The sequence below is a fragment of the Papio anubis genome, chromosome 13, assembly GCF_008728515.1.
Source record: "Papio anubis isolate 15944 chromosome 13, Panubis1.0, whole genome shotgun sequence".
NCBI classification, from domain to species: domain Eukaryota; kingdom Metazoa; phylum Chordata; class Mammalia; order Primates; family Cercopithecidae; genus Papio; species Papio anubis.
In genome coordinates, this window is record NC_044988.1 from 65673321 (window position 1) to 65798345 (window position 125025).

General features: G+C 43.8%; 1 protein-coding gene across 2 annotated transcripts; it reads left to right on the forward strand.

Annotated features, from left to right (window-relative positions):
* The first annotated feature begins 19649 nt into the window (after window positions 1–19649).
* FRMPD1 (FERM and PDZ domain containing 1) lies at window positions 19650–119916 on the forward strand. 2 transcript variants are annotated; one of them, XM_021927370.2, is made up of 16 exons: window positions 19650–19955; window positions 65438–65542; window positions 80874–81031; window positions 81858–81960; window positions 84819–84864; window positions 92572–92679; window positions 97166–97261; window positions 102539–102664; window positions 103793–103912; window positions 105104–105240; window positions 106271–106397; window positions 106533–106628; window positions 108357–108539; window positions 109900–110047; window positions 113176–113982; window positions 117419–119916. In XM_021927370.2, exons 2-16 carry the CDS (start codon window positions 65442–65444, stop codon window positions 119779–119781), a joined length of 4719 nt encoding a protein of 1572 aa, XP_021783062.2. In that variant the 5' UTR covers window positions 19650–19955; window positions 65438–65441; the 3' UTR covers window positions 119782–119916. The 2 variants fall into 2 exon arrangements, with proteins under 2 accessions (XP_021783062.2, XP_009186743.3); XM_009188479.4 differs by lacking the exon at window positions 19650–19955 and having other exon boundaries at window positions 64746–65542.
* The last annotated feature ends 5109 nt before the right edge of the window (window positions 119917–125025 follow it).

The following is a 125025-nucleotide window of genomic DNA, read 5'->3' on the forward strand; positions in this document are numbered from 1 at the left end:
GTGGTGGCACATGCCTGTGGTCCCAGCTACTCGGAGGCTGAGGCAGGAGAATTGCTTGAACCTGGGAGGCGGAGGTTGCAGTGAGCCGAGGTTGTGCCATTGCACTCCAGCCTGGGCAATAGAGCAAGACTCCATCTCCAAGAAAAAGAAATTCTACTACATCAGAAACTCTGGGGTAGGGCCCAGCAATCTGACTTTTAACAAACTCTGCTGAGAATTCTAATGCACACTCAAGTTTGAGACCCACTGGACTAGTCAGTCTACATTTCTATAAATGAAGTAATTGAAGCCCACACAAAGCAGATGTAGGCAATTGAGGCAGATGTTGGTGCTGGAGGCCACTCATTCACAGCTGCTTGGTCATGGAGTGGAGTGGGGGCTGCTCTATATGGAGTGGACTGAGTTGCAGTCCCCATCCTTCCCTTCCTCCAGTACTAGATGACCTATTGTAGGCACACCAATTGCATGCTCAGGGCACTAGCAATGCAGGGCCACCCACCAACATCATTTTGTCTGGAAAACATTTGATACCTGATGCTTTCCTAAAAACATTAAAGTAATCCTCATAGGAAATATCAGAACTTTATTGGACCTCTTTATATTTAGTTTATAGTTCAGTGCTTTTGAAAAAATGTTGAAATTCTCTGGGCAGGAATGCGGACTTGGTGGGCCTGTATAACCTTTTCAGAGTTTAGAGTGTTTAGAGTATTTAGAGTTCCCCAGCCTGCCCTGCCTTCCTCCTGGCTTCTCTTGGAGGCATGCATTAAGCAACTTACTGTCTTAGTTTTTTTGGGCTGCTATAAGAAAACATTGCAGACTGAGTGGCTTATCAACAATGGAAATATATTCCTGACAGCTCGGGAAGCTGGAAGTTCAATATCAGGGTGTCATCATGGTTGGGTTCTGGTGAGGACTTTTTTCTGGGTTGCAGACTGCTGACATCTTGCTGTATCCTCATGGAGTGGAAGGGGATAATTCCAGTCTCCTCAGCCCCTTCATAAGGGCACGAAGCCTATTTGTGAGGGCTTCACCCTCATTCACTAATCACCTGTCAAAGGCCCCACCTTCTAAATCCCCATCACATTGGAGTTTAGATTTCAACGTATGAATTTTGGGGGGACACCATCATTCGGTCCGTAGCACTTGCCATACCTTATTGACTCTCTAAGAAGCACACCTTTTTAACTTCTGAGATTGGAATATGTCTTACAATTGATGGTGCCTTAGGTCCAATGAAATGTTGGCACTGTTGATGTTCCCTAGAAGCTATTCTATGTCAGGCTTTCTTTCTTTTTTCTTTTTCTTTTCTTTTCTATTTTATTTTATTTTGAGACAGGGTTTCTTTATTTGAGACAGGGTTTCGCTCCATCACCCAAGTTGGAGTACAGTGGCCTAATCTCAGCTCACTGTAACCTCTACCTCCTGGTTCAAGTGATTCTCCTGCCTTAGGCTCCAGAGTAGCTGAGATTACAGGCGTGGGCCACCAGTCCTGGCTATTTTTTGTATTTTTAGTAGAGACGGAGTTCCACCATGTTGATCAGGCTGGTCTTGAACTCCTGACCTCTAGTGATCCACCCACCTCAGCCTCCCAATGTGCTGAGGTGGTGAGATTGCTTGAGGCCAGATTTCATGCATAGCTTTTTCAGAAGTCTAAAACTTTCTTGTGATCCCTGTGTCTGGAATTAGAGTTCACCATGGACAGTGTGCATCCCGGTTTAGGCATTCTGACAAACTCAGCCAGAAGGTATTTAGTTGGTTCTTTGTAGAGCTCCCATGATTTTGGTGTCTCCTGTTATTCAGTGTAGGGATGAATAGCTTCCTTTAGATAACTTGACTTTTTCCGGGCAATGATTAATGTTCTGGACAGTGTCGTGGTTAGAAAAGGCCTTAGACTCATACCGTGACCTCAAGGAGCTCACATTCTAGTGACACAAAAGTCAACAATTATAATGTAATGTGCTAAGTGCTGTAATGCTGTAATAGAGGTAAATAGAAAGTCCTACAGAAGAAGGGAAAAATTAAGTCTGTCTGCACTTGTTGGGTGTCACTTCACAGATGAGGTGACGTCACCTGGGTCTTGAAGAAGAAGAGATCACTGAATGGAAAAGGAAGGGAAGAACAGCATGTTAAAAAGCACTTCGATGTTGAAAAAATGGTTAAAAGCAAGAAAGTTAAAAACAAAATAACAAGCTAAAAAATAATACAAAAGCAAAAAAGCACTTAGAGTATCCCTACAATGGGTAAATGGCATGGTATGTAAATACAGATCTGGAAACCAGCAGGTTAGGCTGTGAAGCTATGGGATTTGTCGTTATCAGCAAACCACTTGCCATCGCTTAGCATTGAAAGTAACTCTGATTTTCTTGGCAGCCTGGGCGAAAAGAAATGTGTGATGAGTTAAATAGCTTTTATTAACTGATTAAGGGAAGCATGGAGGTTTGTTGAAAGAGACAAATAATTTTCTTAGCAGTAAACTCTAAAGCGTTTCCAATGTGCGCCTTGATATTGGAGTCACTGAACAATACAGTTTAGAATAACACATTCACAAATTCCATATTTCTTTCTTCTTTTTCTTTTTTCAGAGACAAGGCCTTGCTCTGTCACCCAGACTAGAGTGCAGTGGCATGATCATAGCTCACTGCAGCCTCGACCTCCTGGGCTCAAGCAATCCTCCTGCCTTAGCCTCCTGAGCAGCTGGGACTGCAGGTGCATGCCACCAGACCCAGCTAATATTTAAATTATTTGCAGAAATAGGGTCTTGCTATGTCACCCAGGCTGGTCTCAAATTCCTGGCCTCAAGTGATCCTCCTACCTCGACCTCTCTAAAGTAGTGGGATTATAGACATGAGCCACTGTGCCTGGCCTCTGTGTTTCTTTATACTAACTTGAGTAAAAGTTAAGATAATAATTTTAATGATTTTTTTCCTGACAACAGAAGTAATACATGTTCATTACAATACATATACTGGTCATAAAAATAAGAAAAATTACTGGTCATGCCAGTATCTAATGTCTTTATGTACATGGATGGGCTAAACGGTATGTACAATAATGGGATTATTTAACACATCTATTTAAACCTACATTTTTTTAGTCAAAAATATATTGGGAACATTTTTCCATGTCATTAGTTATTCTTCTACAATAAGGCATTTATTGTGCCACTTAATGGATGTACCATAATTTAACAGTATCCTATTGTTGAACCTGTATTCAATTTCCTAATATTCTGTTCAATATGTTGATGAACATTCTTGTTAACAAATCACTGGACCTATTCATGGTGTTTTCTGTATTAGAGCTCTTTAGGCTGTTCGTATCAGAAAACCAAGTTAAACTATTTTAAACAGAAATGGAATTTACTGTGGTAATACCTGATAAATTCAGGAATACACTGGCTTCAGAGATGGCTGGATTCAAGTGCTCAAGCAATGCCATCAAGTGCTGTAGCTTTCTCCTTCTCTATCTCAGTTTTCCTCTCTTCTGTGTAGGTTTTATTCGCAGGCAGGCTCTCTCTCCACAAAGTGGTAAAGGTCGTCACTGGCAGCTGCAAGCTTATGTAGTCTTCATAACTCACCATTCTGGAGAAAAAACACTTTTTGTGACAGCTCCTGCAAAAGTCTCAGGGAAACACTGATTGGCCCAGCCTGGGTCACATGCCGTCCTTGAACCAATCATTATAGCCAGGGCTGGAGTACTATAATTAGCCAAGACTGAGTCCTTAGTGCACCTTGTGGGTGGGGTCAGCTACCCTAAAATCACATAGATAAGCAAGATTAGTATTGAGTAAGAAAGGGATGAGTTCTCAAAGGGAAGGATGCTAGACAGGTTAAAAAAATCCCCACAAATTTCCTGAAGATAAATTTCTGATGTGTAATGTATATGTATTTTCTTTTATATATATAAATATATACATATATTTCTTTCTATATATATATATTTTTTTTCTTTTCTTTTTTTCTTAGATGGAGTCTCACTCTGTCTCCCAGGCAGGAGTGCAGTGGCATGATCATGATCTTGGCTCACTGGAACCTCTGCTCCCGGATTCAAGCAATTCTCCTGCCTCAGCCTCCCAAGTAGCTGGGATTACAGACACCTGCCACCATGCCTGGCTAATTTTTGTATTTTTAGTAGAGATGGTGGTTTTACCATGTTGGCCAGGCTGGTCCTGAACTCTTGACCTCAAGTGATCTGCCCGCTTCGGCCTTCCAAAGTGCTAGGATTGCAAGCGTGAGCCACTGCTCCTGGCCTATTTTTAAAATGCTTCTAATGCATATAGTTAAATTTCTTTCCAGAAATGTGTAACAACTTTCACTTTCACTTGCAATGTATGAGAAAGTTCTTTTTCTTAAGCCTTCATAACAACTGGACAATATCATCCTATTTTTATATTTATTTATTTATTTATTTATTTATTTATTTATTTATTCTTGAGACAGAGTCTTGCTCGTCGCCCACGCTGGAGTTCAGTGGCGCGATCTTGGCTTACTGCAAGCTCGGCCTCCTGGGTTCACGCCATTCTCCTGCCTCAGCCTCCCGAGTAGCTGGGACTACAGGCGCCTGCCACCACGCCCGGCTAATTTTTTATTTTTTTTAATTTTTAGTAGAGACGGGGTTTCACTGTGTTAGCCAGGATGGTCTCGATCTCCTGACCTCGTGATCCGCCTGTCTCAGCCTCCCAAAGTGCTGGGATTACAGGCGTGAGCCACCGCGCCCAGCCTATCCTATTTTTAAAATAGTTTTATTTGTATCCAAGTAATACTTCTATAAAAGAAACCAGTGAGAACCAGTGGTGTGCTGTAAACTAGGTCTCTGGGAAAGAAAAAAGGCAGCCTGGTGCAGTGGCTCACGCCTGTATTCCCAGCAGTGTGGGAGGCCAAGGCAAGAGGATTGCTTGAGTCCAGGAGTTCAAGACCAGCCTGGGTAACATAGCAGGACCCCGTCTCTACAACCAAACAAACAAATAAATTAGTTGGGCATGGTGGCATGCACCTGTAGTCCCAGCTGCTTGGGAGACTGAGGTGGAAGGATCACTTGAGCTTGGGAGGTTGAGGCTGCAGTGAGTCATAATCACATCACTGTACTCTAGCCTGAGTGACAGAGTGAGACCCTGTCTCTAAATAAAGAAATAAATAAAAGAAGAAGCCCTGAGTTGGAGTTTTTACACATTTCTGTAGTATAAATGTTCCCACCATAATAGAGATGTTTAACAACAGTATTTAAAAAGAAATGGCAGTCTCCTGCCCCATCTCTCTCTAACACCTTGTTCTTCTCCCCAGAGGGAACCACACTCAATTATTCTCTTTTCTATTTTATTTGCCTCCACATTTCTAAATCATATGCTTATACTATTATATATTAATTTATCAATTTTAAACATTACCTATAGAAATAATAGAAATGTATTTCCTACTATGGTAGGATGAGCTCTTAGTTCTTATACTGTCTCCCCAGTTCCCACCTTCATCAATCCCCAGATTTAACTGCTTTTGTTGTTGTTGATGTTCAGTTGATAGCCAGTGTTTACTTATTATGACTTTGCACATTTCCTTCACTGCTATGCCAAGAAGTACATGTCTTATACAACCTTTAGCTTTTCTTTTACAATCCTTAGCTTTTCTTGGTGTAATTTCTCTAGCGTGTTTTTCTCATTTGTTTAATTTTCTCTGTATTTATTACTAGTTTTCCCAAAGTGTCCCAAAATGTATATGATGTACCTATCAACATTTGAATTTCTGCTTAAACACACCAGTGGTTCTTTCCACGCCCCCCGCCCTGCAAACTTCCTTCTCATAGTCCTTGTCCTTCCTGTGCTAATTTGGAATGGTTGTTTTCCAGCCCTGCTGCAATGCACAGCTCTTGTCCTGCTGCTTCCCACTTCCCTCCAACTCTCCTCTATTTTGCACTTCTGTTTTCTGAAACCCATGTCTTTTTTCCTTCTTGGTTTACTCTCAGTTTTTTACAGAAGCTCTTGCAGTTGTTTCCTAAGACAAGATACGTGGAAGGTAAAATTTTGGAGACTTTTTTTTTCTTCTTTTTGTTTTAAAAAAAGAGATCCATGTGCAAAACATGCAGGTGTGTTACATAGGTATACATGTGCCATGGTGGTTTGCTGCACCTATTGACCCACCCTCTAAGTTCCCTCCCCTCACCCCCAACCCCCCCAACAGGCCGTGGTGTGTGTTGTTCCCCTCTCTGTGTCCATGTGTTCTTATTGTTCTGGAGATTTTTAAAGTATGAAAATATCTTTATTATGTCCTCCACTTGACCAATTGTTTGGCTGGCTATGAAATTTTAGGTGGAAAACAGTTCCCTCAGAATTTTGAAGACATTGATCCATTGTTTTTTGACTCATTCTCACTCTTCAGATACCATTGAAATTGCCATTATGACAGTGGAGAAATGAGAATTCATTTTAATTTGCATTGAAAATGAACTGCATTGTCCATGTATTGGCTGTCCCCTATTAGCCTCTCTTTTAAGCTTGCACTAACCTTGAAGAAAGCACTCAAAATTTCTTTGTAAGTCCCCTCTAAAGAGAGCCATTTTATATACCATTAATGTTCAACATAGAATTTAGTCGATATTTTCTAGCGGAAACGGAGGTGGAGATTAGTATTGCCCAGAAGTTGGCATTCAATTTAATTCCTCATTAGACATTCTGACTCCCCCTTTTTTGAACTGGTTTGATGTTTTCTCAATTTTAGAAATCGAAACTGCATTTAATAAAATTCACCCTTTTTAGTACACAGTTCTGTGAGTTTTGATAAACATACACAGTTGTGTAACCACCACCACCATAGAGATACAGAATAGTTCCATCAGTCCCCAAAATTCCCCCTTGCTTCTTCGTGGTCAACCCTTCTGCTAACCCCTATACCCTGGCAAGCAAGCGCCGATCTGTTTTCTGTCCCTATTGTTTTGCCTTTGTTAAATAAATGGAATCATAGAGAATGTAGTTTTTGAGTCTGGCTTCTTTCACTTAGCATAAACTTAGACTAGAAAAGTTGCAGGGCCATCACTTAATCTCTCCAGGCCCAGCATTGCTCATCTGTAAGACAGGATCTATATCATCTGTCCTCTCTGCCTTTCAGAATGATTGTGAGGGTAGAAGGACATGCTAGATGAGAAGGTGCATTGAGAAGTGTAAAATGCTACACAAGGACAAATGGTTGTGCTGATAGTGAGTGAAAAAGGTGTGCCAAGAGAGAAAAGAGATCATTGGGTGTTACCTTTTGAATAACCCACAACAACTGTGGGATTTTAATTCTGATTTCAAAGGAAAATGGTGTATGCTTTTCTTTCTCTTTCTTTCTTTTTTTTTTTTGGAGACAGAGTCTTGCTCTGTCATCCAGCCTGGAGTGCATTGGTGTGATCTCGGCGCACAGTGCAACCTCTGCCTCCCAGGTTCAAGTGATTCTTCTGCCTCAGCTTCCCAAGTAGATGGGATAACAGGTGCCTGCTACCACGCCTGGATAATTTTTGTATTTTTAGTAGAGACAGGTTTCACCATGTTGGCCAGGCTGGTTTTGAACTCCTGATCTCAAGTGATTTGCCCGCTTCAGCCTCCCAAAGTGCTGGGAATACAGGTGTGAGCCACTGCGTCCGGCCTGGTTTATGGTTTTTAATGAAAGGACTTGTGTTATGAGCAGTCCATGTCTCTGTGGCCCGGAGAGCAGCCTGATAATGTCAGGGAGGTGGCTGCCCACCTGATTATAAAACTCTGCCCACAGACTTTCAGGAACTGATTCCATTTAATAAATCTTTGATGTCTTAAACAACTTTTGTTTGTGTATCATCACAAAGAGAGGGGGTCTTATCTTGGGACCATGGTGCAAAAAGTCAAGGATGTCTCTTGCTTGCAACCTCATGGGAGTTATTTTCTAAATCCTTTACTCTTCAAAATTGATAAGAAAATAAGGCCTTTTCAACTGATGGGCTTACTAAAAATTCTGCAAGTTTCCCACTTAGTAAGATCTTGGGTGCTCCCAGGGCAGAGCCATTTCAAACAGTTATAATGTGTTCTAGCACCCCTACTTTGGTAAAGTACCTGCTTCCAATGTTGGCCGTACTTCCTCCTCAAAGTCTATCCTGATCTTCACAGTTCCAGCTCTCCCCTCTCAAAGTGACTTCCTGCTATGAAAGCCCTGAGAGCAGAGGTTCCCCAGCTTTCTCGTTTCATGGTGCCCACAGTAATTTTTCATAGCACCCCCAGGTAAAAATAAATGTGTAACAGTTCCATATATTAAGTAGTTAGATCTAAACAACTTAATAAGCATTGAAGTCCTAATAATTCAGTAGTTGTTTGAAAGAAAGTGCACATACATTTTAAATATTATATTTTTATTTAATTTTAAAATAATCACAGTAAGTTACTAAAGGGATGTGTGTGCCTGTTGGATGCTGTACAACTTCTCAAACCTTGCATCAGGTTGGATGCATTTCCTGTTCCATGTTGGGTTTTGTGCAAAAAAAACCCAACTTTTTATTGGGTTTTTTTTTACAGCGACTTTTTTTTATTACAGCGACTAACGAAAACTCAGCTTTGCAAAGATATGATGTCATAGGAATGTAACATGATCTGAGAACTGCCTGGAGCCAGCAGTTTGCACATGTCCAGTAGATTCTGGGTGTCGCCATGTTTCCCTTGAAAAATTAAATATCCTATTGTAACCCTGGGAATTTGCTGTGGCTCTGCAGGACACCTCAACCCATAGTTTGGCCCTAGAAGTTTTCTGTACCTCTCATGATAAAAAGCACATTCTCCTCCTATCACAGTTATTTGAAGACATACAGTATGTCTCCTAGTAGAGCTTTTTGAAGATCAGGACCATGTCTGATTCATCTCTGTATCCTCCATAACACCTCTCAGTAAAAGTAACTAGCATTTTATGAGCACTTACTAAGGCCAGGATGTCCATACATCCATGGGCTGGATGACTCCAGAGTCCATGCACTTCCCAGGACACTATCCCACCTCACTTAGCACAGTGCCTTACCCATAAGCTCCCAGTCAATTTTACTTGAATGAGTGAATAGAATTGCATATACTTAATTTGGGCCACACCTTGCAAAACAATTCATAGAACCCATTCAGGCCAAGTAGATGCCTCTATACAACCAGCATGAGTTTGGGGCACAGCACTGGGGCTAAGCATAGCTCTGTCACTTACCTCTGGCCTCAAGCAAATGGTCTAACTGCTGTGTGTTCCTGTTTTCCTCAACTGTGAAATTGGATAACGATGCTTCACTTAGGAGTATTATGAAGGTCGAATGAGATATTGTCTGCATAAGGGCTCCAAAGGACATCAAGGTGGTGCGTGTTAAGGGATTATGGTTCAGTGTAGGTAACACAAATACCATTAATGGCATACCCCTATTCTATCCCTCTTCCTGTAGGGCTGAAGGAGGAGGGGTGGCTGAACCGAGGACAGAGTTATGGGAGAAGAAGGGGTTATAAGTAGCTGTTCCTTTTCCCCAAGTGACCATTCTCTAGGCACAGACTGAAATTCCCTCTGGAGCTGCACTAATGGACACATTAGTATCAGTTGACAAAGTACCATATGCTCTGAAATGTTCTCCCATTAGGCTTCATGGGAGGTGGCAGGAATTCATGGTCCATTATAGGAAATCTGCCATGATTTTAGCCTTCAGTAAAGCGTACTCCTAGGCCTCCTAGGCTTTGGAAGTTCAGGCTTTGCCTTCAACTACATAATGATGCACAAGACATTACTTATTTTAAGACAGGAAGTCTGTGAAGTAAGGTTATCTTTGTCAATAGTAGACTCAAAATCATCCTTTATTTTGGAAAAAAAATATGTTTTAACAATGAATTATTTTGTGAGTATTTGCTCTTTGGTTTCAGGTTAACCAGCATGTGTACTGGTCATTAATCGGGATCCAGATTATGATAATAATACATAATGTCTTCAGTGGCATTAATAAGTACATGGTTTTTCGTAAGTCACCATGTTATTTATTTATTTACTTATTTATTTAGAGACAGGGTCTTGCTCTGTTACCCCGGGTGGAGCGCAATGGAGCCCAGTAAAATCTGGGCTCACTGCAGCCTTGTCCTCCTGGGCTCAAGCCATCCTCTCACCTCAGCCACCCGAGTAACTGGGACTACAGGAACGCACTACCAGGCCTAGCTTGTTTTTGTATTTTTGGTAGAGACTGGGTTTTGCCATGTTACCCAGACTGATCTTGGACTCCTGAGCTGACGTGATCTGCCACCACAGCCTCCCAAAGTGCTGGGATTACAGACCATGTGATTTTTATGGAAACTTCCTTTGCAAGCAGTATCATGTCTCTTAATACCAGTCAGTTTGCATAAAACAGAATGAAAGGAAAAAAGGATGAAAGAAAGACCCAAACTCCACCAATTGCAAAAGAAAAGGCAGACTTAAACTGTCAAGAGCTGGGAGTTTCAAAATGTATAACAATAGCTGCCATTTATTGAATGCCTGCAACACCCCAGATCCTGTGCTAGGTGCTTTATCCTCACTGGTTAATTTAATTATCACAACACCCTTCAAGGTCAGTATTATCTGTGTGTTAGGATGAGAAAACCAAGAGGTTACATTAGTTGTCCAAGGTCATAAAGCTAACAAGAGCTGGCATTCAAGCTACGTCTGACTCCACAGCCCAGATCCTTTCCAGGACATCCCCCTCTGATTCAAAGAATAGGCTGAAACACAGTGTTGCAGTACATGGTACATAGTAACAAAACATGAATAAAGCCTTGTTTTTAAGAAAATCTAGATCATCCCTCCCTCTCCCTATCCTACACCTAAGATAGGAGAGAAACCTTCCAAGATTTTCCCCTGTGTCTGGAGACTGTCCATGCACTGTTTCCAGAATTTAGGGAATGTGTTAGCTGGAGGGGGTCCAGATTAGTCTAGTGCCTCCCCGACATCCCCCAGTTACTTTCATTCAGGTTTACTCTGCTTATACCTGTCCTCTACAAGAGGCTTCTGTTTAGTAGGATTTGAGTTACATAAAGGATTCTACTGGTCTCTTTTCTACCAAAGTTGGAAAAACACTGACATAGTCCAATTCTATGTTTTATAGGTGAAGATCTCTCGGACCCAGAGCAGGCTTGACCAAAATAACCTAGAAAGCTAGGACAGGTCCTTTGCTCTTTAAATTTTAAATTTCTGGATCACTACAGCGAAACTATTGGGGTGAGAAAGACAATCACCACGGGAAATATGCCCCAAAAGCTGTTTTCACCTGTTGACAGAACAGAGGAGGGTAGCAGAACCAGATTTAAATTCTGACTCCATCACCAACACCAGCTATCTGGATGATCTTGAGCAGGTTACTTAACCATGCAGAGTATCTTCATCTGCAAAAAAGACACATGATACTTGCTTGTTGGAGTTTTTGTGTTAGTATATTAAAAATACATAGCATCTAATAGGTGTTCCTTTCCATCCTTAGAGCCTTCCCATAGGCTGTTCTCTCTGCCTGGAAGCTCTATCATCCTTCTCCCCTTCAAGTAGCTGACTTGGACTTATTTAAATGTTTCTTTCACTAGATTTCTTGGATTTGAATCCAAGCTCTTACTAGTTGAGTGACCAGGGGAGCATTTAGCCTTGGTTTTCTCATTTATAAAGTGGGGGTATTAATATATAACCCATAGGGTTATTAAAAAGAGATAAACTGCTTAAAACAGTGCCTAACAAATATTAGGTCTCAATAAAATGTGGCAAGGACTATTTGTGGGATCCATAATTCCAGAGGGCTCTTTTTCCTCCTTCGGTAAGCTATTCACGTTGCCTGGAAGCTCATGACATTTACTCCTTATTCTTGGAGTTCAGAAATGTCACCAGGATATATTTTTAAATATCCATTCTGCCAATCTTTGTCTTTTGATTGGTGTATTTAGATTATTTACACTTAATATAGTTATTAAAATGTTAGAACTTAACTCTGCTGTGTTGTTATTTGTTTTCTTTCCGCACAGGGGAAACTCTTGGAAGTCTTCTCTCCCATCTGTTTGTTCCCCATTTCTCACTCCTCGTTTTTCTTTTTCCTGTCTCCCTGTGGACTACTTGGGCTTTTTTAAGAATGCTACTTTGATTTATCTAAAGTAATTTTGAGTGTATCTCTCTGTGTAGTTTTTAAAGTTGTTGCTCAGGTATTAAACCATACATAAATATCTTACTCCAGTCTACTGCTCCTGACATTTTACCCCTTTCAGTGAAATGCCTGGGACTGGAAGTTCTAGGTGTGTGTTTTAAAATTAATACAGTGTAGAAATTAGAGTCTTTTTTACCTGATAACTCAAGTCCATACATTTAATGTATAGGTAATTCAAGTGCATAAATTTGATCTGATAATTCAAGACTATGGGCTTAGTCTTTTTTTCTGTTATTTTTTGGTTATTGCTTTGTTCCTTTGTTATTTTTCTTCTGCTCCATTTGGTACTATTATTTGCATATCTTCTAGATATTTCATCAATGTTTGAAAATCCTCTGACTCATAATTTCTATTTCTTTTTATTTTTGGCTTGGTACTCATCATTAAATCAGTTTTCAGTGGTGTTCATTACATTTTTCATTTCCACAATTGAAAATTTAAAAGATTGTGTGTCTAACTTTCAAAAACCATTTTTCCTCATTTTGATCATTTCTTTCTAACCTCTACTTGAATCTCCTTACATTTTTGGTTCTAAAAAGTTAGTTTTTCTTCTATTAAATTGATCTCAATGTGATTCATCTCTTTTAGTTATTCGTCTGGATTGTGCTCCTTCAAGCTATTGACTCCCCTTAAATAATCTCTGATCTGCTTTGGCTACTTCCATCAACGCCTGGGCAGGTTGGGCTTTTGTGGCCTCTTGGGTACCATAGTTCAGCGATCATGAAAGGAAAGAAGGATGCTTCTCCAGTGGCCTGGTGGTGAACAAAGCTACCTGGCTGGGTCCACCAGGCTGAGGTGAGGTGGAAGAGGCTTTTAGGATCTTTGGACACTCCCAGAATTAGTAGGGTGGGGTTGGGCTGCTGTGTGCCATTGTGTAGTTTGTTTATTGCAAGGGCATCTGGTGGAGAGGATTAACAGGGGCTAACATCCACTTGCTGAACTGTGTACCCTGGTGTGGAGCTACATCGGCCCGAAGAAGGAAGCATATTTTCTCATTTTCACAAAGGTATCTGAGGGGGGAAGCTTTTTTCCAACCCACATAAAGATGCTGTGCGGGCTAGGCGTGACCCTCAGGGGATAGTTTGGCCCACCTGTGACATTCCGTTCTATAGCGGCAGGTCTTGACAGAGTCAGGGGTCTTCCCGCAGAGCTATGTGCAGGAAGCGGGCAGGGACAGTTCTTCCTCACCTGTCGAGGGGCCCTGCTCAGCTGGGGTCAGCTGGGCCCCTCAGGTAGCCCAGGATTGAAAGCCTTTACTGCAGACTCACTAGCGAGGCCGACTACTTCCCAGGCTCCTGGGCCTTTGTCCTTCTTGCAATTGTGGACAGTGTGGCAGTGACACTGCCCTTTGCCAGTCCTGCACTAGGATTGTGTGTGTGGAATCTCCTTTGGGCTCTGGCTATAGGCAACAGTGTCCTATGCCCCATTCACTGGATGGCTCACAATTTGGGTCCCCTCAGCAGGGAGCTGGGTGAGAGAGGGGCTCAGGAGGCAGGCCCCCATCTTCAGAGAAGCCCCCTGGGTAGGCATGCTAAGGTGATTTAGGAAGTTTCTCTATAACACAGTTCTATTGCAACCATCTTTCCTCCCCAACAGTAGAGCTCTGTTTCCCAGATAAACCTGAATCTGAATCCCATTTGCCAACTCTGTGACTTCATACCAGTCACTTGAATTCTCTGAGCTTGCCTCAGTTTCATCTGTAAAGTGGGGATTGTCATGTGTGTCTTGCATAACTCAAGGAGCTGTTGAGAGAATCAAATGAGATGATTGCTGTGTTTGGTGTTTTGCAAACTGAAAAGTGCTATGCAAAAGTAAAGAGATGAAAAGAATAGTGTTAGAGAGGGTGGCATCTGCCCCTGGGGGCTGTGGGGAGCACAGTGGCACTGGGGACTTGCAGTCACCCAGCAGATGCAAAGCAGAATGAAGCCTTTGGGAAGTGGCCAGATGTAGTTGTCAAGACCAGGGTAGGGCCACACTCGACGCTGACCACAACCTCAAGACGTGCCTTCTTCTGGGGAGCTGATCTCCCAGGAGCTGAGCCAGCAGGGAAAAAAAAAAAAAAAAAAAAAAAGAGAGAGAGAGAGAGAATTTTAAAAAGAGATAAAAAGGCAAGAGTAATGGATGCTGAACCTAGTCCTATCTTTTCAAAGCTGTCTCTCAAAACACTGAAAGATTTATCACTTGAGGAATGAGATAAAAATTCATCTGACAAGAGACATAAAGAGCTTGAATATTTTTTAAAACTTGTGATAATCATTCCCAATTCTATACAAATATCTTATTGCCATCCTCTGTTTCTAACTGAGTCATTATGTCCATTACATTAGCAATAGATTCGAATACCAGTTTTATCAAGGAGCAGAGAATACAATTAGGAACAGGAAAAGAAATATAAGCAGACAAGGCTTAGATGAGAGCTAAGGAAGCAATCCAGAAATGAGACGTGTTTTCCATCCTCCTGCCCTACCATTTAAAAAAAGGTAAAAATAGATCATTTTTGGGAGAATGACTGTGATAAGCAGTCAAGCAAGTTTTGGAGGGTGTTGGGAGACTTATCTCTCTTCACCAGCACACAGATAATGAACTTGCTAGCTCAACTCCCTATTCTTAGTATTATGCAGTGAATTGGACAATTCGTTTTTAAGAAGTGAGCAGTGAATGTCTGCTTTGGTGTCCTCGAATCTTGGGAGTAAGAACATATTGTTTTTATGTCAAATTTTCTCTCTGTAGAGCAACAATCTAATTGTCCTTAAGAGGTAATATAATCCTCATGATAATCACCCAATTTCTTTTGCCAAGAGCAGTACCTCTCTTCGTGACTGATAACACTTCAGCTTCCTTAATCTCAAAGAATCATTTGGTTTAGAGCTCAGGGTACATTGGTTGTCATCAGGTATAATTGCCACTTCTTATAGAGGAGTAAAGTATAGCTCAGAGAGGTGATGCAACTTTCTCATAGCTATATAGCAAGACAGGGACAAAACTAGGGTCCAGAACTCTAGGGCACTGCTTTTCTACAAGTAGCTCAGCAGAAGTACTGGCATAGATATCAGATAGGGCTGTTTTTAATAACCCTAGTACTCCTATAGTCCCTGAGTCGTGGCTCACCCAAGCCTTGATGTAACTGTCTCATTATATTTCTGCATAAGACCTTGAATATTAAGAACATACAATCAGTTTATGTGGTGTAATAACACTCTCTTCACCAAACCATTTCATCCCCTATCCAATGTGGATTCACTTCAGAAGTCTTAAGTCTGTAGTAGGCACTCAACAATGTTGACTGAATGAATGAATAACCACTTAGAGGCCCATTAAGGAATCATGTCGTTTTTGATCTGAAAGAGACCTGGAAGGTCATGCTGGTCCCATTCCTCCATTCTGCTGAGACTTGAAGAGTGAGAGGACTCGGGTGTGGTGGCAAAACACTCCTATAGCTCTTTTCCCCTCTGCTTCCCATACAGTGTTCTTTCTTTCACCCATACTGCTTCTCATCAATTTGATCTGGAAGCATTAAAATTGCCAATTTACTTGTGTTCTGGTAAACAAAATAAATATTTCTAACATCTAAAACACTTAACATTTAAAAACACTACTCCATAGAAAATGACAGGGTCAGGGTTTTGTTTTGTTTTTTTTAAACCATATGGAATTTGATCATTCTGAAGAAGAACAGAAACTTGTCTTAAGTCACTGCAGACAGTAAAGCTGAAATTTGAAGCAGTAAATGATTCTATTTTGGGAACAATAGATATGAAGTCAGGAAGAGTTAGGCATTCTAAGAAGGAAGTTGTATAGAAAAGCCAACTATTAAGTCAGGTCTCAGAAGTATTTGAGGGCAAAGGAGATTAATACAGGTAAGGGGAAGGTATGGGCACTTAGCAGATGACAAATTGCGTACTCATTGCCATAGAGAAAGCAAACTTTTAGCTGAAATGGTACTTATGGGAAATAAATTCGAATCTCAGATGTTTGAGTCAGGAAGTCTCATTAGGATGCAACATAGCTTGTCATTATGGGCTATGACATAGTGTCACTAAAAAAAGGAGAGACATCAGAGAGGGACAAGGCACAACCACATAGCAATATGAGAAATTTCATTCTTGCTATATCTTGTTCTATATTAATATTAGATCATTTGATGCTATCCCCTCACCAAACATGACTCTTCAGAGTGACAAAAACAGAGATTAAAAGTAATCTATATCCAAATGACAGCTGTTAGGGTAAAACTTGAGAAACATATATATTTTATTTGTTGATTTATTCATTCATTCAATGAATATTTATGGAATTATGGGAAGGCAAAAATAAATAAGACATTGTCTTTCTCAAGAAGGTCTCAAGAAGACAGACATGTAAACAAATCATTGTAATGGGTGTGCTGGGTGCTTAATTTGCTGTATGCTGTACATAAGTATAGCAGAGGCTCAAAGCAAGGACTGAGAAGAGTTCATGGAGGACAAGATATTTTCGACCAGGATTTAAAGGAAGAAGAAAAGTTTGTCCAGCAGGTTGGGTTAAAGGCTAGAAAAACAAGGAAGCCTCCCAGAGGGCAATAATAGCTTACGTAAAGTGTTTAGCAGTATAGGATTTAGAATTTCATATGAAACCCAGTGCAGCTATTTTAAAGCTGTGGAATCTTGGCCAAGCAACTTTACTTCTTGGAGCCTCAGTTTCTTTCTCTGTAAAATAAGTAGAGTAATCCTTACTGCATACAATGATTAGATGCATTCTTAATAGTGCTGGGTAGCGAGTAATGAATGCTGTTTCATCTCCAGGAACTCTTATTTTTTAGAACACTCCTAGGTTTTAGGCATTGTTATTATGCTCCCTTTGCAAAGGGAAAAAACCGAGAACTGAGAGGTAATGGAACTTTTCCAAAATTACATAGGTTAAAAAGCAGCAGCACTGGGATTTGAACCTAGGCAGTTTGACTCAAGACTACATTTTTTTTAACACTATGTTATGTGCCTCTTATTACATAAGGTACCCTAGGAACATAAGGTGTTTGGTGTGCAGGTGTGGGGTGAGGTAGAGATGGGGCCACAGGGGTAATAGGATCACTGTGGACTCATGTGATGCTAAGGAGTTAAGACTTTGCTGCATGATCAAGAAGGAACAATGGAGGTGTCTTCAGCAGGAGAGTCACTGGTCAGGTCTGTGGTTGAAAAAGATCACTGGCAGTATGTGGAGGATGAAAATAGGAAAGACTGGAGGCGGTTACTACAGCCTTGGCAAGAAATGGTGAGGCTCCAACGAAGGCAAGGGCAGCAGGATGAGGGGGAGGAGACATGTGTAAGAGAAGTTAAGGAGACAGAGCTGATTGGACTTAGTGGCCAGTAGAGTATGAAGGCCAGGAAGAGGGAAGAGTCTAGACTGTCTCTTTGGTTTCTAGTTTAGGTGCCCAGAGGAAGGAGGTGCTGCTACCAGTTGAGACAGAGAAGCAGTGCAGAAGGGGTAATTTGGGGGAAAGATGTGGATTTGGTTTTGGCTCTGTTGAGACTGGGGCACCTGAGGGACATTTAGGCGATGTCCAGCAGGCAGTTGTGTCTCTGGGTTTGGAAAACAGAAGGTTTGGCTGAAACCATGCAGCTGATAGAATTGCTCTGTGAGAGTGAAGGGAGAAAAGAGGCCAAAGAGGGGCATGAGGGCAATGGCAAAAGAGGCTGAGGGGCAAGAGGGACCAGAATGAGAATCTGAGGAGAGCAGGGTCAGGGCCTGGGTCCAGCACCTAGAGAGGCTGACACTGACGCAGGTAGCTAGGAAATGGAGGGGGACAGGGCAAAATTCCATGGGGAACATTTGTGCTCACTGGACAGGAGAATAGTTCTTATCTTACTTTCTGACAAGAGCTATGTTTTTTGGTGTTTATCTGCCTTGGACAGAGTAATTTGATGATTAATATTTATCTACAGACTAATTTTTAAAATTAAACTTTATTTTGAGAAAATTGTAGATTTGCATGCAATTGTAAGAAATAATTCAGAGAGACAGAATACTTGATTTTTAAAAAGTTTTCTTTATTTCCACTATGGCTTCAGATTTTTCCACCCTCACGGCACTTCTGTCTCCTGGGGCAGAAGTTTGTATACTACATCTAGTGCAAAGACCCCTGAGGAAAGCAAAAGGCTCACTCAGCCCGTGGATCTGGGTGGCAGAGGGCTGGGGCACTGAGAGAAAAGGGAGCTTTGGGTGCAGTTACGTAGGAGGTCTTTCAGCGATGGAGCCACTCAGGAGTTTCTGGAGGACTCCTGGATTTGGAAATGAAGGTCCCAGAGGAGGAGCACCTGCCTTCATCCGACGTTGGCTCCAAAGTGCTGCTAGTCTCCCCCTACTGCCCTTGGATGAAGGATGCACTTGTTAACATCTGCCTGTGCACCATCCCTAGAATGATTTAACATCCCAATCTGGTGGTGCCTCATCCCTACTTAGAATTGCTCCCATGAACCTGCCAGTGCACTGAGAACACGGTGCAAACTCCTTGACCAGGAATTGGCCCCTGCTCACTCCCCTGCTTTATGTCTCAACTCCCGCCACTCTCTCTGTGGGATCTCTCTCATCTTGGGGTCTTTGTTCCTGTGGTCTCAACCTGAAAGGCTCTCTCCACACTCCTCCCTTTCATTGGCCAATTCCACTGGCCTTTCAGATTTCCATTTAGAGCATGTCCCCTCCAGGAGGCCTTCACTCTGTTAGTGCAGGCCTATGTGGTGCCCTTGGCCCTATGGGATCTGGCTATTGTTACAGGAACTGGACTGTATTTTAATAGTCCTAGACTGTACATTCCGTGAGGACAGGGACTGCTTTATTAAAGGTGTATTGTATCTCCGGTGTCTAATGCAGGATATGGACCTAGTAGGTGTTCAGTAGAGTTCAGCACAGAAAATAGTTCGTGCATAGACACACGCATTTGGGTATAATGGTCAGAGACGTGGTAGGGTAGGACCAGAACCAGGGGAGTGGACGAGATGGCTCAGGGGGTCAGAAAAGGGCTGAGTGCAGAGTCCCAGGGCGTTCCAGCATTTTAGAGCTTCTGGTTTGAGGAACCCTCAAGAAGACCGAGAGAGTGACTGGAGAGGGCCGAGGAAAGCTGGGAGAACGGTTTCCCAGCGCGGAAGGAGTTTAGAGAGACAGCGGCGGTGGTCCACAGTGCCTAACGTGGGCCCATGCTTTCCCTCTCTCTTCAGCTGAACACCTGCAGGGCATGGGGGTCAGGGGGCGAGTCAGAGTCATCTGCGTCCCCCAGGGTTCCCCATAGCTGGGGCTCTTCCTGGCGGAAGCGAGGCGTGAGAAGAGGGTCGTTTTGGGAACTCTTCGGGGTTCCAGTTCTGGCCCAACCCCACGGGTCTGGGTGACCTTGGGGAGTCCCTTTCCTCTTCCAGCCTCAGTCTCCCCCTGGGTACTCAGCGGACGCTGCGTGCCCCGGCGGTGAGCTGAGGCAGGCGGCGGAGGCAGGGCCCGGGTGGGAGCGGGACCGCCCACTGCGGCGGGCCGGGACCTGGGAGCCCGCGGAGGCTGTGCGCGGGGCTCCTCCCACGGGGCTGGGGTCGCGGCGCCGGCAGCTGGCGGCCGCGCAGCTGCAGCCTCAGCACCTGCCGCCGCCAGACGGCGCGGGCGCGGGCGCGGCCCGGCCTGGCCACCCCCTCCGGCTGCAGCCGCGGCGCGGGAGGCGGAGCCCGAGCCGAGCCCGAGCAGCGCTGCTGCCCGAGCCTTGGCCGCGACCGTGCCCGCCGCTGGGCGGGGCCGCCCCTCTTCGAGAGCGTCAGCCCGCTAGGTCCTTGTCCGCGCGGGCGGCACCTCCTCTGCAGGTAAGGGAGGGGTCCCGGCACCGCAAAGTTTTGGGGAGACTGCCTGTCCCCACACCCCGGGCCTGCGCCTAGGCTTCCTCCGCGCCGCCCTCCGCCTGCACCACCAGTCCCGGGTGACCCGCGCCCGCCTCCGGTCCTCGTGTCCCTAAGCCCGGCTCGGGGGCGCGTCCGTAGGCTAGCTAAGGACCTGCCACCGTGAACTGCTTGCACAGTAGCGATGTGTGTTTAAGTTTCCGAGATCTGCATGGTGTAGTGAGTGGAAAGAGCGGCAGCGCTGGAGGGGGAGAGACCTGGGTTCAGGTGCGGCCGCGGCCAGTGCCAACTTTCTGAGTGACCTCAGACCAACCCTCCCTGCCCGTCCTCGATGGCCACACCTGAACCAGAAGGGGTTCGCTAGGGACGATCAGCTGCAGTGCCGATGCCTGTGTTGTCATTTTTTGAGTAGAGGGGCATCCCTGAGTGTCTCACCTCCAGAACTCATGGCAGGTGGAGAGGAATGACCCACGGAAGTGAGTCTTTGGGGTCGCGTCGCTAACTTGCAGCAGCTTTGGCTGAGATTTAGGAGGGGCGTTGAGTCAGCCTCGGGGAGCAGGGGATACTCCGAGGGTTAGGAGTCAAGACTCTGGCTTCTGGTGGCTCCTTTGCCATCCACCCACCGTCTGTGTGACCTTGGGCAAGTGCCCCCTGCTTTTGCCACCTATGAAATAGGGTGGAAGTCGTGTTCACTAGATGTTCGCTGTCTCTTTCAGCTGTAAACTCTGGAGAAGCGGAACCTCCGGTTCTCTGCATTTAGTCAGTTTGGGTGGAGGCAATATTTCACCAAGAATCCATCTAGCACTTGCAAATGAGCGTTTAGAAAATAAAGGAGGCATTTGCAGTTTGCTTTGGAAGTCCCAAAATAGGCATGGGGAGGATTGGTGAACGCTCATCTCGCCTTCTTCAGTGCTTTGGACCATCATGAAATATTCAACAACATAATGATTTGTTTTCAAAGTGACTTATAGATCAGGAAGCGTTTCTGTTTGTGAGTCGGTTATTTTTGTAAAAACCTCAGAATGGTTGTTTGGGGGGAAAAAAATGCACTGTACTAGGGGTCCTGACCTAGAGGCCAGCATCTACTTGTTTCTAGTTTAAGATGATTGTTGAGATGATTTCCAATCGAGACAATTTCGGGCATCCTTTGGTCGGTGTTGAGTGTGGGTACGGTTAAGGAGCCAAGTTCATATTTTCCAGGACCGACGCATTCTGGCACAGCCACAGCAGAACAAGCACGAGGTAGTTAACTGTGTGATGCTAGAAGGAGAACTTTATTCTTTTGCCCGATATCTTGTTCCCCTTGTGCTGCAATTAGTGTGTTGCCAGTGTGTGGGTGAAATGCGTTACCATGAAAGGATTCTCGCAGAAGTGATTTTATGATTTTATGTCCTTCCTCGACATCCTGGTTTTAAGTTTCAAGCATTATGAAATCAGAGAGCTGGTGAAGGTGTGCCTGGTGACCAGAGCAGAGTTGTGGTACTTGTTTGCCTTTCCTGAATGAGACCCCATCCTCGAAGCTAATTTGTCCAGAGCCTTTTATCTCTCTGATGCATTCAAATGCCACCAGTCTTTTCCCTCTTCATTCTCTATTGGTTCAGCAAGCACTTTCTCACTACTCATTCGGGAGGCACAAACATGAAAATTACCAACAGGCCCTACCCTCAAGGAACTCAGGTTCTGGTGAGGAATAAAGAGGCTTGTGCCACAGGATCTTCATTCTGGGCTTTATCGCCTGGGATCCCTGTGAACACTAAGGAGGGTGAATTCCAACTGGAGATATTGGAGAAGGCTTTACAGTGGAAGGTGGAACAAGAGGATTTCAACAGGTGGTGAGGAATAGAAAGGCCATGTGTAGGTCAAGGAGCTGGTACGAGCAAGGAACTGGTGAGAGCTGGGAAAGCATGAGACAGATGAGAACAGTGAGCCAGGTGGAAGCACAGAGAAGGCAGAGCACTTCAGAGAAAGGGCAGCAGGAAGAGGCTCTGGAGACTCTGAACCTGGGCTGGAATCCTTGCTGGCTGTGGAGTATTGGACCTCTGAGCCTCACTTTTTTTTATTTGTGAAAGGGGAATAATAATAATTCCAAACTCACAAGATTAAATGAGATCATGTGTAAAAGTGTCTAACAGGGTGTTTCCATGTGATAGGTGTTGGATAAAAGTAAATTCTTTTTATCAGAGGGTTCATAGGCAAGCTGAATAAGTGTTTGAAGCCACCATTGGAGTAAATAGTGCTTTTTGTTTAAGCATGTGCATTGGTTTTGAACCTCACCACCAGCAGAGAGTTCTTGTGACAATGTGATGTGTACTCGAGGTGCCTCCTGATTCAAGGGGCAGGGGCTTTTTGTTATGTGGAGGGTGTTCAGATCAGATACTAACATCAACAACAGGCAATGCCCTGTAAATACTGTTAGGTGGTGGGAGGTCACAGAAGGCTAATCAGAAGTCTCAATCCCTGCCTCACACAAGCTTATCACTATGTGCTCAAGAACCCAGGTTGGTTGGGTGGGGGGTGCAGATTTGACAGTCAGACACAGCTCTAAATATATCAGCTTTGTCCATATAGCTGGGAGCGGGGTAATGGCTCCCTTCTGTCTTAGATTTGCAATGGTTTCAAAGAATAGGACACTACCTGGGCAGCATAGTGAGACCCCCATCTCTACAAAAAATTTACAAATTAGCTGGGTGTAGTGGGTTTGCACCTGTGGTCCCAGCTATTTGGGAGGCTGAGGTGCTGAGGTGGGAGGATCACTTGAGCCTCACTCAGACTGCAGTGAGCTATGATCATGCCACTGCACTCCAGCCTGGGCAGAAGAGTGAGACTCCATCTCTAAAAAAAAAAAAAAAGAGGACAGGAAGGTGAAGAATAACATTGCAATACCTTATGACCCTGTGTAGTACCATGTAGCATCTATGGTACTGTCCTTCATTTTTTTTCAATCAATGGTTATTCATAGAACACCTGTTGTCTGCCAGAAAATTGTTCTAGGTACCTCAAGAATACATTGAAACAAAAGGCAAGGTCTCTGCCTTCCTGGAGTTTATATTCTAGTTGGAGAAAATAATGAACAAGTCATTACATAAATAAGGTAATTACAGGGTGTGCCAAAGGCTGGGAAGAAAATAAGCGGGGAAATGGGAGAGAAAGTAGTAGGAGTGGGACTCCATTGGAGGATAGTAGGAGTGGGAGTCCATTGGAGGGCAGGCCTATCTGAGCCAGTGAGAGCCACAGGAGAGAGGGAGCCAGTCTTGCCTGGAGCTGGGTGAGGGTCAGTGCAGCTCTGTATCTGTAAGAGGTAGGGTAGGGTAGTTCTGTGTATGAGAATGCAGACTCTGGGGCCACACCACCTGGAATTGAATACTTGCCCCTTGGCTAACTAAATGTATTACACTATCAGGTTATTTAATCTTTAAACTGAGCTTCAGTTTTTTCATCTGTAAACTAGGCATAATAACAGTACCTCCTTGAGAGGGTTGTTGGAGGACTGAATGAGTCGATACATATAAAGTACTTAGAATAGTGCCAGTTATATAGTAAGCACCAAATAAAATTCAATTGAGGGTGAGAGAAGGAAGAAACTGTTCCAGGCAGAAGGAACAGCAAATGCTAAGGCCTGGAGGCCTGAAGGGGCTTGGTGCATGTACAACTAGACAGGCTGTGTGTGCGGGTATTATCCTCACAGTTATCAGGGAGATTCCTGAGCAGGCTCTCTGCCCCTTCAATACAGAATTATATATTTTAGGAATTTTGAAGAAATGACCACCCACGGCACTTTCACTTGCAGGATCAGGCCGAATAGTGTGGTGAGCTGCTGCTGCTGCTGCTGCTGCTTTGGGGACATTGCACAGTAGATCCTTCTTTAGGATCTCTTTCCCTCCCTCCTTCCCTGACCCCAGAGGTGCTCATTGATGCATAAAGGGAAAGCAGGAGTGGAGCTGAGCCCCTGGTGCCACCAGCCCTGGTACGAAAGTACTGGCTCTGCCCGCTTGCTGTGGGGTACCATTCAGCCATCATCCCCTCCTCCTCCCAAGCTGGAAACTACAGCAGGGGAGGCTAATCATCTGTGCCATCTCCCTTGTTCCCTCCTTACTGAAATCTACTCAGTAAGAACCAAGTGACCTTGCCCTGTAAAGTAACAGCGACCAAGCCCTGTTATTTTTACTTCCAAAATCTCTCTCAAATATGCCCCCATCTTTCCATTCTCTCTGAGCATCAGGCTTCGGTGCTGTATACTGTAAAGTGTGGCTCTGATCTCATTGTGCTCCTCCTCAGAGCCTTTCAGTGGGTCTTCCCTGTATGGATACTGAAGTCCCGAGTCCTCAGCCCAGCAGGCATGGTGGGCTACCTCCATCCTTTCTCTCACACCCCCTCCTCTGCACCTTGTCCCCACTCTTTTTTTTTCTTTTCTTTTCTTTTTTGTTTGTTTGTTTGTTTTTTTGAGATGGAGTCTTGCTCTGTCACCCAGGCTGAGTGCAGTGGTGTGATCTTGGCTCACTGCAAGCTCCGCCTCCCGGGTTCAAGCAATTCTCCTGCCTCAACCTCCTCAGTAGCTGGGATTACAGGCACCTGCCACCATGCCTGGCTAATTTTTGTATTTTTCCATAGAGACAGGGTTTCACCATATTGACCAGGCTGGTCTCGAACTCCTGACCTTGTGATCTGCCTACCTCAGCCTCCCAAAGTGTTGGGATTACAGGCATAAGCCCCCGTGCCCAGCTCCCCCACTCTTAATACCCCTGGCCTCAGGTCTCTAGGCCTTTGCTCCCCCGTCTAGCCCCTCTGTCTAGCGTGTGCTTTAGCCTTGGTGGTCCTGCCTATGCCTGAAGGCTAAGCTTAAATCCTACCACCCCTAGGAAGCTGTCTTCCAGATCCCCTCATCCCAGGGATTTCACTATCCCCTGATACTTGGTACCTCTCATGGAGAAGTCATTGCTGTCAGCCTTGAAGGATTTTGTGTGCGGTTACTTGTGTATGTGGCCACAGCTCACAGAAAGCCCTTGGGAGGGCCAGCACAATGTCCTTCTTCTTTATAACCCACAGCCCTTTTCATAGAGCCTAGCCCTAATGCAGGTCTGTACTAGATTGACAAAAGCCTGTGATTTTCCCGAGATCTGAAATGATTTGAGTCAAGCCAGAAGCATGAGGCTGATGCTTAGGGGTTGCATATGGTTCTCAGCTGAACTCACTCGTGGCGTTCTGATCCCTCAAGATGTAGATCCTTCGTTTGATGATGGGTTGATGCAACCTCCAAGATGAATCTGAGTTTCAAATTTAGTCTTTCAGTGTGCCTATTTTAAAGGAATATACTATGTAAAATTTGAACCTTGAAGCTTTTGACAATCATTGTTTATATTACAAAAGCATTCTTTAACTGTAAAAAAGATCAGTATAGAAAGCTTTCAAACACCAAATATACCTATGCACTTAATACCATTCAATGTATAAAATTTTGATTTATCCACAGTGATTGTAGTTGTACTTTACTGTATCCTGAGATATACACTAAACTTAATATATGTTCATGGAAGCAATACTAACAGTGGCTTAAATTTGTTTTGATAACTACAGATTACATTATGCAGGTTTGCAAATCTGAGACTTTTTTTTTTTTTTTAGTTAACTATCTGCCTGAAGGACAGTGGGAAGCCAGACTTGGTGCTTGGCAGATTGATATGAGGACAAAAGCCATTATTTTCATTAAGTGACACAGTGTTTTCAGGAACTCACCTGATATTTAGAGACCTTTTTGCCAGCAGTTAAAAGTAGTTCAGGCCACCAATCATTTCTCAAGCTGGCTGCTAAATGATATGTGCCCTTAATATTAGTTGTTTTGGTGAAAAAGAAAAAAAAAAAACCACTAATTACAAGTTGGAAAAGATAAGATGGTAAATTTAAAAGTTCTTTTGACCTCTTTCAAGGAATGATCTGAGAACCTCAGCTGCTTCAGTGAAAGGGTGATACGGCAAAATTTCAAAATCCTGAATGGAAAGAGCTTCAGAGGAATTCATCTGGATGCAACAGTGCATCATTCTCTGAGATTTTTGACTTAAGAGAAGACAGATGTGCAGGCAGCTGAGAAAAGCTGTGCTTCCTGTTCTCTGAGTGTCTAGAATATAGGGTGTAGGCTACAGTTTGTATTAAAACCAACGATAACAATCCCACCTCCCCTGCCAATGGAAACCCCTGTCTGATGCTGACTTGTGGCCATTCACATGTGAAGCTTCTGAGTTACTGCTTTGTTGTTTTCTTTGCTCCAATGTAGAATTCAGGAGGATGCAAAAGGAAAAGCAATTATTAAAAATGAGGATGGCATGTATTTGTTCTTATAAAAATAATTTATTTGGTAGCTGCAGTCTCTGTTCTCTCTGGCTTTCCCTGGAAAAAGACACCAGTCCAGACTGTCCAGGGCTCCCCTGGTACCTGTGAATGTGCTGTTAGTTCCTGGTCTGGTTAGAAGATGATGTCTCTGTGGAGATACATACTTGGCCTCTTCCTTTACCCCTGGGGTGAGGGACATTTTGTGTATAGGAGATGGAAGAATAGATGGTCTCTTTCTCAAGCTCATTCCTGGTTATTTTCAGTACTTAGCTCTTTGCAAAAGCTGCGTAATAAGTGTCTTAGTGAGAGTGTGCCTTGTTTATGTGCTGAAAACCTAGATTCACACATATGTTTCCAGATATTTTAGCTACCAGTCATAGACCCTCAAACAAGACCGCCAGCTCCGGAGATGATCAAGTACAGCCTTTGTGTGGTGCAGGAATTCCCCTAGCATACCCAGCCTCCCTCTGCTTGGACCTGCCAACCCCCACCACCCTCCTATTCCATCCTCCGTTGGCTCTGGTTATTACAAAGTTCTTCATTATTTGAAGCCAAAAATCTTCCTCTGGGCAATGTTTGCCCCATTGGCCCAGATCCTGCCCTTTGAAGCCCCACACAAAAAATCCATTTCTTCCTCCCTATGACAGCTAGTTAGGCCACTTGGACCTTCAGAGACAGGGATCAGGTGCCCACATCTTCACTTCTTCAGGCAGGATGCCCACTTTGTCTGGCCCCCTGAAAAGCTAAGAATGGGACACAGCTGTGCAGGTGGGGGTCTGATCCTCCCAGAGAGGAGCAAGCCCACTGCAGCCTCACTTCAGAGTCTGTATTTGCGTTAGCACAGCCTGAGGCCAGTTAGCGCCCGGTGGGTCCTCCTACTGGGCTCTGCACTGGGCCACTAGGGAACTGCATGCTCTTTGGTGTCAGAGAGCCCCGAGTGTCCTGGCCCAGTGGTTGACGTGGGGTGGCCCCAGGTGAGTTAGCCCCCTCTCTGGGACTCAGATCCCTCATCTGTCTGACTACTTCTTAGGTGCTATAGTTTTTCCTGTGGATGCTGTAACAAATCATCACAATCTTGGCTTGAAACAGCAGAACTGTATCCTTTAACAGTTCTGGAGGCCAGAAGTACAAAATCGAGATGTTGGTAGTGCTGCTCTCCCACTGGAGTCTCTAAGGGGAATCCTTCCTTTGTCACCTCCAGCTTCTGGTGGCCACTGGCATTTCTTGTGGCTGCCTCACTCCAGTCTCTGCCTCCCTGGTCACATTGTCTCCTCCTGTCTGTTTCAAATCCTCGTTTCACTCTTATAAGGACACTTGTCGAGATTTAGGGTCCACCTGGATAATCCAAGGATAAGCACCTCATCTAAAGACCATTAATTTAATTACAGGTGTAAAAATCCTTTTTTCAAATAAGATCACATTTATAGGTTCCTGGGATTGGGACTTGGAATTTTTTTTTTTTTTTTTTTTTTGAGACTGGAGCTCGCTCTGTCACCCAGGCTGGAGTTCAGTGGCATGATCAAGCTCACTGCAGTGCTGATCTCCTGGGCTCAAGTGATCCTCTCACCTCAGCCTTCTCAATTGCTGGGACTATAGGAGCACACCAACTGGCTAATTTTTAAATTTTATTTTTAGTAGAGATGAGGCCTTGCTATGTTTCTCAGACTGATCTGGAACTCCTGAGCTTAAGCAATCCTCCTGCGCCAGCCTCCCAAAGTGCTGGGATTACAGGTGTGAGCTACTACATCCAGCCAAGACTTGGATATCTTTTTAGGGTGGCTGCCATTCAACCGTGGGCTCTCTACTGCCTCTACTTTTGCAACTCCCTTTTTTTTCTATTGTATTTGAACCCAGCTCTCCAGGGTCACTGGCCTCAGATCCTCAGGCCACATGTCTTCTGTCTCCTCCTTCCTTCAGCATCCTGGCTGCTGCTCTGAAGGGTGCCAGGGCTTTTCCAGTCACTCTTCTTGTACAGATGTGGGTGGGGCCCTCAGGGATTAGCCTGCCTAGGAGAAAGCTCAGGTCTTCCTGGTGCATACCCTCATTTCTACCAGCATGCTGTGGCTAGTCAGTGGGGGCTTTGTCAGTGGGAAGGAGAAGCTGTGGCTATTAAAATATTCATTGCTGGTTCTTAGACTTAGGGAAGATCCCACAGTGAATGTGCTCTGGACAAAGAAGGGACACATTTTCCCCCTAATTTAGACTGAGATTGGCTCACTGAATTTGAGGGAAACTATTTATATTCTCAGTGCCCAAATACTCTGTAAAAAATCAGGAAATGCTCCTTAGCAACACTGTAAGAGCGTAGTAGTATCATCTTCTTGCCCTACAACTAGCCTGTTTCAGAAGTTCCATGGTCCTTTAAGTGTGATCTCTAATCTGCTGCTGGTTTCTGGGCTCTCCAAATGCAGCTCCCACTAAAACGTGCTTTTCTCCACAAAGGGAGTGTGCTGCTTTCTTTGCAGTTGACTTTTCAAGCACTGGGGAAAAAAAAGTGCCGAGGGGCAAGCAGAAGAGCTGGGTCTGGTGAAGCTGGTAGTGGAGCTGAGGGAAAGCAGGGGGAGGGTAGTGGCCTGGCAGGGTCTGGATACTGAGCAGCTCCAGACTCTCTGCTCATTGCTGCCCCCAGGATTCCTGTCTGATGGCATCCTCCTAGATGCTCCACTCATTTCAATGTGCTTTGCTAAGAAAGGCCTGTGTGGGGATGGGGGCTGGGGAGGAGAGGTGGGGAGGGAGGAGAGAGATGAATCAGACAGCCCCTGCCCCACCCGCGGCTGGAAGTAAGTCAGTGCTGGGCAGGGTACTGCGCTTTGCAGAGACCCTTGGAAACCTAGCAAGGGCTGGCCATGCCTTGCAGGGAGATCTAGGAGGGCTTCTGGGAGGGACTGGCATTTGAACCGAGCCCTAATGGGTGACTAAGAGATAAAGAAGAGAAAGATGGATAGAACAGTATATCCAAAGTTGACCTCAGGTGGCCCCCTTCCTGGTCATCATCCAATGGAGCTGCACTGGAAGAAGCTCAGGTGTGACAGGGACCTTAAGGACCATCTAGTAAGGAAGATATTCAGACTGCACTGCTTAGAGATCTCCACTTCTCATTTCTCTTGCTGGGTTTAAAGAACAGTGATTTTCCATTTTGACAAGGCTTGTTTGGTGTAGCCACTTCAAAATATCCCCACACCAAAATATAACGCTTTGTCTGGGATATCTTTTCCAGACTGAGGGAGCCTTCCCTCCTGCCCCCTCATTTCTGCAAGGCAATACTCCCCAGACTGTGTGCTCATGGGGTGTTGCTGTGTAACTTTCCGCACTTGACTATGAGCTTCCTGGGCAGGGACTGAGCCTTGCTGCTCATTCAATACAGAGCCCGGAATGAGGCTTGAGGGGTACAGTGTTGACTGATAAAATGAATGAATGCATGACTATGACAACTTCCTTAGCTGCATCTGGCTCCCAGGTGTCTTCATTGGTCTCTACAGTCATCAGTAGTGTCCTGGCTAAGTCAAGAGCATATGTGGGCCTCTGTGTTTCTCCATCTTATATTCTCTCCTGGAGTTGGTTTGCTGTATCAGCCAAGTGCTAGCAGAGACTCAGGGGGTGGTGCCCCCTCTCTGCACTTTGAAACGATGGGGAGGCTGTGGACCTAATGTCCAGCCCCTGGAACTGCTGCCTGTTGTTCTGGGACATGGCCAAACTGACCTGGGAACTTGCTTACTCGGGCCAGCTGGCTCTTCTCGGTGCCTTGTAGTCTTAGTACTAGAGCCACAGAGGCAGGAGGGTGCAGGGGGAAGCGCCCAGGTGACTCCATCAGGCCTGAGTTTACCAGCTGCATGATCTGAGGCCCGTTGTTTACTTGCTTTCTTAATTGATTATCTGTGCATGTTAAACTTACAGAAAAGAAGATACAGGGAATATATAATGGTCCCTGTTTTCCACTTACACATGGTAAATATTCAATAAATGTTAATATTCTTTTTATATTATCTGAAGGGCTGTCATGGAGAAGAGAGTTAAAACTGGTTCTATGTGTTAGAGGCTGTCTGGAACAAAGTTTAATTTTGCCTCAAGTTATCATCCTTTCCAAATTTCATAAAGCCCCCCAGTGTCCTAATTCCTCAAGCTTACAGCATTCCTGACATCTTTGTTTCTTATTCTCTTCCACCTGCAAACTACCACCACCTCTCTGTGTGAATTTGAAGGTTGCTTCCCCTTGTCTGGGCCTCAGTTTCCTATCTGTGGACTAGGTTATATCCAAGGTCCTCTACAGCTTTGACACTACATTTAATTTCACAACATAGATAGATAATCCATGTCTTAGACTGTTTTGTGTTGCTATAACAGCTTGTTTGGAGGTTCTAGCAGCTACTGGTATACCCTTGACTGAAGACCAGTCCTCCTCTATCAGGGATGGTCGTCCTCTTTGCCCAAGCACGCAGGTTTGGGAGGGATGCACATGGAATGGTGAGGGAGGAAGGGGACATCTGCCTAGCCAGCCAGATCAGCCGAATCAACCCTGGTGACTAGTGGGGTGACAGATGTCACAGCCAGATTGCCCTCACTTCCATTTTGCTATAACAGAATACCACAGACTGGGCATTTATAATAAATAAAGATTTATTGGTTGTGGTTCTGGAGGCAGGGAAGTCCAAATCAAGAGGCCCGTATCTTTCATGAGCCTTCTTGCTGTGTCATTCCATGGCAGAAGGGCAAAGAGAGGGCAAGAGGAGTGAACGCAATCCCACAATAATAAATCCACTCCCGCAGTAACAGCATTAGTCTGTTCATGAGGGTGGTGCTCCCATGTTCCAAACATCCCCTATTAGGCCCCACCTCCCATCACTGCCATTTTGGGGATCACAGTTTCAGCATATGAACTTTGGGGGATATATTCAAACCATGGCCATTCATTATTTGGAAAGTGATGTTCTAGGCCCCAGAGCAAATACAGATGGAGTTACAGTCCTTGGCCTTATAAAGGTCACAACCTAGTGTGGGGACAAATAAGAAGTCAGCATCATGAATGCTATGGTAGGGGATGAATGCAGGACTGAGGGATCCGAACCGGAACAGGGAGAGCCTAGCCACTTGATCAATGTATGGGCCCATTGCCCTCAGGGAGGAGCTGTCTAGAAATGTTTGTCACTGCATAAAAACATGAATGATGGAGACCAGGGCCTCCCAGGTGGCACTAGGATTTTTTGCTTTGAATTGGAATTATCAGTATGGAAAATCCCAGCAGAGATGACCTATGTGAGGGACCTTCTTTCCTCTCTTAGTCTCCTGCCTTCCTGGAAAGAAAAAAAAAGTATCCAAGTCTTCAGAATAGATTGACCTTTATGTACAGAAGCTCTTGGGACACGCAGCTCAGTTTAACAAGTACTGTTTGTGTGCCTGAGAAATGTCTAGGAAGATGCAGAATCACATGTGTAAAGAGAATTAATCTATCTTTTGCCATGATTGTGTTCAGAAGCTGATTTTCAAAGACAGTTTCAATTTTCCTAGCTGTCTGGGTGACAGTTAGATGCGTACAACCTGTGCACACTCATCCCTCTTTTGTATTTAGTCTGCCCAATTTAATTTGTTTAGATTCCAATAGGCTTTTATTGATTGCCCCTTAGAAGTTTAGCCTAGTGTTGACAGCCTAGGGGTATGAGAGACATCATTAGCCAGAAATTTCTTTTCTAGCTGGATTAATAAGTCTGATACCCAAGAGTCAGTGAACAGAATGATCTGTTCATTGGGGATTGCTGAGTAAATTGGTGTGAGTGCCAGGATTTCTGCCCCAGGCTGAGAGATCTGGATAGATGGATGCTGAAGATGATTCTCCAGGAAGTCTTTTGGAGGAGTCTGCATTGGAGATGCACCAGGTGGGGATTGCATGCCAGAGTGGAGATGCAGGGGGAGGGGATCGATCAGCAGGTGAACTTAGCATGGGTATTCGGCTTGAGCTAACTTTCCAGTTTCATCCTCAACTCGTTGTTCTCGTGCCTTAATAATGAAAACGTTTATTCAATGCACAAGGCTCTAGCAGGCCTGGATTTTTGCTTGTGCTATTTCCTTTGCTTAGCCTCTCCACTGCCCTACGCCATCTACCAGTAAAACTCCTAGTTATTTTTCAATTCTGGTGTTCTTCTGCTGTTTTGACCTTATGACTTTGCCTCTCCTGGCTTCTCATAGTGTTTTGTTTATACAGTCATCCTTCAGAATCCCACAGGCGATTGGTTCCAGGACCCCACTGCAGATAACAAAATCCATGGATGCTCAAGTCCTTTATATAAAATAGTGTGATGTTTGCATATAACCTATGCATATCCTCTTGTATACTTCAAATTATCTGCAGGTTACTTATAATACTTAATAGAGTGTAAATGCTATGTAAATAGTTGTTATACTGCATTGTTTAGGGAATAATGACAAGAAAAAGTCTGTACACGTTCAGTAGAGGCACAACCATACATCTTTTCCACAAATATTTTCCGTTCAAGGTTGGTTGAATCCATGGATGTGGAAGCCACAGATAGGAAGGGCTGACTGTACTTCTGTTTTAGTTTGGTACCTGGAGCATGACAGACGCCCAAGAGATATCACCTGAATAAATGAATAACTGAATAAATGACTGGTTATTAAGTTCTGCGTCTGACTCACCTGCTGGAACTGTGAAATGTTTCCTGGGAGAGGAGTGGAAGGCACTGAGATGAAAATGTGGGTGACAGATTCAGAGCAGGGAGACCACTAGGCTGCTCTTGGTGGTGGGGTAGGGGAGATACCCTCTGGAGGGAGTGTAGGACATTGACTTTTATTTATTTATTTATTTATTTTTACTTTAAGTTCCGGGATACATGTGGAGAATGTGCGAGTTTGTTACATAGGTATACGTGTGCCATAGTGGTTCGCTGCACCTATCCACCCATTACCTAGGTTGTAAGCCCCACATGCATTAGCTATTTGTCCCGATGCTCTCCCTCCCCTCACCCCACCCCCCACAGGCCCCGGTGTGTGTTGTTCTCCTCCCTGTGTCCATGTGTTCTCATTGTTTAACTCCCACTTATGAGTGAGAACATGCAGTGTTTGGTTTTCTTTTCCTGTGTTAGTTTTCTGGAGGATGGCTTCCAGCTTCATCCAGGGACATCGACTTTTTGATGAATAGAAGCACACAATAAAAATATTCTCTAAGATATACTACAGACATTAAACATTCGGGGAAAAACCTGACTCTGGAATAATCAAAGAACTACAAATAAAATCAGCAATGAAAGCAAGGAAAAGAACTGCAAACAGAAGCCCCCTTATAAATCTAATAAATTAGGGGTGACTGAGTAATTGGGGGAAGTAATTTTCTACTGACTGAGAGAGCATAATTGGGATAGCCTTGTGGGGGGCCATTTGGCTGTATCAAAATCATTAAAAACTTGTATAGTCTTTCACCCAGCAGTGCCATTCCTAGGAATTTATCCTATGAGAATAATTACAGATGTACTATCAGAGATGTTTATCTCAACATATTTGTAATGCAGACATCGAAAATAAACCAAATATCTAGGAATAGGGGCTCAGCTTTAAAAATGGCACTCTTATCTATGGCAAATAAAAAATAATGTTGTAGAATAATAAAGACACAGGGAAGTGTTTACAGTGTGTTTTTCAGTTTAGAAACCAGCATATATGGTAAGTTCCCAATTACGTTGAAAATGTGTCTTTTCACACAAAAAGACTAGAAGGGTAATTAGCAACTTATAGCTTTTAGTGGACAATTTTTATTATCTTCTCTCTAAAAAAGAAAACTTTCAAAATTTTCTACCAGCCACATGTATTACGTTTATAAGAGAGGGGAAGCAAGTGTCAATTAAGAAAAAGAGAGAAGCTTTTGGAGAGCATTGTTTGAGCATCACTAGGTGGAAAACTAAATGGGCACATCATTTATCTTGCAAATTCCAGACAGGTAGTGTTTTCAGAAGGAAGAGTGGTCTTAGGTCCATTTGTGTGAGTATATTTATAGAAGTGAAAGCTTTGGGAGAAGGAAATAGATTGATTTTTTTTCCCCTTGAACTTTTGAAATTATTTTTTCCACTCCATTTGTAATTGAGCCCAGGGAGCTATTCTTATTTCTTCCTTTCTTGGGCACTGCGTTAGACCTAAAAATGTTAACTGGCTTAGGATGTGGGTTTTGCTAAAATGATTCCCCTTGAAGTCTTCACTGGGCTTTCTCATGCTTAAAAGTGGGGTCCCACAGAAGATCACTTTCTACCTAATGCACTGTGCTCCTGAATTCTTTGGCAACGTTGGGGTGGTCAGAAACCACTCCTGCCTTATGGTTCTGGACCCCATCAGCCACATGTGAGGGGCTCAGGAGTATGCACCCGTGTTGGCACTGTCTGTTGGAGAGGTTTATTTAGGGGCCAATCTGGCATCACCTTATCCTGTGGACGTAACATTAGTCTGCAGAAAAAGAGATCAGAGCTGGGTAGAATCTCTTTAAATATTAAAGATAGTGATGCCTTTTGCCACACATCTCCAAAGAGCTCTGAGCGTTTCAGACATTACCTCATCGTTAATTTTCACAGTGTTCTTGGGTGAGAAGCTGATGGCAAGTATTCCCCGGTCTCCGTGTGGGGCAGAACATAGCAAATTTTAGGTAGGTAGTAGGAGTTCCCCTGACTAGATATCAACTGGTAAAAGAAAATGGGGGCATTTTTTGGGCATCTTCTTCACAGTTGTTCTGCATTACTCAGAAATGAAATTGCCTTCCTGCATTTTGCCCCACTAACACTTATCGAGTGTCTACTGTGAGCAAGGCACAGTGCTGACTACTGCGGCTAGGAGCGAAATGTAAATGTCCTTAGTCCCACACTTAGGGCCTTTGGTGATCTGGCTTCTTCCACCTGCCACTTGTACCCCGATACCTCCGCCCTACTTCACATACCTTTTATGCCTCATCGTCTTCATCCTAAGCTGAACCTTTGGTCTTCAGGGTAGCCCAGTGCCATCTTCCTTCTGTGCACTTTATGCCCTTCCCCAGGTGCTGCCCCCATTGCCTTTCTCCCTACCCCTGCAGGTCTTACTTTCCTGTCCTTCATGCTCTGCTCACCTCCTGCACAAAGCCTTCTCTGATAGCTCACTCTACTTTATCCACAGCTGGAGGGGATCTCCTACCATCAAACTCCCAGGCATTCTACTAGCCTCTCTGCACTGGTCCTTACTCTTTTTTAGTTGTATTTTAGTGATTTATGTGCATTCCTTGATGACTTTTCAAGCTTCTTGACTGAAGAGATGTGCAAGTGCTCAATGCATAAAGGAATGAAATGGGCATAATTTCAGGCTGGCAGTCACCAGTTTGTGCCTAGCCTTCTGAGGTACAGAGTCACTGATAGAACCCTACTTGGCCTCCCCTCTCCTTTGATCCTTCTTCTCTAAGGCCCTTTGCTGCCTCCCAGTCGGTTCTGTCCTTGCCTTGCATCAGTGCCCATACCATCTTTCAGTTCATAGCTGTGTATTAAACAGTACTCCTCTCTTATGGTATTTTGGGGAGACATAGGAAAAGAGAGACAATTGGAGCATGGTTTGTTTTGTTTTGTTTTGTTTTGTTTTGTTTGCGACAGGGTCTTGCTGTGTCATCCAGACTGGAGTGCAGTGGCCTGACCTTGGCTTACTGCAACTGTCGCTCCCCTGAGCTCAAGCGATCCTGCAACCTCAGCTTCCCAAGTAGCTGGGACCACAGGTGTGCACCATCAAGCCCAGCTGTTTTCTTGTATTTTTAGTAGAGACAGGGTCTCACCATGTTGGCCAGGCTGGTCTAGAACTCCTGACCTCTAGCGATCTGCCCACCTCAGCCTCCCAAAGTGCTGGGATTACAGACGTGAGCCACTGTGCCTAGCCTGAAGCAGTTTTAAGGTTACCCCTGGGCTGGCCATGATGGCTCACTCCTGTAATCGCAGCACTTTGGGAGGCTGAAGCAGGCGGATTGCTTGAGGTCAAGAGTTCAGGACCAACCTGGCCAACATGGTGAGACCCCATCTCTACTAAAAATTAAAAAAAAAAAAAAAAACTTAGCCAGGTGTGGTGGCACACACCTGTAATCTCAGCTGCTTGGGAGGCTAAGGAACAAGAATTACTTGAACCCAGGAGGCAGAGGTAGAGGTTGCAATGAGAAGAGATCGCGCCACCGCACTTCAACCTGGGTGACAGAGGGAGACTCTGTCTCAAAAAATGAAGAAGAAGAAAAAAAAGAAGGTTACCCCTGTGCTTATTTCTTTTTCAACCTCTGTAATGCACACCACCCACACTGCATGGGATCCTAAAATTGCAAAGGGCTTTATCCAGAGTATTCTTTGTCCATGAGCTGGCACGGGGGCTGAGATCATCCTGTGCTCCACCTGTGGCAGGCTGTGTGAGCCTGGGCAGGTTATTTAATCTTCCTGTGGCGTCATTTCCCCATCTGTTAAGGGGGGATAATGTGCTTGGGGGTGACCTACCTCCCTGGGTTGCTGTGAGGCTTAGTGAGCTAATGCCATTGCTATTAACTTTAACTGAACACGACTGGGCAGAACTAGCAGGAGACCAAGAATTATGTGGCACAGAATAAACTCTGCAACTATAAAATGGATGCATCCTGAGACCTTGCGTGTCATCTTCTGTGTTGCCCTTGGCACAGAGGAAGCCAGTTTGCCAATCAAGGACCTCTAGGGTTTCCTCTCTCAACTGGCTCAAGTGGTTGAGGTCTTGAGGATGAGAATGGCATCTGCAGGACTTCTGTGCCTGTCATGCTGAAAGGAGAAGCCAGACTTGTTGAGAGGCATAGCCGCAGCTGCCCAGTATCCGCAGATGAGGAGGGTCACGGTCCTGTGAGGAGGGGGCCTGTGCCACAGAGATACCACCCAACTTTGCCCACATGGCCTGGCAGTCAGTTTTACTTGGGCTTATCGATGAGCTATGGGAAGGTCATTTGATATTCACATTCTTGTGGCCGCAATGTTGGGAATGTGGCCTTTTATCTTTAAAAATAGCTGTGTGCTGGGAGGCCCGGGAGCAGTGTCCTGGGATGGAGGGGAGGTACCAGCAGGGGGAAGAGGTGTGGATTTCTTTCCGTGGAAGAGTCCCTTCAGCTTTGCGCCACTGGTAAGTTGGTGTTTGCTCATTCTGTAATGTGTGCTGCTTTCTCTAGACTGTTCTTGGAAAGGGAATTGTTTTGGTTCTTTTCAATTGTGATATCTTCTCCATATCTTAAAAAAATCTATTTCCATGGTATATTTGTTCTTGAGCACTTACCCTTTATGAAACCTGTTTGAGTAAGATTCTTTCAGTCTTCATAATTGCAATTTATTTATTATGGGTTCTTCTCAAATTTAACTGGTAATTATTTCTCACATTTGTTTTGTGTTTTCAAAAGGCAGCATCCTTAACCATTATATATATAAATAGGATAATCATTAAATACTTTTGGAACTAACTTGCCAACAGGTTTTCAAAATTGGGGGATCATAGGATGTAAGACCCCAGACTAGAGACTTTCACATTGAATAAATCTCTGTTTCAGATGGGTGCACTGATGTCCTGAGAGGGTAATGAGCGATCTTTGGTTACACAGCTAACTAGTGACCGAATCAGGACTTGGATCCAGGTCCCCTAACTTCCTTGTCCATGCCTCTCTGGTCAGCTCTGTAGAATTTAGCCTCTGAATTACAAGTGAGTGAGAAGAGGGGAAAAAAAATTACTACCTAATTTAACTTTTCCGTATGTCTTAATTTAATTAAAATGAATCTTCTAGTTTTAGAAATGCCTATGCCACAGCTAATCCCTTGACCTTGACTCGCTTGATTCCTTTGATGCTCTGCATTGAGGATTCTTCAAGTGTGGTCTCCACCTGTCGAGAGCTTGTGAGAAATGCGAACTCTTAGCCCCACTCCAGACCTAGAGAAACTCTGGGGGTGGGGCCCAGCAACCTGTGTTTTAACAAGTTCTCCAGGTGATCTGATAGGCAGTGAAGTTACAGAATCACTGCCTGCCATGGCTTAAGTCATCCTCTCCATGTGTTTGACACCCAGGGCAGTGACTCACTTTGTCTCTTTTGTGGATTCTGAGTTTTCTTTACCGAAGAGAGAGTTTCTCTTTTGCTGCTGCCAGCTTTGAATAATGATCCCCTTTCTCTACTCTGCTTCTCTGCATTACTACTATACACACACACCTAGCAGGACTGAAAGATAGGTGGGCCAAAAATGGAAGTAAATAGGCTGGGCGTGCGGTGGCTCACTCCTGTAGTCCCAGCACTTTGAGAGGCCGAGGCGGGTGGAACACCTGGGTTTGGGAGTTCGAGACCAGCCTGACCAACATGGAGAAACCCCAACTCTACTAAAATACAAAATTAGCCGGGCGTGGTGGCGTATGCCTGTAATCCCAGCTACTTGGGAGGCTGAGGCAGGAGAATCGCTTGAACGCGGAAGGCAGATGTTGCGGTGAGCTGAGATCACACCATTGCACTCCAGCCTGGGCAACAAGAGCAAAACATCATCTTAAAAAAAAAAAAAAAAAAAAAGAAATAAAATAAATAGGGAATTTCAACAAAAACAGGTTTACAGATAGAAAAAAATGTCTCAACCACTGAGGTATGTTTTCTGTGTTTAAAACTTGCTACTTCTCTAAGTACACTGATAAATTAGACTGTGTCTAACTGTAATTATACTGGGTTTTCTATCATTTATTTGTTATTTTATTCATTCATTCTGCAGATTTTTTGTACCTTGTATTTGCATGGCACATGTTAAGTGCTGGGGGAGATGTATTCGAATTTATCAGGAGGTAGACAACATGTTCAAAAGTAACTGTAATCCAAGCTAGCCAGTGATAAATACAGGAGAATCATCTTTAGTAAAAGGGCTACGGAAGCCTAGAGATGGTAGAGAGCATGTGTGAAGGAGGGGGACATCAGGGAGGACTTCATGAAATCAGCAGCATTTAGACGAAGCTTAAAAGGAGGTGGAATTTGACATTGAGAGTTTGGGTGTGGGTAAATAACATTCTAGGCAAAGGTGCAAAAAGATCAAAGCATGGCGGGAGGCTCAGTGCAATTTGTTAGGATGGGGGTTATGTGAAGATGATTAGAAAGAAATGAGGCCATGTAAGTAGGTCAGTGTCAGAAGGAGAAGGATCTTCAAATACTCACTTAGGAGTTCGTTCTTTATCCTGAAGGCAATGGGGAGCCATTGAAGGGTTTTGAATAAGGGGGAGGTATGAGCAAGCTGTGCTTTCAGTAAAGTTAATCTGCCATCAGCCTATGAAGTAGATTGAAGTGCGTGAGAGGGAGACTTTCGTTGTTTTTATTTTGTAACTGTTTTGCAGCAATTTGTGGATAGATTGAAAAATTGTCTTAATGTTTAATTGGGAGGTAATTGCCTTTCTTCTGGTGATCACTGGATTTTGAAATAAGCATCCAGGACATAGTTTATTGTCTGGGGAATGCAGCTGTAACGTTAAAATGGGGAATCTGCAGGAAAATAAGAATCGCTTAACAGAATGGGTTTATAGGAAACTTCCAGAACTAACTTCTTCCTTCCTTCTTTTCTTATGAACATTTTCTTTTAAACAAAATGTATTCGTATTCATTTTATCCAGTAATGATCTGGTAATGCTAGATCACATAAAATCTACAAGTATTGAACACTTAAAGGCTATTGAACACCTAAAGGCTCTTTCTTGCCCTTTCCCACTCAGCCTCCAGAGCTGTTTTCCCTCTCACTCAAGAACTTACTTTGTTAAAGTGCCTAAATCAAACTCATTTTGCAAGGATCTGCCTTATTTCAGCGGTGGCTGTAATGGGAATAGTTGTAGGAAACTTGAATGTCATGAATTTTTAAATATGTTGTGACTTCTAGTATTTGTAGTATAGAGAAGGCTCTGTTACTGTTGATTTTTTCAGTAGGGCTGTCTTTATAGGGCCTTGGCTTTGGCTTATTCGCCCCATTGATTTTAGTCATTCAGCCAGTATTTAGTGAACATCTATTAGGCACTGAAAAATCATGGTGAATCAGACAGCCACGGCCCTGCTCAATGTGGAACTTATATTCTAGCAGGGGATATATACAAGTAAATAGTCAAATATAGTCTGAGAGAGGGAAGATATTAGGTACTGTGAAAGCACCGACCCAGAGTAGAGGTCAGAGAAAACTTCACAAGTGGGGTATAAACTGAGACCTGAACACTAACTGGGGACTGGCACAGTGGCTCACTCCTGTAATCCCAGCAATTTGGGAGGCTGAGGTGGGTGGATCACCTGAGGTCAGGAGTTTGAGGCCATCCTGGCCAACATGATGAAACCCCATCTCTACTGAAAATACAAAAGTTAGCCGGGCGTGGTGGCAGGCACCTGTAATCCCAGCTACTTGGGAGGCTGAGGCAGGAGCATCGCTTGAACCTGGGAGGCAGAGGTTGTAATGATCCAAGATCATGCCACTGCACTCCAGCCTGGGTGACAGAGCAAGACTCCATCTCAAAACAACAACAAAAAACAAAACAAAACAAAAAAAACAAAACAATTGGGGTAGGTTAGTTAGCCTAGGCTTGCGGGGAGACAACTGGGGGGAAATGGACTGCTAATGAGTATGAGGTTTCTTTTTGGAGTGATGAAAATGCTTCAAAATGGATTGTGGTGATGGTTGCACAGCTCCATATATATACTAAAAACCATTGACTTGTGTACTTTAAATTGAATTGTGTATTTTAAATTGAATTGTATGCTATGTGAATCATATCTCAATAAACCTGTTTAAAAAGTCAACTAGGGAAGCCAGCAGCAGGAAGGGTGTACCTGGCAATGAAACAGCACATGCAAAGGCTCCGTGCCATGAACAAAAAAGGAAGAGATTCACTAGGTCTGGAACCTCTTGGGAAGTGGAGATCAGTAAGACAGAGGAAAGTGAAGAGGCTAGAGAGTCCCCTCTCTCCTGGGGCCTGCACAGGTAGGTCCTTGAAGTCCTATAAATTATAACAGCAGCTACCACTTACGAAGGGCTTATCAAATGCCTGGTACTGTTCTAAGCTATTTACATGCATTACCTCATTAATTCTTACAACAACCTTATGAGGCAGGTACTGTTGTTACTGCATCTTATAAGTGGGAAAACCAAAGCACAAAATTGTGAAGTAACCTGCCCATAGTCACAGATCTAGCAAGTGGCATGGCTGATATTCATCTGTTTTCACCCTGCTGATAAAGACATACCTGAGACTGGGAAGAAAAAGAAGTTTAATTGGACTTATAGTTCCACAGGCTGGGGAGGCCTCAGAATCATGGCAGGAGGCGAGAGGCAAGAGAAAATAAGGAGGAAGCAGAAGCGGAAGCCCCCAATAAACCCATCAGATCTCATGAGACTTGTTCACTATCATGAGCCTAGCATGGGAAAGACCAGCCCCCATGATTCAATTACCTCCCCCTAGGTCCTTCCCAGAACATGTGGGAATTCTGGGAGATAAAATTCAAGTTGAGATTTGAGTGGGGACACAGCCAAACCATATCATTCTGCCCTTGGCCCCTCCAAATCTCATATCCTCACATTTCAAAACCATCATGCCTTCCCAACAGTTCCCCAAAGTCTTAATTCATTTCAACATTAACCCAAAGGTCCACAGTCCAAAGTCTCATCTGAGACAAGGCAAGTCCCTTCTGCCTATGAGCCTGTAAAATCAAAAGCAAGCTAGTTACTTCCTAGATACAATGGGGGTACACGTATTGGGTAAATACAGCCATTCCAAATGAGAGAAATTAGCTAAAACAAAGGGGTTACAGGTCCCATGCAAGTCTGAAATCCAGCAGAGCAGTCAAATTATAAAGCTCCAAAATGATCTCCTTTGACTCCAGGTCTCACATGCAGGTCAAACTGATGCAAGAGGTAGGTTCCCATGGTCTTGGGCAGCTCCGCCCCTGTGGCTTGTAGCCTCCCTCCTGGCTGCTTTCATGGGCTGGCGTTGGATGTCTGTGGCTTTTCCAGGCTCCTGGTGCAAGCTGTTGGTGGATCTACCATTCTGGGGTCTGGAGGATGGTGGCCCTCTTCTCATAGCTCCAGTAGGCAGTGCCCCAGTAGGGACTCTGTGTGGAGGCTCCCACCCCACATTTTCCTTCCACACTGCCCTGGCAGAAGTTCACCATGAGGGCCCCACCCCTGCAGCAAACTTTTGCCTGGGCATCCAGGCATTTCCATACATCTTCTGAAATCTAGGTAAAGGTTCCCAAACCTCAATTCTTGACTTCTGTGCACCTGCAGTCTCAACACCATGTGGAAGCTGGCAAGGTTTGGGGTTTCCACCCTCTGAAGCCACAACCCAAGCTGTACATTGGACCCTTTCAGCCATGGCTGGAGCAGCTGGGACACAGGACACCAAGTCCCTAGGCTGTACACAGCACATGGACCCTGTGCCCAACCCATGAAACCACTTTTTCCTCTTGAGCCTCTGTGCCTGTGATGGAAGGTGCTGCCATGAAGGTCTCTGACATGGCCTGGAGACATTTTTCCCGTTGTCTTGGGGATTAACATTAGGCTGCTTGCTACTTACACAGATTTCTGAAGTTGGCTTGAATTTCTTCCAGAAAATGGGTTTTTCTTTTCTATTGCATCATCAGGCTGCAAATTTTCTGAACTTTTGTGCTCTGTTTCCCTTTTAAAATGGAATGCCTTTAACAGTACCCAAGTCACATTTTGAATGCTTTGCTGCTTAAAAATTTCTTCTGCCAGATACCCTAAATCATCCCTCTCAAGTTCAGAGTTCCACAAATCTCTAGGGCAGGGGCAAAATGCTGCCAGTCTCTTTGCTAAAACATAACAAGAGTCACCTTTGTTCCAGTTCCCAATAAGTTCCTCATCTCCATCTGAGAACACCTCAGCCTGTACCTTATTGTTTATATTGCTATCAACATTTTTGTTAAAGCCATTCAACAAGTCTCTAGGAGGTTCCAGACTGTCCCACATTTTCCTGCCTTCTTCTGAGCCCTCCAAACTGTTTCAACCTCTGCCTGTTACCCAGTTCTAAAGTCACTTCCACATTTTGGGGTATCTTTTCAGCAACACCCCACTCTACTGGTACCAATTTACTGTATTAGTCTGTTTTCATGCTGCTGATAAAGACATACCTGAGACTGGGAAGAAAAAGAGGTTTAATTGGACTTACAGTTCCACATGGCTTGTGAGGCCTCAGAATCACGGTAGGAGGCGAAAGGCACTTCTTACATCGTGGTGGCAAGAGCAAATGAGGAAGAAGCAAAAGTGGAAACCCCTGATAAACCCATCAGATCTTGTGAGACTTATTCACTATCATGAAAATAGCACAGGAAAGACTGGCCCCTATGATTCAATTACCTCTCCCTGGGTCCCTCCCAGAACATGTGGGAATTCTGGGAGATAACAATTCAAGTTGAGATTTAAATGAGGACCCAGCCAAACCAAACCATATCAGAGCCCAAGAGATCTGGCTTTAGAATTCACATCATGGGCCCTAAAAAATGATCCTAAAAGTTATGGGGTGACATTATAGAGTTATATACAGGAAAGTGACAAGGTCAGACTTTCCTCTTTGAGAAAGATTACTCTGTGGTGTGTGGAATAGACTGGAAGAAGAGCAAGACTGAAGGCAGGGAGACCAGGTGCTACAATGATCCACATAAGAAAGAGATCATGGTGAGGCATGGTGGCTCACGCCTATAATCTGAGCACTTTAGGAGGCTGAGGCAAGTGGATCACTCTAAGTCAGGAGTTTGAGACCAGTTTGGCCAACATGGTGAAACTCCATCTCCACTAAAAATATAAAAATGAATCGGGGGAGTGGCGCACACCTGTAATCCAGCTACTCAGGTGGCTGAGGCACAAGAATCAGTTGAAACTGGGAGATGGAGGTTGCAGAGAGGTGAGATCGTGCCACTGCACTCCAGCCTGGGTGACAGAGTGAGACTGTCCAAAAAAAAAAAAGAAAAAAAGGCATGCCGGCCTGAATGTGTGTGTGATGGTGGTGAGGATGGAAAGAAGTGGAAACTTGAGAGATGTTAAGGAGGTCACATTTACAGGAGTTGGAAAGTGGTTGGATATGGGGGAGGGTACACAGACTCTCAGGTGGGTGCCTGGGTTCTGGGCTTGGGAAGTGGGGAGAGTAGGGTGTTTAATGGTGCTCATGGTGTAGGTGCCACAAGTGTGACCCAGCGTGGGCTGGTCAGTGCCTGCACATGAGAGAATAGATTAGATCTCTGATCTGACCTCTCCACCAGTCAGAATCATGAATTTGGAGGTGGCAGGGGCCTTAGAATACTTCTAGATCTAGAGGTGGAAATGGAGGTATTAGAAGAAGAGACTTGCTGAGAGCCACACAGGGTGCAGTGCCAGGGCAAAATGAGGCGTGCACCTGCTGCTGCTCGAACTGGTGTGTGTTGGTCTGTCCTGTTGCCACTCCCTGGGGAACCTTTGCTTCAACCCGTAAAGCTTTGATTCTCTTCTGAGAGATCATCTCTCTGATCCTTAAACGAGGTATCATTGCTGCACAAACAGTAACAATGGGAATTAAAGTAGAAACAAAAAGAATTGGCAGCCTAAACCTAGCATCCATCAGATCAAGCTTGTTGTTTTGTGTTCTTGCCTGTCTGTGCCCTGCATCACTTTTACAGTTGTACCCAGAGCATAAATATGGCTTTATGGCCTATGGTTTATACTCTACATTAAATCAAAGGCTTTTTCTGGAACGTTACATGGTTTCTGGTTCTCCTTTTTTGGAAATTCAAGGAAGAAGACATGCTGTAACTTACCTAAACATGCTTCTGTGGCCAGTTGTTCTGCTTTTCATTCCTAGAGCTCGTGTCTTGGGGAGCATCTTACTGCATAGTGTTTTCCTGTTTTCCTTAGGCAGAACTCCCAGCCCTGATCATCTCTATATACTTTTAAAGTGGGGTGACCCAAACTGGACACTTTTCTCTACTGAGGTTAGGGACAGAGGGCAGAGTGCTTAATTAGGCCTGAATTTCTGAGTTCCTGGGTCCTGCGGTTTTCGGCGATCTCTGAATCGAGTCGGCATTCATTCACAGCTGTTGGTGCCGCTCCTACTGGCTGCCACCTCCTAACAGCTGACCGGGCTCCCTGAATTGTTTGCTGTAAACTGGGCAGCTCTACAGGAGGGAGAAGAGGTTTCCGGGTAGAATGCTTAATTAGGGCTTAATTAAGACAGCCAGAGTGGCCCGTTGGCCTGAACCCTTGCATAGGGTCCTGATTGGCAGGTGGCACCTGGCGTTCTTGGCCGCCTGACAGCAATCAGCCGTTCCTAAGCCCCGTGCAGAGATGAGCAATACACACTCTGCCCTGCTGTTGGCAGGAGCTCTTCCTAGACTCCCTACAGCATTTTAGACAGCCCATTCTTATGGGGCTCACTCTCTGCCTTATATTGGTTAGGAGTTTTCTAGGTGGCTTGTCTTCTCTATAACACGATGAACACCCCAAGGGCAAGGGCTGTGTCTGCTTAATCTCGATCTCCTCTACCACACCCAGCACAGATCCCAGTGGAAAGAGGATCTAATGGAACGAATTGCATTTACTTTTGGACCAAATCCCTTGATTTGAGATGGCTGCAGACCTGTAAAGTGGAGTCTAGAGTCCAGGGACTGGAATTGAAAAATGCAGAGTCTAGGGGCCTGCAAACCCATGGCCAGCAGTAGGTCTATGAAAAGGGTGAGGACTTTCAGGGAAGGAACCTCAAAGTGAAGGCAGTCTTGATGTCGTAGTAATGGGCAAGAGCTCTGTGAGGCATGTCTTGGGCCCAGCCCTGTAAGCCATTCTTGCTTGCTTGTGCTGTGGTGGTGGTGATTACTGTTTATTAGTGTGATAGGTTTGTAATCCTGCCTTCCTTCCCCAGACACAGAAATGTGGAGTCAAATCTCAGCCCACCAGGGTGGCAAGCAGCTTCATATGGGCTAGAACTCTGGGAGTCCTTAGTCTGAATTTCCCAAGTACTGTAGTTGCTGTGGGTTTTGTTTTTGGTGTGTGTGGTATCAAACATGCCCAGAGGCTGTTAAAAATTAGTTGGTGTGTAATGACATTAGATGAATCATTTGATAGTATTAAAAAAACAAATGTAGACTTTGAATTCACATTCTACAATTTTGTTGAATTATGCCCAGATGGTTGTCGAGAGAATTTTAACAGATTCAGGGCATTTGTAATAATGAAAAAGCCTATGGAGAGGAAAAGAACTATGGCAAAGGAACACTAAAGACCACCAGATTTTATAACCTCTGAGCTGGAAAGGCCCTAGGAGGCTTCTAGCCCGGCTCCCAGCTACTTTGTGCGGCTGTACAGTAACAGGAGGCATCAAGGAGAATGTGTTATCTGAAGGTCCTAATTGCCAAGTCTGTGGACCCTTTTCCGATGGATCTTCTGGCTGTCTTGGCTGTATTTGACATGGTTGGTTATGTACTTTTTTGTGGTAAAATACATATAACATTAAATTTACCAATTAAAAACCATGTGAAAGGGTACAGATCAGCAGCATAAAGTACATTCACAATGTTATACAACTATTACCACTACCTGGTTCTGAAATTTTTCATCACCCCAAAAAGTAGTCCCAAATCCATTCATCAGTCATTCTCCATTTCCTTCTCCTCCAATCCCTGGCAACCACGAATCTGCTTTCTGTCTTTATACAGACTTGTCTATTCTTGATATTTCATCTAAATGGAATCATATAACATGTGACCTTTTGTGTCTGGCTTCTGTCACTCAACATAGATGTTTTCGAGGTTCGTCCATGTCGTAGCATGTATCAGTATTTCATTGCACTTTATGGCTGCATAAATTCCGTATGCAGCACTTTATGGCTGCGTAAATTCCATACAATACAATAATATTCAATTGTATGGATATATCACAAGGAGTTTATCCATTCATCTGTTGATGGATGTTTGGTTTGTTTCCACCTTTTGGCTATTGTGAATAGTGCTGCTATGAACATTAGTGTACAAGTTTTTGTTTGAGCATCTGTTTTCAATTCTTTTGGGTAGATACCAAGAAGTGGAATTGCTAGGTCAAGGTTATTCTACGTGTAACTTATTGAGGCGCCACCAAACTGCCTACATAGTCTTCTGAACCTTTTTTCTCCCCAGGCTTCTTTGATTTTTATCAGGCCTCTGTAATCATTCATTCTCAGTTTCCTTCCATGACTTCCTTGGTTCTGCAGCCCCTAAAATAATGGTGTCACCGTCATTCCTTCCTCACCTCTGCTCATCCTACCCTAATGGTTCTCAACGCTAGCTGAACATTACGATTACCGAGGGCTCCTGTAACAAACCTTGCCCAGGCCCCACCCCAGTTGAGTTGAATCAGCATCTGGGGGTAGGTGGGTGGAACCTGGGCATTGGTCTTATGTAAAAGGCCCCAGTTTTGATATGCAGCATCTGTTAGGATAATTATTCATTCTCATGGTTACAACCTGATGACTGTCAGATTATTATTTTTAGCTCAAACTATCTACTGGACATGATGACTGTCCTTCAGTACTGCAAATTCAGCATTTCCCAACCAAACTCTTCATCTTACTCCTCAAACCCACCCTTCTCCTAGTGTTTTCTTTCCTGGTGAAAGGGACCACCATCCCCAGTCATCCAAACCAGAAACCTGAGAGTTGTCCATGCCTTTTCTCTCTCCCTTGTTCCAATTTCCAGTTGGTTGGTTGGTTGATTCATTCATTCAGTAATTCATTACTCGGTGGTTAGGACTGAGGGCAATTGGAGAGAAATGCAGTTTAGGAATTGAGTTAGGAAGACAAAAAAGGCAGATGAAACAGTTAAGCTTCAAGAGGATAGCCTTCTGAAATGAAGAATAACATCATAGCTGCTGTCATTGAGGACTTCCTTTGTGCCGTGCATTCTGGTAGAACTTCACATATATTATCTAATTTACTGTGGGGCAGGTGAAGTCAGCCCCATTTCACAGATGACAGTACAGGCTCAGGGAGGCTAAGGTAACTTGTCCAAGGATGCAAGGTTAGCACAAGGTTAGTGAGAGTCAGGGTTGGAACCAGGGCATGACAAGGCCTGTGCTGTTGACATGAAAGGTCACTGGGGAAGAACTGTGAGTCTAGTAGTGCACTGTGAAAGCTTTGAAGGAGGAATACCATGATGTGACCACCAAACAAGATCATCTGCCCATAAGAGTGCTTTGAAAACTATAGACCATGGTTCAAAAACCTTGCAGCCTTTGCTCATGTTGCTAGCAGATCACGTCCTTTCTTTTGCTTTGAATTCTGGTTAGGTGTGTGTGTCTAACTTCCCCGGTGAACTGCAGACTCCTTGAGGGTGAGAATTGTGCCTGCTTATCTCAGTGTCACCCACAGCCCCTGTACTTGGCACATGGTTGATGATCATTGAGTGTTTCTTGAATCTGTGGATATTAGCGTTGATTCAGAGAGGAAGAAATGGAAACAGGACCCATAGTGACATTTGTCCAGATGTGTCATGGCTAAGCCCTTGGCTAGAGATTTGACTTGGAGAATTGTAAAGGGCAGAACCCTAGAGCTCTCTGGAGATATGTGTGGGAGATCTCAGAGTGAATAAAATTCCACCTACCCCTGACCTCCAGCTTCAAGGCATTGATGCTAATTCTATCTCTTTTCCCCTCTAGTACTTACCACTTTCTTTTTTTACATGGAGTCTCAATCTGTTGCCCGGGCTGGAGTGCAGTGGTGCATTCTCGGCTCACTGCAACCTCCACCTCCAGGTTCAAGTGATTCTCTTCCTCAGCCTCCCAAGTAGCTGGGATTACAGGCATGTGCCATCACATCTGGCTAATTTTTGCATTTTTAGCAGAGACGCGGTTTCACCATGTTGGCCAAGCTGGTGTCGAACTCCTGACCTCAAGTGATCCACCCACCTCGGCCTCCCAAAGTGCTGTGATTACAGGCGCAAGCCACCGCACCCAGCGTACTTACCACTTTCTGACAGTCTTAATTAATTTCCTTTTTGTTCATTGTTTCTTGTCTAATGAGAACCTGTATTAAAATGTAAGCTCCAGGAGGGTAGTGACTCTCATCTTTTTTGTTCCTAATGACTCCCAAGACCTAGAACAGTGCCAGGCACATAGAGGATACTGAATAAATATCTATAGAATAAATGAAGGAAGTGAAGGTATCGCAAGACCTGGAGTCACTGCAGAGTCAGCTGCACTTCTGCCATCAAAGCACTTTCCAGGAACCTAATGTTCTGTGTGAGCCTCCCAAGTCAGGGCAGGGCCCAGAATAGCCCCAGATAGATTGCACTCAGCCTGGGCCCTTAGCTTTTCCAAGTAGGCTACTCAGGCCCCATGGTCCTCATCAGCCTTTTAGGGCCCAGCACAGGTGCTTCTGGCATGGAGAAGCCTCCAAGCTTGGTGCTCCCCTGACCTAGAGGTGATCCCCCTTCTTCTGAGCCCCTCCCCTCCATGCAGCCCTCTCTCATGGTCTTGCCATCTACCGTGTGTTAGAGCTCCTGGCGGGCAGACACTGCGGCCGATGCATCTTCCTGCTCTCCACAGACGCTGGCATAGGGCCAGATGTTTTTTGGGTGACAAACATCTTTTGAGAGAGCAGCAGTCTGCCCAAAACTGATGAGAAGTCTGGTGGCCAGAAGCATTTGGGGAACTGTAGTTTGTTTAAAGAGAGTCAGAAACTTCTGGTTTGAAAGAGCTTTGAGGTCATGTTTCTAACCCCATCAGTTTTCTTTTTCTCCTTTTATGGCATTTGTTTTTATAAAACACCTTTATTGAGATCTAATTCATATACCATGAAATTTACTCATTCAAAGCATACAATTCAGAGGTTTTGGTATAGTCACAGATATGTACTAACATCAGCATGGTCAACTTAAGGACATTTTCATCACCTCTAAAAGAAACCTTTTACTCTTTCACTATCACTCCTCCACGCCCTGTTTCCCCAGCCCTAAGCAACCGCTAATCTCTTTTCTGTCTCTACAGAGTTCCCTACTGGACTTTCATATGAATGGGATCATAGAATATGTGGTCTTTTGTGACTGGCTCCTTTCATGAAGCACAGTATTTTCAAATTTTATCCATGTGCAACTCTTACCTTTACAGGTAGGAAAACAGACACAGAGGGAAGGGATATGACTTGAGTCACGTGTCGAGCTGGGAGTAGAGCAGGAACCTGATTGCTGGTCTCTTGTCTCCCTGCACAGTGCTCTTTCCCTGCACCAGGGTGGAGACAAGGGGTTCAGCAGCCGCAGCTGACTCAGCAATGTTATTTGCCGTCCATCACTGAGGCTGCTTGAGGGTAAGCAGTAAGACAAACATGGTGAGGTGAGGCCTTGCAGGTCACATCAGCAACACCAATGTTGGCATTGGTGTTCGTTTCAGCCCTTTCCCACATCCTTTCTAGGGATACTGTTCATCCGGCAAAGTGGATGACTTGTGTGACCAACTTCCAGTCTTCTACTAGGAGTGGTCTGGGTCCCCATCCTCTCAGATCCCTAGCAAGAGAAAGGCACAGCCTAGATCCCCATTAGAGCTGTCTGTTCCTGTTGCCACCCTGTAGCTCTCAAAGGGCTATGCAGAGGCCATCTGTACTGAGCTAGATAAGAGGCTAAGCCCTTTCTAAGAGACATCTAATCCTGTTAGGCAGATGGGAAATCTGAGGGGCATGACGATGCCCTGAACTAGTGTTCCCAAAGGCTTGTCTTTGTACCACACGACACTCAAGACTATTTTAGTGGATATGTGAATGAGTGCTTTTTGTTTAAATTGCTATATATTTATTTTAATGTGCACCAAGAAAAAAACATATCCAGCATGATCAAACCTGTGGTTGAATGAGTACTATTGTCTAGGATGAAGCTAAAATGGGAGGCACTGTATTCTAGAATCTGTTTTACGCAGACCGTGTTTTGCAGGTGTGGTGTTCTGGCAGTTTGCTAACATGGCAAAAGCCAGGAGGGCAGTTTGAGGTCAATTGTCGTTTGGGGAATGCCGCCCTGGGTGATAGGGGTCCAGGGTGCTTTCCCACCTCCTGTGTCTCCTTTTCATCTGGTGTGCAAGGCAAGGTGAGATGGCAGAGGATGCAGGCAGCCAGAACTTCTTGACATGATTGAAGGGCTCAGGAAACCTGGAGAACCAGCTGTGAGCCTTGTTTTTTCTCTGGTCCATGATAAACCCCCTTACAGTTATTCAATGCCCTTTTCTATAATAAAAAGAGGGGAGGGGTTCCTGTTGAAGAGAGAGGCTTAAAGGAGGGAAGGGAAGATGGAGGAGGAACAAGAATGATATGTAGTGCCATCCCAAAATAAGAAATGAAAATAAACAGTTTGGGCTGGGCACGGTGGCTCATGCCTGTAATCCCAGCACTTTGGGAAGCCAAGGCAGGTGCATCACTGGAGGCCAGGAATTTGAGACCAGCTGGGGCAATATAACAAGACCCCTGTCTCTACTAAAAATACAAGAAAACTAGCCGAGTGTGGTAGCATGTGCCTGTAATCCCAGCTACTCTGGAGGCTGAGGTGAGAGAATCACTTGAACCCAGGAGGTAGAGGCTTCAGTGAGCCAAGATGGGGCCACTGCACTCCAGCCTGGGAGACAAAGCCAGACTTTGTCTCAAAAAAAAAAAAAAAAAAAAAAGAAAAGAAAGGAAAGAAAGAAAAGAAAAGAAAAGAAAAGAAAAGAAATAATTGGCTTTACCTCGGCTTCTTATGGCCACAGGTGAAATGACTTGTGAGGTTAAACTATCAGTGCCTGTGATACTGTGAAAAACTTGGCTGAGATCCCTGAGTAGGGAAGAGAGGTTTGAAACTCCTTCCTGGGGTCCTGGTTGTAACTGCACTTTGAGGAATAATCATGTGGTCTAATAGATAAGTCCCCCTTCCTTGCTTTCTAAGAATGTCATTTTTCTGATGAAGCATCATCGTAATCTGAGTTCTTTTTAAGAAATTCATGGAGATGTGTGAGCCCATTATCTCTCACTAAGCTATGATCATGGTAATGAACCAAGGCAACATCAAATGATTGACATTAGAAATGTAATGTGAACTTCCCTAAAATATCTGCCAATAGCTTTTCTTTGGGCTTAGAAGGTTCAGTAGTTATAGCTGCTTATTGTTCTGGGGTTCTCGTCTTAGCATAGCATTTCAGACATCTGTAACCTGCCGTTATTAATTCAACAAATCTTGATTGAGCTGAAGGCATTCTGCTAGGCTCTGCAGGGATTGTAAAGAAGCAGGGTACTTTTCTCCCTTACCCTCAAGGAGTTTACAATCTGAGGGACAGAAAACAAGACCTGAATCCATATGAAGTTAGAAAACACAAGACAAGAGCATAAAGGAGATGGTCACAGGCTGTTGGAAGAGCAAGACTACACACAGCAGCTCTGTGATTGGGTAACCTGGTGAAACATGGTAGGTGGGTGGCCAGGAACCCGTCCTAAATGTGGTGGGTTTGAGCTAACTGTTGACAGTTACATAGGATTTGAATAAGTCCTGTAAAGTGGGAGAGATCAGAACAAAGACTCAAGAGGGGCTACCTAGGGGCTTTTTTTGAGAGACAGAGAAGCTTCGAAACAGAGAATTACATGACGGGAGAAGGATGGGCCTTGGGTTCCCCTAGGCCACTTTGAGGAAGTTTTTTAACCTCTCCAAGCCTCAATCTCTTGTCTTCCAAATGGAGTTATGGATTCCTACTATGTGGGGTTGTCATGAGGAGTGACATCTACAGGTGAAAGTGTTAGTTTCCTTCCTTCCCCAAATTGGCCAAGAGAGCAGTCTTTTGGGGGCAGTGGTGGGAGACGGAGTTGGACATCTAGGAAGATGTTGGATTTTAAGGATGGGGATCCCTGGAAGACTTCAGTGACAACATAATACAATTTTACAATTGGTAGATACTTAGAGAAATGCAATGTGAGATAAAGGGATAACCAGAGGCTTGGCAACTTGTGCAATTCTAGGCTTAATTAATGGCAAAGCCAGGAAGGAAACCAGGTGTCCTGATGTCTAGTTCAGTGCTCTTTTCAGCATTCCCTAGGTTTTATCTGGAGGGACGTTAGAAATGCAAATTCTTGGGCCCTACCCTAGCCCTCCTGAACCAGAAACTCTGTGGCTCAGACATCTATGCTTTAACCAGTCTTCCAGGTGCTTCTAATGCTTATAGGGTTTTATTAAGATGAAATGGGGGAAAAGTGAGAAAAACAGATGCCTTACAGAGTTGGGGTTATTACTTACTGGCAAGGAAAGGAGGACAGAAGGGTGAAGCTGGGCACCAGAAATAAGCGTTTTTTTCTTTTCTTTTTAAAATTAAGATACAATTCACATACCATCAAATTGACCCTTTAAATTATACAATTATTGGTTTTTAGAATATTCACAAAATTGTGCAGCTATCACCACTGTCTAATTCTAGGACATTTTTGTCATCTTAAAAAGACATCTCTTACCCATTAGCAGTCAGTTCTCATTTCCCTTCTTCACTGCCTTCACAACCACTAATCAATTTTCTATCTATCTCTATACATTTGCCTGTTCTGGACATTTCCTGTAAATGGAGTCTGACATTTATGTGAAATCATGTAGCCTTTTGTGTCTGGCTTCTTTCACTTAGCATAATGCTTTCAAGGTTTATCCATGCTGTACCATGCATCAGGACCTCATTCCTTTTTGTGGCAGAAATCGACTTCTTCTACTTCAAACTTTTGCCACACGCAAATTTGGTCACACAACTGAGCTCACACTACCTCAGAAAAAGAGATGTTTCTTGGGCACATTTCCATAGAACTTTATAGTTTTCAAAGCATTGTCACAGCATAATGCAATGTAAGCCTTACACCAACCCTGATGGATAGCTGGGCAGGGATCATTATCATTGTTTTTACAGATGAGAAAACAAGCTGGAGAGGGGAGTGTTCTGTGCTAATCCAGTCCACTACTGTGCCTGTTCATTGAAGTGCGAGTAGGAATTTGATGGGTGTGCAGGCAGGGGATATGGACTAGGCAAAGGAACAGTATCTGCAGAGACATGAGGGCATGAGAAACCAAGGCCTTTCGGGGAAACAACAGGTAATACAGTTCTGCAGAGTGTTGTGTGAGGGAGATGAAGTTGTCAGGTAGGCAGGGCCAGATCACAAAGGGCTTTGGCTGCCATCCCAAGGCCAGGGGGGAGGCAGTGGGATGGAATGGCTGAGTCCAGCTTCAGAGACAAGCAAGCTAATCTGATTTTTAATTCCCGTTCTGTCACTTCTTTGCTGTGTGCTCTTAGCCAGGTTACTTAACTTCTTTATGCCTCAGTTTCCTTTTTTTGTAAATGAGAATTATTAAAAGCATTAAATAAGATAACCTGTGTACATTGCTTAGCCTAGTGCCTGGCACATAGTAAGTGGTAATGTTGTTGGCATAGTTGTGCTATTGATATTACTATAATTCTTGAGCTCAGACTTTATCCTATAGATGAAGAGGAACCACTGGAGGATTTTGAAAATAAAAGTGATGTGATTAGACTTACATTTTATATCACTCTGGCAGTCACATGGAGGACAGATTGATGAAGAGTAAGGAGACTGGCTGGGGGTTATTGTAGTACTTCAGATAGAATGAAAGTTTGAACTCAGGCAGTAGCACTGAGAAAGGAGAGGAGGTGACAGATTAAAATAATTGGGACCAAGATCAACAGAATTTGGTGACTGAATCCATGTGGAGCACAAAACAGGAAAAGAGTCAAGCATGATTCCCCAGTATTTATTTATTTATTTATTTATTTATTTATTTAGAAACAGGGTCTTACTCTGTCACCCAAGCTGGAGTGCAGTGGCACGATCATGGCTCACTGCAGCCTCAACCTCCTGGGCCCAGGTGATTCTCCTACCTCAGTCTCCCGATTAGCTGGGATTACAGGTGTGCACCACCACGTTCAGCTAACTTTTTTTATTTTCAGTACAGACAGGATTTCACTATGTTGCCCAGGCTGGTCTCAAACTCCTGGGCTGAAACAATCCTCCCTGCTCAGCCTCTCAAAGTGCTTGGATTATAGGCATGAGCCACCGTGCCCAGCCGAGATGTCTTTCAAGAACAGTGTCTCAAGTAGCACTTATAAAACTTTTACATCTCCCAGAGAGAAAGATAATGAACTTGAGTCAATACCTGAATAATATGCTGCAAAATATATGAACATAATCTTTTTCAAATGATCATTCTCTTTTCCTTTTTAAACACAGGTTTTAAGGATGATTCTTTAATCTTTGCAGTTTAAAAATTTGAGTTGATATGTGAAGAGTCTTCCTTGAGGCATATCTGAGAGTTGTATTTTGTGCTCTTTATTTTTGAAACATATTTTTCAGCTTAATAAATTTGCCTTTCATTATTTCTTTGATTACAATTTTGTGTGTTCCTTTTCCATGTTCTCTGCTGGCCCTATTATTTGTAAGTTGAAATCCTCAATCTGGTTCTATGCCTGACAGTTTTTCTTGAAGTGCTATCTAGTTTTATTTACAATTTCAATTTAGTGCAAGTGATTTTGGGCACTTCAGTTTCTCTTTTATCTTTTGCTGCCTCCACTGATGTTTTCATTTCTCAATAGCTTGTGCTAGTTTCCTGAAGTCTTTTATTATCACCTTTTTGTATCCCTTTTAATTGTCTGTTTGCATTTAAAATAGCTATCACCTTGACATATTTAGTCTTCTTCTCCATTTACAAAATATTTTGAGAGAGTTTGCCTTTTTATATTCACATTGTTCCAGGCAACCAGAATTGTGTTCAGTTTGAGGGTTCATGCCTTTTAAGGTATTTTTCCAAGTTGATGTGTGCTCTAAAAAGATCTTGTATTACAAGGAACTGTTGAAGGAGCTGAGGATGTTTAATTTGGGACAAAGGAGACTGAAAGGCTGAAAGATTTCTATGTTCAAATCCAGAAAGGGAGCTGATTTATTTGGGGCAGTGGTGGTAGGAGTGGCCAGAGGGCAGCACTGGTGTGGAAGACTAAAGCTGTAGATGAATGGAATTCAGCTTTATGTAAAGAAACTTTCTAACAATAAGATGGGTTCAACAGGGAGTGACAGAACATAAGAGGCCAGATAACTTCTTGGCAGTGGGACTGTAGAGAAGATTCAAACGTTTTGGATGATATGGACATTTACTTCCTTCCATTAGCCCAGCTATCCAGAGGCTAACATTAAAACCATTAGCAGGTCATTCTCTTGACTTTAAACTCTCCTGCTCAGACCTTGCTGAGTCATGGAGCACTTTTAATGGCTTGGTTGATGTAGGCATTTGTTTAGTCTTTGGGGATCCCTGGATGAAGGTACCTGCCTACCCACAGTCCAGATATATAACACAAATTAATTCTCTTAATTAGAACCATGTATGTTTATAGAAACCAATTGGCTAAATTGTATTTGGCAGCAGTTACTTAAAAAGTAACCACTGTAGTTTGAAGACTTTCAAAAGGAATGGAAAGGCTCGATGGCCTTCAGTCCAATGGATATGTTTGAGATCCCTGACAACTCTGCAATCATGTGGAAACTATAAGAACGTAGAGGTCAGACATCGCGCTTCTTCCAGTGCTGTGCTTACTTCAGGATTTCCAACTACTCTGGGTAATGTGGGGCTTTGAATTTTGAGACAGACTGCAACAGAGACCATCTTGCCTGGCTCTTAGATCTAGTGGAGACCTCAGATTGCATGAATGGAAGGAACTGTAGGAGTCATCTGCTCCATGTATTCCATGGATTTGTCCCTCTACGCCATCCTTTTGTCCCTTCTGCTATATTCATGCAGTTTATGCAGCCTCCCCTGGAATACCTTCAGTGTCCGAGATCTTAACAATTCTTGAGGACACTCATTCCATGCTTGGATCTACCAGGAACATGAATTTCTTGCCTTAGTCTGAGCTGGAGTCCCCCGCACTGTGGCATTTCCCCATTAATCCTGTCTCTAAATTCCAGAATCATGTAGAATATGTGTCTTCCACATGGTGGCCCTTGGGCTCTTTGTGAACCATGATCATGTGGGCCACCTCCAAGTTTTTATTTAATAAACATTCTTTGATTTTTCAATGTGTTTTCATATGACTTGCTTTTAAATCTCCTTTCCTAGACCCCATAGGAAAGCGTGATGCTCAGACGTAAGACAGACCAAGTTAATATCAATATCCCAGAATTTCCAATGGACTTGATCCTAGAGGGGCCCTGACTGGGGCAGTTGATATTTGAAAACAATATCCCATGGGTTTTGCTAGACATTTATTCTTCCGTCTTCTGTGTTTAGTCTCTGTTTTGTCAGGACACTATAACCTACATTCTTGATCCTCCATGGTAAGTCTCAAAGAAATATGATGTTATTTTGTATCCTTGGCAAAGGAACTTTAAATAATCCTTATTATATGAAAGAGCTTTTACAAATTGGCTACAAGAAGGCAAACATTCCAGCAGAAAAATAAGGAAAAATCAGAAACAGTAAAGTAATAAGAAATGAACACAAATGGTCAGGAGCACATGAAAAATGTTGAGCTGTGCTAGTAATCAAATAACTTCCAATCACAGCTGTACATAGTTCTGATCTGGAAAGATATACAGGATATATTTGCAAGTTAAAAAATACAAAGTACAGACTACTGAGTATAATACTCTATTTTTGTAGAAAAGATGTGTTAATATACATAATATAGGTCTCTATTAATTCAGGACAAAGATAGTATGAATACATACCAAATTGTTAACTGTGTTAACCTCTAGGGGAATGGGTTGGATACTTGAAGTAGGATGCTTATTTTGTATAATTTTCAATGTGATGGATTTATGTGTGATATTTAATTTTTAAAATATTTTCCTATATATATAGGAAATATATTTTTATATGGGAAACATATATATAAGTATATACATTTCCTATATACAAATATATATTTAATTATATATAAATATATATTTAAACCAATAATTGAACGTTACTTTCAATCTCATTAGCAAATATTTTAAAAAATGACAATGTCTAGTTTTTATAAGAATATAGAGGGTAATTTACTTTTGTCTTCTATGTTTTCAAAATATAAATGTTTAAGTAAATAATTTCCATCCTACTGGCAAAATTTTTTTAAGGGATAGTATTCAAAAGGTCTGTCCTGGCAGGAGTGCAAATTGGTAACTTCTTGGAGGCAATTCAACAATATACATCCAAATTCTTAAAAGTGAACATATGTTTGTGTCCAGTAATTTCACTTCTAGGAATTTATCCCCCCAAAAATATCTGGGAAGTAGTAGCCATTTGCCATGAATAAGGATTTTTATTGTAAAGCTTTCATAATAGTGAAAAATTGGAAATAACATAAATGTCCAATGATAGATTTATTTAAAAAATTATGATATGGTCAGAGAAAATAATACCATATAACCATTTTAAATGATGGTGTAAATGCTTAAATATTAACATGGAATGATGTTTATGAAATCATAAGTGGGAAGATATAATATATCATTTTAATTAAGAAACATATATACAAGTGTAAGCATGAAAAACGAAAAATTAACTTACTAATTGGGAGGTAGTGATTGTAGCTAATTGTAAGTGATTTTATTTTCATTATATTTTTCTGTGTATATTACCAGAAGCATATATTACTTCAGTTTTTAAAACTAAGTTAAGGCCGGGCGCGGTGGCTCAAGCCTGTAATCCCAGCACTTTGGGAGGCCGAGACGGGCGGATCACGAGGTCAGGAGATCGAGACCATCCTGGCTAACACGGTGAAACCCCGTCTCTACTAAAAAATACAAAAAAACTAGCCGGGCGAGGTGGCGGGCGCCTGTAGTCCCAGCTACTCGGGAGGCTGAGGCAGGAGAATGGCGTAAACCCGAGAGGCGGAGCTTGCAGTGAGCTGAGATCCGGCCACTGCACTCCAGCCTGGGCAACACAGCGGGACTCCGTCTCAAAAAAAAAAAAAACTAAGTTAAAAATTATTAAAAATCATTTAATAAAATAGTATTAAGGGTTTATAATAGATATCAGCATTTCCTGCCCCACTCCTCCTCATCCTTTAATTTCTGTTCTTAGAAGCTCTTTCAACTCTTCTAGTCATTTCCTCTGGTATTTTCCTGCATATTTCTAAGAAATATCTTGCATTCTTATTTTCCAATTTATTAATTTTGGACATTATCTAATTATTATGATAAATGAGGATTTAGCTCTTAGGCTACTACACTTGCTTCCCTTCACCATATCATTCCAGTGTCATTACATCACTGTTCTTGAGAAACAATTTTTCAGTGTTTACATTATCATGACAATGTAAATATTGTTAATTGCTGAGCCAAGCAGTGAACTATAATTTTATTTTCTTATACAACTTTTTATTTTCCTTGGATTTCATAATTCCCTCTGTTTTTGATCGGCTTAGTTTTTCATGTGCTTATTGCTAATTCTCCCATACGCCCCAACAGCCTCTCAGTGAAATTTTCTACACAAACACATCAGACAACTTATCCATTTCTATTTATTTTCCCTAAGACCTCTGTCTTCACGCATCTCAGTAGTTGCTCTCTGGGTCTTTTATACAGGTGTTACCTTAATGCATCCCTTCACGGTCATCCGGGATGCTTCTTTTGCCTCTTATCTATGTTCCATCCCTAATATCCTGGATCTCATTTCTTTTTTCCTTACTTCCTTGTTTTGCAGAAGCACATCCTGTGTCAGCGTCCTGAGAAAGGATGTATGAAAGGTAAAATTTTAGAGACCTGAACATCTAAAAATGTCTTTTGTACTTGATTGGTAGTTTGACAGGGTATCGAATTCTAGATTGAGAATGCTTTTCCCTCAAAAATGTGAGAACTCCAATGGCTCCCAGCTTCCATTGTTATTACTGAGAAGTTTAGTGCCATTTTTAATCTCAATTGTTTGTATGTGATCTTTTTTTTTCTCTCTCTGGAAGTTTAGAAGATATTTTCTGTTTCTAGTTTCTGAAATTTTACAATGTTGTTACTTGATGTGGGTCTTTTTTCATTCTCTAGGGTGGGCAATTAGTATATATTCTTAATCTGAAAATTTAAGTTCTTCGAGAAATTTTTATCAAATTATTTGGCAGTTTCCTTACCTCCATTTCCTTTATTTTCTACTTCTGGAACTTTATTAGATGAATATTACACTTCCTGGACAGATACTATACATTTATTGTCTTTTATGTTTTCTCTGTCTTTGGCTTTGGTTTCTCTTCCTGCAGTCTTTCATTGACTATATTTTTCTGTTTTTATTAATAATTGAATGTTTTATTCTAGCTGTCTTATTTTTAATTTCCAAGTGTTCATTCTTATTCTCTGATAGTTTATTTTAAAAAAATCGTCTTCTTGTTTCATGAATATAATACTTTATCTTTTTGAAGATTTAAGTTATAGATTGATTTTTTTTCCATCTGTTTTCTACATTGTCTCTGTTTCTTCTGAATTTTTCTGTTTGATTTGGTCTGTTTTTTATAATGCATGCTTTCCTTAAATGCTTATTCATAAGTAAGAGTAAAGCAGTAAAACAAATAATTGGAAACTTTGTATGATGGGTCTGGCTCACTGATTAATACATTTCAATGCAAGATGATCTGGCAGCAAGTTACCTTTTCCCTGCAGGGATCCTGAAAATGTCAGTATCTGAAGGTCTTTTCTCTGGTGCTATTCAGTCCTCCAGAGAAGGATTCTTTAATCTTTTGCTTGGGACATGTCTTAGTCTGTTTTGTGTTGCTATATAATATCACGGACTGGGTAATTTATAAAGAAAAGAAATTTATTTCTGACAGTTCTGGAGGCTGGAAAGTCTAATATTGAGGTGCTGGCATCTGGTAAGGGCCTTCTTACTGTATCATCCCATGGAAGAAGGTGGAAGGGCAAAAGAGCACACAAGAGAGCGTGGAAAGAGGCCAAAGTTATCCTTTTATCAGGAACTCACTCCCACAGTAATGGCATTAATCCATTCATGAGGACACAGCCTTCATGACCCTGTTGCAATGGAAATTAAGTTTTCAACACATAAACTTCAGGGACACGTTCAAACCATAGAAGGATATAAAGTACTCGCTGACAGTATTCAGAGAACTGGGCACAGGAAGGGGCTAGAGGTCTTGTCATTCAGTTAGAATAGTTTTACTTACTTCTTCTATTTTCATTCCTATACCGTCTATTGTGCCTAGTCTCCCCAAGCTTCTCTTGTTCATTTTCTCCAAAAAATAAGCCTCTTGTCTTCAGCAGGATGGGAAAGAGATAGTTGTCTAGGTGGGTATTTCCATATTTTCAGCCTTATGCTCATCCTTGCTTTCTCCTGTACTTACTGCCCCTAATTCCTGAGCCATTGGGCAAATCAGCACTTCTTCCCCCCCGCTCCCCTCCCCTCCCCTCCCCTCCCTTTTCCTTTCCTTCCCTTCCCTTTTCTCTTTCTTGAGATAGGGTCTCACTCTGTTGCCCAGGCTGGAGTGCAGTGGTATGATCTCAGCTTACTGCAACCTCCACCTCCCAGACTCAAACAATCGTTCCACCTCAGTCTCCCAAGTAGCTAGGACTACAGGTGTGCGCCACCATGCCTGGCTAATTTTTGTATTTTTGGTAGAGATGGGGTTTCATCATGTCACCCAGGCTGGTCTTGAACTTCTGGACTCAAGCAATCTTCCCCCTCAGCCTCCCGAAGTGCTGGGATTATAGGCCTGAGCCACCATGCCCAGCCACCAGCTCATTTTTCATCAGAATCCCCCTCTGAGGGAACATAGCTTTCTGTTTTCTTTGTTTTGAAAACTGAAGAGTTTTACTTACTCCTTCTATTTCAGATGCCTCTCTTCCAAACATTATCGACATCTGTCATCTATTGTTGTCTTCTCTTCTGTATTCATTATCCTATCGGTTTATATGTTTTTTATTTCTTTACTGTGATTTATAAGATTTAGGAAGAAGAAATTAAGACCTTGTCTCAATTCACAGTGTTTAATCAGAAATCTACTTTCTGTTATTCTTTTTATATTTTTTAAAAAGTGAGATGCCTAGAACTGAAGACAGTGTTCGGGTCTCATGTCCCCATTGTAGAGTAAAGCTAGACTGACTATCATTGATCTAAATGGAATTTGTTTTTGGTTACAGCCTATGTTCATGTTAGCCTTTTTACCCACTAATTTGTATTTGGCTTCCATATGCCTGAAAAGTGTGTCTCTAGGTTTTCAAAGTGATCAGTTAGGGTGTTTTCATTCTTGTAACCTGGTTAGTTCTCTTTCCTTGTATCCCTGGTATAGATCCCATGATTCCTCTGTTGATTGCTGTTGGGTTCTCTGTGCTAATATTTTATGTGGTGTATTTACTTTTATTTTCATAAGGGAGATTGTATTTTTATATTATTATATTGGTTTTGTCAGAATTTGTATCAATGTTATACTGGTACCTTAAAAAGATGTAGGAATCTTTTCAGCAAAAGCCAAAATTGACAAATGGGATCTAATTAAACTAAAGAACTTCTGCACAGCAAAAGAAACTACCATCAGAGTGAACAGGCAACCTACAGAATGGGAGAAAATTTTTGCAATCTACTCATCTGACAAAGGGCTAATATCCAGAACCTACAAAGAACTCAAACAAATTTACAAGAAAAAAACAAACAACACCATCAAAAAGTGGGCAAAGGATATGAACAGACATTTCTCAAAAGAAGACATTCATACAGCCAACAGACACATGAAAAAATGCTCATCATCACTGGCCATCAGAGAAATGCAAATCAAAACCACAATGAGATACCATCTCACACCAGTTAGAATGGCGATCATTAAAAAGTCAGGAAACAACAGGTGCTGGAGAGGATGTGGAGAAATAGGAACACTTTTACACTGTTGGTGGGATTGTAAACTAGTTCAACCATTATGGAAAACAGTATGGCGATTCCTCAAGGATCTAGAACTAGATGTACCATATGACCCAGCCATCCCATTACTGGGTATATACCCAAAGGATTATAAATTATGCTGCTATAAAGACACATGCACGCGTATGTTTATTGCAGCACTATTCACAATAGCAAAGACTTGGAATCAACCCAAATGTCCATCAGTGACAGATTGGATTAAGAAAATGTGGCACATATACACCATGGAATACTATGCAGCCATAAAAAAGGATGAGTTTGTGTCCTTTGTAGGGACATGGACGCAGCTGGAAACCATCATTCTTAGCAAACTATCACAAGAACAGAAAACCAAACACCGCATGTTCTCACTCATAGGTGGGAACTGAACAATGAGATCACTTGGACTCAGGAAGGGGAACATCACACACCGGGGCCTATCATGGGGAGGGGGGAGGGGGGAGGGATTGCATTGGGAGTTATACCTGATGTAAATGACGAGTTGATGGGTGCAGCACACCAACATGGCACAAGTATACATATGTAACAAACCTGCACGTTATGCACATGTACCCTACAACTTAAAGTATAATAATAATAAATAAATTAAAAAAAAAAAAAGATGTAGGAATCTTACCTTTTTATGCTCTAGAGCAGGGTTCTCCAACCCCCGGGCCGTGGACCAGTACTGGTCTGCAGCCTGTTAGGAACCAGGACCCACAGCAGGAGTGAGCATTACCGCCTGAGCTCTGCCTTCTGTCAGATCAGCAGCTCATTTGATTCTCATAGGAGCCCGAACCCTATTGTGAAATGCACATGGGAAGGATCTAGGTTGCACGCTCCTTATGAGAATCTGATGCCTGATAATCTGGGATGATGTCAGTTTCATCCCATCCCCCCACTGTCTGGGGAAAAATTGTCTTCTGCAAAACTGATCCCTGATGCCAAAAAGGTTGGAGACTGCTGCTCTAGAGCAGATGAAATGGCATTGGGGGAAAATTAGTAAAGCTGGCTAAATACAACATGGTGTCCTAGATTGGATCATGGTACAGAAAAAGCACATTAGTGAAAAACTGGTAAAATTTGAACGTAGCCTGTAGTTCAGTTAATAATATTGTCCGAATGTTAATTTCTTAATTTTTACAAAGGTACAATAATTATGTAAGATGTTAATATTAGGGAAAGCTGAATGAAGGGATATGGGAACCCTGTATTATCTTTGTAACCTTTTTATACATCTAAAAGTGTTCCAAGATAATTTGTTTAAAAGAATAAGACAGGCTGGGTGCGGTGGCTCATGCCTGTAATCCCAGCACTTTGGGAGACCGAGGAGGGCAGATCACTTCAGGTCAGAAGTTCAAGACTAGCCTGGCCAACATGGTGAAACCCCATCTCTACTAAAAATACAAAAATTAGCCAGGTGCAGAGGCATGTGCCTGTAGTCCCAGCTACTCGGGAGGCTGAGGCAGGAGAATTGCTTGAACTTGGGAGGCAGAGGCTGCAGTGAGCTGAAATTGCACCACTGCACTCCAGCCTGGGTGACAGAGCGAGACTCCATCTCAAAAAAAAAAAAAAAAAAAAAGAAAGAAAGAAAGAAAGAAAAGAAACTCTGGAAGGACAAATGGAGAACAAGAGCAGTGATTACGTATGGGCATGGGAACTGGGTGGGTGGGAGCAAGGAAGGGTATAAGACAGACTTTTCACTGTCTACATATTTTTTATTGTGATAAGAACACTTAACTTGAGATCTACCCTCTTAAATTTTTAAGCACACAATACAGTAACTGTATATCTTTTTTATAAGCTAGTGTTGAATTATGTAAGTGAAATACTTATTCAAAAATTAAATATAAAAGATTGAACAAAAGCAGCAGCGCTCAGAGGAATCTGCACAACGTGATGAAGAATGCTTCCATGTCCATGGGGTTCCTGATGCAGGCAAAACTGAACCGCATTGTCCAGGGTTGCACACATAGTTGGGAGAGGGAAGGACAGTGTCACATGGTAAGGCATATTTCTTCCTATGGGTCACAGTCACAAAGTTTGAGAAATGTTATCTATTTTACTCTCTCATCCTTATGTTTAACTGTTTAAGACACAAACCCAGTCTGTTTGCTGCAAGATTGAGAGTTGCTCAAGTTGTTCACTCTGTGGACACTGAGCACCTGTTTATGTTGATTTTAGACAAAAGGAGAACGCTAGTTATTTTATCAGTGTGTCTTACAATGGGCAAATAAAGGAAGCATCATCCTGATTTATCAAAATCCTCTTTATAATATTTTGGTTAGCACCTTAAGAACACTCTTCTTCCTTTTAGGTAAATGGAAGAGCTGGAGACCAGTTTATTCCAGACACGGAAAGCACATAGAATAGAACAAATGGTGGCAAGATGGCTTCGGCGCTCCCGGGACAGCTCGGCCCGGTAAGGCTCCTGGGTTTGCAGAGATTTCTATCTATAAAGGTTTGGAGTCTCAGGGGGAGGAGCTTGTGCCGGTCCTGGCCGCACCTTGGGATTGCTGTCTCCGGCTTGCTTTGTTCTTACACCATATGGTGGGAGCAGTGTAAACAAGTCAGCAATTTTGCTGGTGTGCTTTTCCCTGTACCCTACCCCGAACATGTACCTGCACACACACAGACATACTTACTGCAACTCTCATACACATTTACAACATTTACAAACATACTCATACACAGACATACACACAGAAATACACTCATACATACTCGTACACACATGCATATACACTCTGGAGCACACACTCACACATACACTCTTTTGATCTCTCTGTCTCTCTCTCTCACACACACACACACACACACACACACCTCTTGTCTTAGTACTTGACATGAAAGTCAGGCAATCTGCTGTTTATATTCTTTCCGTGTCTTCATTTCCAGTGGCTGTTCCTTCCTTGCAGTCCCTATGTCATTCTAAAGAAAATAAAATGAAATCAAATACAGATCTGATTTGTCTGCTACAGGAGAACTTTCAGATATGTTCTGTTTCCAAGCGTTCATTTTTGCTTGGATTTCCCATCTGGCTCTGCCACAGAGATGAAATATCACGTGTCAGGTGTTTCTGAGACACACATTCTTCCAAAGGAACTGGAAACAGCTGTTCTGCTGCTGAGAAATAAACTTTGCTCAGGGCTCCACTGCCTTGTGGCCAAGTTCTGTGATCCTCACTCACCGAGGTCAGATAAAATGGGGCTGGTAGAATTAGCTTCATTTTACAGATGAAACACCTCAGGCTCAAAGAGTGACTTGTTTAGGACCACTCTTACCCCATGCTCAGAAAGCTTGGATGGGTCCCCATTTAGGAGGAAGCTTAAACACTTTTGGTCTGACATTTGAAGCCGCAATCCTTTCCAGCTATTTGTCTTCTGCTTCCTTCACAGTGTGCTCCAGCTAAAGGGAACATTTATTGTTCTACTCCAAGCACCCTGTCTTCTCTTTCACCCCTTGGACCTGGGCTCCTGGGCCAGATCCCTTCCTCCCATCTCCGTGTGGCCAGAACCCCCCACAGCTGAAGGCCTGGCCGAAGTGCTGGGTCTTCCATGAAGTGTTCCTCAGTCTAGAGTCAGGATGAATTTCTCCATGGGACCCCATAGTGTTTTATTTGTAGCATTGGCATTGTGTTCCCCCTGGTGCCTTCAACTTATTGGAGCCCATTCATTTCCTTTCTAGACCTGCCTTCTGTGAGGTCAGGGAAGGACTGGCCTCATCTCTATAGCCCAAAAGTGATTGTCTTGCATGAGTGTTGTAGGTGGTCAGGTAGTGCTTGATGAATGAATGGAAAAGCTGCTAAGCACATTGTTTCCCACAGTGGGGTCTGCAAAACCTAGTGCTGTGTGATGCTGCTCCATTAGAAGAGATTCTGTGGCCATATATGTTTGAGAAATGATGCATCTTATATCCTACTTCTGCCTCCCCTGACTTGGTGATTTATTATACACATTATGCACATAATACAGATTAAAGGCTCTGAGAAGTCCTGCAGAAAAAGAGACCTGTTTAACTTGATGTTGCCTAGATATTTGACCTGGGAACTCTCTTAACATCTTGCCTTCTCACAGACTGTAAATGAAAGGTGACAACCATCACCCCTATCTAATTTTAGGACATTTTCAATACTATAAAAAGAAACCCTGTGCCCCTTAGCAGTCACTTCCTATTCTCCCCTCTGCCAGTCCCAGGTAACCACTAATTTACTTTCTTTTATTCTTTTTTGAGACAGTCTCACTCTGTTGCCCAGGGTGGAGTGCAGTGGTGCAATCTCAGCTCACTACAGCCTCTGCCTCCCAGGTTCAAGCAATTCTCGTGTCTCAGCCTCCCACATAGCTGGTACTGCAGGCACGTGCCACCATGCTACTTTCTATCTCTATAGATTTGCCTATCTTGGATATTTCACATAAATGGAATTATACAGTATGTGTTCTTTTGTGACTTGCTTCTTTCGCTTAGCATAAAATATTATTTTACTTAGCATAATGTGTTCTTCTTTTGCTTATCTTATTTTGCTTATCATAATGACATAGATCAGTATGACATGTCATAGTGTGAATTGGTATTTCATTCTGTTTTATTGTCAAATAATATTCCATTATGGAATATTTTCTTTGTTCATTTCATCAGTTGATTTAACATAAACATTTGGGTTGATATATAAAGCCAAATAAGAATAGATAGATAGATAGATAGATAGATAGATAGATAGATAGATAGACATGTATGTGATATGAGCATTTGAGTTGTTTCCACTTTTGGACAATTATGAATAATGCTGCCGTGAACATTTGTGTAAAAGTTTTTGTTTGAACATATATTTTCAGTTCTCCTGAGTATATACTTAGAAGTGGAATAGTTGGGCCACATAACAACTATGTGTTTAGTCTTTTGAGGAACTGCTAGACTGTTTCCCAGAGTGGCCATACAATTCTACATTTCCACCAGCGGTATATGAGAGTTCCAGTGCCTCTACATCTTTGTCAACACTTGCTGTTGTCTCTTTTATTGTAGCCATCCTAGTGGGTGTGGAGTGGTGTCCCATTGGGGTTTTTGTCTGCATTTCCCTGGTGGTTAATGATATTAAACATCTTCCCTTGTGTCTAGGGAGTTTTGCTTTCCAAGTGCCTGAGAAAGAGAAAAACAAAGAGAGAAAGTTTCCTGTCAGTGCCCACGGAAGACATAATTTCCATGTTTCTAGGATAAATCATTTGTAGCCTTGCATGAATTTTTTCTCATCTCTAATCCTTGGTGTCCTTAGATTACTAGAAAATGATCAATAACTGAAAAAACTGAGCATGGGGTAAATAATTTCATTTCCTAGGGATAGACTAAATGGTACCACCTACCACCTTGTTGCCTAGTCAAGAAACCTGAGCATCATCCTGACTCCTTGAATCCCCTGCCCCCACCCCATCAGCAGCTCCTGTCAGTTTGCCTTCAGAACTGTCCACCTCTCTGTCCCTGGGAGCCCTGCAAGGATCACTCACTTGCTTTTTCCCTGTTCCAGCTGATTCTCTAGTCTGCAGCTATAGTGGACTTTTCAAAATGTAAAATGTTCCTGTCCCATGCTAGCTCCCAGCTCTACCCCACCCTACCCCACCCCGAACCATTCGGTGGCTCACCTACCATTTTGCCATAACCTACAAGTCTCTTCACAGTCTGTCCCCAGCCCAACTGTCCAGCCTCACCTTGCTCCTCTTCCTTCCTTGCTCACCATTCTCCATTGTTTTGCTTTTTTAAAAGTATCTAGAACTCATCGAGGTCTTTCCTATCTCAGGGATTTTGCACTTGCTGTTCAGTTGGCCTGGAAAGTTCTTTTACTTCCCCTTTTTATGGCAGATCCTTCTTCATCAGGTTAAATTTAAACATCACCTTCTTTAAGAGGCCTTTCCTGACCACCCAAAGCACAGGGAGTCCATTCTCTTGCTTGTTTCCTCCAGGGTACTTACCTGCTCATCACACTTTATAATTATGTATATATTTATTTACCTGTTCATTATCACCTCTGCCATCATATGGCTTTTCTCCCCCAACCTTCCTGTCATGTATGAGACCAGGGACCCTGACTGTTTTGTTTCACAAAGTATCCTCAGCCCTAACAGAGTCCATAGTATGTAACAGACATTCAATAAATTTTTAATGATTAAGGGCTTTCATAGTAGGGGACTGTATTACTCATTGAAATATATTTTAAATGCCCATCCCTCCTTCTTCCAAAAGGAATTTTTAATGATTACAGTTTTAAAACATGGGAAAATTAAAATAAGAAATGTTAGAAATAGATTGCAAACCAATCAGACTTAAGGATTTAGCATTTGAATACTAACATTAGCCCTGAATTTCCTGGTAGCTGGGGCAAGAAATCAAGGAAGTGTATTGAAATGACTTCCATAGTGCAGAAAGAAGAAACACAGATATGCATCTGTAGTCACATAATTTTACATGCATATTTTAGCAATTCTGTTTTTTTCTGACTTTTAAAAACTCAGTCATTTCAGCCAGTTATACTTGCTTTACTTGTCATTGGCATTTTTTTCCCATAAAATTTAAACTTTATCTGTGGCCCTAAGTGAGTTGTCTAGGAGTAAATTAGTCAAAAATAACCATTTCCATTTCCAGGCATTACTAAACAAATTGATAACTTTTATACACACAGGGTAATATTAGAGCTTTATAGAGACTCTTAAACAGGTATTTTACAGAGGAGTGGTGTCAACTTTCAAAGTTCCTGTGATTTCTTACATTTTAGATTAATTTTCAGTAGGTGGTTATTGCTACATTCATTAGTCAAATTCAGTTGGTAGCCCTTAGTTTAAATGAGTGTCCATGCTTGGGTAGGAGTGAACTGGTGAGACCTATAATTATAGGAATGGGAAATTGTGCAGATATGATAAGGATGACTCCTCTGTTACCACTCGATTTCGTTTTCCAACAAGAAAATAACATTTACAGTATCAGTGTTCTTTTAGAAATAGCTAACCTCCCAAACGGTCTCTGTGACGTGTTTTGAATTTCTGTGTAAACCATGCAATGCAAACTGCTTAATAAAAGCTGCAACACAGTGACATTACATCATAAACTAATTTTTAACTATTTGCTTTCAATCAAATTGTTGTCTTCTTATTAGCTTTGTGTGACTACAGAAGTGATAAAATGACAAAGACTTGATGATAATATATTTTTCCACTTAATAATACCAATTTTTCAGCTGGGCGTCGTGTCTCAAGCCTGTAATCCCAGCATTTTGGGAGGCCGAGGTGGGCGGATCACAAGGTCAGGAGTTCGAGACCAGCCTGGCCAACATAGTGAAACCCCATCTCTACTAAAAATACAAAAATTAGCCAGGCATGGTGGCGCGCATCTGTAGTCCCAGCTACTCAGAAGGCTGAGGCAGGAAAATCTCTTTTTTTTTTTTTTTTTTTTTGAGACGGAGTCTCGCTCTGTCGCCCAGGCTGGAGTGCAGTGGCCAGATCTCAGCTCACTGCAAGCTCCGCCTCCCGGGTTCCCGCCATTCTCCTGCCTCAGCCTCCCGAGTAGCTGGGACCACAGGCGCCGCCACCTCGCCCGGCTAATTTTTTGTGTTTTTAGTAGAGACAGGGTTTCGCCGTGTTAGCCAGGATGGAGGAAAATCTCTTGAACCCAGGAGGCGGAGGTTGTGTGAGCCACTGCACTCCAGCCTGGGCAACAAAGTGAGACTCCATCTCAAAACTAATAATAATAATAATACCAAGTTTTTCTTTCCAGAAGTTTCCATTTTTACATAGTTAAATGGGATTCTTTTCCTTCACAATTTCTTTCATTGCTTCTAAGCTTACAAAAATCTTCATCCAATAAAAGTTTAATTTTCAATTCAATTTAATAGCTTAAAATGTTTATGTTTAATTATTTAAGTTGGAGTTTATTTTAGTATATGCTAGGAGATGATGATCTAACTGGGTTTTTTTCCAAAATAGTAAGTAGTCATTCATATCACCATTAACTGTGAGTGATCTTTGCCTTCTTGATTCATTCTTTACTGACCCCTCCTTTATTGTATGTGAAGTTCTGGCATCTGTGAGTGGGAGATTGGACCTGTTTGTGGGCTGGCTATTCTGTTTCATTGATCTAACTGCCTACTTTTACACAGCTGTATTAAAATTACTTACATTATAATAGTATTATGCATCTCATTATCCTTTTATTTTTTTGAGATACAGTTTCCCTCTGTAGCCCAGTCTGGAGTGCAGTGGTGCGATCTTGGCTCACTGCAACCTGCACCTCCTGGGTTCAAGCAATTCTCCTGCTTCAGCCACCCGTGTAGCTGGGATTACAGGCATGCACCACCACACCCGGCTAATTTTTGTATTTATTTATTTATTTATTTTTGAGATGGGTTTCGCTCTTGTTGCCCAGGCTAGGGTGCAACAGCATGACCTTGGCTCACCACAACCTCCGCCTCATGGGTTCAAGTGATTCTCCTGCCTCAGCCTCCCGAGTAGCTGGAGTTACAGGCATGTGCCACCATGCCTGGCTAATTTTTGTATTTTTAGTAGAGACAAGGTTTCTCCATGTTGGTCAGACTAGTCTCATACTCCTGACCTCAGGTGATCCGCCCACCTTGACCTTCCAAAGTGCTAGGATTATACGCGTGAGCCACCATGCCCAGCCTAATTTTTGTATTTTTAGTAGAGGCAGTGTTTCATCATGTTGGCCAGGCTGGTCTCGAACTCCTGACTTCAAGTGATCCACTGGCCTCAGCCTCCCAAAATGCTGAGATTACAGGCGTGAGCCACCGTGACCAGCCTCATTGCCTATTAAACTAAGCTTTTATTACTCTTCATTTTCAATGCTTTTACTCTTACCCATCTATTCTGTCATATGAACTTTAGAATCATTTTATTATACTATTAAAACAAATAAGCATGAGATTTACTGAATTCATTCTGTCTCTTTTTTTCTTTCTTTCTTTCTTTCTTTCTTTCTTTCTTTCTTTCTTTCTTTCTTTCTTTCTTTCTTTCTTTCTCTCTTTCTTTCTTTCTTTCTTTTCTTTCTTTCTTTCTTTCTTTTGAGATAGGGTCTTGCTCTGTTGCCCAGGCTGGAGTACAGTATTGTGATCTTGGCTCACTGCAACTGGCACCTCCTGGGTTCAAGTGATTCTCGTGCCTCAGCCTCCCGAGTAGCTGGGATTACAGGCATGCACCACCACACCCAGCTAATTTTTGTATTTTTGGAAGAGACAGGGTTTCACCATGTTGCCCAGGCTGGTCTTGAACTCCTGATCTGAAGTGATCTGCCTACCTCAGACTCCCAAAGTGCTAGGATTACAGGCGTGAGCCACCACACCCCACCAAGATTTACTAAATTCTCTTATGCTTAATCTAGAAATGTTAGTTTTATAAAGCAAGATCTAAAGAAGCATAAAGAACTTAATGCAACTTTGTGCTTTCTTCACTGCTTGGTTGTATCCTCAGGGCTTGAAAAGATGATTTCTTTGAACTTATCTTGAATGTTAATACTAATGAACATACATGCATATCTACACACACAATGACACAAGGCACATACATGCATACATATGTACACAACCATGCATGTGTGCACACAGGCACACAATGCACACATATGTGCATACACACACACACATATACACACATGTTGGCATGTTAGTTTCAGAAGCCCTTGCTGCTGGTTTTACACACTTTCCAAACTTACTTGGTTATTACAACTATAAGTAGTCTATGTATTAATTTTAAAAATGGTTTTGTTAAAACCTTTCTAATACTATTGACCTTTCTAATACCTTTTTTTTTTTTTTTTTTTTGAGATGGAGTCTGGCTCTGTCACCCAGGCTGGAGTGCAGTGGACGGATCTCAGCTCATTGTAAGCTCCGCCTCCTGGGTTTACGCCATTCTCCTGCCTCAGCCTCCCGAGTAGCTGGGACTACAGGCGCCCGCCTGGCTAGTTTTTTGTAGTTTTTAGTAGAGACGGGGTTTCACCGTGTTAGCCAGGATGGTCTCGATCTCCTGACCTCGTGATCCGCCCGTCTCGGCCTCCCAAAGTGCTGGGATTACAGGCTTGAGCCACCGCGCCCGGCCTCTAATACTTTTAATGGTGTAGAAAGACCCTTTCAGGCACCAATTTTTTTTATTGTGTCTTGACCCATAGGCAAAAGTAGAAAGATTTGAGGATAGTCTGGAAGGCTCCTGGACTACATCTGCAGAGTTGCCATTATTTCCTGAATCCTGTTTTTAAAGTAATAATGGAAGAATTTCTCCTTTCAACTGTAGGAGCACTACCCTCACAATCTCCACCGTGAATGGCCCCCTAGAAATTGTTACAACCACAAGCACATTCCTATGATTGTGATTACATGCTACATTTCCTTCGGGTACAGACTGCTGCCTCTATTTCTGCTTTCTCTGAATAGTCTTTACATTATGAAATCCAGTTTATACCAGATTTAGCTTTTAAAATCACTCAAGCTGAACATAATAAAGTGTTTAAACATAGATTCAAAATTGTTTCTCCACATCCTGCTGGAACTGGGAGGTGAATTCTTTGTTGTTACAGGATAGAGGTAGAATATATTTTCCGACATATCAGAGAGCAGACAGAAAGCCAGAGAACATTTGAAGTGCAATCAGTATCCATCTGGTAGCTTTCCTTTTCAGTGTTATTAACCAGCTCAATATAAACTTATGAGCTATGAAAAGTAGAATTCATCTACATGAGACTGTTTTCATGATAAATGTAACATGTTTGTTCTGGTTCTACCTTAGGGGAGATCTAGTTATCTGGCAGGAATTTCATTAGTGTAACTCTAGGGCTTCTGTTCTTCCAGTGTAAGATCACAGAAATGACCTCACATTTATGGTTTGAAGCGATTACAAAGGCAGCAGAAATATGTTTTGAGATCAGTGCTTAGTTTGATATTTATAAGATGCTTCAGAGGAGGAAATTTTGTTACAGAGATCATTTCCTTTAGCTTACTGTCAATATTAAATGTTCTCTATGAGGAGAGGCCACGGTTTGGTCATGTACTTAGGTTAATCCCTTTCCAAACAAAAGCTAGAACATGGCCTTTGGGGAAAATGTCAAATCCAGACTTTGGGCCAAAGCCACTGACACTGTCCAGGGATTAGTCAATACAGTGCAATGTCATTTGTCCACCATTGTGGAGGACCGCAGTCTTCCAAATGGAAGATAACGGAGCCTGCCCATTTGAAAAGCATCAAAATGGATTCTGTTGAAACCCTGTAGTAAGGTTTGTTCTTTGTTTTGTTCTCCAAACAATTATTAAGCCCTACTCTATGACTGGTACTGAGTTCAGCACATGGGACAAGAAATATGTGGTTCTTGCTGCACAAACTAGTCCAGAGAGGACAAGAGACTTTGCACTGGTCTGTAGGTGCATTTAGTAGAAGGAGATGTTTCCGCCAAAATCCGAAGACTGAATAGGAGTTGGGCAGGTAGAGAGCATGATTGGATATGTTGGGGAAGTTGTGTGTGTGTGTGTGTGTGTGTGTGCGCGCGCACACGCACGCGTGTATGTGTGTGTGTTTTGGAGGCAGGTGGGTTATTCTAGACAGAGGGAAGAGCTTGTCCAAAGGCCAATGTGTTTGAGGAACTTAGAGGAGACTAGTTTGGCTGGAACAAAAATATCAAAGAGAATGAATGGCTTGGTCCTGGAGGCTGGAGTGATGGGCAGGAGCTGTATTAAGCCATATTCAGGATTTTGGATTAGGCCGTTCAGTCAGGGGAGACACAGGAACAGAATTGTGTTTATAAAATCAGTCTGGCGGCTGGATGGAGAATCATTCAGGAGAGACAAGAATGGAAAGTGGGGAGACCAGTTAGTAGCCTAGTAGAAACCTGTCAGTAGGGCTGGTGATGGGGGGCCCGAAACAGAATGGTGGCTGTGGAGACAGAAAGAAATTGACCCTTTTTGAGATCTTCTCATGTTGTGAGTGATTTGAAGGATGAGAGTCAGGGAAAGTCAAGGATGACTCTGGGATTCTGGCTTGAGCAATTGTCATTATCCCTATGATACCATTTACTGAGCTCTGAGACCTGGAGAAGATAAGTTCTGATTAGGGCAATAGTCATAGGGTTGAGCAAACAAAAGAAAAATGACAAACTTTCATCTCTGTTACTTATATTCAAATTGCTGTTTATTACTTGTTGTATATGCATTTTCACCTTTTGCTAATTATATTAGAGGTACAACTAATATAGCAACTATATTCTATATAGTACCATATTAGATGTGTACAGTATTTTGCTCATTTATTTGCCCAATAAGCACTGTTGCTTCCTGTGAGCAAAGATCTTCACTTGACAGTGTGAGAAATGCAGAGGTGGATAAAATGTGATTCCTGTTTCCAAGGAATAAATAGTCTGTTACGAGTAACACTATATGGAGTCAGATAACTTTAAATAAAGGTTGGGGTACTCGGGGCCATAAGAGAGGGTCAGAGCTCCAAGATGAGAGAATTTACATCTGGCTAGGAAATCAGATAAAAAAGATGTGACCTTTGAGCTGGACCTTGACTTGGCCTCACACTTTCTGCAGAGGTAGTTGTGTGAGCTGAGGCCCAGGGGTAAAACTCGTGTAGTAGGTAAGATCAGTCTGGAGTGAAGGCCTGGGAAGGGGAGTGGTGGGTGGATGCTGGCTAGGGACTGAAGCCTCAGGACACAGGTCCATGAGGGCAAGGTTGAGGAGTTTGGCTTTTGTTCTGTGGATGGTGGGGAATTATTAGGAGGAGAATAATTCCAGCTCTCACTTAGGAAAGGTAAACAATAGCTTACACAGTGCTATGGAAGGGTATTTTCTAGCTTGTGTTTCTTTGTATGTCTGAAGCTTATAGGCCCATAATACTTTTTGATGTAGGGTCTTCGAGGTCATTCTTTGTTGTGTTTGGTTTATCTATTCCCTGTCAGGTTGTTTTGAGTTTTCCCACTATTCTAAATAAAGCTGAGGTTGATATTTTTCAATACTCAAGAGCCAGGGTTTATTGAGCTCATACTCTGTTCTAGAACTTTACTAGCCATGGGAGACACGGAGATGAATGGGTGCCACCCTTGTCTTCTAGGAACTCATGGTCCAGGATAAACAATATGATATTTTTTCCTTTGTGGTCATCACTTCAAGGAATACCAGTCAACATGGAAACAGAAGATCAAATTTAAAATTTAAATTAATGTTACAGTTTCACCAATGATTTCCTAGAGAGATTGAATTGCCAGTTTGTATTGTCATGCTTTAATCTCAGGACTAGTACGTGTTGGGCCTTATTATTTTTATTCATATTTGGTATGACACATAATAGTACTCCATAGCCCTTTCGGGTGTGCTTCTTTAATAAGGTTGTACATTTTCTGTGTCAATTTCCAGCTTGCTTTCTTCATGTGAGAGTTGTCAATTCACTTGCTTTGAGCATGTGAAATGTGGGTATCTACTATATGTATTTATGCCCGTTCTTCATATATTTGTATTATAAGCTTTCCCCACTTCAGGATTTTTTTATTTACTTATTTTCAACTGCTTTATTGATAGATAATTTAGATACCATACAATTCACCCATGTGAAGTGTACAGTTCAATGGTTCTTAGTGTATTCACAGAGATCTGCAACTGCCACGAGTCCATTTTGGAAGGTTTTCATCCCCCACAAAAGAAACCCATACCTATTAGCAGTGACTCCCAAACCTCCCAAACCTCCCTCCCTGAAGCCTTGGACAACCACTAATCTACCTTCTGTCTCTATAGATTAGTCTATTCTAGATATTTCACATTAATGGACTCATACAATATGTGGTCATTTGTGACTGGCTTTCACTTAGCCAGATTCATCCATGTTTCATTCCTTTTCATTGCCAAATATTCTGTTGTGGAATACTGTATTTTATTTATCCATGTTATTAGTTGATGGATATTTGAGTTGTTTTCACTTTTGGATATTTATAGAAAATGCAGGCCGGGCGCGGTGGCTCAAGCCTGTAATCCCAGCACTTTGGGAGGCCGAGACGGGTGGATCACAAGGTCAGGAGATCGAGACCACAGTGAAACCCCGTCTCTACTAAAAATACAAAAAATTAGCCGGGCGCGGTGGTGGGCGCCTGTAGTCCCAGCTACTCAGGAGGCTGAGGCAGGAGAATGGCGTGAACCCGGGAGGCGGAGCTTGCAGTGAGCCGAGATCACGCCACTGCACTCCAGCCTGGGCGACAGCGCGAGACTCCGTCTCAAAAAAAAAAAAAAAAAAAAAAAAAAAGAAAATGCTACTATAAATATTCATGTGCAAGTTTTTGTGTGGACATGTATTTTCATTTCTCTCCGGTACATACCCAGGAGTGGAATTACTGGATCGTGTTGTACACCATGTTTAGTCTTTTAGGAAACTTCCAGACACTTAAAGGACTTTCTAGAATTTCTATTCAGTTTCATTGGTGAAAGCCACACCATGCAGTTTCGATTATTGCCTTTGTCTGAAAGGAGTGCTTACTTTTCAACTGTAACTTTTCTGAAATCTAAGTATTTCTGATAGAAATTTAGAGTTCAAATTGATATGTGCTGTAAGTGTGAAATAGACACTGGATTTCAAAGACTTAATATGAAAGAACAAAATCATCAATAATTTTGTGTATTAATTACAAGTTGAAATGATGATACTATTTTGGATATATCGAGTTAAATAAAATATATATTATTAAAATTTATTTCACTTATTTTTTTTTTCCTGTTTTTGTGTAGCTATTAGAAAACTTAAATTTACGTGTGTGGTGTGTGTATTTCATTTGGACCGCACTGCTCTAGAAGTTGCGCTAGTGTGCCTGTTGAAGAAAGTAACCCCAGTTTGACACGTGCTTCCCAGCTGTGTGTCTTTAAGCAAGTTAAAATCTCTCAGAGCAAGATTTAGTCTTTTTAACTATAAAACAGGAATAATAATTGTACCCACCTCACAAGTTTATTTTGAGGGTTGAGTGAGAGATATATATATGTTAAATCACTCCCTAAAATATAGTTAGTATTCATAAATGTTATTATTATTGTTGTTATTGCTGTGATTACCATCAATTTGTCAAGTTGTTTTTTAATCTGGAAGAATTTTTTATTGATATTACATTAAATCTCTATTTAATTTAGAACTTTTTTTTCTTTTTTTGATACTTAGTGTTTCCATCCAGGAACCCAGCATAACTTTAACCCAATTATTGTGTCTTCCTTTATTGCTTTAAGGAAAGTTATATTATTTACTTTAAATAAATCCTTCTTCCCCTGCATTACATTAGTACACCTCACTAGTTTTGTTACTTGAATTCTTTCTTGGCATTTTCTAGATATTTAGCATTCACTCATTAAGAATGCCTAACAACAAATGTACATTTAGCTAATGTGCTTTTAATGAATTGTTTAATGCTTTTTGTGGCTGTGTTTTGTGTTTCTATCCTGCATCTCCACTAAACTTACCTTTTGGCACTAGAAATTTTCTTTGTTCATCATTTTCTGTGTGAATGTCATCTGCTACAAAACAAAAAATAAGGTGGTACTTTTCCATTCCTATGCTCATTATTTCTCTTTTCATTTTTCCTTCCCTGATAACTATTATTAGCATTTAACCTGCTACATTAAATAGAAGTAAGTCTAGGGTATCCTTATCCTGTTGTTAAAAAGATTTAACACCAAATTGTTTATTTGTTTTTGAGATAGTCTCACTCTGTCACCCAGGCTGGAGAGCAGTGGCGTGATCTCAGCTCACTGCAACCTCAGCCTCCTGAGTAGCTAGGACCACAGGTGTACACCACCACGTCCAGCTATTTTTTTGTATTTTTAGTAGAGACAGGGTTTTGCCATGTTGCCCAGGCTGGTCTTGAACTCCCGGACTCAAGTGATTAGCTAGCCTCAGCCTCCCAAAGTGCTGGGATTACAGGCATGAGGCACTGCACCTGTAATGTCAAATGTTGATTTGTGACTTTTAGTGTAGAGTATTGTTTATTGCATTTAGAAAAATCTTTTTATAGCTTTAAAAGTTTTTTAAAAATCAGGTATAGGCTGGGTGTGGTGGCTCATGCCTGTAATTGCAGCACTTTGGGAGGACGAGGGGCAGATCACTTGAGCTCAGAAGATTGAGACCAGCCTGGACGACATGGTGAAACCCCGTCTCTACTAAAAATACAAAAAATTAACTGAGTGTGGTAGCACGAGCCTGTAGTCCCAGCTACTTGGGAGGCTGAGGCATGAAAACCACTTGAACCCAGGAGTGGGGGGCTTCAGTGAGCTGAGATCATGCCACTGCACTCTAGCTTGAGTGACAGAGTAAAACCCTGTCTCAAAAAAATAAAAAAGAAAAAAAGAAAAAGAAAGAATGAAAAAAAAATCAGGAAGAGCTATGGGCTTTATTCAGTGTGTATTTTCAGTTTTCTGTTTCTTCCCTCTCGTTAGGTCTCTCTGCTGCTCCAGCTCAGTATTACCTGATGCTGGCCTCCAAGAACGACTCTGTCTGCGTCTAGGTTGTGTGGACTGGGTCATCTCTTCATACACAGCCTAAATTTGCTCTAAGTCAGGGCCTGGGGGGATCCTTGGTGGATAATGTACACAAGACTTTGGACTTGTGCTTGTCACTTACATTTTGGCTCTGTGAGACAGTTTTTCATATTTCCGGATCCTTGCTGAAACTGGAGATCATTATAAAAGAGAGAGATGATTTTCAGATGAGTGAGGGCCTATTGCATTAGGCAGGGTTCCTGACAGTGTTTGGTAAATGGATGAGAATAAATGATAGACCTTGACTGCAGAGCCCCAAGACAGCTGTTACTCCTTCACATTTCTGTTGTTTATAATGACAATAAACACCTCATCCCATCACTATCTGATCTTCCTCAGAAAGAACCACTGACTGTTAGAGGGAAAAATCATTTACCACAGACAAATGAAGAATAACTTGTGACTTGCTTTGTCACTCCCTAAAAATATTTGAGAGATAGAAAATATAACTTTCCTGCTTTTAAAGAACATACATGTTTTAAAGATTGATATAGAGGGAGTCCTTGCTATCCGAGATTTTATATTGGAATCCTTGCAGTTACAAAGCTTAAAGGGAAGCGAAATTCATCATAAAGAAACAAAGAAAAAAATCACCAAAGACAAAATCTTGCTATAAAATTATCCATCATCAAACATCTGAACCTGACAACTCCTTGTTTCTGTTCACTGTCCATGTTTTTCCTCTCCTGTACCTCTGACTCCAGCAGTACATCCTGCCTGGGATGCCCGTCTGCCTGTCCTCTGTCAGTCCATCCATCCATCCATCCATCCATCCATCCATCCATCCATCCATCGATTCACTCAGCAGCAGTTATTGAATATCTTCTGTGTGCCAGGATCTGGGCTATATAGGCATACCCTAGACATGTCCTAGAGTGCAGCTCAAATGCCACCTCTTCTTCTGAGTACCAAATGTGTCCCTGATTCCCTATTCCCTGCCCTACAAAGTTGAAACTGCTCTCCCCCTTCTCTGTGTGTCCATAGCACTTCATGGGCACTTTCTAGATATTTAACATTAGCTCATTAAGAATGCCTGTCTGTATGACTTCTCTTTTAGAGGACAGTCCTAAGTTCTGCTAGTGGCATTTGTGTCTTATTTATCTCAAGAGGAGAGATGGTTTCTGCTCAGCTTGCATCTTTCTCCATGATGCTTAGGGCTGACCCAGTCCATGACCAACAACCAGAGTCTTCTCTTTCTGTTTTTTACATAGTCATTCTCTTCCAGGGCTAAAGTTGCTGCAGCTGATGGGCCCGCCAGGAACCCAACTCAGACCCTCATCCCTGTGCGGCACACAGTAAAGATAGACAAAGACACCCTCCTCCAGGACTACGGATTTCACATTTCTGAGAGCCTTCCCCTTACAGTGGTGGCTGTCACAGCAGGTAGGGGATGACTGGGAAATGAGAAAGAAGTTTGGTTTCTTAAGGGGAAATAGCCCCAAATCTCCCTGATCTCTCTATCCTACAACAAAATGCAGAAAATCCTACCCTGGGAAGTTAGAAAAGGCACACCTAATTCTGTCTTGGGCTTTGCACCTTACTTTGATGCTGGGAGGGAGCAGCCTCAAGCGCACTTGCCGCTCCAAACCCCAGGCTCCCGCTGGCCTTGGCTAGGGCTTTGCCCACGCATGGCTCCCTGGCTGGTCTCAGAGGCAGTGAAAGTATTTGGCTAAGCTAGCCCTCCTCTTTGAACCCCACCTGCTCCTAGCTGGGGATACTTTCTGGTCAGACAGTAATAGAAACTATCGATTTGTTTTCACTTGAACCTTGTGAAATATAGGCTGTACCAGGGTGGAGAGGAGCAGGTGGGGAAAGTCCAGTGCTTGTCTTCATACTTGAGGTGTGTTAATCTGGGATTCATGAAAATGTATTAATTTCTATTTACACACACATACACACCAGAGCTTTTTAGAGATGAATGGAGTAGATTTACTGGCCAACTCTGTTGATTTAGAAGGTTCTGGCTAGTTTTCTTTCTCAGGACAGTCTTCTAACATCCCCGGAAGTTGGTGATAGATGATAGGTATCTTATCCATGGTTTATAAACAGGAAGATTAAGATCCACATGAGCCCAAGCCTGACTGAAGGTGGGGTAGTGAGCTAGTGCCCCTGGGGACTGGATCAGGCTGCCATTTAGCTGTGCTGCTATTACACATGGAGTCTGGGTCCTCCCGGCGTGAGCACCAATTACTTATTTTCTGTCCAACAGGAGGCTCTGCACATGGCAAGCTTTTCCCTGGTGATCAGATCCTCCAAATGAACAATGAGCCTGCTGAAGACCTTTCCTGGGAACGAGCAGTCGATATTCTCAGGTACTAAATGGTCTTCCATCATATACAGAATTGCACAGATTATCAAAGAACAAAGATGGGCAACAGGAATGGCATAACTGATCCCCTGATTTTAATAAGGCTAAGTATCCTTTAAAGCAGCAAAAACAGCCTTGTTTTAGAACGGCTATTTTTATCTATTAAAACGCCTTCTTGTTAGTGGCTGTTGTAGTCCAGTCTCTCTCACTTGCCTACAAAAGAGCTTGGGAGGCACAGAGTGCTGTATTTGTCAAAGCCCTGCCATGCCCAAGACACCGTGCTAAGCACTGCAGGGAATGCAATGATCATAAATAACCCATAGGCCCTACCCTCTAAGGATTTATAGACACATTGTAACATATGCCAAAGATTGAACTAAATTGATACCAAATCTGTTCTTCTTTATCCCTCTTGATATCTCTTCTTAAATATAATTGCAGGTGCATCTTGGTTGGCATATATGTAGTTTCATTGATGTAGCACCTCCAAACCTTCTGCCTGGTGTCATTGTGACTTATGGAAATGCCTCACTTTCTACCTAGACAATGGTTTCCTGAGACCAGGGCTCAGTGGGTGCTCAGTTAAATGAGTAAATATGGTTAGCGCTGGGAATTGGCAACCTAGACTTTAAGATGGAGGAGTGCCATTAATAGGAGTAAAGAGGACAAGCAGACATTTTAAGGACACATGCAAGCTTTGGATTTTAAATTTTTCATTCAACATTGTTCTAATGACTAATATAAAGAGAGATGAGAAGCAGAGGTAGGTGAAAGCTAACTTGAAGACATATATACAATTCAGTTTGTGCTTTTTTATGAATGGCTGATCTGGCTTTGGGATGGTATTAATTTGTTTTTTTTCCCCTTTTTTTGAGATAGGGTCTTGCTATGTTGCCCAGGCTGGTCTTGAACTCTTGGGCTCAAGTGGTCTCCCCATCCCAGCTACTCGGATGGCTGAGGTAGGAGAATCGCTTGAACCCGGGAGGCAGAGGTTGCAATGAGCCACGATCGTACCACTGCACTCCAGCCTGGGCGACAGAGCAAGGCTCCATCTCCAAAAAAAAAAAAAAAAAGAAAAAAAGAAAAAAAAAAAGCCGAGGAAATACACTGTAAATGCTGGAGAGTCCTCCAACTTGGGCAGAAGTTGTAAGTTGACAAAACAGAGAAGGGCGCAGAAATATTTCAGTTGTGTCTTTAATGCTGGGTAAAATTTGGTCCAAAAGATGGAGATGAAGGGTGATTCAGGCAAAGGGGTAAGCAGAAGCAACAGGGTGGGAAGTAGGGGCTGCTGAGCAGTTCAGTTTGCCTGAAGAAACATTCTAGGAAGTGAAGTCCAGGTGATGGAGGGTCTTGAATGCCAGCACAGCACGTTTCAGTGTGATTCTCCCCCTGGAAGGGCGAGCAGTTGAAGGCTTCTGAGCAGGGGTGCGTGACTTGAGGTGTGCTGTGCATTTGTGACCTCTGCTGTGTTTTGCATGTGAGAATCCCAGGATGCCTTCATTTTTTTTTAGCTTAGCTCCCAGTGTCTAAAAACAGCATGTATTATTCAGTGTCACGTGTAAAGGTAAAACACAAAGCAAAACAAAATGATACAACAATGCCAAGAAAACATCTCAGATTTCTCCAAATAGCTGCGAGGCCAATATGTCCTTTTAGAGCCTTTGCACTTTGGTTTATTGTGATTTATCTCAGAAAAGTCCTGTTCTCATTTAAAATGGAAAAGAGGAAGTCCCCAGACACTTAGACATCTTGGGTTGAGTTTATCCATTTGAGGAAATAACATACCAGCAGCAATTGGCCTAAATGTTCATATTACAAGAAGTCAAATGAAATTATTTTGCAAACTGCTTCTCCATGATAGCAGTGGCAAAGAGAAAGGAAAATATGAATCGATTTTCTCTGTTCTGCCCGCTAATATAAAGTAGAGGTTCGGCAGTTATCTGCTTGATTTGATCACTTTTGAAATCTAAGAGATAATGCAAGACAGAGATGTCCACTATCTTGATTATACGATTGGGCTCATTACACTCTGTGTGCCCAAACACCATAAACCCTTTGGCTTTTATCTGATAAATGTTATCCACAGACATTCATTCCATTTAGTGAAATGCTTAGCATGAGTTTTCTGAAATAGCAACCTAAGTTATCTGTGTTATTGCCATATTTTCTCTTAAAAATATTTTAGGGTCAGGAGCAGTGGCTCACACTTGTAATCACAGCACTTTGGGAGGCCGAGGCAGGCAGATCATGAGATCAGGAGTCTGAGACCAGCCTGACCAACATGATGAAATCCCATCTCTACTAAAAATACAAAAATTAGCTGGGTGTGGTGGCGGGCACCTGTAGTCCCAGCTACTTGGGAGGCTGAGGCAGGAGAATTGTTTGAACCGGGAAGGCAGGGGTGGCAGTGAGCCAAGATTGTGCCATTGCATTCCAGCCTGGGCAATAGGGCAATACTCTGTCTCCAAAAAAAAAAAAAAAAAAAAAAAAAAAAAAAAAATTGGGGGACATTAACTAGTAGTCACTAGATGAGTTCTTCATTGTATGGGACTAAATTAAGGCTAAGTGCCTTAATTAATGTTGTGGCTGTAGATATAGACTAGATGGTGGAGGTGGCCATATGAAGATTCCCTCCAGGTGGAAGGAGCTCTCTGGGTCAGCTTAAGTTCCTTTGTAGGTTGCTGCATTTCCCAATATCTTTCTCGGTTTTGCTGAGCCAAAAAAGCTAAGGCAAAGGAGGCTGCTTTATACTCATTCTGCCAGTCTTTTTGACCCTGACACACATGCTCACACATGTGTGCATGCACATGCATCCATCACACAGAATGACTAAATTTTTTTCTTTATTCTTTCTTTTTTCAGGGAAGCAGAAGAGTCTCTTTCAATCACAGTTGTTCGCTGCACGTCGGTAAATCTCTTTCTATGTCCTGTGTGTTAGTTTCACCATTCTTGGCCCTAAGACCCTGTTCCCCCAGAGGATATCCCTCATAAAGTAAGCAGGGAAGACAGAGGGTGGAGGGTGACAGCTGCCCGGCAGTGGGTGGCCAGTCAGTCCATGTTATCTGAAGACCTCCTCCATGCAAGTACTGTGGAGGAAACAGATATGGTGCAGGCCTCCAGAATGTCTGGCCCAGCTGAGGAGATAGATCTATGACTATACACAGTAGGATGATGGTAAGTGCACCAAACTGGACTTTTAAGACAGGTTTGAGTGGCATGACTTTGGGAAAATCGTTTAGTCTCAGTTTCTCTTTTGTAAAATAGTGGTCATGACAATAACTGCCTTGTCTGTCTAATGGGTTGTTAGGAGGACCAAATGAGATGTTGGATATGAAAGTGTTTTATCGGCTCCGAGTTTCACCACACAGCAAGGTGTGGCATAGATGATCCTAAACCACCACAGGCCAAGAAGCTCCTCATGTATTATTTAGGGAAAGTATATAATCAAATTTTCAAAGGAAAAACTACTAAGGAGCTGGTTTTTTGAAAGTTGATAGAAAATTTTTATTGTGAGAAACTTTAATATGTACTTCTTAGCCTTGGCCACAAATAGACCAAAATAAAAAAAGAGGGGCATAGGGAATTTTAATAATGCATTTAATAACCTAATTTAATTGACCACATACCAAGCTACCAAGAAAACTCAATAAATTCCCCAAATGAAAAACTGTGCAGGTCCCTTTTTCTGAATATAATAAAATAGAAGCTAATAACTATTAAAAATTTAATTAAAAACCATTCAGCCATTCGGAAATAAAAATGTAATTTCCTAAGTAAAGATGGAGTCAAATAGAAAAAGCAAAATTGTCATTATAGACTATTTAGAAAATAATTGAAAATTAAAACTGTACTTCTTTTATTTTTTCTTGAGATGGACTCTCGCTCCTGTCACTTAGGCTGGAGTGCAATGTCATGATATCAGCTCACTGCAACCGCCACCTCCCGGGTTCAAGTGATTCTCCTGCCTCAGCCTCCCAAGTAGCTGGGATTACAAGCACCTGCCACCACGTCGGGCTAATTTTTGTATTTTTGGTAGAGACGGGTTTCACCATGTTGGCCAGGCTGGTCTTGAACTCCTGACCTCAGGTGATCCACCTGCCTCAGCTTCCCAAAGTGCTGGAATTACAGGTGTGAGCCACCATGCCCAGCCAGAACTGTACTTCTTAAAACTAATTTTGTGCAGTTGAAGCTATACTCAGAGTAAAATTCATAGCCTTGAGTGGTTTTATCATTTAATACAGAAGAAAATCAATATTCAGTGCAAGAAGCTAGAAGAAAAGATTAATAAAACAAACATAAAACAGAATAAAGTAATAAAAATTAAAATATAAATGATCCTCTGGAAACCAGAAAGATTGTAATGTTGTTAAGTCTAAGAGCTATTTCTTTAAGGACAAAGGTTATATAAAATGCAAAAACTTTAAGGGAAAGAGATAGGTGAGCCTCATGTGGAGGAAACTAGAATATTTCTGACATATACAAAAAAATTAACATAAAAGGAGATACATACTATGTTCCTTGATGGGAAGACTAAGTATTATTAATATATCAGTTATTATATTAATATATATACTTAATACAAATTCAAGCAAACTCTTACGGGACTTTCATTTGGATTTAACAAAGTTTATCAAAGTGAGACTTATCAAGAAAATCTTTTTTAAAAAGGATAATGAGGATGGCCTTGACAGGCAGATTTAAAAACGAACAAAGCTACAATTATTAAAACAGTATTATACTGGTGAAATGTTGAACATGTCAATGTAATCAGATAAAAAGTTCAAGAGTAGATGCTAGTATAAGAACGTAGTATGTGAGGCCGGGTGCAGTGGCTCATGCCTGTAATCCCAGTATTTTGGGAGGCTGAGGATGGTGGATAGCTTGAGCTGAGGCGTTCAAGACCAGCCTGGGCAACATGGCAAAATCCCGTCTCTACAAACACAAAAACAAAAACAAAAACTAAATGATTATAACTGGCAGGGGCTTAGGTGAGAGAATTACTTGAGCCCAGGAAGTCGGGGCTGCAGTGAGCTGAGATCGCACCCCTGCACTCCAGCCTGGGTGACGGAGACTACATATATATATACACACACACACACACACATATATATATGTGTGTGTGTGTATATATATATATAGAGAGAGAGACCATATATATATATATAGAGAGAGAGAGACCATATATATATAGAGAGAGTGACCATATATATATAGAGAGAGAGCATATATATATATAGAGAGAGACCATATATATAGAGAGAGAGAGAAAGAGAGAGAGAGAGTGACCATATATATATATATAGAGAGAGAGAGAGAGCATATATATATATAGAGAGAGAGAGACCATATATATATATAGAGAGAGAGAGAGTGACCATATATATATATATAAAACTATGTGTGTGTGTGTGTGTGTGTGTGTGTGTATAGTTTGTGAAAAACATAGCATTCCAAATCTGTGGGAGAAAAGGCAATTATTCAAGAAATTAAACTTGGACATTTGTTTAAGTATTTGGAAAAAATCCGGTCTCAACTCTAAAAATGCAAACAATATGGATGGATGTCTGTCTGGTCACAGGCTGTAGAAAGGTTGCCTACACATTTCGGGCATGGAAGGAAGCACAGTGGAACAAAGGTGATTTGATTACATGAAAATATAAACCTTCTGTGGTCCAAACACTCCATAACACTAGAAAGCAGAGAAATTGTTGTCTCCTCTCTGTATTTGACAAGTGTTATCTTTTGTTTTTATTTCTTGGAAATAGAGTAGGAAAAAACCCACCTAATTAGAATGAAGATGTTTGCCATATGTCAGACCAAGTATTTTATGTATCGATAAATGGAAGTTCTTCTATTCTTAACATAATTTGTCTGTTAAATAATATGAAACCAATATGGAAACAGGGAAATCTAATCAGTTTACATGATAGTGCAGGTGTTAGGATGTCCTTTTTATTTAGCTGGTTATCTCTCATTGGAGAGTATTTTAATCTTAATCAGGCAGGTTTTTTCCTGATCTGTTTCCAAGAAATGAGCAAAAGAAAATACTTAATGCAGGGAGCGAGGGAAACAGCATAGAGGTGAATCCTTTAAATAATAAAAAGTATGGGAAGGTGAAAATTGGTATGTGTCCAGTACCACTCCTGAGATTCCTACAAGATTTCCAGGAAGAGAGGAACGTAAATACTGTGCTCTGGAGGTCTCTCAGGGAGAATTGCCATTAGCCCAGTCTGTGGCCATCAGTACCTCTGAGAAATGCCCTAAATATTGGCTAGCCTGCTCCTGGGCCTCTCACCAGAACTGCTCCGAAGAATTTAATTTAATTTAATTTAATTTAATTTAATTTTATTTTATTTTATTTTATTTATTTTTGAGATGAAGTCTTGCTCTGTCACCCAGGCTGGAGTGCAGTGGCATGATCTTGGCTCACTGCAACCTCCGCCTCCTGGGTTCAAGCGATTCTCCCACCTCAGCCTCCTGAGTAGCTGGCATTACAGGCATGCACCACCATGCCCAGCTAATTTTTATATTTTTGGTAGAGGCGAGGTTTCACCATATTGGCCAGGCTGGTCTCGAACCCCTGACCTCAAGAGGTCCGTCTGCCTCAGCCTCCCAAAGTGCTGGGATAACGGGTGTGAGCCAATGCGCCTGGCCCCGAAGAATTTTAAAAACATTGCAAAATGATCATATATATCTTGCTTTAGCAAGGAGCCTCGTTGTTGTGGTCGATTCTTAGAGTCCTCAAATTACTTGAAACTGATTAGGAATGTTAAAATCCACAGTTGCAACATTAATTACTGCTTCTCTAGAACACAGAATTTTATGAAAAAGGTTCTGATTTAAATTTGTAGATCTGTATTGTCTATATTCATTGTCTATAATACATTAATTATTTGTAATAATATTAATGCCAGTATTTAATGTCTTATTTAATTTGCACCAAAAGGAAATGCTACGAGGAAGATACACTCATTATCCCCCCTTTACAGATGAGGATGCCATGGGCCTCACACGCCCACAGTCTCACATGCAGAAATCAGTGAAGTTGTGGTGTTTTCCAGGTAGACTCCAGAACCCACATTCCTTAGTGTTATGCTATTGTATCTTTGTAATCCCTGCTGCCTTCATGAGTGACAGCGTGTAGCCCAGGACAGAGGGTACTGCCAAAAGATATAGGAATGTTTTCCAACATGTCCCTTTCAGTGCCCTTTTAAACATTAACTCTTAGTTCAGCAAAAAACATGCACAAAGAGATTTTATCAGCTGAGGTCTGCTGCTTTCTGATGAATTAATTTAGAATCCAGGGAGAGCTTAGAAGTTCTAGAATAATGAGTAACTCATATTCTTTGAATTGTCTCTTTAAAATATTAGATGGCTGAAGTGGATGTAAGTAGGTGATTTATATGTTCTAGATGCCAAGATATTCAGGTATAAAAGTACAGGAGCCACAGTGGGGCCTATGTGTTGGGCATTTTCATGTCAGCATGTTTTTTCTCAAAGCAGCCAGTTTCATGGTTGGGTGGTTCCAAATGTAAGAATGGCCCTTCTTCCCTATGACTCCCACCAACTAGTCCCAAGCAAGTCCACTTTGTATGAAATGGCAAAGATTTGGAAGAGTGACCTCTAGGCTAAACAGCTGTTCCATTGACCATTCCTCATAGATGCGTTTTTCTGAATTCTCACTTCTCTGAGAGCTTTCTGGACAGAGTCCAATTTCATGGTGACCCTCCCAAATAGTGGCACCCAGAAAGGAACACAGTTCCACCAATGCTGAGTACCATGGGGAGTGGACATGCACCAGGAATGCTAGTAAAGCCCAAAATTGGGTTAACATTTTCGCAGGCTCAGTCATACTGTTGGCTTGGGTGAAACTGGTGACCAACTAAATCCTGAGCTTGTTTTCAAAGGAATAGCTTCCAAGCCACGTCCCTTCAATTCCATGCTTGTGCAATTGAATTGAATTCTGTGCAATTGATTTTTTGGATGCTCAGTGCCACACTTCACATTAATCCCTGTCATGTTGCTTTTGCCCAGTGTTCTGGCATGCTGAGATTTTACAGTCAGGGAACTGTGGGGCTGAAAGGTTTATTTGTACAGTTGAGAGCTGTAGTCATTCTCCAATGACTTCCTGTCAGGGAACCTCCTCTGCCTAAGTCTACTCCAATTCCTTCAGTTTCCTGCCAGTTGATTTTCTTGAGCATGATCCAGTTCTGGGCCCAATTCTTCCAGGATTTATCTCCCAAAGGTGAGAGACAACAGTGTTCCTGCAGATTCCTTTTCTCTCTGCATCTCTCCTCTGTTCTGCCCCTGATTTCTTATTCCTTTGAGTCTTTGGGATGGTGGTGGTTGTACCTGTTGACCACTCACTTTATCTTATTCCCTGCAGCTCTTGACAGTCCAGCTCCTTATACCCTCTTATATTTGTTTTTAGTGATTTCTTGGCCTTTGACCCACAGCTATCTCTGGTCCTTAAGTTTCCCATGCACCCTCTTATAGATTCCCAGTTCCTTGATCTTGCCCCCAAAATTCTTGCTGCCTGATATCTGATGACACCTTGCAGCTCTGTCCTTCACAGGTTTGGCAAGTTCACTCTCTCTGGCTTCAACCGAGGCATTGCTAAACATCACTGTTGAGGATTGACACTAAGTTACTTAGTTAGAAATCAGAACTATTTTGAGTATATGTCAACTAGTTTATGAATCCACCTAATGGCACTGCATCTGGCCTTTTCCACAGGGGGATTATAGGAGACCTTATCAAATGCTTTGCAAGAATGAAGGAATACTGCTATATCTACAGAACCCTGGTCTACCAATATGGACTTCTATCTTCAAAGGAAAAATGAACTTGGTTGGCTCTGACTTGTTCTTGGTAACTCCATCCCTTATCTTGGATTTTGCCAAGAAAATATATATATATATATATATATTTTTTTTTTTTTTTTTTTTTTTTTTTTGAGATATAGTCTTGCTCTGTCATCCAGGCTGGAGTGCAGTGGTGCAATCTTGGCTCACTGCAACCTCCACCTCCTGGATTCAAGCAATTCTCCTGCCTCAGCCCCCCGAGTAGCTAGAACTAAAGGCATGTGCCACCAAGCTCGGCTAATTTTTGTATTTTTAGTAGAGACGGGGTTTTGCCATGTTGGCCAGGCTAGTCTCAAACTCCTGGCCTCAGGTGATCTGCCTGCCTCAGCCTCCCAAAATTTTGGGATTACAGGCAGGAGCCACCGCACCCGGCCTGATTTTGCCAAGAATTAACGACAAACTTACCAATATGTGTTTTCCTAAATCCTCCATATTCATTTTCTGGAAAACTTGATATTTGATCATCTTTAGTCTCCTAACATTTCTTCCATTCTCTGTTCCATGGATGATACGAGCTGTTACATGTTGTAGGTCCACAAGCCCGTTAGATTCAAGTGGTCTTGAGTTCATTCGAAGCAATCTGATAGTCTTATCACTAATTTTGGGTTGTAGCTTTTCTTTCTCTTATTCCTTCTATCCCTTCTCTAATTTCTACAGGTGTGCTTCTTCTCTGCAAACATTATTATTTCCCTGCTTTTCTACTAATTTTTTTTAAAGCAAATTATATATTTGAGATGGTGAGTCATAGTCATGAATCCTGTCCTGCCAAGATTCCAGTTATCCGTGAGAATCACATTTACCTTTTTGCATTAAAATTTCAGGGCTACTTGTTCACTTCATGTACTTCATGGCTTTGGTCTGTTGGTATTTGAGTCTACGAACATTGTTTCTAAGAGTTTCCCTGATTGTTGTTATGTGTCTCTTCTCCCATCTTCACAGAATGTGGCCCAGAGTTTCATCTTGGTACTCTTACACATGGAAACATTCTAGAGGCTGGCCTAAAGGACTGTCCACACCAAGGGAACATAGGATGTTAGGCTGCAAAATAGTGTATCAGGATTTCATCCAGGAAGGTCACAGCCTGTTGGTCTAGAAGATCATGTAAGATGCCATTCAGCAAGTGTCACAATTTGGCCTGATACATTCTAGTCCAAACATTTCACCATATACTCATACCAACCTGTGATGACTCCCTTCACTTCTTTGGGAAAAGAGGGTACCTGACAAAAGATAAGAGCAAAGTGGGGCCAAGGGTAAGTCATAAGGGTCAGAGTTTCAGGGAACCCCAACTAACTCCTATATTATACAGATGGGAAGACTCTGAAGGCCAGAGAAGGGCAAGGACTGGACCAAAGTCACACAGAGTTATTTTGCTGTGCTTTACACACCTACCTGGTTTTCTTTCATAAGAATTTGAGTTTGAGATAGTTCTCACAACTATTGAGCAGTAAAACATGAGTTGGAATTCAGATCGTCCCGTTCACAGGCCAGAACTCTTTGTCTTCATCATATCACAGCTATTTTGCTACCATGCTGAATGTCCAACTATTCTCAGATACATGAGAACATTATCTGGCTTGGGATCCCTAGATTTTATGAAAATACCTATAATGGGATATCCTCCTTTCCTGTGGGTTTAAATTGAATCTGCAACAGCTATCAAAGTTTCTGTTTTTAAGAAATGAGAAGATAGATATACCTTGCTTTTATGAAAGCACTGTTCCAAAATGTATCACGTTAATGTTTTTCAGGGAGTGCCTAAATCGTCCTTCCTGACCGAGGAGAAGAGAGCCAGGCTGAAGACCAACCCTGTGAAGGTGCACTTTGCTGAAGAAGTGCTCATCAGTGGACACAGCCAGGTGTGTCACTAGTCAAGTGATTGAAATTACTCCTTATGAAGCTGGCGAGCTGCCTTCTGGCACATAACTCCCTGAACCTCTGGAATTCCACAGCACAGAGAGGATGCAGAGGAAGTGCAGTGCATTTGCAAGAGGCTTTGTGCACCTTCCCAGTCAGACGCCTGCAGACCCTGGACTGGGAGAGCTGGTGGGAGCTCTGGGCCATGGGTGGGGACTGGGAAGAAGAGCACTGGGTTTGGCCCTCTATTGTTCTGTGACTCCATTCTTCTGCCAAAGAAATTTCAACAGATTCCAATAGTTAATTTCTCATTGTGCATCTTCAAATGTATTATCCCCTCTGAAGGTGATCTATTGATAATCATGCCAGTGGTGATGGGATTGCTTTTTATTTTTAAGAGCCCATCATCTGTTGAACCTCTATTATGTGACCTAAACTTTATGTGTACACAGTCCTTAGTCATCACAATACCCTGCAAGGGAGATGTTTTAACAAAAGAGGAAGCAGAGGCCTAGAGAGATTAAGAGACTTAACTCTAAGATCACATGGCGGGAAAATGCAGGAGCCCAGGTCCATGTGACTTTGATTCTTTGGTTTTTCACTGTGACGTGCTATCTAGTCCTTTTTGATATGGAGAGACCCAGGATTGGGGGTTCAGAAGACAAATTTGTAAAGGGAAAATGTTGGCTAGAGTTTGATTTTAATGTGGAGTGCTGGATAAAAGGCGCATTTATTCATAATTTGTACATTTTCCCCCAGTAGTCTATAACTATTGCCATTCTGAATTTCTTAATATTAGACTTTGAAACTTTAAAGTCAAAACTTATCCTTATCTTGTCTTCTCACCATAGAGACCAGCAAAGGCCGGGGGAGTTAGAGGGGGTGGGCCCAGGCTATGGCCATTTTAACAAAGGATCCAGGCGACCTGGTCCACATCTACAGAGCACTTATTTTCTACCTGCCCTGCTACTTAATAGGGCATACCTTCAGATAGACTTGAGTGAGAAAGGTGGACTTGTTCAGGAAGGGGCCAGTGGGAGGCCTAATGCATGACTCAGAAATCACCTGTCAGTTGGCAATATTTGAGTCATGTTTGTGAAATTGGATTGAGTCTCTTTAGAAAATTAAGTTTAGATTCTGCCAGGCATGGTGGCTCACGCCTGTAATCCCAGCACTTTTGGAGGCCGAAGCAGGCGGATCACGAGGTCAAGAGATCGAGACCATCCTGGCTAACATGGTGAAACCCTGTCTTTACTAAAAAATACAAAAAAATTAGCCGGGCGTGGTGGCAGGTGCCTGTAGTCCCAGCTACTCGGGAGGCTGAGGCAGGAGAATGGCGTGAACCTGGGAGGCGAAGCTTGCAGTGAGCTGAGATCGCACCACTGCACTCCAGCCTGGGTGACACAGCCAGACTCCATCTCAAAAAAAAAAAAAAAATTAAGTTTCAATTCAACACATGACTCTTCATCTCAAGAGTCATGCACAGTGATGAGTAGTAAGGGTGAGAACCAGTTAGCAGGACAGGTAGAGAATAAAGGCACTACAGGTGTGGACAGGGTCACCTGGTTGATTTGTTAAAATGGCCATGACCTTCCATTCACTGCTGTCTATGCTGAGGGGACCAGATAAGGACAACTTTCACCTGAACTGGCTACAAAACTGGCTCAGAGTTTTGGTGGGGTTGGGGAGTTTAAAGGAACAGCGTTCTAAAAAGTTGTCTCTGGGAAGACTTGGAAGGTTGGGGCACCTCAGGGAATCTTTGGGAGTCTCTGCATCAGCCGCACAAGGCAGAGATAGCAAAACAAGTAAGAGTTCATCCCTGTAACCTGTCTATTCATCCTTTCAAGTGTTTAAAAGATGATAAAATTGGCTGTTAAACTTTTCCCCTTGGAACATGATAAGACTGCCTTAGATACACAATCACTGTGTTAAGAAGGATCTGAGATAGTAAACCAACATTTGAAATATGTTTGACTTTGCTCACAGTTAAACAAATACAAAGGAAAAATGTTAAAAAGTAAAACTTTATACTTAGCAAACGAGCACAAACAGAGAAAAAATGTAAGCCCCAGTGCTGAGAAAGTAATTATAGTCATGCACTACTGATGGCTTTATAAATTGGCTTAAACGTTTTTGAGTGGAAAAACAAAATTTAATGACTGCCATAAAAAGTGACCCAGAGATTGCATTCCTATTAGTCTATACAATAATTTAAATGTGAAAATCCATATATTTAAAGGTATCTGTAGTATCAACATTTTAAATAGCTCCGAAAATGGAAAAACATGCTCAGTTGTCTAGGGCAGAGGAATTGTGAAATCAGTTCTGATATTTCAACTCAATAGAATATTATAAAGGCATTAAAATTATGAACATTAAACCCACCTAAAAATTGTATATGAAATGCATATTGGGTAGAAAATGAACATAGAATCATGCATATTAAATTATTGCAGCTCTCTAAAAACTATTTACAGATATAGATAAAAATTGGAAGACGCCTTAGGGAAAAGTAAGTGGTGGTAGTTATGTAATGTTGCTATGAATACATTCTTTGTAAACCTTTTAAATCACAAAGAAAGTACTAAGGAAAAAATTTCCCACCTGGGACACCCCAAAATTCCGATTTCTAAAAACTCCAAGCCAGAGAAGTAAGATGGCAGCAGAGTAAGCGGTCTGAAATCCCTCATCCTGATGTAGTGTGAAATGGCACTGGAATATGAACATCTTCCTTTTTCTTCTGTAAAAATACTGTTTTTTTTTTTTTAAAAAGTTATAGACCTGGGAGACAGAGGTTGCGGTGAACCAAGATGGTGCCACTGTACTCCAGCCTGGGCAACAGGGTGAGACTCTGTCACCAAAAAAAAAAAAAAGTGATGACTGTGAATCTTGCTTAGAAGATATAAGCACCTTTATATTTAGAAGATTCAATAGTCTCATCTGAAAAAACTGGCAGTTTATTTGTTTGTTTGTTTGTTTGTTTAAGATGGAGTTTTGCTCTTGTCGCTCAGGCTGGAGTGCAGTGGTGTGATCTTGGCTCACTGCAACCTCCGCCTTCCGGGTTCAAGCAATTCTTCTGCCTCAGCCTCCAGAGTAGCTGGGACTACGGGCGCCTGCCACCACGTCCAGTTAATTTTTGTATTTTTAGTAGAGATGAAGTTTCACCATATGTGGGCTTTATACCCAAACTCTTTATAGAGATGAGTGCAGGGGGGCAATTCTAGCTCAGATCTTGGGAACTCTAAAATCTCTCTGTGCTTCTGGAGGACACCAGCCCCAAGGGCCCTTTGTATTTGCAACCAAACACTCCGAATTCACTTCTTAGGAGAACTGGGAGATTCTCCAAAACCCTCTCCTGCTCCATCCCAGGAGTTCTAGCTGGCATGGGGCCACCATACACAGACCAGTCCTGTGCCTTTTCCCCAAACAGCCCTACGAGAGTGGCAGAGCCCCTTAGGGGACCTCATGCATCAAGGGTGATAATTGGGGTGAATGTAGTGGAGAGCATCCCTCCGCCCTTTGGTGATATTTCATTACAGGGAATGCAGCAATAAAATGAGGGTAGGAGAGGCTTTCCTACCCTCCCCCTCCCACCCCAATCCTATAAAGTAGAGTCTAAGAATCTCTGAAAGGCCCATGTTGAACAGTGTACATGTTGGTCATCTGGCTTGCCAATTTGGATCCCATAAGGGTACAGCCAGCAGTAAAATGCGAACTGATGGTCATGAGACATTGCACAGGCTCGCACAGTGCTATCAGTACGCTCATGGAAGGGCTCACTCTTCTCCACCATTTGTCATATCTAACAGTCCTCATGGGTATCCCTTGACAAAGCATGCCTGTGCATTGGAGAAATTCCCAAGTGCCAAGAAGGAACCTCTGACATGGTGAGGAGGTTAGGGAGGATCCTACTCTCGAAACCAGGCAGGTCCAGACAGTCAAGGATTTGTCATACCCAGGGGCAGGAAAGCTGTGACTGGGATACAACAGGCCAGGCACGGTGGCTCAAGCCTGTAATCCCAGTGTTTTGGGAGGCCAAATCAGGCAGATCACTTGAGGCCAGGAGTTCAAGACCAGCTGGCCAACATGGAGAAACTCTGTCTCTACTAAAAATACAAAAATTAGGCTGGCACAGTGGCTTAGGCCTGTAATCCCAGCACTTTGGGAGGCTGAGGCAGGTGGATCACCTGAGGTCAGGAGTTCAAGACCAGCCTGGCCAACATGGTGAAATCCCATCTCTACTAAAAAAAAAAAAAAAACAAAAAAAACAAAAACAAACAAAAAAAAAATTAGCTGGGCATGGTGGTGTGCACCTGTAGTCTCAGCTACTCGGGAGGCTGAGACAGGAGATTTGCTTGAACCCGGGAGGCGGAAGTTGGAGTGAGCCAAGATCACACCACTGCACTCCAGCCTGGGTGACAGATCAGACCCTGTCTCCACAAGGAATAAAAAAAGACAGGGATACAACAATTCTCTTGTGTTTTCCAGGGTAATTCTCTGCTGTGCATGCCCAACGTGCTCAAGCTATACTTGGAGAATGGACAGACCAAAGCTTTCAAGTTTGAGGCAAACACAACCGTGAAGGTATTAAGAATAAACTTGAACTTCTTTTCCCAAGAGAATGTTCTGGCTGCTAGGACCCCCAGGCATCTTGCCCTGCATCTGTCTTGGTGATCTCACAAACACCATGGTCTGAGACCCTGTAATAATAAGCCAAGTACCATGTTATCTCATTTAGTTGCACAACCACCCAGAAAGATGGTATTTTTACCACCATCTTAACTGAGTGGGGGTTAGGAGGTGGGAATCAGGACTTACAGAGATGATGTGACTTGCCCAAAGGTCAGATTAGAACTCCTAAGCCTTCACCCATAACCCCCAGACTTCCCTGCCATTTGTCTGTGACTCTACCTGCTACCCCAAACACTAGAGCAGCCAAAAACCCAGGTGAGATGTCAGGAAAGGCCCAGGCGCTACCTATTCTGTTCTTTGTTAAAGTCAATTGAACTTATACTTCACAAGTTTCCCCATATGAGATGGTCTGAGAGGGGTTGCTGAGCTTAGTCAAAGGTGGTCTGTGTCTTCAGGATTTTGCAGTCTAGTTGAGGGAGGGTGGACATTCAGGAAATGCTCAGTTGTCCAAAGCAGGATGAAATAAAGGCCACGTGCAAGGGGAAGAGTACCATCTGTTCCAGCCTGTCCGGACATCAGACAAGGCTTGGAAAAGAAGCTGGACCTGTGCTGAGCTTTGGAGGACAACTGAGATTTCAACAAGGGCTGGTAGGGACAGGGCAGTTGAGGGTAGGGTACGTGTCAATCAGAGAGTCACGTGAACTAACACAGCCAGAAAAATGGGAATTGCCCAGGAGATAGCAAACCATTCAGCAGGACTGGGGCAGAGGCTGTTTTCTTGTGGAAGGAGTGGCTGTGGAGGGCCTCAAATGCCAGGCAACAACAGAGCTTGAGTTTTATCCATAGATAATAATGTATGGTGCTAACAGTTCTTAAACAAGGGAGTAAATAGTGTTAGAGTGAGGCTGCAGTGAAGAAGCAAAGTTGTTCAAACATTAAAAACCATGTAAGAGGAAACATTGAGCCCAACTCTTCTGGTACAAGGGGGAGAGCAGGTTCAGGAGGGCCCATGCATCTATAGGTGACAAACAGTAGCCAAGACACATGCACACACATACATCTGCACAGTACATTCACACACGCATATGCACGCACACATATGTACAATGTACATACACCTGCATGCACACATCTAGTGTTTCTCTCTGGCACCTTCATTTGGCAATTCTTACAGCTGCTCCAAATGCTCTGTTCTATTTCTTCCTAAATGTGACTTAGAAGAAGCTGGAGAAGGGCTTTCTGAACCTGGGGAACTCCAAGTCCAGAGGAGGAAGGCAAGGGAGGAATAGATTTTAAGTGTTTACTACATGCCAGGCACTCTTCCTGGGCACTTTCTTGTGTACACTCTCATTTAATGCCCTAGCAACCTTGTGAAGTAACTAGTGTTATCCCCACTTTGCAGGTGAGAAAACAGGCCCAAGAGGTCCAAAAATTGCCAAGGTCAGCTAGCTCATAACTGGCTTCAAACTTGTTCTGTTTTTGAACCCTGTGCTGGATCTTGTCACTCTGCCATTCTGCAGAAAAGGGAAGCTCTGCAAATGGATTAGACAAGAGTTCTACTTTCATCATCTTTGATCAAAGTGGATTGGAATAGAAGGGTTGATTTTTTTAAAGCAAGTCCCCCTTTGGTGGCCAAAAGGACTTTGAGGTAATTTACAATAAAGGCCCACGTTACAGGGGAATTAAACTTAAGATGATAGAGAGTTGGGGAAATGAACAAGGACTTAGCCAGTATAATACTGGTTAATCTTATTTATCTGTAGTAGCCAAATTTTTTAAAGCAAAGCCTTTATCCACACAGAGAGAGGTGGATAAAAATAAATCTTATCAGTGAAAAAAGGAAAAATTACTGTCAGCTCATCAGTGACTTATCTTCCCCTTTCCCTTACTAAGGGAAGAAAAGTTCTTGTATTAGAAAATCCTTTTTCTCTAAATCAAGAAAAAGAATATGTCATTTGACTCAGTAAAAACTTAACACTTTTTATGTGCCAGGCATTTCTGTATCACCAACAACTTGGCAACAGATTACCCAGGGGCCAGGTGCAGTGGCTCATGCCCGTAATCCCAGCACTTTGGGAAGCCAAGGTGGGCAGATCACCTGAGGTCAGGAGTTTGAGACCATCCTGGCCAACATGGTGAAACCCCGTCTCTACCGATAATACAAAAACTAGCCAGGCGTGGTGGGTGCAAACCTGTAGTCCCAGCTACTTGGGAGGCTGAGGCAGGAGAATTGCTTGAACCTGTGCTGCTGCACTCTAGCCTGGGCGATGAGAGCGAAACTGCATCTCAAAAAAATAAATAAAATAAACAAACAAATAAATAAATTACCCAGGGTTATACTCTTAGGAAGCCTGAAGTCTTGGGGTGGGGGTAGGGTGAGGAGATGAGACTTGGGGACAAATCCCAGTGAAATGAGGTACAGTGTGCTTAAGACTGTGAAAGCAGGACAGAAGCCATGTGGTACAGGCTCAGGGGAGAGCAAGCTACCAGCTGGGTGGCAAGTAAAGGCCTCTGGGGGAATGGAGTGGTAGCCTGCATGGCAGATGTAGAGAGATAGATTGGCTTTTGACTGGAGTGGGCCAGGAGTGATGTGTGAAGGCAACATCCAGGCATGGGGAACAGCACCAACAAAGATCCAGAAATGGGCAGGTTTGACAAGTGCGTGGCTCCTGTGGGCAGAGCGCATTGGGATAAGCAGCCGAAGATAAAGTGGGAGAAGTGGGTTGGCACCTGATACCTTGAGAGTCTTGGATATTAAGCTAAGGACTTTGGATTTTGGCCAGCGAGCCATCAAGAGCCACTGAATGTTCTTGAGCAAAGGAGAGCATGCCCAGTACAAGGCTTAGACAAATTCCTCTAGATCAAGAGTCAGCAAACCTTCTGTAAAGGACCAGATAGTGAATATTTTAGGTTTTGCAAGCCACAGGATCTCTGTCATAGTTATTCAACTCTGCCATTGTAACAAATGCGCATGGTTATATTCCCATAAAACCTTAATTACAAAAACAGGCAGTGGGCTGGATTTGCTCCACAGGTTACGTTTGCCAACGTTTGCTCTACATGCAAGGTGGAGAACAGATGGGTGGCAGGAGGGTTCACAGGACATCCCTGTACAAAGCCAGGAGAAATGCATGAGTGCAAGCCGAGGTAGACATGGGAGAATGGAGAAGGGACAGAGTCAAGAGACAGGCTTTCCATTGGGGCCAGCACAATGCCAGGCACACAGGCAGCACTGAATTAATGGTGTGGAGCTGCAGAAGCAAATGGACCCTTCGAGACTAGTCACTGGGTAGTTATGGGGGTGAGGAACAAGTGGAGAGAGGGTTCCGAATCAGGAGTCATGAGGAGGGAGTAGCACCTCATGGTGCGAGACTTACTACATTTGAGGTTCTGGCAGGACATTTATGATTGTTGTTTACTCACCAAGTGAAAGTTTGTGTGCATCTACTATGTGCCAAGCATGGGATATACTGCATAATGGAGCACAGCACAGGCAAGGCCCACATCCTCAGAGAGTTTACCATCTAGTGAGGTGAAAGACAATAAGCAAGAAAACAGATTAGCAGTTGGCATGCATTGAATACATACCATCTGCCAGGTGCTGTTCTAAGTGCCTTCTAAGGGGAAATCAATTCAATGTACACAACAACCCTATGAGATGGGTGTTAATATTATTCCCATTCTACAGGTGAAAACACTGAGGCATAGAGAGAAGAAGCAATTACAGCTAGGAATTGGGAGTGGAGGTCTAGAACCCATTCACTTAACTTTACAATGGCTGTTAATTGAAGAAAATAATATTAAATAATGGTGAGGGAAATAAACAGGACACTGGGACAGAGAATAATAGGGATGATTACATTTATGTACGCTGGCCGGAGAAGGCCTCTCTAAGAGGCGACATTTGAGCTGAAACTCGAAGGAAGAGAAAGAAACAGACCTGGAAAGAGTAATGGGGAAAGTATACTGGGCAGAGGGAACAGCGTGTGTGAATGCTTCGAGGCAGCAAAGACCTTGTGGTCACAGAGGGCTTCTCTAGTGAGCAAGAAGAGTGGCGTGGCAACCAGAATGCCTCAGCGCAGCATTCATGACCATTCTGTCCTGTCAGCCACTCTCGGAAGTTGGAAGTAGGCATTATTGTCCTCTATTTGGAGAGGAAGTGACTGAGGTTCAGAAGTGTCCCTCAGTTGTGGCCGAATGTGGTGGCTCATGCCTGTAATCCCAGCACTTTCGGAGGCTGAGACTGGCAGATCACCTGAGGTCGGGAGTTTGAGACCAGTCTGGTCAACATGGTGAAACTGCATCTCTACAAAAAATACAAAAAATTAGCTGGGCACGGTGGCACACGCCTGTAATCCCAGCTACTTGGGTGGCTGAGGCACGAGAATCGCTTGAACCCAGGAGGCGGCAGTTGCAGTGAGCCGAAATTGCGCCATTGCACGCCAGCCTGGGCAACAGAGTGAGATTCCGTCTCAAAAAAAAAAAAAAGAAGTTTCCCTCAGTTGCATAGTGAGTGTGTGGTGGGATTTTGTCTAGTAAGCAGTCAAAGATACAGACTGGGAGCCTGGCCAATGTGGCAAAACCCTGTCTCTACTAAAAATACAAAAAAATTAGTTGGGTGTGGTGGTGCACGCCTGTAATTCCAGCTCTTTTGGAGGCTGAGGCAGGCAGATCACTTGAGGTCAGGAGTTCAAGACCAGCCTGGCCAACATGCCAAAACCCTGTCTCTACTAAAAATACAAATACGAAAATGAGCCAGGCATGGTGGTATGTGCCTGTAATCCCAGCTACTCGAGAGGCTGAAGCAGGAGAATTGCTTGAACCCAGGAGGCAAGGGTTGTAGTGAGCCAAGATCATGCCTCTGCACTCCAGCTTGGGTGACAGCCTGGAAGACTCTCTCAAAAAAAAAAAGAGAGACTGGGAACTCCGGAGGGAGAATAAGTCTAGAGACATAGGAGAGAGAGGCAGAAGCCTCCACTGGATGGCCTCAGCCTTCCAAGTAAAGCAAGACAGGGTGGCTGTATGGATGGTGATGGAGCTTGAGGAGAGGGGAGCTGTGGCTGCAGGGCTGTAAGGGGCCTGATGAGGGGGACCAGACCCCTGCCTAAGTCAGCATTGGGCCTGTCAGTGCAGGCTTTTCTCTCCCTAGCTGCACTAAGGAATGGCAGGAAGGCCAGGGAAGTCCTCCCTGTTCCTTGAGTAACCCCTCCACCTCTCTGTGCCTGCTAGGACATCATCCTCACTGTGAAGGAGAAGCTGTCCATCCGAAGTATCGAGTACTTTGCACTGGCCCTGGAAGAGCAGTACAGCATCTCCCGGCTGCACCTGCTACACGAAGAGGAACTCATCCAGCAGGTAGGGAGGACTGACCGCCTGTTCCTGGGAGGCATGCGCTGGGCTGGCTGCACGCCTCAACCAGAACCTCTGGGGACAGGGCTCAGCACATCTGCAGGTTTGATGCACTTTCTCTTGCCCCAGAAGGCACAGAGCTCACTCAGCCTGGGGGTTATGGGACAAGCCTGATTTTCATCTGCTAGTATGAGGTAGGCAGGACACAGATTTAAGGTCCTCCCCATTTTGCAGATGTGGAGACAAAGGCTTAGAGAGGTAAGGTGATTTTCTCAAGGTAACATAGCTGATAGAACCCTGATCTTTTGCTTCTAGCTCTGACGATCTTCCCTTGCACTTGCTGCCTTTGAGCCATTAGGGAAGCATTTGTGGCTGTGTCTAAGCCCTTCTTGTGGGACTTACCCCCTGATATGGTTCCTGATGGCAAAATAGGGTAAACATAGCCAAACAGTCTATACCACTCAATCTCCCAACCATTCAATAATATGTTGTACCAACTTTTTAAAGCTAAACACAGGTTAGTTCAACAAATCTTTGTGAGTCTGTTACAAAGATGAGGAGGATTTTAACAGTTGGAAATGAGTAAGACAGAACCTCATAAAAGCCACCCTGAACATTCCTCTTGGCAGATGAATTCTTACCCAATGCACTCACCGATTAGAAAGTTTACTGCTTGTAGACTTTTTAATTACTTCTATTCCATTTGCATTGGGAAAGAAAATCAAATTAAATTCCTAAGAGAGTTTAAGTGAAATAAGGTAAGTCGTAGAATGGTATATATACTATATTATTATTTGTGAAAGATAAAAGAATAGACTTATACTGAAGTACGAATATACATAAACTGTCTCTGGAAGGGGCACACAAGAAACTGAAAGCAGGAGTTGCCTCTGGAAAAGGAAACTGGAAGATGGGTGAGTGGGAAATGCTGCCCTTTTGAACCTTTTACCTTTTGTACCCATGAAAAAGAAAGTCAAATTAGGAGCAAACGTCTATGGCTGTCTTGGGAAGCACTAGAATTGAAATCTCTGGGGACTGTCTTTCACTGTCTGTGTTTTATAGAGTAGTTTTGTGGAATGACTGCAAGGACAAAGGCAGTTAGGAGATTAATAATCTCTCCCTTACCCATCGCAGGTGGTAGAAAGGGAGGAGTCACATGACTACCGCTGCCTCTTCAGGGTCTGTTTTGTTCCCAAGGACCCCCTGGACCTCCTGAAAGAAGACCCCGTGGCCTTTGAATACCTCTATCTGCAGGTGACTGGGTCTGTGCTTCCTAAAATAACAGTGGTTGTTCTCAGAGATGGCGCACTGGGTGATTTTGAACGTGAGCTCGAGGCCATTAAACAACTCCCTGGTAGGGATTATCTTTATCTGAAGGAGAATGGGCCTGATCATCGCTCAGAATTGCCTTTTCCGTCACTAAGTTGCTGTTTTAGCAGATGTGCAATATCAGAATGAAATTCAGGCTCCGTCCCCAATGTAGACGATACATTTTGTAATACCATTTTAGGATCTTTAGAATTACAGTTTTTATTGCTAAAAGGGGCCTTAGTGCTTCAAAACCTCATTTTAGAATGATGACACTGAGTCTTGGGAAGGTCATGTGATTTGTCTGGGTCACCCACTTAAGTGGCAGAGCCAAAACCTAGTTCTTGATCTGGGGCCTGGTGCTCCTCCTATTCTACCTCGTTAGATGAGAGTTATTATGTCATTTTTATTCTGATGAAAAATAATCATTTGGAGCGGTGGCTCATGCCTGTAATGTCAGCACTTTAGGAGGCCAAGGCAGGTGAACCACTTGAGGTCAGGAGTTTGAGAACAGCCTCACCAAACAGTGAAACCCCGTCTCTACTGATAATACAAAAAATTAGCCAGGCATGGTGGCGCACACCTATAGTTCCAGGTGCTTGAGAGGCTGCGGTGGGAGAATCACTTGAACCTGGGAGGTGGTGGTTGCAGTGAGCCAAGATCATGCCATTGCACTCCAGCCTGGGTGACAGAGCGAGATTCTGTCTCCAAAAAAGAAAAAAGAAAAAGAATCATTTGGCAGATATCAGTATTTTACAGATGAGATAACTCAGACTAGGTGGATTGGACTGCCCCAAGTCTTACAGAAAGGGTGGCAGAAAATAATAATAATAATAGCAATAACAATGCCATCAATATTTTGTATTTGTATAACACTGTGTGCCTTGTACCTGCTTTCATATACGTTATCTAATTTAAGTCTCATAGAAACCACGTAAGGTAGATTTTACTATCCTCATTTACCAGACACCAAATGCTCAGAGAGTCTTGGTAACTTAACCAAGGTCACACAGCAAAGAACTGTGAGAGCCAGCTCTCAAAGCAGAGCTCCTGGTCCTGCTGCCTTTCACCCGAGAAAACGAGGGTACACAATACGTCTGCTTTTGTTTCCCATCTGCTCTATTTAATCTCTTCTAGAGCTGCAGCGATGTGCTCCAGGAGCGCTTTGCTGTAGAAATGAAATGTAGCTCTGCACTCCGACTCGCGGCTCTGCACATCCAGGAGCGGATCTACGCCTGTGCCCAGCCACAGAAGATCTCTTTAAAGTATATAGAGTGAGTGGCAGGGGATGGCAGCTGCATTGCATTTATAACTTGCTGGCCCTTGGCCAGGAGGGCCAGATGCCACAGAAAGCTGATAGTCACCCACCTACCCATGTATCTGTCTGTTGTCTTTTCATCCATTTCCCTCTGCACCCTTTCTAATCCGACCTGGCTCCCCCAGATGTCTGAACCTGGCTGCTCTCTCTGGGACAGAAGCCAACTCCAGATGGAACGACACAGGATCCCCTTGTAAATTCCCAGTTCCCGGGAAGATGTTTTGGGAAATCAGTTGCCAGCATCAGTGTTAAGCTCTTCTAGGGGTGGGAATGCCTTGGAAATTAATTTTTCCCATGGATATGAACCAGTTCCTATTGCATTATGTCTCCACTAGGGCAGTTTCAAGTCCTACAATTTCAGCACCTTCTGATTCCTAGCTTAGAATTGTTCTGGACAGCATCACTCAGGTTTGCTAAGCCCCTCCCCAGATCTCAGCTCTGTCCTGCCTGAGCATCAGAATCAGATGGGGAATCATAGTTTTAAAAATACAGCAGATCCTTGGCCCTGTCCCTGATGTACTGAGTCCAATCTCTAGCAGCAGGGCCTGAGCATCGGTAGTTTTAGCAAGTTTCTGGGGGATTCTGAGGCTGCTAGGCTGGCACCATGCTGAAGCTTGGCCTGAGGGATTCACAGGAGCTCTACGTTGCCCCATGAGAGTGTCTTGTACATATGCTGTCATTATTTGCCACGTATTTTGTAGTGAAAAAGATTCAGAACTCCTGCTCTGATTGATAGAATGTCACACCATGCCAAGAGTGATGAGCTCCCAGAATGATCAGTGGGGTTTAATTCCTGAGTGCATGTAGGGATTTTTGTGGAGAGTGTGTGTATGTGTGTGTGAGAGAGAAAAAGAGAGGAGGAGAAAGTGGCTCATAATTGCTGTATTATGGGAATACTAAGTACTGAATCAAATGTAATTATGCTCTTCATTAGAGCCAAGTACCCTGTAGAAATGAGCCTCCTTGTCTCCAATGTCTCATGGCAGGAAAGACTGGGGAATAGAGAACTTTATATCTCCAACTTTACTCCGAAACATGAAAGGCAAAGACATCAAGAAAGCCATTAGCTTCCACATGAAGAGGAACCAGAATTTGCTGGAACCCCGACAGAAGGTAATGAAGGTGCCTCTGCCGACCCACCCAGCAGTCTGCTGTGAAACTTTAGGGAAAACATTTTCAACATCACCTGAATTTTAGACCAATGAATAACTCTGACTTCAAGTGTTTTTTTTTTTTTTTCTATTTAAGCAACTTATTTCGGCTGCCCAGCTACGTTTAAATTATCTACAGATCCTCGGAGAACTCAAGACATATGGTGGAAGAATCTTTAACGCTACTTTAATGGTATGTATTAGAGAACTGTGAAATCCTACTCACATAAGGGACCTTAGAGATCCTCTGAAAATCAATGTATCTTTTAGCCTAAAATTCCTGAGGACTCTGTCATGTACTAGAATTTGTTTGGGAAACTAAATAATATACCACTGGAAAATACTTATCACGCCCTTGCTTGGTGCTACCCCTGTGATAGATGCTAGGGGAAGCAGGGCTGAATAAGACGTGATTTCCATCCTTGAAGGATGAAACAAGCTACCCAACAAAATGAAGCAAAGCCATGAGACAGGTTCCGGCCTATTGCTGTGGAGTTTGGAGACAGAAGGTAGCACTACTTGCTTCAGTATAGTATAGGAAGGAGAAGGGGTTAAGGAAAGAGGCAAGAGGAAGGCTGAATTTGGCCAGACTTCAGTAGAGAGGAAAAGGCCTTCTGGGTCAGAAGGGGATGGTAAGCAGTTCACGCTGGAGCTTTGGGTATATGAAGGTGAAGAGAAAAACTGGAAATCATGAAAGAAAAATAAGAGTGTTTGACTGCCAAGCTGAGTCAATGATTGTTCAGAAGAAGGGAGGAATGAGGGGTGGGCCTGAGAAGGAAGAAGAGAAGCAGAAAAGCCCTGGGCTCTCTTCCCATTCTCCTGCCTGCTTCTTTTCTCAGCCTAGGCCTAGAGCATGTGCTTTTCGGCAGTCAGTGTCTCGGGAGTGTGGTTTCAGAGAGCTTTCCTCCAGCACTGTCAGCCCCAGGACCCTGCAGCACAAAACCAACTTACCAATTAGAGTGGCGTTTAAAAAAAATATTAACCAAAGTCCTTTCAAAAGATTTGGTGTGCATCTCAGTCATTTACAGTGATGGGCCAATGTAATCAGATTGCTAACCTAACAACGTAGGTGGAAGAAGAGAATCAGTGTTTTGAAAGAAAGGAAGAGCATCAGATAGTTAGGGGAAGGGGAGACACAGATGGATTCTTTGTTTAAGTAGAAGACCCAAAAGGTGGCAAAGAGACTAGATCACAGAAAGGACAGTTTTGAAGGTACAAGAAAAACTTCCCAATTTTTCCAAGGGCTAATTCTGCCCTCTCCCAGCTGTCCAGTTCCAGTCTCCAATCTCGCTTTACCTTTCTTGTCTAAGGAAAGAACTGGTAGTGGGAGAAGCAACCAGCGACATGGAACCGGTTCAGGGTGCTTGCCGGGCACTGCGGGTTACAAATAGAGATAAATACAGACTCTGTTATTGAGAAACTTAACATGGAAAATGAGACTTAATACAAATAATTAAAATAAGAAGTCATGAGTGTTCAGTGCTAGTAGAGAAGTAAGAGGAAGTGGCACAGGAACAACAGAGAGGAAAGGGATATTTCTGGCTTAAGGAGGCTGACATCAGGCAGATGCTTTCCATAGGCAGTAGGTTTTGATGTAAGCTTTTAAAGAAGGATCAGGATTTAAATGGGAAAGGATGGCAGGGAAGGGATTCATAGAGCAGGAAGATAGGTACATAGCTGTGAAAATACAGATGTGTTTATGGCTGTGGCTCAGGGCTGTGTTGGAAAGAGTTTGGGGAGATAAATTTACACTTTGATTTAGCTCTTGATGGGGCTCCATCAGGCAATAGTCTGGAGGATTGGTGGTTAGGACCTAAAGCAGGAATCAAGGAGTTTGCAGCGAGAGGTATTATTGCTTACATGTGAAATGTATTTCCACTAGCTTGCGAATGGAAACTAATTCCCCTTCCACCCTCTGCAGTTACAGGATAGAGAATCCTACATTGCCCTTCTAGTTGGAGCCAAGTATGGGATTAGCCAAATTATCAATAGCAAACTCAACATCATGTCCACATTGGCAGAGTTTGCAAACATTAGCCGTGTAGAGCTAACAGAAGAGTCTGAGAAAGTGAGCGTGGTCAAAGTGTATCTTCAGGACGTCAAGGTAACACGACGGGGAGAGATTCTGAATTCAACTGCTGGAATCTGGGGCCAAATGGGGGCCAGGCTAGTTTATATGAATTTTAAATAATAATAAAGTCTAATGTCCAATATCTGCTTAAGAGGACGAATTGTCCGTCCTGTTCTATCAAAGGGAAAGTGGTAAATGGTACATTTTCCTGAAGAAGTCCTAAAAGGTTTTTTTATACAAACTGAGATGGACCATGTGCTTTCCTGTCGGGGTTAGAAACGTAGATGGAGAACACCAGAGGATTTTTTTTTTTTTTTGAGATAGAGTCTCGCTTTGTCGCTCAGACTGGAGTGCAGTGGCGCCATCTCGGCACACTGCAAGCTCCGCCTCCTGGGTTCACATCATTCTCCTGCCTCAGCCTCCCAATTAGCTGGGACTACAGGCGTCCACCACCACGCCTGGCTAATTTTTTGCATTTTTTAGTAGAGACGGGGTTTCACTGTGTTAGCCAGGATGTTCTTGATCTCCTGACCTCGTGATCCACCTGCCTCGGCCTCCCAAAGTGCTGGGATTACAGGCGTGAGCCACCGCGCCCAGCCCACTAGAGGATTTTATCACATGCATGGGATCAGATTGCTGCCCAAAAGCTTTGAGTGGTGGGCATTAAAATGGGTAAATAGTGGGCCAGGTGTGGTGGCTCACGCTTGTAATCCCAGCTACTTGGGAGCCTGAGGCAGGAGAATCACTTAAACCCAGGAGGCAGAGGTTGCAGTGAGCAAAAGATTGCACCACTGCACTCCAGCCTGGGCAACAAGAGCGAAGCTCTGTCTAAAAAAAAAAAAAAAAGGTCACTAGTGCAGGGTGCCTCTTGAGCCTCTCTCAAAGGTCTTACTTTTATTCTGCCCTCCTTTGATTTAATCCCAACATACTCCAGAGTGGTGCTTTATTCTTCTTATCACCCTCTCCCTCATTCTCCACATGTTCTTGCTCCTTTTTCTTTTCTAAGTTTAGTCTTGCAAGGTCCCTCTTGCAGGAATGAACAGGGTGGGATAGGGCAGTTTAGATATGGCCCTGGGGTAGAGGATGAGGAGCCAGAAGACACTGTACAGATTGGGCGGGAAGAGCCCACTGTGTGTGTGTGTGAGTGTGTGTGTGCACGAGTGCGTGTGTGTGTGTGCGCGTGTGCATGCATGTGCAATGGTGTCCGTGTATGAGTACATGCAGATCCTCATTTAAAGCCTTGCAGGTGAGGATATGGGGCACCAGGAGATCTATCGGTGGACCATGGCCGGATTTACTTGGAATCTCTCGTTGGTCCCACATGGCTTTGTTGTCAGTCTTCAGACTGTCCCTTGGTCCTTGATAAACATGAGATTTCTATTTGCTTTCCAAGGTGCTGACTTTGCTGCTGGAATCCAACAGTGCAAAAGACCTAGCCTGCCTGATTGCTGGGTACTACAGGCTGTTGGTTGACCCAGTTACCTCCATTTTCCTCTGGCCTGGAAACAAACAACAAGCGCACCGTGTATCCACAGAAGAAGGTGAGGCGCTGAGTCTTGCCCCAGTAAGGACAGGCCCCTTTCACTGGCCTTGTAGGTAAGGGCAGCCTAAAGGGAGGTGGTGAATTGAATTGAGCCGAGGCTTCAGCTCAAGCGGATGAGAGCTATTTCTCTGTTTATTTCCTAGTAAACAATTGATCTTTCATAAATACTAAACAAAGAAGCTTTCTTTGTATCTGAAATTTTCCTGAAACCAAGGAATGCTGTGGAAGAGCTCTAGTTCCCTGCAGTATTTCCTAAGATCATCTCAGATCCACTGCATTTTATCATTATTTCTCAGCCAGGCGCAGTGGCTCACACCTGTAATCCCAGCACTTTGTGAAGCTGAGGCGGGTGGATCACCTGAGGCCAGGAGTTTGGGACCAGTCTGGCCAACATGGTGAAGCCCCATCTCTACTAAAAACACAAAATTAGCCGGGCATGGTGGCACACGCCTATAATCCCAGCTACTTGGGAGGCTGAGGCAAGAGAATCACTTGAACCCAGGAGGTGGAGGTTGCAGTGAGCTGAGATCGTGACATTGCACTCCAGCCTGGGCAACAAGAGCAAAACTCCATCTCTCAAAAAAAAAAAAAAAAAAAAAGATTATCATTATTTCTCATCAAAAAGCGATGTCACTTATTTGTTCAGGAAGTAGATGACCTGGCTTCTCTTCCATACCTATGCACTCTTTTGCAATCTCTTGAAGTATAAAAGAACATCTCTGCAAGGCAGGTAAGACAGTTTCCCCCAGGCCAGCTCCCAGTTTCTGCCAGGCTTTTGCTTCAGCATCATTGATGCAGCATGTCCCCAGGGCTATGCTGATAAATGTTTAACAACTCCCTGCAGGGGGACAAAAAACAATTTGAAGGAATTGCCCAATTCCATGGTGTCAACACTCTCACCGTGGCTAATTTCAGGCTACCACCACATGATGTCACTGAATGTGGAGATGGGAAGAGGTGGTCAGTAGCACACCATTGCAGTGTTTCCTCTATATGGATAAAGTAGAAATCAGCTCAAGAGAATAGGTATTAATACAGTAAGTAAAACAGAAAGTGATGAGTTTGGAGTATCTGTTACCTTTGTTTTTATTTTTATTATTTTTTAAGAGGCAGTCTCGCTCTGTCACTCAGGCTGGAGTGCAGTGGAGCCATCTTGGCTCACTGCGGCCTCCGCCTCCTGGGTTCAAGTGATTCTCCTGCCTCAGCCTCCCGAGTAGCTGAGATTACAGGCACATGCCACCACGCCCGGCTAATTTTTGTACGTTACTAGAGATGGGGTTTCACCATGCAGGTCAGGCTGGTCTCAAACTCCTGACCTCAAATGATCTGCCCACCTCGGCCTCCCAAAGTGCTGAGATTACAGGCGTGAGCCACCACACCGGCCTGTTACCTTTGTTGTTACACAATGTATTTATGAACAAAGGGTGACTCCTCAGAGTCTGCTCAGGGAGACAACACAGAGTGGGAACAGGGCTGTTGTGGAGGGGCTGGGGGGTGACTGCTGCTGCCTGTCAGAGAAAGTCCTCTAGAGGAAGAGGTGTTAGAAGTAGATCTTGAAGAACATGCTGGAGTTGACCAGGCACAGAAAGGAAGACAGATCATTCAAGGCCGAGGGACCCTGGAGGAATGACCTGAGGAAAAGGCCATGACCTGAAAGAAGCTCTCCCTATGGGTGGCTGGAACATGGCAGGGAAGGCTGCTGTGGGGGACTGGGTGCCTGAGGAGGGGCTGGACCATATTGCCAGAGGGGAAAAGGGAGATGGTGAAAAGAGATAGGAGCCCCACCATGAGAAGGGCAGCTAGACTGCAGAGGAGACCTCAGGGCCGTTCTGTGAGGGAGACACTAGACTGAAGGGGAGGCATCAAGACCATCCTGTCGGGGGGACTAGACTATGGAGGAGGGTTCAAGGCCATCCTGGGAGAGGGGGAAGAGCCTGCAGAGGAGGCCTTAGGGCCATCCTTTGAGGGAAGGGAGGACTAGACTGTGCATGAGGCGCCACGGCCATCCTGTGAGAAGGGTAACAAGGCCATATTGTGAGAGTCTGTAGCTGTTGTGGGGGCGGTCAGGCTCTTCCCCATGGGCAGGGCAGCCATCAGAAGGTGTAAGCAGGGTGTGATGAGGTCGGAGAGAAGTTTGAGAAAGATCATTCTGGAGGCTTACAGGAATAAAGAGATTGCAACCTGGCTCAGTGCTCCCCACCCTCCTACCATTAATCCTTCCTGAGAACCTACAGCTGGATAAGTTTTCTTTTTTTTTTTTTTTTTTTTTGAGACGGAGTCTTGCTCTGTTGCCCAGGCTGGAGTGCAGTGGTGCAATCTCGGCTCACTGCAAGCTCCGCCTCCCGGGTTCACGCCATTCTCCTGCCTCAGCCTCCCGAGTAGCTGGGACTACAGGCGCCCGCCGCTGCGCCCGGCTAATTTTTTCTATTTTTAGTAGAGACGGGGTTTCACCATGGTCTCGATCTCCTGACCTTGTGATCCACCCGCCTCGGCCTCCCAAAGTGCTGGGATTACAGGCGTGAGCCACCGCGCCCGGCCTGGATAAGTTTTCACTGTCCTACAAAGCCCGTAGCACCCATGGATCCAGAAGGCCAGGCTTTAGAATGGTGCCAGCCTAGCAGCCTCATACTCCCCATAAAATTGCTAAAAATATAGATTCTCAGGCCCCACTTCTAGAGATTTGACTCAGTACATCAGGGGTAGGGCCAAGGATCTGTTGTATTTTTAAAATATGATTCCCCATCTGACTTTGATGCCCAGACACGACAGAACTGAGGTCTGGGGAGGGGCTTAGCAAACCTGGGCAGTGCTGCCCCTGCAAAGAGGAATCAAAGTAAATACCACATTTCCATGAACAGACAGTTCTTCTTGGAGGTGGGGATGGAGTTAATCCAGCCTCCTTTAGCTCAGAGAGATGTGGGACAGGCGGTCTGATACTGTGGGGAGAACATGGAAGGTGGAGTCCCTCAGATCCCGTGTTGGTCAGTATAGCACGGTCTTAGGCCAGCCACCCTCTGGCCCTCAGTTTTCTCATCTGGCAGGTTTGTGTGGGGGTCGGGGGGGGCTAGAAGGACACACAGGCGGGAGAGTTCTGTTGTGTAACTGTTGGTGTACCTTGTGTTGCAGGCTATGAATCCAGGGCCTGCAGTGACTCAGAGGAGTCCTCTGAGGTGGACTGCGTACTCGAACCTCTCTCTGACAGGCGCCTGGTGAAGCTGGCACCCTGCAGATCACTCATAAAGGAGGAGCAGCCTCCTGGGAACAGCCCCACACCTGAGGTGGCTAGGAGGGGCCCCAGCACCTGCGGGGCCAGCAGCACCACAGACAGTGCCGAGTCTGAGGCGTCCGACTCAGCCAACACTGAGAGCCGCGGCTACAGGACCAGCGGCTCGAGCGAATCCATGGACGCTCTGGAAGAGGATGACTTAGATACCTGCTCCTCCATCAGGTCTGCTTTCTTCCACTTCGGCTCGCCAAGCCTCCCAGAGAGCATTGACTCTGACAGCCAGGAGGAGAGAAGCGGGATTGAAACCAGTGGCTTCCTCTGTCTCCTGGACCTGGCCCAGAGAGCCAACCCCCAGTGCCAGAAGACAGAGTTTTCCGAGAGTGCCGCTTTGGAGACATTTGGCTGGGCACCAGAACTGAGCACAGTCAGGCTGGACCCCAGGCTGTATGAAGGCAGCCGCGCCGACTACTATAGCCTGTGCTCCAGCGTCTCCCCGGCCAGCTACCTGAGTGACAGTTCCGACAGCACAGCTTCCCGGCAAGGGGGAGCCCCACCAGCCTGGGGTCAGCAGGGCTGGACTGAGGCCCAGCCTAGTTCCATGCTGGAATCCCTGGCCCTGCACCCACCACTGGCCTTTGAGGATGGCAGCTCAGATGAGGAATACTATGATGCGGCTGATAAGCTCACTCCCCCAGGCCCCCCCTCAGGTGAGCCCTCCCTTGCAGGTCTGCAGACACAGCAGGCAGCTCCTGAGTGCCTCCTGGGGGCCAAGGCCCGGGGCCAAGCTTGAGAGGAAGACACATGAGTGAAACAGGGTCCCTGTCCACTTCTGAGGAGGTAGATACAGATTCCGTGGACGAAATTTGAGGCATCGTGGCAGGGCTGCAAGGGAGGTTCAGAGAACTGTGGCAAGCAGAGATGGAAGGGATTCGTCCAACAGTGGGAATCAGGGAAGGCCTCCCAGAAGAGGGGGCAAATGGGCTGGGCCTTGTGGGAGGGACAGAATTTACACAAAAGAAAAGGGCTTGGCAGGAGTGCCGGGCAGAGCGAAGTGGCTATGTCATCACTGATCCTGAGGCTGCATTAAAGGAGGCCGTGAAGCAAGAAGAACCAGACGGACAGGCCGTCCGGGGTCCAAGGGACCCTGACATCAGAAGGTGGGGGATCTGGTGGCTGTGTTTCAATCAGGTTCCTCACACATTCCTCCACCGCGAGTGTGGAGGGTCTTTCCGTGTAGGATGACTTCCCATGCAGAACTGAGATCCGGGCAGGACACACACACACACTGGAAAAGAGCACGTGGATGTTGAAGGTGACCTGCCAGGAGCTGGGAGAGCTGCAGCCCTTGTTCCTGTCTCGGTGCTTTCCTGCTGCTCTCTGATCCTCTATTCCCTGCCCTCCTGTGCTCTCCTACTGTTCTGGAGAGAAAGGCCAGCTCCTCTGGGAGCCCTGTCAGGCCCTTTGAGGCCCTTTGTGACATGGCCTCTGCCTGTGTCTCTCCCTCCTCCTGCATTCCTGCCATACAGCCCTCCTTGCCACTTTCTACAAGTGCCTGTTTTTTCCCTCCTCCAGCCTTTGCACATGCTGCTCTTTCTGCCCAAAACACCCCTCCCCTGATCGTGGCTGCTGGTGCCATCCATCTCTCAGATTCTAGTTGGAATTCACTTCCTCAGAGAACATTTCCCAGGCTTCCCAGCCCAGGGCAGGTCTCCCCATCCCTGTCACATGTTCTTGCAGCACCTGAGGCTCTCCCTGCCTGGCACCTAGCACAGCATGTAAATTACATATTTACTTGTATGATTCTGTGTTGATGTTTCTCTCCATCACTAGACCGAGAACTCCTTTGAGCGTTAGAACTGTGTGTTTCTCACTGTGTCTCCAGCACACAGTGTCTAGCAATTGTTGCTAAATGAATGAATGAAGTCTCCACCATCTACACTGAGTTCTACTGACTATGCCCCTAAGGAAAGGAGAAACCATGGCCAGACTGCTTACTGCTCCCCAAAGAACCCAGACAACCACTTTCTGTGCCCCCAGCCTTGCCCTGCAGGGCCAGCCGTTGTGCTGGGGGCAGGATGGAAGTGTGGCAGAAACCATCAGTCAGGGCCCTTTTATGGGAGTCTAGTCAGGGACATACGGGGTTCATACCGGACACTGTTGTTGTTGTTTTTTTATAGGGAGCCAGTGTGTTGCTGAGAAGAGAGCCAGAACCAGGATTCCTCAGCCTAGGTTCTGATCTGGCCCCTGACTCACTACTGGAGCTTCTCTGTCTTTGGGACTTAGAAACTCCTTGGTCAGTGGCTGTCAGTAGCCTAGGGCAGTCAAACGTGGCTGGGCATCAGAATCACCTGAGGGACCTTGTTTGAAAATCATAGATTCAGCTGGTGCGGTGGCTCATGCCTGTAATCCCAGCACTTTGGGAGTCCGAGGCAGGCGGATCACCTGAGGTCGGGAGTTTGAAACTAGCCTGGCCAACATGATGAAACCCTGTCTCTACAAAAAATACAAAAATTAGCTGGGTGTGGTGGTGCATGCCTGTAATCCCAGCTACTTGGGAGGCTGAGGTCAGAAAATTGCTTGAACCCGGGAGGTGGAGGTTGCAATGAGCCGAGATCGTGCCACTGAACTCTAGCCTGGCCAACAGAGCAAGACTCTGTCTCAAAAAAATAAAAAAAAAATAAAAACAACGACAACAACCTAGACCTTATAGATTCCTAGGCCCTAGCCTCAGAGATTCTGGGGAGCAGCATAGGACTTGATAGGCTTTCTAATAGCCTGCAGCCAGGTTAGAAATGACTGGTCTGACTACACAAGCTATCTGATTCTCAAGTGCTAGGCTCTGATCCTAATTCCTTCTGGCTGATTCCCAAGGGTTCTTCACAATAGTGCCTCTCCTCCCAGAAAGATCCATCCTGGGACGCACAAAACTCGATGCCTGTGACAGAGTCGTGGCCCCTTTGCATTCAGACATGAAATGGCAATAACAAGAATAGCTTCCTTTTAGTGAATACCTAATGAGGCAGAGGCCTTGTGCTGGGTGCTTTATAAAAATGCGCTAATTAATTTAACCTGCACAGCAGCACTGATTGGCACTATTGGCACTAAAAGACTTGGGTTAACATCAGCACAAAGAAAAAGCGTTAGGAAGTAAGATTGTTTATAGAATTGCTGGCAAACCTAAAGAACTGTGGATTCAGAAATAGACAGCAACCAGGCTAAGAGTCTAGTAACAGGATTCCCTACCTGTATTATCAAGATATTGTGGCTGGAAAGAACGGCACTGCTTTTTTTTTTTTTTAATCAATGTCTTTGAGTTTGGACTTGTGGGGAATTTGTAGCTGACTGGCTGAGTGACTTGGCTGGCGTGGACAGAGCATCTTCATGAACACTTCCAGCAGGTTCTAACCACTGGGGAGATGTCATTCCCTAAATCGAAGTTGAGGTGCTGTGACCAAAAGACAATTAAATGGATCTTAGGGAGCCAAAAATTTAAAAATGTCTATCACAGCTGGGTGCGGTGGCTCAATCCTATAATCCAAGCACCTTGGGAGGCTGAGGTGGGAGGATTGCTTGAACTCAGGAATTCAAGGCTGCCGTGAGCTGTGATCACACCACCGCACTACAGCCTGGGGGACAGAGTGAGACCCTGTCTCAAAAAAAAAAAAAGTGTCAGCCAGGCGCGGTGGCTCACACCTGTAACCCCAGGCCTAAGCAGGCGGATCCTTTGAGGTCAGGAGTTTGAGACCACCCTGACCAACATGGTGAAACCCCATCTCTACTAAAAATACAAAAATTAGCCTGGTGTGGTGGCAGATGCCTGTACTCTCAGCTACTCAGGGGGATGCGGTGGGAGAATTGCTTGAACCTGGGAGGCGGAGGTTGCAGTGAGCTGAGATCATGCCATTGCACTCCAGCCTGGGTGACAGAGCGAGTCCCTGTCTCAAAAAAATAAAACAATGTCTGTCACAATTATTACACCCATCTTTCAGATGAGGAAGTTGCGGAGATCAGGATTGAACTTGCTCAAGGTTACACAGCCTGGCCAGAATTTGAACCCAGGCAAGCCCAAGGCCTGAGCCCCAAGCTCTATAAACCTCTTTGGTTTTCTGCTTTTTAATATATTTTTTCTTTCCTGACTCCCAGGGCCCAGAGATGTTTCTGCTGCAGAACCCAGTGCCACAAGCTTGCAGAATGAGGCCAGCACTTGTAGCCCTGAGAACAGCCTGCCTTGTGGGCCAGATGGAAGAGAGCCAAGCAGGAGGGGAGGAGTCAAGAAGTATGCCAAGACCCTGAGGAAAAGAAGGTCTTTCCTACAGACCGACTACACCTCTCAGGTCTCATTTCCCCTGGTGCCATCAGCCTCCCTGGAGAGTGTAGACGACGTGTGCTACTATGACAGGGAGCCCTACCTGGCCCTTGGTGCACCCTCCCCAACTGTGTCCTCTCTGCAGGACATGCAGGGTGAGCCTGGCCTTCTGGAGACAAAGGCCCTGGGGCTGCTAGCTCCCCTGAGGGAGACCAAGAGCACAAACCCAGCCTCCAGGGTCATGGAGATGGAGCCCGAGACCATGGAAACCAAATCAGTCATCGACTCTCGAGTGTCTTCTATTTCTGCCATTCGCTTCCGGATTGACCCCAACAATAAAGAGAATTCTGGTGTTGTCCCTATTGCCAGCTCCTCAGCAAGCCCTCCTCACTGTTCTAATCCAGGTTCATCTGGCCCAGATACTGCTCAGGCAAGGCCTTCCCAAATCTTACCTCTATCTCAAGACCTGGATGGCACTGCCCCCAAAGAACCCACCATAGAGCATGGGGACAGCTCCTTCTCCCTCTCCAGTGGCGACCCTAACCCAGACAGAGTCTGCCTGGCCAGCAACCCAGGGCTACATAATGTCTCTCAAGGAGACACACTAGAGCTCCAGTTGGAAATGGGATTGGAATCTTTTTGTACAAATCATATACAAGAAACTGCCCCCAAATACACAGAGCCTTTGTTGTCTTCTGGAGATGAGCCTAGAAGTGATGAATGTGGAATAAATCCAGGAGAGAAGATAGCTTCTATCCCTACAAAGGAAGAGCAACAAGGACAACTATCTTTGGAAAGAGACAGAGAAGTTACAAACAAAAATGGCACCAAGATATTTCAGGAGGAATCTAGGAAGGATTCAGGTGACTCCCTGGGTGATGTGTCAAATAATGTTTCACAGACTCTTGATATTAATTCTCCAGCTGGTAAAATAGTAACCTCCCTTTCTTTAGATGCTCCTGTAACAGGGACTGAGCAGATCCCACCACATGCCCCTCGAGACCCTCAAGGACAGAGCAGAGAACCCCCAGGGCAAGCCTGCCAGGCTCAAGAACAAAAACTATTCGTAGAGTTGGATTTAGACCCTGATTTCTTTCTTGGGAAGCAGACAATTTCATCAGCCCTCCCTCCAGAGGGGATCAAGGCAGAGACACCTAACCATGTGACAGGGGAAGATACAGCCCATAGGGACAGCCCTGAGTGGGTCTGTTTTAATCCTGGGCCTTCCCTGCCAGAGCCACTACCACGTCCACAAGAGGATCCTCACTTAGAAACTTCAAACCATTGCCTACTCTCAGAAGGCAAAAGTGACAGCTCTAGCATCTGCCTTCCTGCTGAGAAGTCTTTTCTGTGCTTTGCCCCAGAAAGCCGTCCTGAAGTCTCTGCCAGTCTCAGGATGGCTACATCTTTGGGTTTTGCAGGCATGAATGAGATGGTGGCTCCCAGGATAGGGATGGAGCAGTGCAGCTGTCAGTTCTCCTATGCCACATGCTTCCGTGCCCCGCAGCCTGAGACAGAGGAAGAAGACCGGGACTTGGAAGCACACCCCACGGCCCCCCTCACTTCACCGCCCTCTGCGGGAAGCCCGGTGGTTCTGCCCTGGAGGCCTGCCCGAACCCATAGCTGCAGCACTGCACCCCTGTCGAGGAAAAGCCACATCTGGCCAGAGTACTGCTCCAGGGCACTGAGACAGCTGAAAGCCACCCCCGCCAGCACCCCTGAGGGCTTCATCCAGCTCATGGAGAGCTTGCTGGAGCTACAAGACATTTTAGAAACTTCCTGGGGGATTGGAAACAAACATCCCCCGGAGAAGTGCACCTGGCACTTTACCGAAAGCCGGAGCCGCCTCTGCATGGGCTCCCAGAAGCTCCTGTCGAGCTGTCAGCATGTGATCAGAATGGACCAGTCCCCCGAAGAGATGCAGGGGGCCGTGCGTGACACCTTCCAGCACCTGGTCCAACTGGCTGGCCTCTGCTTTCAGTTCACGGACTGTAGCCGCTGCTCTACCCGGCACAGGGAGGCAGCGGGGAACCTGAGGGATGTGGTGTACACCTACCATCAGTTTGTAGAGGCCGCTAAATCGACCTGCGAGAGGGGCTACCATGACCTGAATGTGAAACTCCTGGCCCGTCAGTGCACGGCCCTCACAGCCGCCGTGTTTTGTTTGACCCAGAAGTTCCGGGCATCCACGGCCCTGTAAGCAGGTCAATGGCCCAAGGGCCTCCTGCCCTTTCTTGCCTTGGACACTTCCCTGAGAAGCCCCTTCCACTTTCCCATCCACCCTCTTCAAATGTTTACTATATAGAGTATTCAAATAAACTGCTGCTTAATCTTGGCCTGAGTCATAGAGTTTGAGTCAAAAGCATTCACTTATATTCTTTCAACAAACATTCACTGGGTACTGCCTTTGTGCCAGGCCTTGGGATTTACAGATGAGTAAGACAAGTCTCTACCCCCGTCAGGATGCTTATAGACTCTCAAGGGCACAGATTATTTAGATCACTATTAGCAAAGCATTTATCGTAAAAGGAGCATACCCAAGGAGTGTAGAAGCAAAAGGAATACTCAAGAAGGCAGGGGTGAGGGAGAAAGGTGGGGGTCACTGAAAAACAGTCTTGACTTCTCATATCACACTTATTTGGCAATAACCTTTGCAAATAGGAGTGAATACCGGTGATATTTAATAGATTCGACCTTCACAAGTTGTTTGCAGCGCCTGCACCAGGAGGCCTGAGATTCTTGGCTGCCCCGCTGCAGCAAGCATAGATTGCCACTAGGTGGCAGGAAGTTCTTTACTTGCAAGGCCACACATGTGCTTTATCTGAAATTGATTGCATCCCTGAATCTTGCACCTTATTCATGTTTTAAATATATAAAAAGTCGAACATTGACCAGGAGCGGTGGCTCACACCTGTAATCCCAGCACTTTGGGAGGCTGAGGCGGGCGGATCACGAGGTCAGGAGATGGAGACCATCCTGGCTAACATGGTGAAACCCCGTCTCTACTAAAAATACAAAAAATTAGCCGGGCGTGGTGGCATGCACCTGTAATCCCAGCTACTCAGGAGGCTGAGGCAGGAGAATCATTTGAAGCCGGGAGGCGGAGCTTGCAGTGAGCCAAGATCGTGCCACTGCACTCCAGCCTGGGTGACAGAGCGAGAGTCCATCTCAAAAAAAAATTAATAATAATAAATAAAAATAAAAAGTTGAACATTAAAGCCTTGAATTAGATTTGCCTTTTTAAGAATATTAAAGCAAAAGAAATATATTGGATACCTTTCTTACCCCAGTTGAGCCAGTTAATCCCAGTTCATCCCAGTGGACCTTAGACAAGCCACTTCACCTCTCAGTGCTTTGGTTTTCTTTTCTGCAAATTGGGATACTAATAGTGCCCATTTTATGGGATAGAAATCCAGCAAGTACTCAATCTAGTAAATGATAAATGCTAGTTATAACTGTCAGCTCTTGTGGATATCTATTCTAGTCCGAAACCATACCCTGCATTTTGTTTTTAGACCCCAGGGAAACTGATTTTAAGCCTCCTTTGGGATGCCTCTTCACCTGGCTTCTCTGTCCAGGCCAAAGGTGGTTTAGTCACTCACCTTAGGCTATTAGAGTTCATTAAAGGAGTCCCTTGTCCCTCTGGTGCTCCTGACCAGTTGTGAGCTCAGTGCTGCCCCTGTGGCTTTTCCCTAGGGCTCCTCTTCTCCATCCAGCAAAAGCAGGAACAGAGAGGAGAGTGTTAAGTCACACACCTCAGCTCTCTCCAATCAGAAGGAAAACAATACCTGAGAGAAGACGTGAAAAGGCATCCTTCCCATCTCCTGTTACCAATGACTTGTTATTAATAACTAGAAACCAGTTAACCAGTACTTCTGCCAGGAAAAGACATATTTTCTTAGAGGCCTGTTTCTTAGAATACTTTGAATACAATTTAAATGAGGCTCTTGAACACAGATTGGAAGCAGTTTCATGGCAATGAAAAATAGGAACTACAGGACACCAAAATAATAAAAATTGCCTAATGTTAAACACGACTTGAAACTTTTGCCAGCAGAAAGCTATGAAGAGGTAAATCACTCATTTATGTGAACACAACCTATGTGTTCACAAGTTTAGGGGAGGAGCTCGGGACTTCACTCAACAAGAATTTTTTTTTGTTTTAGATGGAGTTTCACTCTTGTTGCCCAGGATGGAGTGCAATGGTGTGATCTTGGCTCACTGCAACCTCTGCCTCCCAGGTTCAAGCGATTCTCCTGCCTCAGCCTCCTGAGTAGCTGGGATTATAGGCATCTGCTGCCATGCCCAGCTAATTTTTGTATTTTTTTTAGTAGACAGGGGTTTCACCATGTTACCCAGGCTAATCTCAAACCCCTGCACCCAGGTGATCTGCCCACCTTGGCCTCTCAAAGTGCTAGGATTACAGGGGTGAGCCACCGCACCTGGCCTCAATGAGGATTTGAATCCTGGCTTTGGCCTGTGTTATTAGGTGTTTCTCTGGGCCTGTTTCCCCATCTGGATAAAGGAAATAATACTTTTCATTTAATGAGGGCCTACGATGTGGCAGATGCCTTATTTAGATACCTTGAATGCATTTTTCTAATATGGCCAACACCCTAGAGATTGTTGAATAACATATATTCAGCATTATTGTGAAGAATACATAATCATGGAAGGCAGAAAGAAGACTGAAGCTTCCAGCTCAGCACTCAATAAGTGTTTGTTTCCTTTTTCTTTGCTTCTCCTCCCCTCAAATTCATTAACTGTCTTGAGTTGCTACTGTATGGAGCTGCTATTTTTCTCTACAGTTCCCATGAGGAGAACTAAGTTCCAGAATTGCTGGGAAACCCTTCACTGTTTGTTGAAAAGCTAAAGAAGCAGGGGAAATTGCACTGTTTAGCACTTTCTTTAGAGTCACGCAGCCTCCAACATGAGATAGGCAGAACGGGGACTTGCTACCCTGAAATGCAAGAGTCAATTGTTTAGTGACTAAGAAATGATGGGACATTTACACCTTTCCTTCCTTTTCCCACCCACCATCACATTGGCTGATTCATTTCTTTCAACAAACATTCATGGGATGCCCATGCCAGGTGATGCCTGATGCAGCATTATGAATGTAACTAATTGGGGAAGAATCTTATTATATTTTGAAAAGCTCCTGATAGAGATTAGGTGATACGTGGAGATAGAGGCTTACAACATAAGGCACGGTTCACTCAAGGCCTCCAGAGAGAACAGATAAGGTGCTGTGAGGGGTCTAATGAGAGAGAAGTCATTTTGGGTAAGGGGCAGAGTAGTAATCAGGGAAGGCTTCCTGCAGAAGGCAGCATTAATTAAAACTAGCATGTCAAGAGGTATTTATTGAGTACTGTGTGTCAGGTCCTGGATTTGACAGATAGAATTTGGATATGTCAAGAACATAGAGAAAAATCATTCATTCACTCTGTCGACAAACATTTACTATGTAGTGGCACTGGGAATACAACCGTGAACACGGCAGACATAGTCTCCTCAAGGAACTTATAATTGTAGGAAAGACACAGAAAAAAAAATCCATTACTGACTGAGAGGTAACAAAGAAAACAAAAAAAAGATGCCAAGACAGGGATACAATGAACCAATCTTGCCAGAGTGGTCGTCAGGAAAGGCCTTTCTGAAGAGGGAATGCTGAAGCTGGGGCCTAAAGCATAAGAAGCCAGCCATGGAAAAGTGAGAGGAAAGGGAACAGTATTTGCAAGGCTCACAGGGCGTTTGAAGCATTTCAGGATCAGTACAACTGGAACATAGCAAGCTAGAGGAAGAGTGATAGGAGATGAAGCTGGGAGGGGCATGCAGGAGCTGGGTTGTGTAATACAAGACCTCGGGAAGGGGGTTAGATTTTACATCAGGAGAGACACATAATCATATGGCAAACGCATGGAGTGGGGTTTGGGGAAAGCAATGAGACCAGCTAGAAGGTCTTTTCCTCCCACTGGAAAGTGGCCGTGAGCTTATTCAGAGGCAAAGGACACAAGAGTGGTGGCAGGGAGTGGGGGAAAGCGTTCAGCATGGCTCAGTGTGAGGTGCAGGGACTGGTAGGTGTAGTGTGAGCTAAAACCTGAAGGCGTCATTGAAGATCATTTAAGCCACTGTGCAAGCCCCACTGGGGCATTTCAGCAGACAGTGGGAAGCCAGGGCCGTCTCTGAGCAGAGCAGAGCAGAGATGTTAAAGCTGGGCTTTAGAAAAAGCCATATGGGGGTGGGGGAGGGGGTCGGGAATGAGTGTTTAGTGTTAGTATTTAAAAATCACAGCCAGGCACAGTGGCTCACACCTGTAATCCCAGCAATTTGAGAGGCCGAGGCGAGCAGATCGCTTGAGCCCAGGAGTTCAAGACCAGCCTGGGCAACATGGTGAAACCCCATCTCTATTTAAAAAAAAAAAAAATAACAATAAAAAAGAAAAAGAAAGATTTGTAAAAAAAAAAAAAAAAAAAAGAAAGAAAGAAAAAAGAAAAGAAAAGAAAAGAAAGAAATCGCCCTGGAAGCTGATAAAGGATGGATTGGAGCATGGATTGGGGATGGGTGGTAGGTGCTGGAGGAGCCCTGGAAAGAAAAGTCCAGAGAGGGAAAGTCGGGCCAAGGAGGAATCCAACCAGGCTGTAGTTTCTTGAACAGGAGTTCGGGCTCATTCAGGTTGGAGTGTCTCTGAATGGGTGAGACCCCTAGGACTGCAGGAGTGAAGGAAGAGTGGCTGATAAGGAGGCCAAGTCTTGGGCAAGCCGATTCGTGTCTTTGATGGAGGAAGAAGAGTGCCCAGGGGCTGGAATCATCCTGATCAAAGCCCTGACATCTCTCTTGTGCGCTGGGGCAGTGGAGAGGGAGGTTGTGTGCTCAGGAAAGGGCTGTGTCAGCTCGAGGGCTCTGCTGGCTATGGCAAAGCCTGGGGAAGGGCAAGGCTGTGGAATGATAGGCGATCCAAATTTGGTTTCACCTGTTAACGAAGGGGAAAAAAGGTGCTAGACTCAGTTAATCTCTTCAGAATTGGGAGGACCTGGGAGGGGAAAGATCTAGTTATGGTAATAGAGATGTTTTTACAGGTGCAAATCCCTCCCGCACCCCCAACACAAAACAGCTTTGCAGGGCCATTTCAAATTAAGGCAATGAAACATATTTTGGGGTAAAAGTTTTTGGTTTCTTTTTCTGTCATGTGATGTCAGGTTGGAATTTGGTATCTTATTGCTACAAAGATTCTGTTCTGCCAGTCCCAGTTGGGTCTAAACTCCGAAAGGGACGGGATATAATATCAGACATGCCCAACGGCCCCGCTCCGCTCCCGCTTCCCAACGTGGCCTTAACTAGTTTTTCATGTTTCTTTGGAATCCCCTTGGCCGAGAGGGAGGTCCATTCAGTCGGCTGCGGGGCTTAGAATTTTGTTTTTCTTTTTGTTTCACACACCCCAGTT

What these genes read in the sequence shown, in the direction of transcription:
- FRMPD1 (XM_021927370.2), top strand. Translation starts at nt 65,442, where the DNA reads ATGGAAGAGCTGGAGACCAGTTTATTCCAGACACGGAAAGCACATAGA. An exon ending in TCATCAGTGGACACAGCCAG is followed by an intron (nt 92,680 to 97,165) that starts GTGTGTCACTAG and finishes TGTGTTTTCCAG; the next exon opens with GGTAATTCTCTGCTGTGCAT. An exon ending in TGCTGGAACCCCGACAGAAG is followed by an intron (nt 106,398 to 106,532) that starts GTAATGAAGGTG and finishes TTTCTATTTAAG; the next exon opens with CAACTTATTTCGGCTGCCCA.